This window comes from Mercenaria mercenaria, chromosome 9 (genome assembly GCF_021730395.1).
Source record: "Mercenaria mercenaria strain notata chromosome 9, MADL_Memer_1, whole genome shotgun sequence".
NCBI classification, from domain to species: domain Eukaryota; kingdom Metazoa; phylum Mollusca; class Bivalvia; order Venerida; family Veneridae; genus Mercenaria; species Mercenaria mercenaria.
In genome coordinates, this window is record NC_069369.1 from 69,242,503 (window position 1) to 69,386,681 (window position 144,179).

The window sequence follows — 144,179 nt, forward strand, 5'->3', positions numbered from 1 at the left end:
AACTGATGTAATAACAATTCAATGCTCGCACATTACTTGACAAGCATATATTAGTATTTCTTTCATTTTATATATCCACTGTGTATATGGCAACATAGCTCAGTTGGGTAAAGTGCAGACAAACAACTGCATATAATGGAATCGTTTTATGGGTTCGAATTCTCATGAGTTTTTTTTTTTCAGATTTTTGTTTTGTTTTTCCTGTTCGTTTTCATTTTTGCTTCCGTATTTTTGCTTGTTTCTTTGGTGGGTTGTATGTGTATATTATGTCTTTATATAACACAAAAGTATGTTCATTATTTGCATGGCGTAAGTGCATGCATTTAATCAATATCATCTTTGATATATTATAAACTGCCATACCGCAGTAGATACCTCTCTGACGTGTTGTCACAGAGCTCATGAAGGAATCTAATTTTTTATGCAAAAGTGAAATAAAAATTAAATGTCGATGCTGAGTTTCGAACCCACACGGCAAAAGATCTGTTGAACATGAACAGTATGCTTTACCACTGAGCTAATTCGTAATTGGTACAAAATCTAGAAATATTTAGATTGTAACATGTTAGAAAAATGTTGAATTCCCTATGTTCCATTTTAATCTATTTATAGTCATGTTTGTAAATATCAAGTTATCGTTGGGGCATAGTACTCACTGCTGCAAGTAGACACCGTCGTTTATATGACTGAAAAATTTGTGGAAAAAAACGTTAAACTCGAACACACATATTGATTATTGTATTCATAAAATTATATCGTATTGTACTAGTAAACGCTAGTAAAACCTACTTTGTATTTCGAAGCTGGCAGCAGAGTATAGAGTATATACAGGAGTGATTCAATGCCATTAAAAATTGTTCCGAAAAGTGTCTCATTACTTATCACTAATCACTGCATCCTTAATTTTTAGAAATTCTGAAAGCGCCCGCATTTAGCGTTTATCAAATATCCTACAAATGCATTAATAAAATATACATTTTTTATGCTCGCTATTTTATCACCCATTTTAACATCTCTTTCAAAAATACAATTCTTATTTTAAAAATTCTTTATTGAGTACATTAAGTATTGGTGACAAAGAGGGCGCTAAAGTTAATCAAGATTATAATAACTTTTTTTTCAGGTCAAAACATTTTTGATGTCGTCAATTCATATAGCACTGACCTATTTTCCTTACCACATGAATCTGAAATAGCATAATAAAAACCGTTGGGTAGTAGCTCATGGCAATCCATAGGGAAAAAGGTTAGCCATTATCCAACATATTTGTTTCAGTTATTAAACGTGAATCTTGATGTATATCTGGAAATGTCATTTTAATAACAATAAAATTCCATTTTATAATTAATTGCTTTTGTGGTTTTGGATTTGTCATATACCAGTCATATATTGAATCTGTGAGTTTTCAGTCTCGCAAGTAAAAGTAATTTCAACGTTTCTGTTGTCGCTGACAATATGTTCAAGAGAAAATACATACTGATTCGGCCACCTTTTATTCTTTATTTTTGTTGTAATATTAAAATACCATTTATATTATTGTTCATTCTAAAGAAATCCGAAGGTTGTATTAGGATTTAAAAAAAAATATGTTGAATTCTGAAATAAAAATTTAAAAGAAAACCGAGTTTAATGGTGGGGATATGTTCCATTGCAAATTTCAGCCATTTTGGTCACAAGTGTTTTCTTTTTCAAATATCAAATTCAACTTTACTTGTGAATTGATTAATGTAATAACTTTCGTGACATCATAGTTAGCATCAAAGCAACGTTTCAAGCTAAGGGCGTGAGGGGTTTTGCAGATTTCATACCTCTCGTGAACAGAATGTGCTATTATGTTTCTTGGTTGCATTCTATTCTTCCAAAGGATTTTTTCATAAAATGTATTAACTCTCATAAGAGCTGTCTTTCAGTGCCGTATGGCAGCTGTAAAAAGTCTCCCCGTACTTGGACTCAGTGTTGTTATACTTACTGGTTCTTTACGATCATGGAGAACATTTATTTTACTGTAATAGAATTCCGTTTAAGCCGGTGCTAAGGGGATGTGAGGAGTGCTGCACATTTCATTACCTCTCACGAACAAACTCAGTCAAACAGATTGTGCTATAATTGAGTCGCGTCATGAGAAAACCAACATAGTGGGTTTCGCTTTCAAAGCCTATTGCAATTAGAGAAACTATTAGAGAACAGCATGGATCCTGACCAGACTGCGCGGATGCGCAGGCTAGTCTGGATCCATGCTGGTCGCAAATGCACTATGTTGATTTTCTCATGGCACGGCTCAATAATGTTTCTTGGTTTTGATCTTTGCTTCCAAAGGAATTTTGTACAGATTCTATTTGTCATGAGCCAGAAATGTACGTAGGGAAAATATTTTGTCATTACATTCAAAAACATCGAACTACCATCTCTGGAAACCTTTTAAACTACATGTATACAGAATTAATGTCCGAGTCTTTCAAAATGAAAACGCAAGTTGCGAAAATCCCTCATACGTTTTGGTGGATCACACCGTAATCTTTTCATGCAAGTCGACCGCTTTTCAAATATAGCTAAAAAGTATTATATCGTTCACAGACGATCAAAATTGTGGGCTCGCTATGACAAGTATGTGTGTACGCAAAATTATGGTATGCAGTCAATTAGTATTCTATGAATAAAATTCTGAATGGACATGATGATTCTGAAAAATGTGCATAAAATGTGTTTTTACCTTTATTAAGAGGAAAATGAACATATGTATCATAACAGTGTCCGATCATACAGTAACGACGAAAATACGCAATTCTTGCTTGGGTCAATTTGCTTGAGAAGAATTCTATCCTGATTCATACCATTGTAATATCACATATTGAACAACATGATCTACCGCTTGATTAGCATAACCTTCCATTAGCGCTTGTTTGAACTACAAAGTCTCCAGGGGTATGTTGTCATTGACTTTGGAATTCCCTACCATTATCATCAATATGTTCAGAATTATGATTGCTATGAAATGCCCTGGTACCGTTTTCTTAGTATACTACTTGAATAGCAAAATCTGTAAGTATAGAAAAAACACATGACAGACGTCAGGATATCATTGCCTCAAAAATAAAACCGTTTAACATTTATTTGGAAAGCGAATAAGAAAATTTACTTGGTGACACTGTTTGTGAGCATAATATCTCGGCCAAGTTCGATAACCAGCAAAATCACCCCAGGCACTCTTGAGTTATGGCCCTTGAATTACTCAAAATCTGCAAATTTACCCTTGACCGCCCTCTAAGTCAAACATTTTTATCAAATCTTCACTAAACGTGGTAACAATGTTTGTGAGCATAATATCTCTGCCAAGTCCGATAACCAGCAAAATCGCCCCAGGCACTCCTGAGTTATGGCCCATTAATTACTAAAAATTTGCAACTTTAGCCTTGTCCGCCCTCTAAGTCAAACAGTTTTCATCCGATCTTCACCAAACTTGGTGGCAATATTTGTGGGCATAATATCTCGGTCAAGTTCGATAACCAGCAAAATCACCCAGGCACTCTTGAATTATGTCCCTTGAATTACTCGAAAAACCGCGAATTTAGCCTTGTCCGCTCTCGAAGTCGAACAGTTTTCATCCGATCTTCACCAAACCTGCTGACAATGTTTGTGGGCATAATATCTCGGCCAAGTTTTGTAACCAGCCAAATCGCCCCAGGCACTCTTGGATTATGGCCCTTGAATTAGGCCAAATTCGATGACGGGCGTATTTTGTGACAGTCTGCCACTTTTGTTAATTTATTTAAATCTTTTTTCATACTAAGGAGACAATCATTATCGAAATCATACAATATCTTAGTAAAGTAGGAAATACGGGTTGTACGAGTTCTGCATTCAGATCATGGGTTTATTGTGACATAAACTAGGCAAAGATTAAACAAAAGTTGTAAAATCAACATGGAATTATATACACATTTGTGGTGGTGGGGACTTTTCATTGGGGAAAAGTTTACACAGGTAATATCGGACATAATATTACATTGTATTTTCCTATGAATAAAGAGTGACGGAAATGGCGAATCGACACGAAAATGTCATATTTTTAAGAAATTAAATTGGAAACATCGCTTAAAATCATTTAGGTAAAAAACATGTATATTGCTAAAATATCAGTGCTGAAATAAATAAATAAAAGTATTTCTTATGCAGATTTTATGACAGATGTTTGTCGTTTTAATAAGGATGAACGTATAAAGGTTATAAACCATAGCAATTTTGTATTAGCTTTATAATTTATCGTGTTTTATTTGTGCAATACTGTATCTATAATACTGAAACACACCAAGCGTACTGTAGTGATACAGTCTAAAAGACTTGCATCTTATATTGTCATTTTGCAAAACAAAGTAATATTGGAATAAAAGTTCCATGAAATTGTTGATGTTCGTTTATTCTAAGAATTATATGCAATTAACCCAAATGTTTGTAAAGTATAATTCTTGATCAAAATGATAAATATATGTATCTTGCTCATGGCTGTACTTTTTGACTTTTTGTTTTCTCGTGCAATTTGAATTCGTTGTTTGAACTGCAAATTCTCACATGATACACATACATTGACACTGTTTCACAAATACAAATTAAGCAAAGTCAATTCTCTCTCGATTGTTTCTTTGCAATCTCACGATCATACGTTCCTGATGCAAAACGTCGTCCTTATTAATATGCTATGTATTATGTAAAGAAATCATATTATTGCGGTCAATAGCTATTGTTGCAATGTTGTAATGTCAACATTTGTATCTTGTATCAGAATTTTGTATAATATAAATAGCCTGTTAAATTACTATTCAAAAGTATCTTAAAAGCAATATACTACTTAACATTTAGCCTGCTAAATGTATAAGATAATCTGGTCCATCATTCAGTTAGAGCAGTACCATTCATGAATCAAAGGTGTGTTCACTGAAAATTTACTGACTGAATAACAAACAGTGCAGATCATGATCAGACTGATCTTGGTCTGCACCGGTCGCAAAGACAGAATCACTTACCTCCAGCAGGCTAAAGTTTAAAGCAAATCACTGTTCAAAGTTACCTCGGAAGAAGCAGAACATGTACGTGCTTTACAAACCAATAACTCAATAGCTTAGAGCCGTAGGAACAATATATTTGTAACACAACAAACAGTATTGGAATTTTATATCATTTTTTTTCAATCAGTCTAAGGTTGCTACGCTCGAGAAAAAAATATGAGTTTTAAAGCATATTGGTTAGGTATTGTAGCGAAGTGAATTGAATGAATAAGATGATCCCTGTCAACAAAAACTTACTACTGAAGAAACTGGTATCGGAAAATTTACTTTTAAAAGTGCGAATTTTATTTTCGGAAGTGATTAAGGGAAATTACATAGCGTAGTATCTTGACCATAAAGTAAAATGGATGTATAAGATGAAGAAATAGAAACGAAAGGAAAATTTTTTATTTGCCTCAGTTGAAATGCACGTGAGCTAAAAAAGTGAAAAATTTACACAATGGAGTAATTCAAGTGTTTCGTAAATATCGGTGACATGGGTTGTGCGAATTCTGTAACAGTTTTGAAAACATCGTGCAGTAACATTAAGATATCACAGCCTAAGCTTACAGTGACACTAGCTCCACAAACAGGCCTGACGGAAAATGAGAAACGGATTATTAAATCAACATGGGGATATATGGCAAAAGACATCCCTGGAAATGGTCTACAAGTGTTTCTAAGGATATTTGAAACATGTCCTGAAACTAAGGAACTGTTTAATGTGGAAAACATTCGACATTCGGAATTAACACGGAACCAGGTGATCAGGGGACATGGAACGCGATTCATGAGCGCAATAGGGGCTGCTGTAAATTGTTTAGATGAGAGTGATGACAAGCAGGAAAAACTTAGGGAAGTATTGTTCGTTCTTGGACAACAACATAAACACTACTCTGGATTCAAACCGGAATATTTTGAAATATTTTACGATGCGCTAATGTGGCGGTGGGAACTATGCATGAGAGAAAATTTCACACCGGAAGTATCGGACACTTGGAGTCACGTATTTGTCTACATGATGGAAAAGCTTAAAGAAGGTTACTCCTCGAAGGAAAGCCAATAGATTTGTCAAATCCATCATCATTTTCAAAATCAACACGAGTATCTACTTGTATATTATTCATCGGCGGTTGCAAAAGTGGCGACATTATAAATTTTATTTGCTTATACAGGTCGTCTTTCTAGATAACATCACTATTTTCAGTGCCTGTACGGTACAATATTCCGGATGGCCAAGACTGTGTTGGAAGGTCTGAACCACATATTTTACCTAGTATGCGTTGTTTTAATGTTTTAGAATAATAATTATATCCATTTATTTTGGTATGCAAGAATTAAACAAACTGAAAAGAAATTCTGCTTCTTAATAGATATGCATACAAACTGAAGTAGAGATTTTCTGTCTAAAATATTTATTGATATTTTGTAATTATATATCGCAAGTACTATAAATCTAGATTTATGTATAAATCTAGTAGTACAAACCAATTAGTTACTAGCAAAGGCAAACTTTGTTTACAGCCACTTTTATGTGTTGTCTCTTTCTTGTGTTTTACCTAATAAGAAATGAAAATGCATTGATGAAAATAAATAACGTTTGCATAGGCAAGTTCTTGTACTTTAGTTTGCTTAAAGACATATTGATAGAAGTGTTGATAACAGTTTGTTTTATCAGTCACCAAAGTATTTAAACAATTAAGTACCCGATAAAATTAGAGCTATGTATAAAATAAGGACAATGACACACTGTCCCGAGAAAATAAAGATACAAACATAATATCATTTGAGCTAACAATAGTTTTATTTCAGTCACGTCAAACAAAATTATGGTATATGACCAAGTACAATTTTCTCTAATGGACACATGCCATCCAGCAATCATTTCCTTGAAAAACTATGTCTTCACTGTCGTCAATTTTAGTTCCAATATTCAATCTCGTGTGGTGGCTATGTTTCCTGCACGATTAAGTCTTTAAATAAAAATACTATTTGCTGTTTACTGTTTCCGAAAGGTAGAAAGGTAAATCATTATTGATAGACAAGTAAAGACGCATCATAATAAGAAAAGTGGTCAAAACTTCTTTTAAAGGAAAATTCTTTGTTTCTGTTGAACTTCTTGAAATGTCGTTTACTGACTCACATGACAACTTATCGCAAATTAAACTAGTGACCGAGTATTGCAGTGCCAATACAGAAGTCCCCTACCGGTGGAAAACTTTGTTAGTGTTCGCTGTTGGCAACAGTGTTGGGACTAAAAATGTTTCGAGGCATTTAGGAGCTAATTTTACTTAAATTTCAATAGTGACCTTGACATACCAAAGACGTGAAAAATGGTACTAGTAGCTTCCTCGCTTGGCGCTCAGCATTAAGAGGATAGTTCTAGGACTGGTCAGCCCGGTGTAAGTATAATGTCACAAGTCTACGGCGTGACAGCACTGTAAACTAGGGTATTGCTCTCACTGCTACAAGTAGCCACTAAGCCGTCTTTCCTGGGAAGAACCAGTACAGGCCTCTTAGTTAGATGGAAGACGCTCAAGAGCAACTCAGAAATTTCCAGTGCCTGGACCGGGATTCGAACCCCGGACCTTTGGATTGACAGTCAAGAGTGTTACCACTAGACCACCGGACCACCTACAGTCAATTTTACAGTAACTATGAAAACATAACACTTAATTGTTTTGGGGTTCAACGCTGTTCTTCAACAGTATTTCATTATGTAACGACCTGCAGTTAACCGTACCAGTGTTCCTCGTTTCTGTACCAATACAAATCTGTTCTCCGCAAGTAACTGCCAACTTTCCTACATGAATCAGAGGTCGAAAACGAATGATGTAATTTTCAAATCGTCATGGAGAACATACGTCTCGCCCGGGGATCGTGAAAAGTAATCGATTACATTTCATTGTGTTCGACTACGATAACTGCTATTTGTAATCGAAAATTAATTAAAGTAAGCAATTATCCTCGATTTTGCATTACCAAAATGTAATTGATTACATCTGATTATGATTACTGCTTACGTTAATCTTATGTCGGCACATCGGCAGTTACACTATTGTTAATCACGTTGTATTTATGAGAAATTACATAAATTCGAAGAATTTGTAATACAAACAGGGGCGTTTGGAATTATGATAGACTTACCTATCTTCATCTCAAGCTTTGTACAACGTATTTTGCTGAAGGACATTTCTAACCCTGATGCTCATTTTCGTTACAAAACAATCAGTTATTGTTGAAAATTGTCACAATCAAAGGACATTTTGGCAGAAGTTCATATCTTTTTGTTTCAAGAAACTATTAAACGTGTAATAGCGTTTCCAAAAGGGTAGTTTAGTTCTTTCTACAATAGCAAAAATATTTCACCTTCGTTTCATTTCGTAGGAATGTAATGTTTGCTTTCAAAATTTGTCTTTGACAAGAAATCGCAATTTATAGGATTGTTGAAGGTTCCATGTGCACCGCCATTTGAAAACATCTGCGGATGTCTCTAAATTGTTTTTTGTACTTTTAGCATGTGTAAATGTTGAGTTCTGCTCAACACGGGGCTAGAGGGCGTGGACGGTGGCATGCATTTCCACTACCGTCCATGAACAGGCTCAATCAAACCGAGCCTGCAACATTTTCGTTTTGTCGTGTTGAGCGACCTGTGAATTTCCACTTTTTCTATTTTAATGTACACTGTAATTGTGAATTTTCAAATAATCGTTATATACGTGCATCTAAGGTAATGTTGGAAAAACAAACTTGGAGTGTGCTTAACAATATTTTAACTCTGAAAGACATTTTTGAGAATGATTTTAATGGATTTCCTTAAACTTTCACCCGCTCATATGGAGCAGTAGATTGAATAATTTATTTTAAGGTACTGAAAACACTGTTTTGTTCAGGATCTCCTGTGACACAAACATTTTGCACTTGTTTTATGAAGATCTGAACCTCGACAGCCAGTACTATTACGTTTTTATTTTAGTTTCCGAGGTGTTGTTTCAGCGCAAATATTTAATCAAATAAAAGTTTCTTGCAGCACTGGTAGTCCAATTTGTATAGAATTACATAAACATGACTACTGTATTTCTTCTTTCATATTTTGTTTTACTTTGTCCGTATTTAGCCAGTGCATTAGCAACTGCTTATAGCTCTACATCAACTACCAAGTTTCAACCTCGCGTCATTCGAGTTTTCCTTCTGTTTCTATGTGACTGCATCACACAAATATTCAAAACGTGTAAAATAATAGTCCCATATTTATTTTTTATAATCTTGGTATTGTGTGAGCAACTGAGGACTACTATTTTAAACCACAAAAACAAACAGCAACGGATTCTAGAATAATCATGAACTTTATATTCACATTCGGAATCACTCCGCTCTAGGGTTAGAGTTAGGGTTGAAATTGGCTCCACCCTGGTGCAAACTTAAGAGTTGTATAGGGAAAACCTTTAAACATCTTCTTGTCTTGAACCACAATGCACAGAGCTTAGATATTTGGTATGTAGCATTGTCTAGTGGACTTCTACCAACATTAACATTGTTCAAATCATGACCGATCTATACACAAAGAAATGGTGTATCGGTTGAAATATCACTTAATTAGCGCTGGCTATCAGTCCTTTCAGGGCTTCGATTTATACTTTCTTGCCCTTTAACTCAGTTCCGCTTAAGTCGATCCTGGGGAATGTGGGGAGTGCCTTTTGTTTCCATTGCGTGTGTTGCAGATTCACCTGACAGGGATTACTTTTATTTACACTGTCCCGTGACTTTGGAACATGGTGGAGGTAAGAGTGAGGTTGGGTGTGCACCATAAACCAGTTTAAGCTGCGTTTGGGAGGCTGCGTTTTTGGAACGTGGCATTCCCTGTTTGATATTTATCTCTCTTTTTTTGGGATTATTTATTTATTAATTTACCTCTTTAGAACAGATTCATTTAACCCGATTTGACTATTGATTTTCTTTATAGCATTGACTCTTTTTATAGATTTTATTTATATTTGTTTGTATAAGCAGGTGCTGGATTTTGTCGTCCAAACGTCTCTCTGAGAATATAAAATGCAACATAGATATAGTAAACACTTTTATTTCTTGTCATTTTTTCTTAAACTACTATCGTTTTCCTATCGGAAGCTGTCAAGAATGTAAAAGGCAATTACGCTGGAAATGGAACTGAAACATAATTAGAGGTGATATTCAGCTCCGTGTTTCAAAGAAAGTCATTTATTGTCATTTGATTTAATTATAAATGCTGACAGACATTATTATTTAGAAAGATGACTTGAGAAGAAATTAAAAGAACAAATACACTAAAATCACAATGACAAAAGTCCAACAGAGCTGCCGCCCACACAGTACTCGACAAGAAAATGTAGGTATGTGAAAATGTAAACACGTCCACAACTACCCAGAACATATATACCACACATATTAACACACTGCAATAATGACATCATAGGAGTACTGTAATAAACAGACACAAACGAACATGTACAAAGAATACAGCAGGGAACCGCCTTTGAACGATCAGAGGCTAAAAAACTACTGTGGTGTATAAACTAGTTTACTGGCGCCAACGACACACTTTAACGTGAAAGACTTACTAATGAATGTGCAGGAAGTGATTGTTAACTAGGAGTATTTTGTCGTCAGTAACAGACGCGTTGCATATGCTTCTTAAATATATGATTTGAAAGACATATGAAAGTATTGGTGCTCTTAAATGCGTGAAACATGGCGAAAACTTTAATTATAAGACAACAAACATGTAAAAATAGCTTTTAACGATTGTTTCTCTACATCTTTTACAGTAATTATCTACATAGACACAAGTCTTGTGCGCTCAGATGTTCGTTCAATTTCAGTAGCCATTTCTGAAAGTGTGTTTTAATCATTATGCTATAAATGTTAAATATCTAATATGAACTTTTCATTTTAACTCTAGTTCGAAATGTATGTCCTACAGAGGTACCTTTTATGTAAGGTATATGAATATACTGTTCAAAACAATTTACACAATAGTATCGTTGTTATATTTGCGCTAATTTTATTTCAGGTATATAAGCAGATTCACCGGCCTTACGCAAACTAACTGGGTGGCTCCGTCAAAAATCAATCGGAATAGGACTCCAACTGACAGGTCATAGATGCAAAAATGCAAATATTAAAATCACTGGTTACCCATTTTCTACACAATATCTGTATCAACCTTCCATTAAATGACTGGGGTTTTACTTGTGTATCGTTACGAATGTGGGGTGATTTTGCAGTTTTCAGTTTTCGCGTAAATAAAATCTTTGTTTACATTTTTATAGACAAAAATATTCAACTTTACATAAAGACTGAAAATAAACATTCTGAATATTATGAAAATCTGCTGATACTCCACAGAAATATAGGAGATCACCACGTGACCACCTTTTATGCAGTGAAAAGGTAGGAATCTTATGAGAGGTAAAACATATATACATATATGCCACGATTTCTTTGTAATTGTATCCTCTATGTCTTATACTTTTGATACATTTACACGTTCAAGAGTTTCATATATAAAATATTCCCAACTTTCAAATCTTAGGTATGAATAAAACTAGAGGCATAATATACACATGTTTGTATGTATGAACAATAGCATGAATTAGAGTTAAAATGCTACATTCTGTACACAAGACATTTCTGTTAACTGATCATTTCTCTCAAATAAGTCGACTTTTGTTTTTGATTTGCAAACACTTCAAAAATGTGCCATTGTATGCCGCCTTCGTTTAATAGATACAAATATTAACTTCTTTTGAGAAACATCCTTCTTTGAGTGTTTCCATCATGTAAACAAACACGTGACTCCAAGTGTCCGAAACTTCCTGAGTAAACTTTTCTCCCAAACATATTTCCCAACGCCACATAAGCGCTGTGTAAAATATTTCAAAATATTCCGGTTTAAATCCAGAATGGCGTTTATGTTGTTGTCCAAGAGCAAACAAGACTTCCCTGAACTTATCTCTCTCCACACAACTTTCATGTAGACTGTTTACAGCAGCGCCTATAGCATTCAAAAATCTCGCCCCGTGCGCCTTGATCGCCTCATTCCTTGCAACTTCCGAAAGCCGAACATTGTCCACATGAAATAGCTTCTTTACCTCAGGACATAGTTCAAATATCTTAAGAAACACTTGAAGACCGTTCCCAGAAAGGTCCGTTGTCATATAATTCCATGTTGATTTTACAATCAGTATCTCATTTTCCGTCAAATCACCGCGAGGAACCTGCGCCAATTTAAGCTGCGTTTGGTATGTATCAACCTTTTCGCACGATGTTTCTTTGTATTTAGAAGAGTGAACACAGCCCATTTTAAGACACTTAAGTTTAACCAAGCAAAATATCTATCCAGTTTTTGTACATTTTATGTAAGAGAACCTTGCATTGTTAACAGATGTTTTTAAAAATCCACTATACACATACGCAAAATAGAAAGAATTGTAATATAATCCTTTAAAACCAGTCTTCCTCTGGAAAACTTAGAATATATAAACAAGCTAGTACTTTTCATTGTCGATATGGCTATAAATATTGTTTCATTTTTAATTAATGGTATACGTCACATCGTTTTAGAATTATTTCCGCCTTTCATAATGTTGTACTGATTAAAACGATGAAATAAAATTCCAATAAACTCGGTTTCTCTCATGTCAGTTGCCAACGGTTACCAGAGTCAGCTATATTGCAATTGATTAATAACGTGCAATTTGTTGTATTGCCTTGACTATGATGCAGATCGAAAGCTTCGAATTATACAAATTTATTCAAATATGGCTTAAGTGTGTGAATTGACATATCAAATGAATTATTCACGGACTTGACTTTAGTTTTCGTGCGTAAATGTGGCAGAAACAAAATCTCTCTACGGTATATATGCTAATGATATACCCAGTTTAGTTTTATCTCTGTATTATATATCATATTGGGCTTCAGGATATTGCAAGATTATTCTTAAATATTTTCGCTTCATTTAGATGATACTACAATGTACCTCGATAACACAGTCCAGCGAGGTAAACCTCAGAAATATAACAAAACCCGAGGCGTTTGAACCGGATAGTTTTGTTGTATAATATCGAAAATTTACCAAACGAAACAGTTGAGAATTTTCAGTAGCTGCTAAAGATGTCGTTTGTTTTCTTCTAAACAAAGTAGGAATTTTTAGGGAGAGAGTTTCTTAAAACAAAAAAGAAAGCTTATTGCTTCCTTCTCAATCCTGTATGTTTGTACATTTGTAAAACTGTAAAAGTTGTAATTATATCAATAAAATACTGTTTAAACCATAGAAGGAATTTTTTATTGGACAGTCGCTTGACCATCTCAGCTTGCAATTCGGAACGATTAATTGTTTCCCACCAAGACTAGTATTTTGAATCAAAATTTAACAGGCGGTTAGCTTAACAACCCGTTAAAGTTTCGAACAACTAGGCCCAGGTAAACAAAGAAAGAGGTAGGTCAAACCATGTACATTCTGTGCTAAATAACGGTCGACGCGCGGACTGGTATGTGAGCATTTTGACGTCAAATTGCCGCATAATGTTCGGTTCATTACTACTCGGACAAATGAATTCCAGCATAACTGTTATTAAAACGATTTCAGTGTGCATAAATGAATGAAAATAATTTATTCCTTCTTGTGGTTTCTCGTCTAATTTACCACGGTGCGTCGTTCAGATTTTTAGATATGTAACCCCTCATGCGTACGCCATCATGGTTCAATTTTTGTGCATCTAAACTCTGAACCGTGATAAATCAGGCGACAAACCACTTGAAGGCCTTGATCATTTGATGATAAACATGCATATATACGGTGTTCTGTTTGGACAATCACGACTTTTTGTTTAATCCTAAACCGCGAAGCACGATGGTACGATGACGAAAACACGATGACGCGATGACACGATGATGAAACAACGATGGTGAAAACGCGATGGCACGATGATGAAATCGCAATGGTACGATGGTGAAATGTCGATATAATATCGCTTTTTTATCATCGTACCATAGCGTTTTCATCATCGTACCATCGTGCCATCGCGTTTTCAACATCGTACCATCGCGTTTTCACCATCGTGCTATCGCGTTATCACCATCGTACCATCGCGTTTTCACCATCGTGCCGAAGCATTATCACCATCGTACCATCGCGTTTTCACGTACCATCGCGTTTTCACCATCGCAATATCTCCATCGTACCATCGCGGTTTCACCATCGTATCATCGCGTTTTCATCATCGTACCATCGCGTTTTCACCATCGTACCATCGAGTTTTCACCATCGTTCCATCACCTTCCGGTTAGGTATGCGTAGTTCCGTGCACTTGCATTTTCGTTAACAATAGATGAATGTATCTTAATGTATTTTGTGAGAATAAATTTACCATTTAGATTCAGTGCTCAGTTCATTAAAACCGTGTCAAACCTTCAAGGCGTACTTTGTATTTTATGTATATATGAAAGTAAATAAAAAGCTAGGTGTAATGGTCACATTATGTTAATCAAACTCGGCTTATTCTTGTCAGGATGTAGAAGGAACATAGTGCAATGTGAAAATGAGATTGTATCAAGCCTGTATTGTATTGAAACATCTTCCTGTTAGAAAACTGTGCCACTGCGCATGACCACCGGAAGACGATGGTATGATGGTGAAAACGCGATGGTACGATGGTGATAACGCTATGGCACGATGGTAAACACGCGATGGTACGATGGTGAAAATGCGAAGGCACGATTGTACGATAATAAAAACGCGATGGTACGATGGTAAGATGGTGAAAACGCGATGATACGATGATGAAAAAGCGATATTACATCGATCTTTCACCATTGTGCCATCGCGCCATCGCGTTTCCGTCAATGTACCATCGTGCATTGCGGTTTAGTATTAAATAAAAAGTCACGATTGTCCAAACGGAACACCGTACATATATCGAACCAAAATAATTCGTAGGAGACCTGTGTTTTCTACATGCTTGTACATATCATTTTGGAAAACGTGTCAGCAGAGCAGCTAGATTTACACATATTTCTTATATTTATTATAAATATGGGTGCAACAGTTACTTATCAAGAATTATAAACATCTTTTTACTGATAGATTATTGTAATAACGAAAGATGTATCCATCCATATTAATTATAAATAATAATAATTATAAAAATATTAATGATATTTGATATATTTAATATTACATAATACTTGCCAAACTGCCACTTTTTCTATAATTAAATGTGACTATCAAGAAATATCAACATCTTAATTGTTATAAAGATAAATGTGTCCACTCGAATCAATTACAAAAATATATTAGTTGTTTATATCTTCTTGCCCGATTGCACGTAATCCTAAATGATAAGTAAATGTGACGTTATTTGTGACGTATTCGCAAGATTTATTAAAGTCGCTCGTTTGGCATTGTAGGACTTGCTCTCTATATAAAATATGCGTGTTCGCCATAAAAGTAACTGAAAGCTATATATGTTTCGTGGATAATAGAACTGCGTGACAGGACATAATTTATGTACTGTTTATACAGTTTAAAGACATTTCAGTTTATTACATTTTAAAATCGTTAAAGTTAAAAACCCATGGTAGCCCAGTACGACAAAAATGGAAATGTTATAGACTCGTTTCGCATCAAAATCAGTGGTTTTTGCATTTTTACCCGTGAACATGGTGTCATTTTGTTTGACCTACCTTTAACACGAACGAAAATTTATACGTGCTTTATGTTATTTTTGTTTTGTTTGTTAATATTTGTTAATTTAATTTTTGCTGTTATTTAAGTCTATTTTGAAATTGAGTTGATTATTTCAATTACAGAATTGTTTGAATTGATTACATTGCCTAAGATGATAACGTCAATTTTGCATTGAAATTAACATAAATATAAATTAATGCTAATTTCTAAACGAGACAGGAAAGATGGATTTTTAAGATTATAGTAAGAGCAGTCTCTTATAATCTAAAAATGTGTTCATTTCTTATTTTGTTTAACCATTGCCTTTTACGAATTATGTTTGCGTTTGCTTGCCTTTGAACCAAATGACTACTTATATAATGTTTCAAATTACTCTTCGGAGAGACAACAAAATGTTTGGTACTGCTTTTAATTATCACAATACTGACTGAAATATGTAGTGAATGTACTCATTATGAGGGATAGAAACGGACACAACGAAGTCGCCGTTACGTACAGAAATCATTGGTTTATGGCGTGCGTTCATTAGCGAAAACTAGTACTTGGTCATTTATCTTAATTTGTCTGACGTGGCTGAACTTGATTTAAATATCGGTTGACATGATAACGTTATATTTGTGAATATCAATTATATGTTTGTATATTTTGACAACGGAACAACGCGCCATTTTGAGAGGTTTGACTTATTTTCAACCAAAACGACGTAACTGCGGACGCGCTTTGTGTTAATAATTTGTTGTTGTTATTCAGATAGAGCTAATCAATGTAACAGTTGTTTTATATTTTTAAGTTTTAACCATTCTATTTAAATGTCAAACGAATGCAATTCAGATCTCATAAGATGACTTGCAACTTGGGGTAAAAATGTCTTTTTTTCATATAACACAATATTTCTTGTTTGCAACATAAGGCAAAGCGTTAAACTTGAACTGCGATAGTATCTACATTATTATATATAGCATTATCATGATTTTTAAGACTAATTTACGACAGTGTCAGACTTACTTGCTATGAAGCATATGAACACTGGGGAGTGACTATAAGATATTAAACATTATCAAATCATGTCATTAGACCACCAGAAAAGACAATGTAGTGTATATATTTAGATTATGTCTTGACCACGATTTAAGCTTACGTTTATGTCTTAACCTTAATATAGAACCTTGAAGAATTTATGTTTCTAACGAAGACAACAAGCCATTTAGTAATGGTATATATACGTAGCGCGATCTTTTTACTTCAGTGTGTTTCTTGTCAATATCAGAAAACATGCTGTTTTTTTCTATTATCACCGTGAAACTAAATCTCGTGTAATTGTCGTCTTTATTCTCGGCAGCTACCGGAGGGAAACATTTTTTATAAAATATATAACAGCTTGATCAAAATTGTCAACGACAGTTAAGTCGACAATTGTCAAAAGGTCAAATATGAAAAAAAAGACGTCAAAGGATTCATAAAGCTATGGTCCTTATATGCAACAATTTATGTGTAGATTAAACAGCTCATTTTCGGTGAATATCTAAAATTTCTTAAACAACTAAGAGAACCATATTTTTGAGGCAACAGGCGGATGCAAAGATTCAAAACATGACATAGATCTGAAACCCTCATAAGACTCGCTGAGTTTCAAGTAAATATACACTCAATTTTATACAAGGTATAAGGCTTCGTGTACCAGATATTTACATAGGAATTTTAATATCTGTTTATTCGATACTTGTGTATGAACTTGGTATTTATATAAGTGTCATGGGTGTACTCCAATTATTAGTATTTCCTTTGGGATTTTGTAAACGTATAATTAATTCATCTTAATTGGTATTTCAAGCCGGATAAGTAATGAGAACAAATCGAAATCACCTACCGCGCTGACTATGATCCAATAAAATTAACTTTACTAACATTATGTACAGACCATAAATTTCTGACCAATTTTAAATTAGTAAATTCTGGTTTGAACATTTTCCCTATTGTAAATGATTATGATGATTTTTTGTGTTAAGTTTTTTTCTCTAAATCCTTCAAAACCAAGATACAAATCATAGTGATTGCATGACAGCATTGTCGTCTGCAAACGCAACAAAATATCGGATAATACTTCATTAGATACACACACAAATGTTTTTGTTTAGCACCACACAGTTTTTTTACTTCATTAACATGGGATTTTTGTTTTGTTTTTGTTGCGTTTAACGTCACACCGACACAATTATATGTCATATGGCGACTTTTCAACTTTTCATGATGGAGGAAAATCCATGTGCCCCTCTGGGTATTATTGCATCACGGGAGTGTACCTGAGTAGAGTAAACAACCGACCTTCCGTAAGCAAGCCGGATATCTTCCTCACATGAACAATTCAACGCCTGAAGTGAAGCTCGAACCCACATCGATGAGTCGCAAGTGATTCGAAGTCAGTGACCTTAACCACTCGGCCACGGATACACTTATTTTACAGAACCAAATTTAGCGCTTAAGATAATCTATTGCGTTGATTTTTATTATAATTTTTAAGAGATAAAGCAAGACTGATCATTTTGCTAAGGACTTCACGTGGTAAAGGTCATTAAAAGGAACAAGATATCTCACCCATCATTGATCATCATGTTCTATCGAAATATAATATTATGAAAAAATAAACCAACGAATACGTCTTATATCTGTTTTATAAACAGACTCAATAAACATTTTGCTCGTTGACGTTGTATGCCTCCAAATGAAACTGACTGTACAAATACCTTCACGTGTACGTTGGTTTAAAGCTACAGTTGTCCAAGATGATCTGACGGAAATTGGAAAACGGGCTGCGAAAACTTTTATTTTGTTTTATACGAATGAAATATCAGTATAGGAACAACACTTAAGATTGTATTTAGAAAATCCTGAAGAAAATAATAATAACTGGAGTATACATATGACACTTCTATAGATCTAAATACCAAGTTCATATATCGAACAAACAATGGCTCTATAGATATTAAAATATCTGGTACACGAAGGTTTATATCCTGTATAAACTTGTGTGTAATTAGTTGCACAATTCTTTTCACCCTTTGACGTCTGTTGTGTCTTTTTTCATATCTGACATTTGACAAATGTCGATATAATGTCGATATAAGTGCCGTTGACAATTTGATCCAGCTGTTATATGTTTCTGGTAACAAATGTTTCCCTTCGGGAGCTGTCCACAAGAAAGAAGGCAGTTACACGAGGTTTTAGTTTCTGGGCGAAACATGAAAGAAACAGCATGATATCTTACATGGGCACAAAACCTAAGGAAGTAAAACGATCACGCGACGTAGGTAAGCCATTAAATGACTTGTCTTCGGAAAAAGCATTGTGAATGATATATTGCTTTTATGTTCTACAGTAAGGTTTAAATACGGTACACTTGATCATGATATACATGTACCCTACATAAAAATTGTATTTTCTGATTGATCTAGATACATGAAATGACAATGTAAAAGGAAGAAGTTCATCCCAGCTCATTTTGGTCCATATATAACATTTCTAAGACAATAAAGAGAACCATGTATGTAGGGTATCAAGTCAACTCGTCCCCTAGTTAACTCGTCCCCCAGTCAGCTCGTCCCCAATTTGGTCATTTCGTCCCCCAAAATTGGTCATTTCGTCCCCCTCATGATAAAATTTGGTCAACTCGTCCCCATTTTGGTCAACTCGTCCCCCTTTTGGTCAATTCGTCCACCTTTTGGTAATTTTGTCTCCCTTAATATTTTAGGCATTTTTTGCTTTTTTATGATATCTTTGACTTTGAAAACTTGTATTTAAAATCATCGCGAGTTTTGAAGGAGTTATATTGGAAATGGTTAACTTTAAATAATTAGGTTTGATAAAATGATAAAAGAAATATACTGAAAATATAAGACAATTAACTGAAATAAAATAAAAAAATAAATACAATGCCCTTAGTAATAAAAATATGATATAATAGAAAATCTAATTAACTTTTTTAAAAATCATAGTAAGAAGAGAGAGAGAGAGAGCAATAAATCCTTATCCCTGGTCATAATAAAAGAAAGTTAGAATAAGAAATACCATAAAGAATAAATAAACAACTAATATCTGTCACATATGTTTTACTAAAAATAACCAACATGCTTTATATTCATTTTTGTCATTGAAATAAAAAAATACTTCAAAAGTAGGGAGACAGTGGTGTCTAAAAAAAGTAGAATGAGCCTGTACCTGCATATGAAAGGTGTTAAAGATTATTAATCACATTAAAAGGCGTTGATTGGGCTGATTGGAAGGTGTTAATGGAATTTAATTGCATGAGAAGTTGTTGATTGACTGAATGAAATGTGTCAAAATTTTCCCCTAGTAGAATTAAATGTGTTAATAGTTGATTGGAGTGAGGAAATTATTTGTTATAAAAAAGTTTAATAAAAAGTTTAATCTTATTCAAGAGTTTGAAAATAAGCAGCATCAAATACGGACATTTAAACAGCAATAATGTTGTCCAAGATAGCAGACTTACAAAAACAAAGAGAAAAAAAAAAAAACAAACAGAAAATCCTCCTTGTTAAATCGATCATTTTCAAGTTCTTAAATCAAACGAAAACTTATGTATATTTTTAGCATAAAATATACTTATTTGAAAGAAAAAACGACTTAATTTATCATACTTTGATTTTTTTTTCAAAAATAGATTTTAAAAAGGGGGCCGAAAAAGGGTGGACAAAATGGCCAATTTGAAATCGCCGAGGGGGGCGAAATGACCAAATCGGGGACGAGTTGACTGGGGGACGAGTTGACTAGGGGACGAGTTGACTGTAAATCGTCTGCAGCACATTGCGGATGCAAAGACATTTTTAACATAACATAGGTCTGAAAACCTAACAATAAAATATAGCGAAATGTCGCTTAGTCTCAAGATAACCGATGGTGATATATCTTTCTTGCATACCAGACGGGGATTTCCGGTATTTTTTTCCGGTTCTGGAAAAATCAAGATGACTCCCGTGCTGGTCAGAGACCACCAATTCAAAAAAGTACAGGGAACTTACTGGGAATGAGGTAAAGGTATACCTGGGAATAAGGTAACGTCTGTGCGTTCTGATTGGTCAGTCATGTAAACAAACCCAGGAAGTGATTATTTTTTCAAAATTGATATTTTTTTCACTGCATTTACAGTATTTTATTATACATTTTGACAAAATTTGCTACATTTTATGTGTGTTGAAAAAAAGTTTTATCAAACGAATTTCTCCCCCCATGTCAATGATGTAAACAGGGGGTCATCTCATTCACACGAAAATTACTTAAATAAAGTATCACTATTCATATATTTTTCGTCCGATATTTTGGTAGAACTAGGATAGTTCTTGAAAAACTTGTAATTAGATATACATGTTTCGATGTATGGAAGGCCGTACACGCCATAATGTTACAATGTAAGTCTATGGGAAAACAATTGGTGGTCTCTAACCTATAATAGAGCTAAAACATGACTTTCGTCGGAAGCCATCACAGGTAATGTAAATGGCCACAAATCTGTTGTAAATGATGTAGAAAGACGTTTTCGTGCAAAAATAAGCGTGAAATTTGATTTTTGTTAAAATTTGGCCTCTTTTTTTAACAGGTGTGCCCATTTTTATCTCAGCTTTTGGGCGAAAAAGGATCATTTTTATCTCTGTAATGTTAGAGAATGATCAAAATTTTTAGACCTTATTTCTATTTTTTACGGAATGAATCGTATTTCAGCTTCCAAGTGAAATCAAATGCAGATAAGTGAAATTTTCACGAAAAATTGCAATCTGACGACGACAGGGACCGAGTCTGGGCATATAAATCGACAGGGGGTGACCTCAGTAAACTGTCCATATCTTTCTTAAAACTGAACATTTCTTGATGAAACTTTGTAAGACATCTGGTATTGGATCATGTTTCACAATATCACTGTTAAATTGGAAAATGTGATACGAAACATTCATCTATAGGTCAGAGACCACCAATTCAAAAAAGTACAGGGAACTTACTGGGAATGAGGTAAAGGTATACCTGGGAATAAGGTAACGTCTGTGCGTTCTGATTGGTCAGTCATGTAAACAAACCCAGGAAGTGATTATTTTTTCAAAATTGATATTTTTTCACTGCATTTACAGTATTTTATTATACATTTTGACAAAATTTGCTACATTTTATGTGTGTTGAAAAAAAGTTTTATCAAACGAATTTCTCCCCCCATGTCAATGATGTAAACAGGGGGTCATCTCATTCACACGAAAATTACTGAAATAAAGTATCACTATTCATATGTTTTTCGTCCGATATTTTGGTAGAACTAGGATAGTTCTTGAAAAACTTGTAATTAGATATACATGTTTCGATGTATGGAAGGCCGTACACGCCATAATGTTACAATGTAAGTCTATGGGAAAACAATTGGTGGTCTCTAACCTGCTGTAAATGACGCATTACAAACTACATATATGTAGAAGATTTATGTAGTAATTTATATTTTATTAAAAAAAAACGGAATAAAAATCCAGTACCTTGACAGTTCCTCTTTGTTCCTGATAGTATATTTCTCGATTCAAAACACGTTATTTTATCAAAAATTCATAACGTTACGCTGCAGCTGATTAAACAAAACCGGAACTAAACATTGTTATTTGTCTTTGAAACGTCATGACGTCTTTCCTGTTTACGGACGTTGGTTTTCCGCGCTTTGTTTAAATACGCTGCTATAAGAAATAGTTCTAAAAAGAAAGCCGTTTGATTGATATTATTTTTATTATCATTTTTTGAAATCGGTATGCAAGAAAAAGATTCTGTCACTGGTTAAAAGTGCAGATGGGAATATACGGCTCTCGGAAAACTGTTTAGGCGGTAACTTGGCAGGAGCCTCGTTACCGCCTAAATAGTTACCCTCGAGGCCGGAAATTCCCATCTGCACCTAAACCAGTGAAAGAATATTATAATACTCAACTTTATACAGGATATAGAGTTTCGTGCACCAGATATTAATATAGGAATTTTCATATCTAGAAAGCCATTATTGTTCGATATATGAACTTTGTATATGTCATGAGTATACTCTAATTATTATTATTTCCTTTGGGGTTTACTCAACGTATAATCAATTCGTTTTAATTGGTATTACAAGCAGGCTCAGTAATGCAAGCCTTTTGAAATCAGCTATAGCGTTTACAATCGACCAATGAAGTAAATTATAATAACATTTTGTGTAGACATTAATTTTCTGACAGATTTAGAAAATTCTGGTATGGACAATTACCGTATTGATGATTTTAAGCCTTTAATATTACTTCTTTCTTCAAAATCAAAATATAATACATGCGAGTTACATGACAACATTGTCATCTGCAAACACAACAAAAACTCAAACCATATGAGCCGTGCCATGAGAAAACCAACATAGTGGGTATGCGACCAGCATGGATCCAGACCAGCCTGCGCATCCGCGCAGTCTGGTCAGGCTCCATGCTGTTCGCTTTTAAAGCCTATTGGAATTGGAGAAACTGTTAGCGAACAGCATGGATCCTGACCAGACTGCGCGGATGCGCAGGCTGGTCTGGATCCATGCTGGTCGCATACCCACTATGTTGGTTTTCTCATGGCATGGCTCATATATCATTAGATATACACACACAATCATATTTTCATTAATGTGGCATCTAGCATTTGCATACGGTTCTGTAGTCCGGCTACCGACTAGATAATCTTTTTTTATTTTAGAAAAAAAAAATCTGTAAAAAATTCTGACTTCATCAGTCTTGGCTCTGATTATCGTATGTTTTTAGAAGACAAGGGACATAATTTTACAAAATTTGAATAGCCTCAGGAGTCTCCTTTGAACAAAACATACGGTCTAAACACAGACTAACGGTTCAGTAGCCTCACGCAAACTTATAGCTTTTCTCTAATTAATACTCTTTGTACATGTAAATTAATTCTTTCTTGAACAAGTGTCCTGCAAACCATAGTCATGAATCAAAATCACTGATAAAAATCATTTGGTCGGTTTTTAAAGAATTTGTAAGAGTTAAAACAGGAAGGAAGGAAAACCGAATATGCATTGTTACAGGCATTGGCGAGCACCTAGTTAGAACCTCCTAATTTTCACACGGCATCTGGATGACAGTTTTGTTTGGTTGTTGTGTTTACATTCGCGTTTTAATTGCCATAATAGTTTCTTCTTTCTGAGAAAGACCAGACAGTGGTACTGTCTGCACGTCAGAGCGCGATTTTATGTTGGTTTACTTCTTGTGTTACTGAGTAGCTAAATTCTTTTGTAATTTGGCTTCTATCTTCTGGACAGGAATGATATTATCTATAGAAATATATACCAGCAGGATAAAAACTGTGGCCGACACAAGAGTTAATATTTGTCAGATGAATGTATACACAGGGGTGGTATAGTACTTCATCAACAGGTGCGCACACCACTTCCAGATGCAGCTTTTTTTTGTGTCAAAACACATCGATTTGGTGAGTAAACTTGCGATTATTTCATTGATAACGCATATTTTTGGAAATGACGTATTTTCTAAAGTACCCGCATGTGTCTCTAGTTTTTCACTGACGTTTGCTTTTTTCAAGAAAGCCTCCAGTTTAAGAGAACATTCGTGCACAATGCACTTCGTGGAAACACTTCCCCATCCACCGCGCCATATTATATCGCATAAAAATAGTTTAACTGCATTTCTAACGAATTAAAACCTTGACGGCTGTTTTGTTATAGCAAACAAAGGTCACTGATACCTTGATTAGTTATTGGAATGTAAAATTTCCAAGAAATCAGTAAGTTAACACTTCGCCTTCCCGGTTCACCAGCTGAATTGATGCACTTCCCGGGTCACCTGACATCGGCCTCTTTGTTGGTGTTCAATTTTGCATGAATGTTCTCTTTCATTTTCCCCGAACAGCTGTGTCGAATAAGTGGTCACTGAAACGTTAAAATATTTAATTGCTTTGAGAAAAAAAGTAGCATATCATTAAACATCATACTGCATCGGTTAATACCTTTCGGTTGCGCCTTTTAATATCTTTTTTCGAAATGCATCACCTGTTAATAACTTACTATATAAATTAAGCTTAACTAAGCATGGTACTATCAATGTACGTTCTTATTTGTCTCATCAGTCCTGCCTTGGACTCGGCTTCAGAATCAACACCATCATACTCCATTATATTCGATGACACGCCATATAAACATATCATTACAAACAAATTAAAGTAATTTGCTGTGACAGAATGTCATAAATACACAAGTTTAGCAAAGGTTTCAAGAAATACTATAGATATTAAGAGTGGAAACTAAGTTCAATGTAATGATGTGTTAATGTTAACTACTTCCGACTGTAAAATGATTGAAAATAAATCAGTTATGTATATACATACCTATTTAGTCCAAACAGCATCAGACATAGTTGTTTTTGGTACGGAGACCTGTTGAGCGTAACAATCCGTGTCTTTGTTAATTCAATAAGAGGATGTTCTCTACTTCTCAAAGTGTTTTATCCTACAGCTTTTCGAACATGATACCTCAAATGTATCATTCATGTCAATCACTCGGCAAGCCTTTTTAACCAATGGGTTAATGATGTTTAGAAGTTTTGACAAACATAAGGAAATGTAGAGAGCATTTATCATAGATATGTATATACAAATGTAATAGTATACAACCAATGTTCAAGATGTGCCTTGTATCTTGAAAATGCTTAAATAAAGTTTACGGGCCAGTCCTAGCAATGTTGCAATTGGTTACTCCATATAATAGAACTTCAGGCAAGCGAGATCACATTTATTAGCCATCCCGATTTTAGCCATCCTGGAAACTGGTGAGCCAGGAAGTGCATCAATTCAGCTGGTGAACCGGGAAGGCGAAATGTTAGCTTACTGATTTCTTGGAAATTTTACATTCCAATAACTAATCAAGGTATCAGTGACATTTGTTTGCTATAACAAAACACCCGTCAAGGCTTTGATTTGTTAGAAATGCAGTAAAACTCTTTTTATGCGATATAATATGGTGCGGTGGATGGTGAAGTGTTTCCACGAAGTGCATTGTGCACGAATGTTCTCTTAAACGGACGGCTTTCTTTAAAAATGCAAACGTCAGTGAAAAACTAGAGACAATGTACTTTAGACATTATGTAATTTCCAGAACTATGCGTAATCAATAAAATAATCGCAAGTTTACGCACCAAATCGATGTGTTTTGACACAAAAAAGCCGCATCGGGAAATGTTGTACCCACCTGTTGATGAGTACTATACCATCCCTGATACAGTCAAATTTGTATGAATAGAACACAATGAAGATCAAGATAGGGGTGCTAGGGGGGAGTGAGGGAAGTTGCACGTTTCGTTACCTCTGCTGCACAGTGAAACATAGTATGCTAGTATGTTGCTTGGTTGCGTTCTATGCTTCCAAAGATAGATTGCTTTAATTCATGTTTGTTCTACTAAGTGATCGGAATATCTCTAGGGGGTTTTGGGAGCATGAAATCAGTTTAATGTTGTTTAAAAACTATTTCAACCTAACTCGGTTTAAGGGTATGTGAGGCTGACAAAACATCGCTTCGCAAAATGATTTGGAGCGTCGATTTCCTCCATTTTGTCACCATTTTGCTTCAGTTATATAAATCATAATGATAAAGTAAGTGATTCCCGAATGTAAAAGAAGAAGCGGCATGACAAAAAACCACAATCACGAAACAATCTCCTTTAGCTGGTCAGGGTCATATCAGCTTGAAGGACTACTGGTTAGCAAATTCTTTCATTAAGCAATTATTTCTCTCATACGTAGCCTTTTGGTTACATATTGAATGAAGCCGGTGCCAACGTCGCTACACGGCTACTAAGACCTGACTGCCAAAGTCGCCGATCGGCGACGAACGGGTAGTGACGGGTTTTACTGCAAATATTTACGACATCTAAAACGTTTACGACCACTTTATGGTAAATAAAGCTTACATACAGTTCATTTTTTTTGGTGCAGATTGTCATATGAAATGAAATAGAAACTTTGAATACATTTCTTCCGACATAGTGTGTTTTAGTTACAAATGAGTAGTTTGCTATTGAATGTTTCTGTCATAAAACCATGTAAAATACTGCTTTTTTTCTATGAAATCAAATCCTTTTGAATTATTTGAAGCATTTTTATCTTTAACTTTATAAATAGAAGGTAAAATCAAGAATATTTGTTTTATTTCCCTACTGTTTAGCCAGAAAACAAAAAAATACCAATATCGCCAAAAGGTCAAGGTCATTTGAGGTCACCGGTCAAGGTCAGACAAAGGAAGTATGACAAAAAAACTGTATATTTATGCACAATACTTTAATTGCAACATTCATGCAAGGTTTCATTACAATAGAATGTAAAATAAGAAAATAATGCCTATTTAGCGTGAGTAGCACTTTTTCTAAGAATAACTAATATATATTTGGCGCTGAAAGTACCATTTTCTCAGAAATTTGGCGCCGAAAGAGTTAACAAAAGGTATAGTAAACGTAATACATGCTGTGTCCAATGCTTCCAGGGAGGCTACTATTGCCTTGGGGTTTTTTTGTATTTACTTTAAGAATTACTTGCAAAGGTTTTCTTTTTAAAATTACGTTATGAAAAAAGGACAGAAGTATTAGTTGAATTTAATTTGCCTATAGTGTTTTCAAGTTTATGAAAATTTCATGGGCTTAAATGGAGGATGTCAACCATAAAAACCACGCGGGAAGTTTTGTTTCTTTCACCCTAGCGGTAGCGGATAAAACGTCAGGACCCATCGGAATAGGTATATGTGATACGTTACGTGCGCGACGCGGTTGATTATTCCCAGGTTGTTTACTGATAAATGGGAACAGATATCTGAATAAATGTTTAGAAAAGGTGCGTTGTATTATCATCGGAAACACTCAGACGAGAGTACTTAACGGTTAATAATGCTGTATCTGACGACAACTGCTTGACAAATCTAATAGAAGATTACTGGATATATTGGAAATTAATACTATTGTTTCAATCAGTCAGTCTACAGTTATGAATGAGAAAGGAAGAATTTAATGAACGTAATTATATAATAACGTTGATGTATTCATACCCGGACTGAAAGGCTTCTCGAAAAAGAATCAGTTTGACACTAAAATGGATATCTAAATAATATAAATGATTCAATCTTTAAAATTTCAAGCGGAATTCTAAAAAGACGTTCAGTGATAAGGAACGATCTTAATTCATATATATTAATTGTTTCAGTAAAACTCTACTAATTGGCTTTGTATCTGAGATGGGTTGTACGCAATCTGTAACATACACGAAATCAACGTGTCCAAACGCTCAAAGAACCAAACCTCAGTCTGAAATGACACTTGCTCAACAGACAGACCTTAAGGAAGAAGAAAAGCGGATTATAAAATCAACATGGAAATTTCTGACGAAAGATCTATCCGCAAATGGCCTTCAAGTGTTTCTTAAGATATTTGAGCTTTGTCCTGAGGTTAAGAAACTACTTAAAGTGGAGAATGTACGACCTTCGGAGCTAGCACGGAACCAGGTGATCAGGGCTCATGGTACGCGATTTATGAATGCAATAGGAGCTGCTGTAGACTGTCTTAATGGACAAGAGAACGAACACGAGAATCTAGATAATGTTTTGTTTGTTCTCGGGCAAAAGCACAAAGGTTCTCATGAGTTTAAGTCAGAATATTTTGAAGTATTTTACAAGGCACTTATGTGGCGCTGGGGATTATGTATGGGAGATAATTTTACACCGGAAGTAGCTGACACTTGGAGTCATGTGTTTTTGTATATGTTGGAAAAACTCAAAGAAGGCTTTTTATCACAGGAAAATTAGTACAAGATTACAACCAATTGCAAAAGAATGGCGTGGACAACCCCCCGAAAGCAAAATCAGTTATTGGACATAAAGGCAAATGCAAACACAAATAAAAGTCAAAATGTTGAATGCAATAATGCTTTCTTTTTCTGAATTATAATGTTGATATGAATGATTCAATTAAGATGTTTTGAAATGAAATTGCATTCAATAAAGTGAATGCTGTCCATATTATTAGCATAGCACTCTGAATATACCAAAAGAACATATAACGGAATCTCGCTTAGTCGTTAACTACATTGTACGATTAATTATGTTGACAGATGTAAATCTAATTTCATACGAGGTATGGTAATACATTTATTGTTCCTTCTCTTGAGAAGGAACACGTAGAATTGGTAGGTCACACTTAACAGAGCAACTGACCTCGAAAGCTGTTGACATTACAAGCTGGCCGATCAAACTTCGTGACCTTAGAAATAACCTCTGACGTTAAACTATTCTTTCCTAATTGCGGCGACTCTGGCTGAACGCGCTCCGCAGTTTAATATTACTAAACCCGAGGATGGAAAAGTGGCTTTATTGAAACATGCCAAAAATCTTATTTGTCAAAAAGGTTAAAATATGTCGTTACCTTCGAATGCATGGTCAATATGTGAAAACAAACCCCATTGCGACCCTCTAATATTATGTGCAACAAGTTCACGCATAGAATGGTACACTACATGTTGACATTGACTGACCGGATCAATGTGTTTATCCATTGTTTCTTAATTGCCGTATTCACTCAACTGAAAGAGGTAACGGAGTTACTTTGTTGTTGGATTTAACAATCTATGTTAGCGTAAATACTTTGGAAATAGCGGACTTGACATTTTTAGACAGTATAACACAACGTAGTTCTTTTTCAAAATTTTAGTTTTTTTGTATTTTGGTACAGAAATAAACGCACCCTTGCTGCAAAAGTAACGCGCCAGGGGCGCTTAAACGGGGGGATACGGAATGTCAATAAGGTAGAATGGTCTTGTCCTTGTGTCCGATCCTGGGATTCCACACACTGATGACCAGTATTTAAAACAGACATTTCAACCAAAATTTTACAAGATGATCATTATAAATTTATATAGATGTGCCCTAGAAGGAACTTTTGCTATGCTTTAACTTGTCAGAAGTTTTGACATTTGAAGCAAACTCCAGAATTTCGATACTGTTGTAGTATTTCATCTCTGTAGTATCATCACATCTAAAATGCCAATATTTGTTCGAAATATAAACTTGGTATAAATACCATGGATATAGTCATATACTTGGTATAAATACCATGGATATAGTCAATTTACTATCATTTACATTGGAGTTTTGTGAAATTTCAATGTAAAATAAATAGATCGGAGACAGGTTCATGATTTGTTTTCAGAGGTATGGATATTCAAACACATTTAGTTTGTCGTAAACGTCGTCGTAAATCGTCACGTTAGCTTCCGATTGGACATGCGCACATACAAATATTAAGGTAACCTACCTCCTTAACCGGACGGAGGTAAACAGGACAAATACAATATATTATTCAACCTTCAAATAGTTTCTATTTCTAAGAATTTGTTATGGCTTTTAGATTTTAGAATACAAATTAGACATCTTCAAAATATAAAGGTTGACAGATTATAATTCAATAAATTCTATAGAAATTTTGTATATGGCACTCATTGTACAATCGTTTGTTCCTTTTTGCATTTAGCTTTTTTTTTTTGGTTGTTTTAGCCTGTTTTAACGAACTATAAACACAACTAACACTTGTTAACATTTTTTATTACTTCATTACATTTCATTACTCTTCAGAATCCTCAGGCAAGAGATACTTTAATTACTATAAGGCACTATTAACTCCATTATACCGAAAGTAAACAAGATGAGACTGAAATTCACAACAGTTGTGTATGATTGTTGTTCATTGGAGAAACGCTAGAACTTGAGCATCAAGAGTAATTTATTATGACGTCACTGAATTTGATACAAATGCTAGATGACATATTAATGAAGCGAGAATACGATATACTGCAAAATTAAAATGGCTTTGTTTATTAATATATACGATCTTGCTGAGCATTTTGAATAAGAGATACTTTATGTTGTGTTTGATTGTATGTGCATGACAAAGTTGTCATACTGAAAGAAGTTTGCATTATGTCTTGATTCTGAAGAATGAGAAGAAGAAAAGATTCATTCAAAGGCCTTCAAATCACAATGAAAATGAAAATTTAACATAAATGCTGTAATTGGTCATATGTATTCTCTTTAAGTAGTCTCAATAAAATTTAGTCTATTCTGTGATCATTGCTAACGTGATGGCAGATAAATACCCACCGGCTTAATATAACAATTACAATATATGGTGCTTTATGGTTTAATAATGCAGAAATAATGAATAAATTGCCGCAGAAACGTTTCAAAACAATGTTGCCTTAAAAGGACGTCATTGGCGTCATGACATTACGTGTCAGTTACCGCGCAAAATTAATAGCTTTTATTTTGAAAGTACGTAATTCTATGCATTTTCTTTATTTGAACTATTTTCAAACAGCCATTATTTGCTGAAATATTTTTTATGAGTCTTTTGCTCTGAATAATAATTAATGTTTTGCTTCTTTTGTGTAGTTATATGCGGAATGTAAGAAAATGGATGATGGTAACCAATGTTATTTGGAATATAGTTGGGTGAAAGGTTACTTGTTACGGCCATTTTCAAATAAAAAAAACTAGCAGTTTGATTTGTAATACCTATTTTTCAGTTTCCGTTGATAATTTGTTACTTATTTACTAAAACTAAGATCTAAAATTGTTCAAATTTCAGTAGAAAATTGTGTTTCTTGAATTGAATTGATGTTACCATGGAAACGAAGCCCGTGACTTATATATCTAAATGTAAAATTCAAAAGCGTTGACACTGGTCTATTTAAGGAACACAGCTTCGGCTTTTTATGTTCATTTCAACAATATCCATGAGAATAATAGCAGCATGCTGAACGATTTTCCATGAAAAATGCCAGACGAAGGGTACTGTTGTAAGTATTTTAAGCTGTGGAATTTGTTTGAATACATGCAAATAACACGAAAATATAACTTACGTTAGAAATAATATGTTTTAAAGCTACATTAACAAGAAAGATAATTTTATTCAATATTTTATACAAGAATTACGACAAAAAGCAAGATATAAGCTATTTTAAACATGTCTTGTTGCCATGGTTACTTTAAACTTTAAGAAAAATAGGGTACCATGTAAAGTGTTTGGTATTTTGCTAATAATATTACCCAAATATTCCATGTTGGTCATTAACAGAATGGCACAGAAGCCGTCGAAAACCCCGTTTTCATACATAATTGTTTAAAAATGAGAGAAAATGCGTTACCATGGAAACACGAGCCTAGCGACATATATATTTTAAGCTTATATTAGAAAGCTAACGCGCATACTAGTAAAATTATCAATTATGCAGACTTCTACTAATAACCTAATAACAATGAAACCAAAATACACTTAAAAGTGTTAAATATCCGTATTTTCCTTCTTCTTTCAATAAAAAATACCTTTGGAAGGTCATGTACTTCAAACCTGGATAAAAATTGAACTTGAAGGGACAGAGATAAACGAAATTAAGATTGTAGCAGTTAAAACATCATATTACACGAAATACAAAACATTGCTGAGGTTCAACTAATTTGAATTTACCCTGGTAACAAGGTAACCTACCTCCTTAACAATAGAAATTAGAGTAGAAATGAACTATAGCTTTATTTATACTTCTTAAGAGGAAATAACTAGATTAAAACATTACAACATATTTTTCTACCAAAACGTCACCCAGCCTGCTGGTGTAGGTTTGAAACCCACTATGATGCGAATATGCGTTCACCCGACATATATTGTTTGTTTTCAAAAGACATTTTTCTAAAGTCTTCTATACTGCTAGATGAAAAGGACCTTTCTTGGACCAAGCTTTAAATAATAGTTTTCTGAAAACACAAATATTTTATTCCATCTGAGAAGATGCATAATTTCCCGCTCAAAGCACCTGCAAATTTGAAAGTTTTCTTTAGAGCTGCAATGACTAAGCCTTTGTAATATATAAATAAAGGAGAAGTTCTTACTTAAAATCGGTCAGATGCCTCAATATTGTCACGTACATGAAATGTCCATTAAGAAAGTATTTAAAAGTACCACACCTCAGCTCAGAGTAAAACTATCTCAACAGACTGATCTGTTTGTTTATATGAAATAATGGTAAAGTCAACAAAACAATCATATGAGAGAGTGGGCTGTGTTTTCTTTATATTTGATTTCTCTCCGGAAAGTGAACAACCATTTTATGATATATGTTTGTCACTCGGAACAAGTTGCAACCTGGCTATTACAGGATACTGACGTGATAAATGACTGCTTTACGTGATGCTGTAAACTCCGAAATAAAAGTGATGTCGGATCATATATGTCCTTAGTCACCTTATAGACGATGTTTATTATGTACTCAGTTCTGACATAAAGGATGTCAACTACAAATTCTCACAGGATGTAACATTTCTTTCACCCTAGAAGCAGTGGACAATACGTTAGTACCCATTGGAATAGGCATATGTGATACGTCAAGTGCTTGACCCGAAAAAGAATGCCTGGTTGCATAGTGGTAAATATGAACATATATATATGAATGAATCCTACCTAAAAGTGTTTTGTTTTATCATCGGAATAAAAACAGACGAGAGTACTTAACAATCCAATAGTGCTGTATCTGGCAGCAACCGCGTGACAAATCCAGTAAAAGATTACTGAATATATTGGAATTTTATACTTTTGTTTCAATTAGTCTGCTTGCAATATTGAATGAGAAAGGGGAGGAATTAATGAACGTAATAATGCAATAACGTTGAATTATTGATACCTGCAAGAATAAAATCGGACTGTAAGAAAATTTGTACTTCTTGAAAGAGTACTAGTTTGTCAACACAAGTGGATACTGAAGAAATAAATGGTTAAATCTTTTAAACTTCAAGCGGAATTCTAAACGGATCTCAAGTGAAAAGGAAAGAGCTTAGTTTGTATGTGTCATATGAAAAATAAAATAATACAAAGTGTTTTAAATTCTGAACTATAGAATTGCGGTCTGTGAATTTGTATTACTAAATTTTCACTAAACTACTCTGTATCTGAGATGGGTTGTACGCAATCTGTTACATACACGAAATCAACGTATCCAAACGCTAAAAGAACCAAGCCTCAGTCTGAAGTGACACTTGCTCAACAGACAGGTCTTAAGGAAGAAGAAAAACGGATCGTAAAATCAACATGGAAATATATGACGAAAGATCTATCCACAAATGGCCTTCAAGTGTTTCTTAAGATATTTGAACTTTGTCCAGAAGCAAAGAAACTATTTCAAGTGGAAAATGTTCGACATTCGGAACTAGCCAGGAACCAGGTGATCAGGGCTCATGGTACGCAATTTATGAATGCAATAGGAGCAGCTGTAGACTGTCTTAATGAAGAAGAGGACGAATACGAGAATCTAGATAATGTTTTATTTGTTCTCGGCCAGCAGCATAAAGGATCTTCCGGGTTTAAACCGGAATATTTTGAAGTATTTTACGAAGCGCTCATGTGGCGTTGGGGGTTATGTATAGGAGATAAGTTTACATCGGAAGTGGCAGACACTTGGAGTCATGTGTTTTTGTACATGTTAGAAAAACTCAAAGAAGGCTTTTTATCAAAGGAAACATAGTATAAAATTACAGCCAGTTTGAAAAAGGATGGTGTGAAAAAACATCGAAAGCAAGATCAGTTCTGGACATAAAGGCAAATGCAGAGGATATTTCTTTTTGGGTTCTGAGCAGGGGTATTATCATAGGCAATGGAAGCCAAAGTGGTGAAAATATTTATGCTTTCCTTTTCGGATATAAAAATTCAGTTATTATCTTTGAAAGTTTATTAAATGATATTTGATTCCATACAGTTTATCCTTCCCGAACAACTTGCATATAACTCTACCAATGACTTACCTGTAATTCACGCATTTTTTTTTTAATTGTTCATATGTGATAATTTTGAAATCGTTATAAAGGACTTTGTCTTTGACTGTTAGCAAACCTCCATACAATAATTTACATGTATACATGACAACCCCATAAGAAAATACAACGGAATCTCGATTAGTCTCGTGATTACAACATTGCACGATTAATTATGTTGATAGATGTACGTTTAATTCCAAACGGGAGGTGGTTATACATTTGCCAGAAAGTTTGACATTTAAACCCAAATCAAGGATTTTAGTATTTCATCTCTGAAGTCTAAAATGCCACTGTTTGTTCGAAATGTACACTCGGAATTTTTATATATGACATGGGTATACTCTTACTACTGTCCATTTCTCTTGGAATTTTCTGAACGTGAAATTAATCTGTTTTAATCTTTATATTAATCAGGTTTAGTATTAATTCGCTATGATCATACAATAGATTTAAAAACAATACTTATGACAAATTAAAGCATTTTTATTTTATTCTGACTGATGAAATACCGAAAATTATCAGTAAGATATTTCCCCCACACTGTGCCGATCTACCTTTTTTATCAGACAAAATTATCTCCTTTGAAATATGTTCTTCAATTACCTCCCTTTGCTGCCTTTTGAAAGACTGGTATGGTATGGTTATCACATGCTAGCTGTACAAGAGTTTTAATGCTCTATAAATGTTACCTTGATTGCTTGATGTTGAACTTGCTCTGTCCGTTTCAGCCTTTTACTATCGTTTGGTAGATTATACTGGCAACAGCACATGTAGTTGGTTGTTGCCATAGCTAATTCTTAAATCTTAAGACATCAACTCAACCTTACATAATATGCCAGCATTTTCGTCGAAGTAGTGACCCAGTCAGGACCAGCGGACCGTTTCAAAAATTTCATAAGTTTCATCCAAAGTTCCCTCCTCAGTATGGACTTTTAAAACATGTTTATTTCATGGGATATAATCTGTATCGTTTTAAAAACATGTCGTCATTTCAATTTTATCGATGAGCTATCTTATTCTTATTTGGTCCATATTCTAAGAATAGCCAAATAGTAAAATGAATTTACTTAAAATGTTGTTCATGAAACACATTACTCCCAAATTCAAACTTTATCCTAAGTAGGCTTTTTGAAACGGACCCCAAGTTTGTTTCCATTGTCAACCTTGTTCTCATTTTTGCGACATAATTTGTTACGTTATGCAGCTCCTTGTTTAATATTTCCTAGCTAATTCTATAGAATCTAAGGTAATTGTAAATGCTGCAGCTTGATTTACCAATGTCTTTCGTTTATTCCTCATTTTTTTCTGTTTATCGTGATGTTTTTTTTATTTGACCTTCTCCAGGCTGTCAACAAAGCGGTGTAATTAATTCAACGAAGTGACGGCATTGACCCGAAAAGTTATAAAAATGATTGCTGTCTCACTTAATTATTGACCGTGGTCAATATCTACACTCGGACCGCGAATTGTGTACTTTTTAAATAAATATTTAAATGCAGTATTTGTTTTTGTTTTTGTTGATTTCACAGACCTAATTACCAATATTTGATATCACTGTGCTTAAGTGTCCATGGGTATTTCGCGAATGTTTACTGTTACACGGTACCTTAAATAAATCCGACTTTTGTAATGAAGTATCGGTCTCATTTGAATCTGTAAGCATTTAATAAACAGAAAATTCTTTGATTTTCACAAATTAGCATAAAATAAAACGAAAATGTGTTTGTTTCCAGTGTGATTTCTATATACTGAATTTTCCCCTTCATGAAATTATAAAAAAACGGTGATTTTTAGACCTGGGTATGAAACTTCTTTTCTCTTCATTCTTCAAAATCAATACAAAATGCATGCTGCTTTCAGTATGACAGTTTTGTCATCCGCGCAGAAACACAGCATTAAAAATGTCTCTTGTTCAAAATGCACAACATCGTTTATATTAATATTCAGGATCATTTTATTATGCACCATATCGTTTTCTCATTTCATCAACATGTCATCTAGCATTTGCATCAAAGTCAGTAACGTCATACAAATTACTATAAATGACCGAGTTTTAGTGTTTCTCTAATGAACAACCATCATTTACAGCAGAGATGCCCTCATTGTCCTGAATTTCAGTGCCAGTCTCTAACCTCATGCTGTTTATTTCCTGTATAATGAAGTTAATTATGCCTTGTAATTTAATTCTATTCTCTCTTGCACGAGGATTCTGATGATTAGTTAAATATACTGAAACAGAGAACATGCTAACAAAACATGTTAACAACTGTCAGTTGTGTTAAACGTTCATTAGAAACAGATAAAAAAAGCAGAAAACTAAATGCCAAAAGGAACAAACGATGGAAGAATTAACAAAATTCCTTTGGAATTTAGTGTTTTATTCGAATTTTGCACCCTTTATTTCTTGGTATTATATATTATTTGTTGAACAAATATTCCAGCCATAATAAATGCAGTGAAATTGATATTACATTTTGTATAGGAGTTTTCTGAAAACACAAAAGAATATATTTCCTGTGAGAAGACGAATAATTTCCTGTTCCAGGCATTTGCGTATTTAACAGTTCAATGACTACGCCATTAGACATATAGTTCTTACTTTAAAGGCACTGATCACCAGATCGTACGACAACAAGAAAAAATAGAAAAGTTGTAGATATCAGAAAGTTATAGCTATATTTCTCAAGAAGACTTTAAAACTTAGTTACTGACAGATTATATGCTGTGGAAAGATATAAGACATTAAATGTATTTACTATTTTTTCCATTCAAAAATGAAAAGCGTTTGTAACGGAATACCGGAGGTAAACTGTCTTAAATATAAAATTTTAACACTCATTGAATAAGTATTCCTCCTTGGTGTATTGGTCAAGAACGCCAAACATTTTATTGCCGTGTTAGCCCGTGTTCGGTTAACGACTCGGGCATGTTTTTTCTTGATTTGGAAATTTTAAGATAGTTTAGTAAGAAAAACTCATTTTCTAAAATTTATAAAATGACCAAACTCAATTTTTAAGAAAGATCATTTTAGCCAAAATCTTGAGGTCATTGTCTTTAAACGGATCAGATTAGTTGTGTCACGTACATGAAAGGTTCCTTAAGAAAACATTTAAAGCTCAGTGTAACACTGTCTCAACAGACTGATCTGTTGGTGTATGAAATTAATATTATAAACTCAGTGCAATCATCTGACGAAGACCCTAACGACTGAGTTTTCTTTATATTCGATTTTTGTCCTGAAGGTAAGATACTTTTTGTAGTAAATGTTCGTTATTTTGGAAGAAGTTTCAAATCTTGTGATTACAGGATATTGAACGCGATATATGACTGTTTTAAGTGTTGTTATAAACTATTACGTGAAAGTGATGTTTGATCAATATAATCTTAGTCAACCAAGAGATGAAAGTTAATATGAACTAAGAATTACTATTAAATGAGTATTACTTTGAAAGATTTTGCTGTCGTCAGATGTATACTTGTTTTCGGGGACCTCTGAATATTGCCATGTAATTGTAAACACAAAACTAGATTGATTGATTAAGTAATCAAGCCAACTGCTTTCTTGTGACAACTCTTTCACCTAAAAAGATACAATAACGTCTTGTAGCAAATGTAAAAGAATATCAAATACGTTTACAAAACACGTATATCGTTTAACTTGCTTTTGTCGCCTTCTTCGTAAGATCACTCACTTCACACAAACTACGACAAATGACAAATTATTACTGTTGTGCTAATAGGCAATCGCCACGTTTCCGCTTTCTTATAGTTCTGTATAAAATCACGGACACTCGCCATGCTAGGTTTATTCTCTACATAAATCACGTAACGACGGATAACGAATATCTTTTTAGCAATTGCATTCTTTCTTCTAGATACAGGATCTGTATTGTAAATAAAGGTACAGTAAATAAAATAGTTACCTTTTTTTCCCGAAGTATTAGAAACTTTTCGTCACACTACAAATGTGAAATATGTTTTTGTTTGCTCAGTTTTACATTTTAATTGGCTATTGAGAATATAGGTATCTGCTTAATTCATAGATTTAACTGCACAGTCAAGGTCATGCAAAAGTACGCTCACTTTGATAGGATAATACCGCTCTATAGAGTTTATCAAATTTATTTAGTACAATGATAGAAAAAACAAAACACTGAGTTGCGACAAAAATTAAAAGTATGTGTTTTAAATATGATTTTTTTTTCAAAAGGTCTTTTGGGCTTTATCTTGCTAATGTGATACCTGTGTGCATTTTGTATAGTTTGCTTCTCTAAAACATTAATAAATACAGCGTCTGTTATATTCGCTACAATTTTCTATGGCATTTAGAAATTAAAGCTATCATCAGTTATATATATATTCCTATCTGATTTTATATTGTAAAATTAATTAATTGAACTTCCTTCCTTTGGCAAATATGTAAATAGCTTGAATGTAAATAATCAAGTGACTGTACTCCATGGTTCGACGCGGATTGTATAAGGCTAAAAACTGAATATTCAAATGCGTTGCGGACATTCAATATATACAAGTGCGAATATATTAGTACTCAGTTGCGTGATGCAAAATGCGATTCAAACATATTGTACGAAAAAAAGGAAACGTGCACATATATTTAAACAATCGCGCGAACTAACTGAGTTAAAAAATAAGAAACCTCGAGACTTTTTGAGACATTTTAAGGCAAAAAACTGACATTGCGGGTTACACTATTTCGGTAGAACAGTTCAAATCGTATTTCTCAGAATTGTTCAGCGACATTAGAACAACTGTAGTCGATGACAATGAATCCTTTTGCGAGACCAGCGATTTCAACTTGGATAATGCAACTTTTCGAGAGATAAATGTCCCAATATCGCTTCGCCTAAAAATTATCGTGGAGTCACCCTGCTTAGTAATTTAGGCAAACTTTTCACAAGTATACGTACAGCTAGGCGAGGATAATAATTTCATTTCGAACTCCCAGTCTGGATTTCGAAAGGGTAGGAGTACGGTTGACGCAACTTTTGTACTGCACAGCTTAATAGAACATATTCTTTCACAGAATCTAAGGATGCCTTGTGCATTTATTGACCTACCTACAGAAAGCCTTTGACTTTGTGTACCGTAACACTCTCTGTTTCAAACTTTACAACATCGGTTTAGATGGAAAATACTTAAAATGTTCAAGGATTTATGCTGTAGATTAAATATTGTGTTAAAAATTGCAATACGTGTTCAGACCTTTTTGAAATCTTCATTGGCCTCAGACAAGGCCTCAACAATACCCCGGCATTATTTGCTCTTTTCTTAGAAGATTTGGAACTATTTCTGCAAGACACGAACTCGCCCGGTTTATCATTTATGATGTATGTGTAATAATCTTACTGTTTGCAGACGACATGGTTTTAGTTGGTAACTCAGTGCGGGACTTACAGAATAGTTTAAAAAAGTTATAAGAATATTGTCAATACTGGTGACTACTGTTGTATTCAGCAAAAGGGGTGCTCTTCGTAACCAGGACCTCGTTGGAAAGGCGCTGAAAGCGAGGAATGCATTACAAAGCAATTATAACAAATTTGGGGTCAGTCCGTTCTTATCTATGCAACTATTTGATGTATTTGTTGGGCTTATCTTAAACTATGCGTGTCCAGTTTGTGGGTTTTCAAAGGCAATGGATCTAGAAAGCGTACATCTAAGCTTCTGTAAAACAGTTTTGGGAGAGTTAGCCCGATATGCATTATTCATTACAAGATACTTCCATATTATCAAATATTGGTTACAGATAACATCATACTTAAGTACGTGTCAATAAACAAATGCATAAACGACATTACAGTGAATACTACAAAGTGGGCCAGCAAGGTTAGGTTTTACTAAGCCAGTACGGTTTCCTGGACGATTGGAACTACCAATCTAGCGTAGATCCTAAACTTTTCTTGCTTTAATTCAAACAAAGTCTCATAGATTGTTATGTACAGCAGTGGCGCGCCAGTTAGGAATCCAATAGCGTTTTGAACTGTCTGTATGGACTTTCATCCATGTAAATATCTTAATTTCATAAATTCCAAATCTTTACGCCAATCATTGACGAGAATGTGTGTTTCAGCGCACAGCTTACGTATTGAGACCGAGAGGCATGGTAGAAATCGAACTGAAAGAGCTGATAGACTGTTTCAGCTTTGTTGGTCACGTGATACCGAGGACGCGTACCATTTCGTTCTAAAGTGTAATGTATATGTACAGTTACACAACCAGTATATCAAGCCGTATCTTCACAGACGTCCTTATATGCATAAATTCATACAATTACTTAATACTAGAAATCTTGCAAGATTGTATATTTTGTATGAATGTTGTACAACGAGGTACCGTGTGTACAAGTTGAAAATAAAACTTCTGTTCTGTTAATAAAACTTACAATAAAATACAACTATTAAACCTAAAATGTACTTGTGGATTCAAGGTTCGCCTTGTTTCATCGGCATTCTTGTCACTTTTGTGACTGAAACTGCACCGGACCGTGTTGTCAATAAAAAGGTAAGGCAATAGTACATGAATTCGCCGTGTATATGAATCCTAATTCCTATACCTATGTGTGCATGCCAAGATATAGAAGTACTAACTGATGTAAACTCTGGTTTTTCTGAACTGCATTATTCCAGAAATTTATAAAATATTATAGTATTGTCATATAAATCGCCAGTATTTTGTCTTTTTATCCGTAAGGAGTAGAAACTCGCTATTTCCAATTTTATCAGTGTTATTGCACCTACTGATGTAAATTATTTTCCAGTTTGGTCAATATATAATTAGCAGTATCTTGATCTGCAAATGTTGTATTCTACTCGAACGAATTTTGCCAAAGACTGGATCCAACAATGCCTTTGCGCCGAATGTGATCCCGTCTTGCAAGAATTCGCGAGAGCAAAAGATGCGTTAATGGACTCGGTGACCCCAAAAGTCAAGAAAAATAAACAATAACAATTATCGATAGATAAGCAGCGTGATATTGTGCCGTGTCTTCAGATAAAGATTCTGATAAATTTGAAAATTATTCCTGAATATTTTGTATCTATTCTAACGTGTCAAAACATTACAAAGCGCAAACTCGGTATTTACTTAGATGTCATGGGAGTACTTCTGTTATTATTATTTCCCTTGGGATTTTGCAACCTCATACTTATAACCTATTAATACTGATTGTTATCTTTAGCATATTTGAATAGCTGAATATACCTAAATCAGTCGTATATATTTAACAGGCAAACAAATTTTGATAACATTGCAAAATGCATTAAACTTATGACACTTTTGTCAGTGTTTCGTCAATTTTGTACCGTGTACGTGGATTTTCAATCCTACATGTATAATATAAAAATAATTCACCTCATCAATGTGTAAAACAAACTGATTTTTAGCAGAACAGGTCTGTAACACAACATAAAATCTCTGTACAAAATGTTCCAACAGTTCGAATAAGTTCATATTTGAAGTACCTTGTAATTTTTCTATTATTAACATGTCATCTAACATTTGCATCAAATTCAGCCACTTCCTACAAATTAACAAATAACCATTGCAGCTTTTCTCTGAAAGACACTAATGGACCAATGGTTTTTGACCTGTGGTTTTTAGCCCCATATTTTGAGGGGAAAAAATCAAACAACACCAAATCATAGAAAGAAAGGGTTCTTTTTTATGAAAATTGAAAATTGAACATATTATAAACATTTATATTAATCTACTAAACAATTGTCAATTTACTGATATACACATTGAATTCCGGAAAAATACTGCATATTAATAGGACCGAACTTTCGGACAATTCAACGTCTTTAAAACTCACCTTTTTAAAGAGCTGTTACATATCTTCGTTTTAATGCATTTGCATTGATGTCCTAGTACTGAATTTCACATAACTAGGTGGAACATAGTTTTCAGCAATTATTTTCTTCTATTTCTTTACAAATGGCAGTCATTTTTAAAGGAGGACAACTTTTTGAGAAAATCTTTAAGTATCCTAACGTACGGGACAGTACGGTAGAACATGTAATGGACAGGTAGACTGTTGGTAAAGATGTTGTTTGTTTACCAAATATTTCTGTGTTCTGATGATATACTCCTAAACCTTAAATGAGAAGACTGTCGGGTCTCATTTGTTCTTGGCCAGACAATAAACGATATTTAATCCCTAGTACGTGGCTGCTTAAACACAACTTTCATCTTTAATTTCTACATACATGCAAAGAGGTTTTTGATACCTATACAAACTCGATGAAGGAATAGGGATAGAAAGAAACAGTTATACGCATTTGAAATAGTGACGTCATATACACTGGCTATTTTCTGTGTGTTAACATGGCGAATGCAGTGAAAAATGAAATGCATGCCTTTATATCAAAGGGCGTTCTGGTCTTAAAGTTCAAGCAAAACAAATGATATACATGGTCACTAAAATATGCCATTTAAGACAGTTTACAGGAAATTTAAGAAGAATTTAAATCTGGTTTTCATGACCTTGAATATACCTATCGTAAAGGTCGACCTAAAATATCGTTGACCTCTAAGAATATTGATGCTGTCAAATATCTTGTCGCGGAAGATGGGAGGTATTCTATGGAAGCAATAGCTTGTAGGTATCGGGATTTTAGGAGGATATGTTCACATTATTCATACAAAGTATTTAGGTCTTAGAAAGGTCCGTGCAAGGTAGGTCCCTCCTTTATTGACCCATAATCAGAAGAAGGCTAGATTGCTTAATCAATTAAAAAATTGCGACGGTAGTAAACTATCTAAACCAAGTAAATGGAGCTGAAACTTGGATGTATAAGTTTGAACCCCAAACACGATCTGACAAGCAATGGGAGAAAAAAACGCTTGGTAACAATAAAGTGTCAGAAAAGCGTCAAAAAAGTTTTGCATACAATTCTTTTAAATTTTTGTGGTCCAGTTGCGCACATCCCCTGTCAAACAGAAAAATCTATTACTAGCAGTATCTACAAAAACACAGTACTTAATTCCATGAAGTAATTCTATGAGAAAAGGCGCCAGAGTACTGCTTTTAAATGCATTTTCCTCCTTCATGACAATGCTCTAGCCCATAAAAGTAGTGTCGTCATCCATTTTATGCACAGCGGAAAAAAAAAATATTTCAACAACCACAATACTCTCCAGATTTTAGTCTATGCGAAATTTGTCGATTTCCAAGCCTCAAGAATAATAATATCTGTCATATGTATACGAATCGGATAGAAATATCCGTCCCGAGGGCACCTGCGCATTGGGCGGTAAAGAGGCTTGCCGAATTACCGCCCATGCGCAGGTGGCCGAGGGACGGATATTTCCATCCGATTCGTAAACACATGACTGATATTTTTTCTTGCATATCGTCTACATGTTAGCATTTTATTCTGGCAGATTATTTTTCTTGCATACCGTATTTTACAAATAACAGGTAGAAATATTTTCTTTGTAGCACTCTTTCTTATAGTAGAGCGCTGGAAATTAACGTCCGTAAGCAGAAGTGACGTCATGATGTTTTGCGTTACGCACAATAACAAAGTTCCAATTAAGTTTTATCGTTTGTAGCGTAACGTTATGTTCTTATGGTAAACTAACGTATTTTGAATCGAGAAATATACTATAAGGAACGAAGAGAAACTATCAAGGTACCTGCTTTTTCGTATTTGTACATAAACAATATATTGTCAGTGCATGAACCACTAGTTGTCATTAACAGCACGAGAGTCATCTGGCATGGGGTGGCAGATGGGTTTTGCCGGCATGGGTAAAATCACCGGAAACGCCAGTCCGGTGTGCAAGAAAATGTTGTCTGGCCGTCTACATGACAGGTAAAGTGCCATAGGAAGCGCAATCAATCAGTGCTTGAAACAGATGCCAATGGCAGACTACTCTGATGCTTTTAGACAATGGATATCGCGTCTACAAAATACATTTCTGTTAAGCGGAATACATTGTGGAGTAGGTAATTTGGTATATTTTCTCGTTTACATTTTTATGGGCCCAGTAACAGAACCTTTTGAAGCACCCTCATATTTTGGAAGAGTATGCAGTCTTCAAGAGTAGCTGACGCAGTAAAATGTAAACGTAATCGCTTAAAAGTTTAATAAGTCTTTTAACTTTATGTTAAAAGCAGATAAAGCATGCGTTCAAAACTGCGCACCAACTAATACAGATAGAGTCATAAGGGGGAAGAGGAGGATAATACAGTCACTGGGTTCAGTAATAGGGAATCGATCCTACGGATTTTCGACGCGAAGCGACGAAAATCGGGATCGACCCCTCTACGGTAACATGCGATATACCGAATGAGATATATACTATCGAATGTGTCCTTCCGGCATGTGCACAGAGCGTCTGACTTTGGATTTTTGGAAGAATACGCTTTATCCTTGTGCCTAATAAGCGTCCACATAATTTGTCCGAACCGCAACGTCTTGTACATCAGTACACATATGGGTACGTGTTGTTTTTATTCCAAAATCTACCTTTAAAATAATACGGACTCGATGCTGTCATTAGACAGTTCTTTTCAAATCTTATGGGGTAATTTGAAAACACATCGATTCCCGATTGAGGCAGTGCCTTATTTCAAATTACTTTCTACTATATTAATCAATAGTCAAACGTTTGACAAGTATATAAGAAAACTTTTGTCGAAAGAAATAAGTACAATTTATGTCCACAGCAATACATGTGTCAGTAACATTACAAGCAAAGGCAGACTTATCAGACTCATTGTTATTGCAATGCCATAATAAATATAAAAACTACATTTGTCTCAATTGTAAGAAAAACAAACCCATTTTATCGTGACAGCTCTTTCATCTCAAACGATACAAATCCCTATTGAAACATATGTAAAAGCATATCAAATGCATTTACAAATTCAAACACAAGACAAACAATAGTATCTTTGGACTTGTATACGTCATCTCCTTCATTATCTTGCCATCTAGCATTTACAACAAAATCAGTCACGTCATACATATTACGACAAATGTGAAGGTATCAGTTATTTGCCGATATGCACTTGTAATGGTTTCGCTGTCTTATATTCCAGTGTTTATCATGAACGTAGTGCTAGGTTTATTCGCTACATAAACACGAAATGAACGTTTTTTCTGTCTTCTATATAACAGCAGTATGGTAATCAACGCCGGTAATCAAAGGCAGTGAGCGATCTGAAGTCAAATGATTCAGAAATGTCAATGAACTTTCTTCCCAAATGTGTCTTTAACGAGCATTAATAAACATGAAAAAAATAGAAGAATCGCGAGCAATTATTCATATATGCATATCTTACTTACTAGTATTTCTTAGGCAAATTGTCTTATATTAATGATAGATGGAATATGGAAACATAGTTGTATCTAATTTATTTGAAGAAGTGTCAGGTGTGTTTTGTATTGTAGCTAATCAAGAATCTCGCGATAAAAGAAAATAACCACGCCCTTGGTAATTGAAATGCAAATAAACCAGACACCGCAAGCCTTAAACAGCCAATTATTTGATAAATTAATGACGACAGGCTTCTTCCAGCACGTCGCAAATGTCTAATAATTTTGAGCCTTTTTTTGGAACCTCCAAAGATACTAACCAACCAACCAGCCAATCAAGTAACAAGTTGTATCAACTATACGTACTGCAGGTGGATAGATTACTAGTATCACCAACCCCTTTATCTAACAATAAACTTTTACCTTGCTAAAATTCTAAACATTCAATTTTGGCAGTACCATTTATTATTCAAAGTGGAGTTCACTGAAAATTTACTAACTGAATACTGATCTTGGTCTGCACTGGTCGCAAAGGCAGAATCACTTGCCGCCAGCAGGCTAAAGGTTAAAGTATACAAAATAGCTTTCAGACCTAGAAATCTTAGAAATCAGCCTAAGTTTATTTATGTATATGAATTTGTAACTGGCTGTTTATCATTGGTCATCTTAATGGGACAGATTTGTCTGCGACGTTTTGATATTGTGTTTTTGGTTTCTGTCCAACTGTTGACAATGCATTTAGTCACACAGAAACTTCTTAAAAGTCGCTACGGCAAACGAAAATAAGGAAACAGAATTAGGCTACAGGAAATTGCGTCTGGACATACCAGAAAAAAACATTTACAAAAATGTCAGTTCTTATTACACAATAACATGTTAGGTTTATGGTCTTTTTGAACACTTTTGTAAAATCTGCATATAAAGGCGGTTGTTTTTCCTTCCCGTTTAAGTAGTGTGTTAATTTACCTGTATTAAGAGGCCATATATCAATAAAGACCACTTTTTCATTTCCCAAAGATGATCTTTGCAGGCATGTTTGGCTTACACTCTTGGAATTTTTAAAGTATTAGTCGTGATTCCTTACTTTTAAAACAGAAAAGTAAATTTGAATTTGTTTGGCATTTGACATTTTAAGCACAACCAGTGTCAAGTACCGTTACTCGTGCCAAGTATAATCAGAGTTGTTTTTCACTCCAATTCTTTAAATTGTTTTTTTTTTTTGTTTTAGTTGTTGTTGTATGCAAACTTTAAATGTAAATATAATAAAAGAATGAAAATAAAGTGTTTGGAAAATACTTTATGCAGTTCAATAAGCCCCAGAAGCCCGAAATCTTTAAATACATTAAGAGCTCTTCGATGCACCTGGATGATGGTATAGCTTTTAACAAACAGTTCAAATTTTCAAGAACATATTTCTGCTATTAGATTGTCACTGCATTTCATAGAAGTAAATTTTCACCCGAAATAGGCTAAAGGTATTTATAACACAGTAACTGTATTTCCAAGACAACTATGGTCATAATTTAGGACAACAAAGAGGAAAATGAGTAACTTTTATTCAAAATAAAACAATTATGTCAACATTTCTAAGACACTTGATTATATTAAAACAGATATATAGTATATTAATAAAATTAAGTCTTATGTTATCTTAATTATGCAATATAACATATTAATACATTGATGTTTAAAAAGGACATGGTGCGACAACAATTTATATTGATTTTCAATGACTTTCCAGTTAATTATACTCGTCAGTCGTGAAATAAAATCAAATTTGAATGCAGTTATTGCTCTTGTATTTATTTACATCAACGTAAGTCCCGATGGTACCATCCTTAAAACGAAAGTTTCGTTGGGCAGTTTGCTGACCAATCTTATTTATCAGATCGAGTACAGGCACTGGTGAACATTTATTAATTGTTTGCCGCTTGTTTAACTGGGCTTTATTCTGTTTTAACAACAGTATTTTAATTACAGTCATTTGATATAACCTGTATTTCTTGTGGAGTTCTCCGGTCTAAATTCAATCTATATTAATTTGGCACTTGAACATATTTATCCAGGTACAAGCAATAAAGCAAGAGTCACGCTACCCGTGGTTTTATTAGGTCCGTATCATATCTACTCATACAATTCTATAGCTACTTTTTTACGACAGAAACGGAAACTTAAATGTTCACCTGAGCAAACGTATAGCACCACATTTAGGTTTTTACATCTAGAACAAGTTCTCTGACTCCACTTTACAGCCAGACACTTACTCACATCTGCAAAGTTAATTTCATCATATCTTCTCACATCTACAAGTTAAGAAATAAAAATCTGGCGACTTCCCTGAATGTTAAAACAAGAATGATTGTTTCACACCCCACAGAATAATACTATAAAGTACAAAAAGTGGTAGGACTAAAGCAGAACAACTACATATGTCTACTAAATGATGATTACTATTTAATTTGAAATGGATGGTAAACTGCAGGAGGAATTGACTACACACAATTACAATGCTTGTAATACTCATTTTGATAAAAAAAGGTCATTACTCCAGAATAAAATATCAGGCATTATAGTGCCCGACAATATGCGCAAGACGTTTACGTCAATGTTGTATACCATGTTTCATTCCAACTGGAAACTGTAGGAGTTGATTTAACAATGTTATGATGTAGTTTTAATTCTTCAATATCATAAAGGGCTATAACTTCAGAAACAAAACAAAATGACATAAAAGTCTCCAAAATCATGTGCGCATATCCACTTCATGATGATGGTGTATGCCAAGTTTCATTTTAGTTCGACAGACACTGCAGAAGGAGTCGAGTACAACATGTTTTGATGTAGCTGAAATATTTCAGTGTTTAAGAACAGAAAAAGACAAAACTAAAAGAAACGTACATGAATGTCCAAACAATATGAAGATTTCCATTTCATGGTTCAAATACTATATGCTTGTCGGGTCTTCGGCAACGGGAACATAAAAATGCAAGTAATATAATTATTATAAAATGCATAAAATGAGGAAATTCAAGCATGTTAAAACACAATTTGTATATCAATTATTATCAAACAACAAGGTTAGCTGGAATGAAACTATAAATTTAATATATTTCATAAAATTGAATTTATCAGTTTCTCTTTTTAGTAAAAGTTCTTTTGTCTGGAACAAAAGTAACACATAATCGCTAGTACAAAGCTTAAAAGTATGTCAAATACATTCACACACTAGATCATCTGTGGGAATAGACGTTGCTTCCTTCATTATCACGTCATCTGACATTTACATAATGATCAGTCACGACACACAAATTACCAAAAATGACAAAATATTCCTTTTTTTTAATGAACACTGGTCATTAGCGATGATTGCTCTAGGTAGCCCTGTCAATGGTGTCCTATTTTTTTTCTATTGTGTCAGTCACGAACATCAACCTTGGCTATTTCAGATTAGGTAACTTTTGTTTTGAGTAATTGTCCTCCGTTTTAAACAGGTTCTGAAAGACAAAATAAATGTTGTTAGATAAATGGAATAACGAGACCAAGAAGTGTCCATGACCGAAATGTCAAAACTTTCCGTCGATAAAAAACCGGAAGTAACATAAAGACACGTACATACATAAAACGTGTTTTATGTAATATGACCAAGTTACATGATACAGTCAAGAATTAAGCACATAAACGACAGTATTAAAAAGGAGAAAGGTTTTCCTGAAGAAATGGGATAGAACTTTCAGAAATACCAAGTTTCGATCGAACTATAAACTAGTCTGACAAACTAAATGTAAAAAGGTGTAGATGATTTATTAAATGGGAAATCATAGTAAGGTCATATGAAATCTTTCAAGCTATAGCATGGTGGTAGAAGACCCTATTTGCAACCTATTTGCAAATGTACAACCGGGCAAGCCGATATTCCGAAAGCGTACAGTTTGCGGGGCTCGAATCCACAACGTTCAGGGTTAAGTGCTTCGGCCACGGAAGTCTCTTATTTTCTATATAAATGCAGTATACTACGTGTATTGCTATATCAAGTTTTTGACTAAAACACTAAATTTGCTTTCTCCCTCTCTTTTTGAAGATAAATCTCTACAAATCAGCTAATTTACCTTTGGGAGTAAAACATATATTTCATTTTATTGTGATAAGGCCGTGAGTACATTTTAACTGAATTATCGCTACTGGCAGAATAAATGAAATGTATACCAATAAAAGCCTCATTTACTATACACAAGAACCGTATCAATATGAATCAAATATAGAAGGCATAGAACACATTCAAACAAAATAAAAGAAGTTTGGATTTGAAACAGTCAGCGTATGAGCAGTAATTAAATAAGCAACACCCCTCATGCCTCTGCACAACATCTGAATGAAAGCCCATCATAAATGAGCCGCACCATGAGAACACCAACATAGTGCATTTGTGACCAGCATGGATCCAGACCAGCCTGCGCATCCGCCCAGTCGGGTCAGGATCCATGCTGTTCGCTTTAAAAGCCTATTGCAATTAGAGAGACAGTTAGCGAACAGTATGTATCCTCCGCAGGCTGGTCTGGATCCATGCTGGTCGCAAATGCACTATGTTGGTTTTCTCATGGTGCAGCTCAAATAATATTGGATTTACAGTTTGACTTTGTCACAACAATAGTTGTCGTAGGAGACAGCAGCTCCACTATTTCGATGCTGGATGGTTACATACTGTATATCATAGAAAACTAGAACAATCACTGGGGAAATTAATTCCCCCATGGAGGAAACAAAACACTTTGTAACTCTTCTAAGATTTGTCAGGAAAAAGTCTACACTCCGCGGACCTACACGATACGGTGATTGTAAGCAATTTCGAAATCTAATTTAATAGGGTTTGGTCCAACAAACATAATAATTATGCATAAATGTAAATATTTTAAAAATATAACTTGCAGTTCCAAAGTGTGATTTTAGAAATACACCTTAAAAGGCTAACTTGCGTCGTCACTTATTTACCAATACATTTGTTTTGTTTTGGATTTAAATCCGTTTTTTCAACAGCAATTCGGTTATGTAACGGTGGGCAGTTAACATAACCAGTGTTCCTGGATTCTGTACAAGTACATACTTTTTCTCCACAAGTAACTGCCAACTTCCCTCACACGAATCAGAGAAGGAGGACGAATGATTTCGAACACAATGTTTTTAATCAAATCGAGAACATACGCCTCGCCCGTGGATCGAAATCACGATCCCGCGATCCGTAGATCTGTGTTTTTCCTACTGAGCTAAGCGGACGGGCTACTTACCAATACACGTATCGTTGGTAGCTAGAGCAGCCACGTCCACATAGTAGCCTGCTAAAATCAGGTCTGATTCCCTAATCATTGCATCTTTGATATGACTAGTTCCTCCAGATACTGCGGACCACACTGGTATATATACTCACTGAGGGTTCTGAAATATAAATATTGATATGAATATATATACATAGATATTGAGTAAGGGCATATAACTCTAGACTACCTGATTTTATCGGGCTTATAATGAAACGTGGTTAAAATATTGTCTTTCGGGTAATTTGATGAAAAGTCATCAGGATTGGTGGAGAAATGCTAGCGTATATCCAAATTGATTGAAAAAATGGTATCTGTTTTACAAATCAAGGACCGTGACTCTTGAACTAACGGTAAGATTTACAAATCTTATCTGACTAAAATCCTACAGGCTTAGAGATCGTGTTGAAGTTTGCACACAACTGCTTAAAAATGTTGACGCTATCTAAAGTGTAAAAATATTAACTTTGTGCGACAGACGACCAGCACCCATTCATCCCCTTATCAAGCATATTTTTTACATTAATACGCAATTATGCCAACTTCAGTGTTGTAAATATTTATTATTGTGTGTGTAAGGAAAGCATGCACTACAAACTGATGTGTTTCTAAATAAACAACAACATCCGCATAAACTGTCAGAATAATATCCTGTAATGTAAATGAATTGTCAATATTTCGCAGAACAGGTCGCATTTCTAGACGTTCCTAAAGTCAACTGAGTGTTTCTGCAATAATTTGACCGATTTAACAAAATTTAGCATTTGTGATGTCATTTTCAGACCTCTGTTTTGTTTCAGTGTCTAGAAAATATCGTAATAAATTTAGACACGTGCTATACATTCGTTCTTGCGAATTAGCTTACACTGAGATGCCTGACAATAACAGAATTGTTTTTACGTGTTGATATAAACAACATGATCTCTTGTACTTTAAACAGATTTATTAATCCTTTAAATTAACATAAACACAGTATTTTCTTTAGAATTTGAAATTGTGTAATTTTCTTTAGATTTCTCCGTGGTTTTTTATAAACATGGTATATATGTCAGTTTGTAGGAGTATTTGACATTCAATTTATGGAAGATTTTCAACTGCAGCAGAAACGATTACTCAAAGTAGTTTCACACAACCATTTGGCATTACAAAAAGAACTATTTTGTCTGAACCGGAAATATACGATAACAACGTGGTGTAAATTCGTTCATTCGAATTAACCTAGACGTGCCTTCATTAGGAAAGAGTTGTAAAAACAATACGATTTCCTGTACTTTAAATACGCTACATGTGTTTTCAACTACAATTAAGTGCTAGTCACTAAGTGTTTTGTACGAAGGGAAATACGTAAATATTTTCGTATGTTCAACGTTAGTGCAACGATATCAAGTGATCTGACGTCGTTTACAAATCTACACAAACAACAAGGTCGTTAGGGGAAAACACTCTAATACTTCGGTAATTCACTGAAAAACATGTGATAAATAAACTTTATGGATGCTTGACTGTAGCAAGGAACGTCTGTGGATGATTTTAAGCAACTTCATTTGTCTGAACTTCCGGGTAAATTGACAGTGAATATAAGTATTTCCAGATGTCTACCTACGAGATATTAGCGCTTTTAAATTTACTACGTGTTTCAGGTTTTCTTGCATTGTGGTCAAACACATATTTTTAGGGTAATTTCGACTGCACCCTACAATCAGCGAAAGACTGGAAATGCTGATACAAAGATGTTATTGCTTATTTTGTATAGAAAGTAATAGTAGAAAAACATTTAGACCCTTTTTAAACATCGCAACATGATAACAGCTATAACAGCATACTTCGATTGCAACAAGAACTAATAAGGACACTGACCTTCTGAACGAACGACAACGAAAATGAGCCGCGCCATGAGAAAATCAACATAGTGGCTTTGCGACTAGCATGGATCCAGACCAGCCTGCGCATCCGCGCAGTCTGGTCAGGATCCATGCTGTTCGTTAACGGTTTCTCTAATTACAATAGGCTTTGATAATTGACAAGTATATAAGAAAACTTTGTCGAAAGAAATAAGTACAATTTATGTTCAAAACAATACATGTGTCAGTAACATTACAAACAAAGGCAGACTTATCAGACTTATTGTTATTGCCATGCCATTATAAATATAAAAACTACATTTGTCTCAATTATCAAGAAAAACAAACTCATTTTATGGTGACAGTTCTTTCATCTCAAACGATACAAATCCCTATTGAAACAAATGTAAAAGCATATCAAATGCATTCACAAATTCAAACACAAGACAAACAAGAGTATCTTTGGACTTGTATACGTCATCTCCTTCATTTTCTTGCCATCTAGCATTTACAACAAAATCAGTCACGTCATACAAATTACGACAAATGACAAGGTATCAGTTATTTGTCGATATGCACTTGCAATGGTTTCGCTGTCTTATATTCCAGTGTTTATCATGAACGTAATGCTAGGTTTATTCGCTACATAATCACGAAATGAACGTTTTTGTCTTCTATATAACTGTAGTATGGTAATCAACGATAGTAATCAAACACAGTGAGAGATCTGAAATCAAATGATTCAGAAAAGTCAATGAACTGTCTTCCCAAATGTGTCTTTTACGAGCATTAAGAAACATGAAAAAATAGAAGAATCGCGAACAATTATTCATACATGCATATCTTACTTACTAGTATTTCTTAGGGATATTGTCTAATATTAATGATTGATGGCATATGGAAACATAGTTGTATGTCATTTATATGAAGAGGTGTCAGATGTGTTTTGTATTGTAGCTAATCAAGAATCTCGCGATAAAAGAAAATAACCACGTCCATGGTAATTGAAATGCAAATAAACCAGACGCAGCAAACCTTTTTACATCGTGTCAGTTAAACTCCTTAACAGCCAATTATTTGATAAATTAATGACAATATACTACAATTGAAAATGGAAGAACAACTTCAAAGTGGTTTTTAATTTATTTCCAACTAGTTTCGGCTTTCAATGCCTTCATCAGGGGTACAATGTTTACAAGCAATAACGTTGATGACGTCATGTGGAACATGACGTCATAACAACGACATCAAAACGTATGCAACAGCATGGCGTAATTTAACATTCAAAAACATTATACATATTATACAGAAATGCACAATGTAAAGGATCTATGAAGATACATTATTTCCAGAGAAAATGCAGATAGCAAAAAGGATATTAAAAGTCTGGAAAAACTTGAACATTTATAATGCTTATTACTGTATTTTATATATCAAAAGTAGTCTATAGAATTGACTGATTATACAGAGAAAAATGTAAGAAATGTAAAACATAAAGATTAAAAATCTTAAATTAATTATTAGTATAAATATTTTGAGTTCATTCCATTTGGATAAACTGTGTCTAACTCATGCATCCAGTAAGTCTCCCTCAGAAGACGTTTCCAATCACCATTTATGTGTTCTATGGGCATGAATGAAAAGTCATCAATTGTGTGAAGGTTGGAATTAAAATGTTCAGAAACAATAGTCAAAGATTCGGGATAATGGTTTATATCAAAACGATGACTATTCATGCGTTTAGAGCACATCTGGTTGGTCTGTCCAACATACTGAAAATTACACCTTTTACATGTGATAACATAAATTACATTTTTGGAACTACATGAAAGACTCTTTCTAATAGTGTAGTTTTTCAAAGTTGCAGAAGATGTAAAAAAATTAGATTCATTTATAGTTGAACAATGTGAGCAGCGAGCTCTATTACATTTAGAAATTTGACCATACCTACTAGCTCTTGTAAAAGAAGAATGAACCAGAATATCATTTAAACTAGTAGGTATCTTGTAAGCAACAATAGGCTTGAATTTAGAAAGGTACTGAACACTCTGCCTATTAGAAAGTTGTAATAAATTCCAGTACTTATTCAAAACCTCCCCAATGTTAGGTAGAGATGGATTGTATGTACATACAAAAGGATTTATGTTATTAGAAGTGCCATCTGTTTTACTACTAATTAGTGCATCATCCATAGACATTGACTTTATTTTATCAAAACACTTATCAATTATTGACATGGGATAATTTCTTTTGATAAAAAAAGTTTTTAATTTCTCCAGTTCCTGTACAAAAGAATTATCATCTGAGGTAAGACGTCTGTAACGCTTTGCCTGACTTAGAGGAATACTAATGACGACAGGCTTCTTCCAGCACGTCACAAATGTCTAATAATTTTTAGCCTTTTTTGAACCTCTAGTGATACTAACCAACCAACCAGCCAATCAAGTAACAAGTTGTATCAACTATACGTACTGCAGGTTGATAGATTACTAGTATCACCAACCCCTTCGTCTAACATTAACATTTACCCTGCTAAAATTCTAAACATTCAATATTTGCAGTATCACTTACTATTCAAAGGGGAGTTCACTGAAAATTTACTAACTGAATACTGATCTTGGTCTGCGCTGGTCGCAAAGGCAGAATCACTTGCCGCCAGCAGGCTAAAGGTTAAAGTATACAAAATAGCTTTCAGACCTAGAAATCTTAGAAATCAGTCGAAGTATATTTATGTATATGAATTTCTAACTTGCTATTTATCATTGGTCATCTTAATGGGACAGATTTGTCTGCGACGTTTTGATATTGTGCTTTTGGTTTCTGTCCAACTGTTATACCGCTATTCCTATATTGACAATGCATTTAGTCACATAGAAACTTGTTAGAAGTCGCTATGGCAAACGAAAATAAGGAAACAGAATTAGGCTACAGGAAATTGCGTCTGGACATACCAGAAAAAAACATTTACAAAAATGTCAGTTCTTATTACACAATAACATGTTAGGTTTATGGTCTTTTAAAACACTTTTGTAAAGCCTGCATATAAAGGCCGCTATTTTTCCTTCCCGTTTAAGTATTGTGTTAATTTACCTGTATTGAGAGGCCATATATCAACAAAGACCAATTTTTCATTTCCCAAAGATGATCTTTGCAGGCATGTTTGGCTTACACTCTTTTTAAAGTATTCGTCGTGATTCCTTACTTTAACAAGAGCACCGCCTAGCGGGTGCTGACGCTCATCTGATTTTTTTTGTGTAATAGAAATATTGTCCTACCCATGATTTTCTAAGTCTAAAAAGGGCCATCATTCTTGCAAAAAGCAGAATAGAGTTATGTTTCTTGATGTACAGTGTCCATTTATGATGGTGAAAAACTGTTGCAAGTTTTAAAGCAATAGCTTTGATAGTTTATGAGAAAAGTTGACTTAAACAAAATACTCAACCAAGAACATGATTTACTAAGTCCAAAAGGGGCAATAATTATTGCAAAAAGCAGGATGGAGTTATGTTGCTTGCTGTACAGAGTCAGCTTATGATGGTGAACAAGTGTTGCAAGTTTCAAAGCAATAGCTTAGATAGTTTAAGAGAAAAAGTTGACCTAAACATAAAACTTAACCAAGAAATCTGATATTTTCTAAGTCCAAAAGGGGCCATAAATCTTGCAAAAAGCAGGATGGAGTTATGTTTCTTGCTGTACAGGGTCAACTTATGATGGTGAACAAGTGTTGCAAGTTTTAAAGCAATAGCTTTGATAGTTTAGGATAAAAGCTGACCTAAACATAAAACTTAACCAAGAAAACTGATTTTCTAAGTCCAAAAGGGGCAATAAATCTTGCAAAAAGCAAGATGGAGTTAAGTTTCTTGATGTACAGGGTCTGTTTATGATGGTGAACAAGTATTCCAAGTTCCAAAGCAATAGCTTTGATAGTTTAGGAGAAAAGTTGACCTAAACATAAAACTTAACCAAGAAATCTGATATTTTCTAAGTACAAAAGGGGCCATAAATCTTGCAAAAAGCAAGATGGAGTTATGTTTCTTGCTATACAGGGTCAGCTTATGATGGTGAACAAGTATTCCAAGTTTCAAAGCAATAGCTTTGATAGTTTAGGAGAAAAGCTGACCTAAACATAAAACTTAACCAGGCAACGCCGACGAAGACGCCGACGCCGACGCCGACAACCGCTCAAGTGATGACAATAACTCATCATTTTTTTTCAAAAAATCAGATGAGCTAAAAACAGAAAAGTAAATGTAGAGTTTCGGAGTTGGACATATCGGGTGCAGCCAGTGCCAAGTACCGCTACTCGTGCCAAGTATAATCAGAGGTGTATTTCGTTCCAGTTATCTTAACTTTATCTTTGCGTTCTTGTTGTATTCAAAATTTAAATGTAAATATATTAAAATAAAAACAAAATGTTTGGAAAATACTTTTGCAGTTCACTAAGCCCTGGAGGCCCGAAAAATGTGAGCTGAGTATTTTAAAACACACCAGACTATTAATAATATAATTCTGCATGACAGGTGATAAAGTAAAATTTCCCACGAAATAGGATAAAGGTATTTATAACACAGTTACTGTATTTCTAAGATTACTATGGCCATAGATTAAGGCAACAAGAGGAAAAATAAAAGTAAATTTTATTCAAAATAAAACATATGTCAACATTTCTTGGACACTTGATTATATTAAAAAAATATATACAATATATTAATAAACAAGACCTGTCTCAATAGGATGACACATGCCCCCGATGGCACTTTGAATGAATAGTTATGGCCGATGTTAGAGTTTATGACCTTTGACCTACGGACCTTTGTCTTGCGCGCGACACGTCGTCTTACTGTGCCAAACATTCATGCGTAGTTATTTTAAAATCCATGCATGAATGACAAAGATATGGACCGGACATGCCCATCATTGCACTATCATGAAATATGACATTTAACGTCTAAGTGTGACCTTGACTTTTGAGCTACGGACCTGGGTCTTGCGCGCGACACGTCGTCTTACTGTGGTACACATTCATGCCAAGTTATTTGAAAATCCATCCATGGATGACAAAGATATGGACCGGACATGAATGCATTATCATGAAAAATGACCTTTAACGTCTAAGTGTGACCTTTACCTTTGAGCTACGGACCTGGGTCTTGCGCGCGACACGTCGTCTTACTGTTGTACACATTCATGCCAAGTTATTTGAAAATCCATCCATGGATGACAAAGATATGGACCGGACACGAATGCACTATCATGAAAAATGTCCTTTAACGTCTACGTGTGACCTTGACCTTTGAGCTACGGACCTGGGTCTTGCGCGCGACACGTCGTCTTACTGTGGTACACATTCATGCCAAGTTATTTGAAAATCCATCCATGGATGACAAAGATATGGACCGGACACGAATACACTATCATGAAAAATGACCTTTAACATCTAAGTGTGACCTTGACTTTTGAGCTACGGACCTGGGTCTTGCGCGCGACACGTCGTCTTACTGTGGTACACATTCATGCCAAGTTATTTGAAAATCCATCCATGGATGACAAAGATATGGACCGGACACGAAAATTGCGGGCAGACTGACAGACCGACAGACCGACAGACAGATGGTTCAAAAACTATATGCCTCCCTTCGGGGGCATAAAAACTGTTTTATGTAATCCTAATTATGCAGTATAACATATTAATACATTGATATTTAAAAAGGACATGGTGCGACAACAATTTTATTGATTGTTAATGATATTCCAGTTAATTATTCTCATCAGTCGTGAAATACAACCAAAATTTAAATGCAGTTATTGCTCTTGTATTTATTTACATGAACGTAAGTCCCAAGGGTACCATCCTTAAAACGAAATTTTCGTTGGGCAGTTTGCTGACCAATCTTATTTATCAGATCGAGTACAGAGACTGGTGAACCATGTTAGGCTAATATTGTTTGCCGCTTGTTTAACTGGGCTTTAAGACTTAGTCTGTTTTTCAACAGTATTTTAATTACGCAACGGCAGTCAGTTAACATAATCTGTATTTCTTGTGGAGTTCTCCGGTCTGAATTCAGTCTATATTAATTTGGCACTTGAACATATTTATCCAGGTACACACAATAAAGCAAGAGTCACGCTACCCGTGGTTTTATTCGGTCCGTGTCATATCTGCTCATACAACTCTATAGCTACTATTTTTTCCGAAAGGAAAGGAAACTGAAGTGTTCACCTAGGCAAGATTATAGCACCATATTTAACTTTTTACATCCAGAACAAAATCTTTGACTCCACTGGCAGACACTTATTCAAATCTGCACAGTTCATTTCATCGTATCTTCTAAAATCAAAAAGTTAAGGAATAAAATTATGGCGACTTCCCTGAATGTTAAAACAAGAATGATTGTTTCACACATACTCACATCCCCACAGAATAATACTATAAAGTACAAAAAGTGGTAGATCTAAAGCAGAACAAGAGCTGTCCGTAAGACAGTGCGCTCCACTATTCGGCGATTTGACAGTAAAATGAATTTATGTCTCAATAAGAGACCTCTACTTTAAAAGGAAGATACACCAAGATATAAAATGACCCTACTATTCAGAGGTGTTAAAAGTCAAGTAAGGAAGGGGTACTGATGATGATGGTAAAGATATACTTTGAGTTTCAAGTCATTATCTTATATAGTACCAAAGTTATGTCCAGAAAACAAAGTTTTGTCAAAAAAAGTAAGTATGAAAGGGGCATTATCTGGTCAAAAATACAAATCAGAGTTATGGGAATTGTTACCACACATGCAGAGGATGATGATAAAGATACATTTTAAGTTTCAAGTCATTACCTTATACCGTACTAAAGTTATATCCAGAAAGCAAAGATTGCCAAAAACTTTAAGTATGAAAGGGGCATAATTCTTTTTAAAATACAATTAGAGTTATGGGGATTGTAACTACACATGCACATGATGATTATAAAGAAATATGTTTAATTTCAAGTCAATATCTTTTAAAGTACCAAAGATATGTCTATAAACGAAGTTTTCGAAAAATTAACATGAATATAATTCCAGGTATAACACCTTGGTGACCTTGACCTTCGGTATAATAGGCCAAGACCCAACACATACTTTGTTTGTATGCTGGACAATGTGTATGTGAAGTTACATTAAGATATAAGCAATAGTAACAAAGATATAACAGAAAAACAAAGGTTGCCGAAAAACTTTAACCTAAAAATTAACCTAAGTATAACACCTTGGTGACCTTGACCTTAGGTATAATAGGCCCAGCCTCTGCATATACTTTGTTTGTGTGATGGACAATGTTTATGTGAACTTACAGTAAGATATAAACGATAGTAACAAAGATATGACAGAAAAACAAAAGTTGCCGAAAACTTTAACCTTAAAAATAATCTAAGTATAACAGCTTGGTGACCTTCACCTTATGTATAATGGGCCCAGCCCCTGCACATACTTTGTTTGTATGCTGGACAATGTTTATGTGAAGTTACAGTAAGATATAAGCAACAGTAACAAAGATATGACAGAAAAACAAAGGTTGCCGAAAAACTTTAACCAAGAAAGCTCACGAGGACGCCGACGCCGGGACAAGTAGAATAGCCCCCCTGTTCTCCGAATAGTGGAGCTAAAAACTGAGTTTGTCTACTTAATGTTGATGATTTTTACTAATTCATTTGAATTGGATGGAAAACTGAAGGAGGAGTTGATTACACATAATTATAATGCCTTTACGTCAATGATGTACACCATCTTTCATCCAACTGGAAACTGTAGGAGGAGCTGAGTTAACAATGTTATGATGTAGTTATAATACTGCAATGTCATAAAGGGCTACAATGCAGAAGCAAAAGAAATGACATAAAAGTCTAAAACATTTGCGCATATCCACTTCATGATGATGGTGTATGCCAATTTTCATTTTAGTTCGATAGAAACTGCTGGAAGAGTTCTGATGTAGCTGAAATATTTTTCAGTGTTGAAGAACAGTAAAAAGATATAAGTAAAAAGACGTATATGAATGTCCAAACAATATGAAGATTTCCATATCATGCTGACTAATGGACAGTTCAAATACTATATGTTCAACAACCGGAACAAAAAATGCAAGTAATACAATAATAAAATGCATAAAATGAGGAAATTTAAGCATGTTAAAACACAACCGTATATCAATTATTATCAAGCATCAACAAGGTTAGCTGGAATGAAACAATAAATTCAAAATATTTTATAAAATTGAATTTATCAGTTTCTCTTTTAAGTGAAAGCTCTTTTGTCTGGAACAAAAGCAACACAAAATCTCTAGTTAAATGCTTATAAGTATGTCAAATACATTCAAAACCTAGATCATCTGTGAGAATAAGACGTTGCTTCCTTCATTATCACGTCATCTGACATTTACATAATGATCAGTCACGACACACAAATTACCAAAACATGACAAAATATTCCTTTTTTTTTAATGAACACTGGTCATTAGCGATGATTGCTCTAGGTAGCCCTGTCAATGATGTCCATTTTTTTCTATTGTGTCAGTCACGAACATCAAGCTTGGCTATTTCAGATTAGGTAACTAATGTTTTGAGTATTCGTCCGTTTTAAACAGGTTCTGAAAGACAAAATAAATGTTGTTAGACAAATGGAATAACGTGACCAAGAAGTGTCAATGACCGAAATGTCAAAACTTTCCGTCGATAAAGAACCGGGAGTAACATAAAGACACGTACATACTTAAAACGTGTTTTATGTAATATGACCAAGTTACATGATACAGTCAAAAATTAATCACAGTGGGCCTGAAACGTTTCTTCTTGAATAAACGACAGTATTAAAAAGGAGAAAGGTTTTCCTGAAGAAATGGGATAGAACTTTCAGAAATACAAAGTTTCGGTCGAACTATAAACTAGTCTGACAAACTAAATGTAAAAAAGGTGTAGATGATTTATTAAAAGGGAAATCATAGTAAGGTCATATGAAATCTTTTAAGCTATAGCGTGGTGGAAGAATGCCCTATTTGCAACCTATTTGCAAATGTACAACCGGGCAAGCCGATCTTCCGAAAGCGTACAGTTTGCGGGGCTCGTATCCACAACGTTCAGGGTTAAGTAATTCGGCCACGAAAGTCTCTTATTTTCTATATAAATGCAGTATCTACCTTACAGTAAAACTACGTTTATTGCTGTATTAAGCTTTAGACTAAAACACTAAATTTGCTTTCTCTCTCTCTCTTTGAAGATAAATCTCTACAGATCAGCTAATTTACCTTTGGGAGTAAAACATATACATGTATTTCATTTCATTGTGATAAGGCCGTGAGTACATTTTCACTCTGAATTAACGCTACTGGCAGAATAAATGAAATGTATACCAATAAAAGCTTCATTTACTATACACAAGAACCGTATCAATATGAATCAAATATAGAAGGCACAGAACACATTAAAGCAAAATAAAAGAAGTTTGGATTTGAAACAGTCAGCGTATGAGCAGTAATTAAATAAGAAACATCCCCCATGCCTCTGCACAACATCTGAACGAAAGACCATCATGAAATGAGCTGCACCATGAGAAGACCAACATAGTGCATTTGCGAACAGCATGGATCCAGACCAGCCTGCGCATCCGCCCAGTCGGGTCAGGATCCATGCTGATCGCATTTAAAGCAAATTACAATTAGAGAAACCGAAAAGGAACAGCATGGATCTGGTCTGAATCCATGCTGGTCGTAAATGACCTATGTTGGTTTTCTCATGGTGTGGCTCAAATAATATTGGATTAACAGTTTGCCTATGTCACAACAATAGTCGTCATAGGAGACAGCAGCTCGACTATTTTGATGCTAGATGGTGACATACTGTATATCGTGGAAAACTAGAACTATCACTGGGTGTAATTAATCCCCACACGGAGGAAACAAAACACAGTAAATTTTCTAAGATTTGCCAAGATAAAGTCTACACTCCGCGGATCTTGCAATACACGATAAGGTGATGGTTAGCAATTTCGAAATCTAATTTAATAGGGTTTGGTCCAACAAACATAATATGCATAAATGCAAATATTTTGAAAATATAACTGGCAGTTCTAAAGTGTGATATAGAAATAAACTTTAAAAGGCTAAATTGAGTCATCCTTTACCAATACATTTGTTTTGTTTTGGATTTAAATCCGTTTTTGGTGGCTGCTGCCACCAGTGTCAAAAAAGAATACTCCGTTTGAGAAATCTTGTCAGTTCTAAAGACCATCCTAACAACAAAACCAAAAATAGTTCCAGGCTTTTCAGGGAAACAATTATCTACACAACGTGCATAATACGCCATACTACAATATATGCCTTAATATCATTTTTAATGTAAATTTGGCGACTAAAATCAATACAAACTGGTCAACGTTTTAATTAAAACAACCACGTGTATGAATACAAATATGCAAATTTATGGTCACATGAATAAACGATGACCTCATGTCATGTGAACTGGAGCGATGATATTGATTAGCTATTACATAGTACTGCCCTAGAGTTCACGTAGCTTATCGTAGAAAAGGTAGACACCTAGCCTGGGAATCTAGACTGAAAATTCAAACATGTTTCCTAACTGCAGTGTCACATGTATAACTCCCGAAATATAAGGCTGTATTTGATAAAGAACGATGACTTCTACTAGCAATAATCCACGGCTAAAAATAGAAACGGAATTTCAACGGAAAAAATTCAAAACATTTCCGGTCCATAGACAATACCAGTTTGTACCTCCTATAGGTTTTCCAGCAAGTTGTAACAAATTTCAAATATGTCAGAATAAACTTAAATGTTCGTCATAGCTATCAACTTGTAAGATATATTAATGCAACCCTAGTGATCTAAGAATGTCAACATTGTCTCGTTTTCGTTTCAAACACGCGAAAATATGGCCAAATGTTAATTAGGCTATCTATAGAAAATCGATAATCAGCAGTGATATGGATTTCCCAAGGCGTCGATACTGCCAATTAACGATGATATTAATACTCGCCTTTTTGAAACGGCAGTCTATAGCAAGTCGTCGGATAACAGATTTGACCACTTTAAAAATTAAATTGTTTTAAGACAGATTCTGTTCACTTCAGCTAAATTCATTTGAGTCGCACCATGAGAAAACCAACATAGTGCATTTGTGACCAGCATGGACCCAGATCAAGCTGAGGATCCGCACAGTTTGGTCAGGATCAATGCTGTTCGCTAACGGTTTCTCAAGTTGCAATAGGCTTTGAAAGTTAACAGCATGGATCCTGACCAGACTACGTGCATACACAAGCTGGTCTTGATCCATGCTGATCGCAAACGCACTATGTTGGTTTTCTTATGGTGCGGTTCAATATATCTGATTTGATACAAATATATGTATAAAAAAACGGTTTCGTTTCACCAGTTACATATTTTTCGATTTTTTCTCGGTCTGACTAAAGTTGTAAGTTTGTCTGACTTAATGTCCAGCATTTTTGCGAAGTCTGCTGTTATGTAGAGCGGATTTTTTAGTATAACGGATGGAGTGATAATTGATGCACCTCTAAAATACACTGGTTGCAGAACTGACATTCTGACTGGTGCATTTGTGGTTTATGTTTGTGTTGTTTTCATTCACAAAAATCTCACAGATATCTGATAAGAACCAAATTAGTGTGTATATAATTCATGACAGACACTGTCCAAAAGTTTTAGAAAGAAATCTTTAAAGCTGAATGATTTGGAGAAAAAGCTTATATTATTTATTTATAGTAAAACATCGTCGATGTAATTTACGTTGTAGTTTTCGTCACAAATAATCAAAAAGGATCAAAACTATTCGTTAAAGACTGAATCAGTGTGTATATAAACAACGACTGGCAGTGAAAAAGGAATAATTATATAACCAAGGCCATTTTGAAAAAAAGAGTTCTTCCGGTTTACATTAACAATTCCTCAGATGTCGCTTTCTTAAGAATATTTTACACATTGATTAGCAGCCACCATCAGCGCTTTGAGCGCTTTGATTTCAACAGCGATTCGGTTATGTAACGGCGGGCAGTTAACCTAACCAGTGTTCCTGGATTCTGTACCAGTACATACTTTTTCTCCATAAGTAACTGCCAACTTCCCTCACAGGAATCAGAGGAGGACGAATGATTTCGGACACAATGGATTTAATCAAATCGAGAACATACGCCTCGCCCGTGGATCGAACTCGTGACCCCACGATCCGTAAATCTGCGCTTTCCCTACTGAGCTAAGCGGACGGGCTACTTACCAATACACGTATCGTTGGAAGCTAGAGCAGACACGTCCACATAGTAGCTCGCTAAAATCAGTTCTGATTCTCTAATCATTGCATCTTTGATATGACTAGCTGTGCATTTTACACCAAGTGCCTCCAGATACTGTGGACCACACTGGTATATATACTCACTGAGGGTTCTGAAATATGAATATTGATATCTATAAATAAATATACATAGATAATGAATAAGGGCATATAACTCTAGACTACCTGGTTTTATCGGGCTTATAATAAAACGTGGTTAAAATGATGTCTTTCAGGTATTTGGACGAAAAATCATCAGGACTCGTGGAGAAATGAAGGTGCTAGGGTATAACCAAATTGAAAAAAAAATGGCTTTTTTTACAAATCAAGGACCGTGACTCTTGAACTAACGGTAAGATTTACAAATATTATCTCACTAAAATCTTACACGCTTAGAGATCGTGTTGAAGTTTGCACACAACTGCTTAAAAAATGTTGACTATATCTAATGCGTAAAAACATTAACTTTGTGCGACAGACGACCGGCACCCATTAATCCCCTTATCAAGCATATTTTTTATATCAATACGCAATTATGCCAACTTCGGTGTTGTAAGTATTTACTACGTGTGTGTAAGGAAAGCATGCAATAACAACAGGGTCATGATGACCCTGGATCGCTCACCTGAGAAATATGAGCTACATGTTTCAAATGTCAAACTGATGATTTTTAGAAATTTTTTGTAAGATTTTCCGATATACAATCAAGTAACCCCTGGGGCGGGGCCAATTTTACCCCGAGGTCATGATTTGAACAAAATTTGTAGAAATCTACTAGGCAATGTTACATATCAAATATCTAAGATCTAGGCCTCCTGGTTTATTTTTAGCAAATTTATGAAGTTTTCCCTATGTACAATCAAGTAACCCCTGGGGCGGGGTCAATTTGACCCTGGGGGGGGGTCAAAATTTGAACAAATTTTGTAGAGGTCCACTAGGCAATGCTACATGTCAAATATCTAAGCTCTAGGCCTTCTGGTTTATTTTTAGAAAATTTTGAAGATTTTTCTATGTACAATCAAGTAACCCCATGGGGCGGGGTCAATCTGACCACGGGGGTCATGATTTGAACAAATTTTGTAGAAGTCCACTAGGCAATGCTACATGTCAAATATCTAAGCTCTAGGCCTACTGGTTTTTTGTTTAGAAAATTTAAGATTTTTCTATGTTCAATCAAGTAACCCCATGGGGCGGGGTCAATTTGACCCCTGGGGTCAGGGTTGAACAAATTTTGTAGAGGTCCACTAGGCAATGCTACATATCAAATATCTAAGATCTAGGCCTTCTGGTTTATTTTTAGAAATGTTTTGAAGGTTTTCCTATGTAAAATCAAGTGACCCCTGGGGCGGGCCAATTTTACCCCGGGGTCATGATTTGAACAAAGTTTGTAGAAGTATACTAGGCAATGTTACATATCAAATATTTAAGATCTAGGCCTTCTGGTTTATTTTAAGCAAATTTATGAAGATTTCCCTATGTACAATCAAGTAACCCCTGGGGCGGGGTCAATTTGACCCTGGGGGTTCAAGATTTGGACAAATTTTGTAGAGGTTCACTAGGCAATGCTACATGTCAAATATCTAAGCTCTAGGCCTTCTGGTTTATTTTTAGAAAATTTTGAAGATTTTTCTATGTACAATCAAGTAACCCCATGGGGCGGGGTCAATTTGAACCCGGGGGTCATGATTTGAAAAAAAAAATTGTAGAGCTCCATTAGGTAATGCTACATGTGAAATATCTAAGCTCTAGGCCTTCTGGTTTATTTTTAGAAAAAAAATTAAGATTTTCCTATAGAAATCTATGTAAAATCAAGTGACCCCTGGGGCGGGGTGAATTTTGACCATGGGGTCATGATTTGAACAATTTTAGTAGAGGTCCATTAGGTTATGCTACAGGTCAAATATCTAAGCTCTAGGGCTTCTGGTTTTTGAGAAGAATATTTTTTAAGATTTTCCTATGTAAAATCAATTGACCCCTGGGGCAATGCTTCACACCAAATATCTAAGCTCTAGGGCTTCTTGTTTTTGAGAAGAAGATTTTTAAAGTTTTCCCTTTCGGTTGCCATGGCAACCAGAGTTCTGGATGGAATTCAATTCTTTGAACAATTTTTGTAGAGCTTCACCCAAGGAACATTCCTGTGAAGTTTAGATTAAATTGGCCTAGCGTTTTATGAGGAGATGTCATTTAAAAGTTTACGGACGGACGCCGGACGGTCAGTGATCCTAATAGCTCACACTGAGCCTTTGGCTCTGGTGAGCTAAAAACTGATGTTGTTTCTAAATAAAGAACAACAACATCCGCATAAACTGTCTGAATAAATATCCTGTAATGTAAATGAATTGTCAATATTTCGCAGAACAGGTTGCGTTTCTAGACGTTCCTAAGTCAACCGATTTTTTTTCTGCATTAATTGACTGATTTAGCAAAATTAACCGTTTGTGATGTCATTTACCGACCTCTAATGTTTTGTTTTAGTGTCTAGAAAATATTGTAATAAATTAAGATACGTGCTATACACTCGTTCTTGCGAATTAGCTTACACTGAGATGTCTGACAATAACAGAATTGATTTTACTAGCTGATATAACAACATGTACTCCTGTACTTTAAACAGGTTTATTAATCTATTAAATTAACATAAACACAGTATTTTCTTTAGAATTTGAAATTGTGTGAGATTTCTCCGTACTGCTTTTTTATAAATCCAATTAAAACTTTTATGGAAGATTTTCAACTGCAGCAGAAACGATTAATTTAAATTATACTAATTTATTTTAGCTCAATAGTGAAGAAAGCTTCAAGCTTATTTGAACCATTCTCGAGTCCGCTTCCTCTAAAAACCAGTACTGGTGTTATATGAGATGGCGTGGCCGTGACCCCAGTGGGACTCGAAATCACGACCCCTAGATTGAGCGGTCGACACCTTAACCACTAGATAACCGCTCCCCTTCCGCAGAAACGATTATGCAAAGTAGTTTCACACAACCATTTGGCATTACAAAAAGAACTAATTTGTCTGAACCGGGAATATAGGATAAGAACGTGATGTAAATTCGTTCATTCGAATTAACCTAGACGTGCCTTCATTAGGACATAGTTGTAACAACAAGACGATTTCCTGTACTTCAAATATGCTACATGTGTTTTCAACTACATTTAAGTGCTAGTCACTAAGTGTTTTGTATGAAGGGGAAAACGTAAATATTTTCGTACGTTCAACGTTAGTGCAATGATATCAAGTGATCTGACGTCGTTTACAAATCAAGTTTCAAGTTTCAAGTTTCAAGTTTATTCATTTAGTCATGGCATATTACATGCATTAGACTATAACAGTATAACATAACAAATAAAACATCAGTGTGGAATGCATATAGTTGGTTGTTATAAAGTTCATAATCGGAATAAGTAAGTTTTACAATAGTTGCAAATACTTATATTTACTTTAATGACTAGAAAGGTAACATTTGACAGTAAGCAGAATATACATATGGATACTACTTACAATACTCTGAATGACTAGAGAAAAAGACTATATATAGTTGTACAAACAACTGACAGGGATTTAGTCATAATAAGCGTTAACAAGTCTAAAATTATGAGGATATGCCAAAATATGTTTTACACGGAGAATGAGTTGTATGAAATAAGGCTTAACAAAGTGTAACATCTAGCTAGCTAAAACACGACATAATGGATTTACAAAACAAAGCAAGTTTAATAAGTAAAGGTTTGTCATTGCTATTCATAAGCTTCTCGAATTTGTAGGTATTTGGATTATTTAAATAATGTTGTTCCAAATATTTAGTTCTGACATTTACAAATAACTGACATTCCATAACGTAATGATATTCGTCACCGAGACAGTTATTCGAACAAAAACCACACAGTCGCTGTTCTCTTTCAATACCTAAAAACCTGCCTTTTTTAATAGGTAATGTATGATTTGTAGTACGAAACTTACAAAGTGATAAGGCTAAATTTGTAGGTAATATATCAAGATATTCTTCAAAGCAATGTTTTTGCTTAAAAATACGGTACACCAAGCATTTTGAAGAGTCATTAACAGTGCCATTCCAGGACTGCAAGAACTGATCATATAACCTTGTTTTACTAGAGCCTTGAAATGAAATACATTGTCAACTTTTTGATTTATGAAATATTCAGACAATCCTAGTTCGTTCAAATAATTTCTAACATATACAATCCATGGAGAGCTAAAGGTACCTGCATTATGTAAAGTTAACATTGTTCTATACAGGATTCCACAAATCTTGTCATTCTTTGCATTCAATATCTTACTCCAGTAACATAATAATCTTGCTTTAATAAGCAAAGTTATGGGTTTAATACCCAGTTCACCATATAACATAACATTTGGCGTAGAAGATTTAAGTCTAAACAAAAATTTACAATACTTAAGTTGAAACTGTTCAATTATCTTAATATTTTCAAAACCCCATACTTCCGATGCATATAGTAATATTGGCGTTACTGTTGCATCAAACAAATGCAGTTGTAGAGAGAACGGCAAGTTCAGTTTACGGACTTTGGCAATCAGAGCAAATATTGCTTTTCTGGCCTGATCAACTAAAAGTTTTTTAGTTTTCAAAAAGTTACCATTATAACTGAATTTCACACCAAGGTAAGAAAATTCATCTACAATATCAAGTTCCCTTTTATCGTAATAGAACTTATACTGATTCCTCTTGCGTTTTGACCTGCTGAACACAACAATTTTTGTCTTACCAGCATTAACTGGTAGACCCCACAATTTACAATATTGGTGCATAGCATACAAAGCATTCTGTAGTTCTAAGTGATCTTCAGTAAGTATAACAGTGTCGTCTGCATATACCAGTAAAAACAATCTGAGGTAAACTTCCACTTCATCAGCACTTAAACAATCAAAAGTAGTTCTACACATGGAGGACAGACCTTCAAAATTTACAGACATATATTGAGTAAGATCATTTAAAAATAGAGAAAAAAGGACAGGAGACAAATTTTCACCCTGTCGTACACCAGTTTGACTAGAGAAAAAAATTGACAGAGTGCTGTTAACTTTAACACAGGATTTAGCAAGCGAATACATATTATGTATGATTTTCAAACATTTACCGTCTATATTACAGGACAACAACTTATGCCAGAGTGCTGTACGATTCACAGAATCGAACGCTTTCTTGTAATCAACAAGTGAATGAAGTATTGCCATGCAATACAAAGTCCCCTACTGGAAGGCACCTAATTTTCTCTACTGCAGTATAACATAATGAACTGATATCTGTCAATGATGTATAAACAATATTGTACTACATATACAATATGTTATAACAACACACTTGGATTAAAATGTGCATATATAAAAACCCACAGTTGTTTTCATATTGAATTTTTTTGGCTGATTATAAAAATGTTATCATGTAAGTTATTTATAGTAACAACAAAGGGAAATTAATCTTTAAAAAAAAATCTATATAATATAAGTCCACAAGAAACTCTTTACCAGGTAGAGATAGATCAAAATACACCTAAAAATTGGATGTAACATGCATGCTGTACCACAGAAAAGTGGTCTCGATTTTTCTCTACCGCCAGTAATAAAAAAGTTACAATAAAATCTATTTATAGTAATAACAAAGGGACGTAATTCTAAAAACAAGGGTGCCTCATGGTGGTGAACATTTGTTCCAAGTTACATCAAAATCCCTCCATGCATGAAGAAGAAATGTTCCGTACAAAGTCATTCTTGAATTTGACCTTTGACCTCTAAATATGACCTTGACCTTAGACCTAGGGACCTGGTTCTTGCGCATGACATGTTGTCTCATCCAGGGGAATATTTGTGCCAACTGATATCTAAATCCTGCTTTGCATGACAAAGTTATAGACGGACAGGAAAAAAATCCTCTTGACCTTTGATCTCAAAGTGTGACCTTGACCTTTAAGCTAGGGTACTGGGTGTTGCGCATGACACGTCGTCTCATCATGGGAAACATTTGTGCCAAGTGATATTAAAATCCCCTTTATGGATGGCACAGTTATGGACGGGACAGGAAAAAAAACTCTGTTGACCTTTGACCCCAATTGTGACCTTGACCTTTGAGCTAGGGGTCCGGGATTTGCGCATGACACGTCGTCTCATCATGGGGAACACTTGTGCTAAGTGATATTAAAATCCCTTAATGAATGTCAGAGTTATGGACCGGACACGAAACAGACCCTGTTTATGCTATGTTAACATTTGACTGCTTAGTGTGACCTTGACCTTTGAGCTAGGGGTCTGAAAGTTGTGCATGACACATCGTCTTATTATGAGGTACATTTCTGCCAAGTAATATTAAAATCCCTTCATAGATGGGAGAGTTATGGACCGGACAGGAAAAAAGCCTTGTTGACCTTTGACCTCCAATTGTGATCTGACCTTTAAGCTAGGGGTCCGGGTTTTGCGCATGACACATTGTCTCCTCATGGGCAACATTTGTGCCAAGTAATATTAAAATCTCTTCATGGATGGGAGAGTTATGGACCGGACAGGAAAAAAGCCCTGTTGACCTTTGACCTCCAATTGTGACCTTGACCTTTGAGCTAGGGGTCCGGGATTTGCGCATGACACATCATCTCATCATGGGGAACATTTGTGCCAAGTAATACTAAAATCCCTTCAAGGATGGGAGAGTTATGGACCGGACAGGAAAAAAGCCCTGTTGACCTTTGACCTCCAATTGTGACCTTGACCTTTGAGCTAGGGGTCCGGGTTTTGCGCATGACACGTCGTCTCATCATGGGGAACATTTGTGCCAAGTATTATTAAAATCCCTTCATGCATGACAGAGTTATGGACCGGACACGAAATTGCGGACGGACGGACGGACGGACAGACGGACGGACGCACAGACGGAATGACGGAAAAGTGCATTCCTATAGTCCCCGAAACTGGTTTTCAACCAGTAGGGGACTAATAAAAGCACAAAACAATGTTTTTTTCTTGGCAAGATAGAAATCTACAATAAGTTTCAGAGAAAATATATGATCTATTGTACTATAACCTTTTCTGAAACCAGCTTGTTCTTCACACAAAAGATTATTGTTCTCTAAGTAACAATTTAATCTGTTATTTAAGACTGCAGTAAAAAGCTTACCAAAACAACTTAGTATAGTGATTCCCCTATAATTGTCAGGGTCATCCTTATTACCCTTATTTTTATAAATTGGAAGAATAATTCCTTTACTCCATACTTCTGGGAAAATACCAGCATCGAGTATAACATTAAACAATTTACAAATAACCTCAATATATTGTTCATTACAGCAATATTTCAGATATTCATTAAGAATATTATCAAAAGAAGACGGGCTCTTTCCATTTTTCAATGCACTTATAGTTTTTTTTTTATCTCATGAATAGTAAAAGGAGAATTCAACATATCGTTGTTGCTAGGTATAGAATCTAAATCAATATCATCAAAAGAGTTTTCTACATTGATATCTGATTGATTTAACACAATTCCACACAAACAACCAGGTCGTTAGGGGGGCGGGGACGCTCTAATACTTCGGTAATTCACTGAAAAACATCTGACAAATAAACTTTATGGATGCCTGACTAGCGAAAAACGTCTGTGAATGCTTTTATTTAAGCAACTTCATTTGTCTGAACTTCCGGGTAAATTGACAGTTAATGTAAGTATTTCCGGATGTCTACCTACGAAATACTAGCGCTTTTACTACGTGTTTCAGTCACGAAGCAAAGTTTTTCTCGTATTTTGGTCAAACCTATATTTTTGGGGTAATTTCGACTGCAGCCTAACAATCAGTGTAAGACTGGAAATGCTGATACAAAGATGTTATTGCTTTTTTATATAGAAGGTAATAATAGAAAAAACATTTAGCCCCTTTTTAAACATCGCAACATAATAACAGCTATAACAGCATACTTCGATTGCAACAAGAACTAATAAGGACACTGACTTTCTGATCGAACGACAAAGAAAAATTATTTTTTTACATATCAGAACATTATTGCTTTATTTCTTATGAAGGCTCTGTTACTAACAGATTATGTGTTATGGAAACACATAAGAATTAGTCGTTTTTATTCGTTTTTATTCATTTTTCCATTCAAAACTGAAAATCGTTTGTAACAGGGTTCCGAAGGTAAACTGCCTTAATTATAAAGCTTTATATCTAATGAACGTTAAGTACGTATTCCTCCGTGATGTACTGGTCGAGACCGCAGGAAAATTTTTACTGCCGCGGCGGCCCGGGTTCGATTCCCAACACTTGCATTTATTTCTTGATTTGTCATTTTTAAGACAGTTTAGAAACAACAATGTCCGTAAGCCGTCGACGCTGCTCAACGTCTCGGTCAGACCAGTGTTTGTTTGTTTCAGGTCTTTATTTTAACAGGAACCAGTAATTTGTAGCGATGGATTTCATTTGCTGACTCGTTACAGATGGGAGGACTGGTAAATCATCAACAGCAACCACTGTAGCAGCGACGGTCAGATAATCGAAGTACGCCAATGTTACTGTTAATTCTAACATGACTCCATTTGATTGAAAGTTAATCAAAGAAGGTCAAGCTCAGTGTATTCTGCAATAAACAATGGTTAACGCGCGAACCGGTGAGAGAGCATTATGACGTCAATTATGCCGTTAAATTGCCGAATGACGTCTGGTACATTACTTCTCGGAAAATGAAGCCCAGCATAGCATAATCTTTATCAAAATATTTCAATGAACATGGAAGAATGAAAACTATCACGGTCTTCTTGTGGTTATCGTCTTATTTACAATGGTTCTTCTTCCAAACGATTAGATATTTAACCACTCAGGCTAACAACGTTGTGGTTCAATTCCTGCGCATCCAAACTCTGAACCGTGATAAATACTCGACACACCACCCGAAGGCCTTGATACTTTCTTAATTACACATAATGATGTTAAACAAACAAATGTATGAAGGAATCTTACTGGCAAATAGGATTATCTCCGGCGTAGTAGAATTTTGTGTAGCATTTCGTATCAACTACTGTCACAAGTTTCTCGGGAGATTCACATATATAGGTAGGCGCAACTGGTGTGTCTGAAATCAAGAGACAAATATATTTATTTGGTTTAGTTTGTTTTGTTGGATTTAACGTAACAGCAGTACAAATGTGGGTCATATGGCGATTTCCCCGATTTTGATGGTGTCAGCAGGTGCCCCACAGGGCATTATTTAAGGCACGGACGGCCAACTGGGTAGAATAGAGACAATCTGTCTCTTACAAAATTAAAATGTTATGTTATTTTGATACTAGGGCGAATTTGCTTTTTAAATACCCTCAAGCTAGTGATGTAGGTAAAAATGGTCTAAAATCTGATAAACGATAAGCATGGTACTAGAGATCAATTTTCTCTTCAATATTGAAGATCTTTTTTGTGTTTTATATATGATGTATAATATGTTAAAATGAAAAATTATAGAAAACTTTAGCTTGAATATTAGAAGTGGATCTCAAATCACAAAGATATAGTGAAACTGCATCAAAATTAACAAACAATTCTAAATAGAAAAGGGCAAAGGGACAGGATTCATGAAATATTGGTGCCAGTGTTATGGACCTTGTGTCATATGACTTGGGTGATGATAAGGAACAACTATTTTAAGTTAGACTCAGATCCATTCAGTAAAATCTAAGATCAATGGAAAGTGCACCAAAACCTTACCTGAACTTCTAAGTAAAAAGTTGACATAAGTCAATACAATATGTTCGGGAATATAACGAGATTTAATTTCTCGCGAAAATTGATGATTTTTAGCCCTTATGAAGCAAAAGTATACTTACCTACACAAGATGATGCATCTAACAAACCCTTGGGGCTAACATTGACCATGGACAACGTACTAACAATGTTTAAGGCCGCTGAACGAAGGTCATTCTTCACAGAACTGCATTGCCTATATCGCATCAGAGACGGTATATAGGTATAGCTGCACTCAAAATACACGTCAAATAATCTGGAAGATGGAAACAAAAAAAATCAAATAAGAAACAGTTAAATCGCGAAATGATACCTCAATGGACTTCAAAACACCACTAATGAATTTTGAGCTAGATAAAAGTTTATTTTTAAGCTATTTTAATTAAAACTATGAAAGAAATTTTCAGTTACAAAAATACATACGGGCATTTCATTTGTTCTAAGTCTAGCACACTCCCTAGTTGTAACACTTGAGAACACTTTCTATATATAGGTCTCATATATTTGTACAACGTCAAACCACATGGAGACGCTTGGGATATACTTGTATACAAATCTAAAAATAGAAAATATAGAAACAATGCATCCTGACAAGATTCCAGACCTTATACAACATAAAGCCGCCTGGGATATACAAATCTAAAAATAGAAAATATAGAAACAATGCATCTTGACAACATTTCAGACTCTATACAACATAATGACGCCTGGGATATACAAATCTAAAAATAGAAACTATAGAAACAATGCATCTTGACAACATTTCAGACTCAATGAGACATACAAATCTAAACTTTGAATATAAAATATAGAAACAATGCATCTTGACAACAGTACAATAGACTATAGAACAAAAAGACGCCTGTGATGTACACGTATTATACATTTCTCAAAATAGAAAATACAGAACAGCTGTATTTATGCAACTTCACTCTATGCCTGGCATATCATCGTACAAATCTAAAAACAGAATATGTAGAATCCTGTCCCTGTACTAGGAGACGCCTTGATATGATGTACAGAACTGAAAATAAATACTGACACACAATCGTAAAACAAATCTTAATGTGAGATCCGTATGTACACAGCATCGTAGTGGAATTCTATTTCTCTAAAGGTACAAAGACAATCAAATGTCGAACCCCAATTGGTGCATTATGAAGCCATGGTTGCAAAGGAAAGAGAATGGCGACCTTTTTTTACGAGAGTTACAACAACAGCTGTCACAGGAGACAGCGCGCTCGACTATTTCGGTGCTGGATAGTGAAATTGGGTACACCTGAGGAAGCTGGAGCTGTCACTGGAGTGTTTAATGACTCAAATGTGGATGAAGAAAATGGACAATAGATTAAGTCTCAAAACATTAAATCAGTATAAAAGGAATATAATTCATGGAAAACTTCTGCAAAAGTAATGCACAATGTGTCATATCATGCGGATAATAATTCGGAACAACTATTTTAAGTTTGAATCAAATCTATTTAGTAATACTGGAGATACGGCAAAAGTGCATCAAACTTGAACCGGAAATTCTATCAGTAAAAAGAGGGCAAATCTCAGAACGTAATGGTGCCAGCATTATTGAACTTGTGTTGTATGATGTGAGTGATAATGTGGAACAACCATTTTAAGTTTTATTAAATCCATTTAGTAACAACAGAGATATAAAAAGCATCAAAATTAGACTGAAATTCTATGTAAAAAGGGGATATAACTCATAAAATATTTGTGCCAGAGTGACTGACCTTTTGCCATATGATGATGATGATGATCTGGAAAAACTAATTTAAGTTTTAATCAATTTCATTAAGTAATGACAAAGATGCACCACAATTTACCTGAAATTCTAAGTAAAAAGGGGGCATAATTCATGAAATATTTATGCAAGACTTACAGCCCTTGTATCATATGATGTGGGTGATGATGTATTACAACTATTCTAAGGTTGAATCAAATTCATTTAGTAATAACAGAGATAAAGTGAAAGTGCATCAAAACTTTAACCTGAAATTTTAAGCAAAATGGGGGATAATTAAAAAAAATATTGATGCAAGAGTTATTGTCCTTGTGTCATATGATGTGGATGATGATGTGGTGCAACTGTTTAAAGTTTGAATCAAATCTGTTTGGTGTAATAACATAAATCGATAGAGTGAGTGCATAAAAACTTTAACCTGAAATTTTAAGTAACAAGGGGGATAACTCATAAAAAACAGGTGTCACAGTTATGGCCCTAATGTCAAATGATGAAGGCGATGATGATGAACAATTATTTTAAGTTTGAATCAAATCCCTTCTTAAATAACAGAGATATAATGAAAATGCATCAACATTATCATAAAATTCTAAGTAAAAAGGGGGCATAATTAAAAAAATTGGTGCCAGAGTTATGGACCTTGTGTCATATGATGTGGGTGATGATGTGGAACAACTATTTTGAGTTTGAATCAAATCCATGTAGTAATAACTGAGATAAAGTGAAAGTGCGCCAAAACTTTAATCCTGAAATTCTATGTAAAAAGGGGGGATAATTCATGAAATATTGGTACCAGATTGATGACCCTTGCGCCATATGATGTGGGTGATGATGAGGAACAACTATTTTAAGTTTGAAGCAAATCCATAACAAAGATAAAGAGAAAGTGCATCAAAACTTTAACCAAAGTGTGTACGCGGAAGGACGCCGACGCCGATGCCGGGTCGAGTAGGATAGCTCTCCATACTTCGTATATTCGAGCTAAAAATCGAGATATCGATATAAATTTACCATCGCATAAAGACCGTTTGGCGGTTTGCAGACTGCTAGAAACGTCAGTCTCGTACATATTTACAACCGACTCAATCTCTTCGTACTGGCATGACATGGCATTTGACACACATCCAATGACACCCCATCGGACTCTGAAATGTATAGAATACTATACAAACGTACGTACACTTATTCAAGGTATTGAAATTACTCAGGTCAAACGTCAAACATTTTGTTTGTGGTTCGACTGAGGGCAAATGGTTTTCACTACTGACTGGCAAAGTATTTTATTTCAGGACATCAAAAATGAAATTTCTAATTCCTTATTCAAGTCGGTTAGGGTAGGACGGTTGACAAAAAAAAATGAATATCATATGCCTCAATACTTATTAAGCTGGAAATAAAATGACACAATTACCCGTATGAATACGTTAAATTCAAAAAAATGTATGCCATTTTTGCCCAGCAATCTCCGCATTAATATATGTTACTGATGTCTTCATTATTTTAACTGAATTTTAGTACTGTATCTCTTCTTCCAGTACATTTTAAACTTCTTATTCTTCTTATAAAACTACCAGGAACTTCGGTAGGTCTTTATTCCAAACAATGTTGCCTGCGTGTCGTAAGCGCAATAAGTCGAACAAAATGTTTAGTCTCTACCAACAAGGCAATATGATGGCTGTTGTCCAGCAACTAAGCAGATCGATGACATAGCAAACATTATTAAATGACTGTAATATAAATTGCCCATTTAGTCGAAAATGAAAATTAATTTATGTTGCCATGTATTAAAACACTTATGGAATGACTTGCCGTTTAGTAATAAAAACTATTGACCCTCAGTCCTTTGGACCTATGGCAATGGTTCTGACTATTGACTTGCAAGATATTCAACTGAAAGAGTCATGTAATAAAAACACTATTCTGAGGCACGACTTTACTTTTGGTATACATCAAAAGGAAGTCCATTGGAAAGTACGTGAAACAAATAAACTTGTCTTGAATACCTCTTGTGAATATAGGGATGGTTCGATTTTTTTCACATATTTTCATTTTTATCAGCTAATGCTTTAAAGAATAAGCATCTTAAGGTTTTTCAGGAAAGCATGCGTTCTGTATTAGAAACCGACTCTTTTCAGCATCTGGAGAGAGAGAGAGAGAGAGAGAGAGAGAGTGAAAGAGAGAGAGAGATAAAAGTATTCTTTCTCACCGGGAAAAAGAGTCATTAAACAGGGTGGTAAAGTTCATGCCCAAGAGTTACAGCGAGTAAATGTTGTTCAAGAAAAACTGCACGAGTGTCTTTCATTTCTGGTTTTATTAACAACACTTTTTTCAGAACTGTCATGTATCAGTAGCAATGTAAAGCCAGTGAATATTTCCAAAATATTTTACCTGCACTGATCCTCGGCAGATTTCTGAGCAAGGATGTCAGGATACTGCACCATGTCACAAGCGAGTGTGCCGTAGTACATGATGGCATCTGGGCTCGAACACAGTTCAGCTGGGGTCAGAGGCAACATGGTTATATTTTCTATATCGAGTACACCAGACACTGTAAAAAATCAGTCACGTGAAATTATTTACATTTTGTTGTTGTTGTTGTTTTACAATGATTTAACTTTGGTGACTATATATATTTTCATTTCCAATCTACTGTAATTATCAGCACATCAAGTTTTTGTCCTTTTTTTAGCTTCAATTTAATTAAAGGTCCATTACTAAGAGAAAGTGAGTTGGCAATTTTTTTCATAGCCAGTGCATAGACTTATGCAAGACACTAAATAATGAAGATTGGCAGGTCAAAATTTACAGAAGGTCTTTGGAACTCAAAGAAATGTATGTGTATTATGTTGAAATTTCAATGAATCGACAGAATGACCCCCCAGGTCTTTTTAACTTTCTTCATACTTCATAGAAAAATAATTGTACATATACCGCGATTTATTTCGAATTTCTACATACCAACTTTCATTTTCCAATAAAATGAAATAGTTTCTGTGCTTTCTAAAAGAAATTAAAATTTTCACTTTCCTTAGTATTGGACCTTTAATCAAGAGCAACACAAACGTTACGCTCATATGATGCGAACCTTCATGGTACGGCGGAGTGAAAGTGCGAAAACATCACAACATGAGCTCGTAGAACACGAAATGCTCCCCCACCCCACCCCCGTTGCATTCAGTAATCTGTTTTATTTTTCAAGTTATCGTCCGGAAACGGTTTAACTGTTTTCGGGTCACTGTGACCTTGACCATTGACCTGCTTATCTCAAAATCTATAGGGGCCATCTGCTGGTCATGATCAGCCTCCCTATTAAGTTTCGTGATTCTAGGTCCAAGCGTTCTCAAGTTATCGTCCGGAAACGGTTTAGCTGTTCCGGGTCACTGTGACCTTGACCTTTGACCTACTAATCTCAAAATCTATAGGGGCCATCTGCTGGTCATGACCAATCTCCCTTTTAAGTTTTGTGATCCTAGGCCTAAGCTTTCTAAAATCGTTTAACTGTTCCGGGTCACTGTGACATTGACCTTTGTCCTACTAATCTCAAAATCAATAGGGGTCATCTACTGATCATGACCAACCTCCCTATCAACTTTCATGATCCTAGGCCCAAGCGTTCTTAAGTTACCATCCGGAAACTGATTGCTCTACGGGCCGACTGACCGACCGACATCTGCAAAACAATATACCCCTTCTTCTTCAAAGGGGGGCATAAAAATCACCCCGGAGGACCGCTTCACTGATTGTTCGGCACAATGTCTGTGATAAGGAATGACATTACCATTGTTACTTACATTTCAGAATTGTACTTCAAAAATATAGTTACCTCTACAAGAAAATGGGTCTATAACAATCCATGCCGGAAATACTGTTTCTTTTTTATTCTCTATCACTGTTCCTAAAGTATCAACTGGAATGTGAAGTTGGTCCTTTGTGCTTATTATGTACACACATCGCAGCATCTCGTAATACTTACTGAAAAAAAATCAAATCACTTTTAAGCATACCCTGTATAATTCAATTTTCGACAAAGGATGCGTCAGCGTACATTTTAACTCCTATTCAACTTTCTTTAGAGATGCGACGTTTTTTGATACCGGACGGGAGTTTCCGGTGTTTTCCGTCAGTCCTCGGGCAATAGTTTTTACTATTGACCGGCAAGTTATTCAATAAGTGTATGTACCCAAGTAAACCTACCTGCATTTCTCTTTCTGCGTCAGTCTGTCTGTGGTATATATTATCTTCTCTGTGCAATTCTTTGCCGTAGCTACGACGGCATCAATATCTTCTTGACTTCCAGAAAATTGCCGGACCGGTGGCTCCGTTGGCGCCGGCGTCGTCGTTGTTGTGGTGGTAGTAGTTGTGGTGGTTGTTGTTGTTGTTGAAGTAGAAGTTGTTGTTGTAGATGTCGACGTAGATGTTGTTAAAGGGCGCGTCATGGGCTTTGTTGTAGGAGGTAACGTTGTACGAGATGGTGGTGTTGTGTTAACTTTTGATGTGGCCGGCGGTGGTGCTTTTGTTGTTGATAAAGTTACAACATCGACAGAACTGTCACTATGTGACGCAGCACTTGATGCCTTGCTTTTAACAATGACTGAAAGTAATTAAAATAGAATGATGTAGATTTATTACAGCTACAGTCAAAACTGTATATAATGACCATATTAAGGGGAGGCAAATGGTGTTTATCAATTTTCAGACGTTTAAATCACACAGAAATTGATCCATAAAAAAGTAGTGTGTGGTATATCGAGTCGGGTGTTCTCTGTCATAGGCTAATTTATTCTAGAAATGCTTCAGTAAACATAGTTAATAGCCGGTTGAGACTTGTGATCTCTGTTCACATGTGACCTTTACCACAGATGTGACTTACACAGGATTTGTTTGTAGTGTTCCGATTCAGCAATGAATTTATAACCAGAAGACAGTGTCCTGGAAAAACACTCCAGTCTGGCTTATTTTTTTTATTTACTTAAGTGAACATCATATGCATCTCGGGTAGGCGACGGAACATAGAAGGAATAGCGGCAGTTAGGCAATACGAAGACTCGGTCTTTTTGTAAAAAAAAATGTTTAAACGTATTCCTTCAAAACTTAACCGCTAAAGGTGTATGTGCTTTTTAAATAATAAGAAAAAAAAAGGTCCAGTATCGGCCAGACGTCGACGATATCGGACCGATTTCTAACCGATGCACAAAACGATAATTATCCGATATAAATAATATCGATATCGGTCCGATGTAGCTAAAACTTGAGGTACAACTCTTGAACTCATTAATTTATCGGTCCTAGCATAATTAAGGATAGCTTTCACACACAATAGCATCGGTAGGCATAAATTAAATAATTAGTTCGAGTAACTTACCACCAAAGTAAACACCTAGAAAAATGCAGATGGCAACGATAATAATGACACATGCAGTTAGGACGGAAATGACGACACACCGCTTCCGGTCTTGGAAGCAAGACTGGTTCTTACGATTAACCTCTGACTCTGGAAACAGAAATATTAAATTGATTAATGTACTGTTGTTTTAATCTGAACCAATGCTATTCTATTTAACTTTATTTCTGCGTTTTTTTCTGCCCGAACATACAAAACAATGTACGATTATGCCAAATTTATGGCAATGTTGGCAATATAATGTACATATGTTTCTTTTTGTAACGCTCTGATTACTGTCGTTTAGTCGATTTTCCCAAGATTACTGAATAATGTTCCTTAAAAAATATACATTGCACAATAAAAGAATTAAATGAATTATATCAGTTTTGCAATCCTTAATGGATAGGCAGTTACTCTTCGGTCTTACCAGAGATTAATCTGAGCGCCCGTGCTTTCTTTTTCGATTTTCTTTTCTTGTTTCTGATATTGTGAAACTCTGTGGCCGGTTTAAAGTCTGTGAAGATGCTTTCATTTTCCCCGTTAGGCGAATAGCTCACTTGGACATCCCCGTTGTCAAAGGTAGGCCACTCCGGGTCAGCGTCTTTCTTCCCGAATGACATAGTTACCGTACTTTAATGCCTTAACAGTGTTTTCACTAGTTTCAGAGGGGTTATCATGGCGAGGTTCCCATTCAGAAGATTTACAGCTGAAAACTTTCGACAACGTAACCTGTTATAAAGATATGATTTCAAGGTTTAATTTCAAGCTCATATAAGCTATGGACTGGTAAAATAAGTAAGTAACAGTACGGAAAATTTGAAAAGTTATTGAAATAAAAAAAAATGAAATTTTATAAATCAGACTTGCGCTCAGTTTTGATTTAAATGCTATTAGATAGCTGCTTTATTATGCTATGTTCTAAAAGGTCGGTCAGGTCCAATGAGTATAACATCTTTATTGAAGTCTTGCTGGTAACTTAAATATCCGTTTATCCAAAGAAAGCGTTCCCTGTCGTACAAGCCTATTTGTAAGTCTCATGTTGCCGTCGAAACGTAAATGAATAGTTAAACCATGATATTGTAAAAAAGTAATACAAAATAACAGCTGGTGTCCTAGTTACATTCTACATCATCCGTGACATTACTAGTATATAGGATCCTTTTATATTTTATGTCCGGATAACAATGTGATTATGAATGAATATGAAACTTGTCTCAATATCTGGGAACGGCGTTTGTATTTTACAACTGTTTAAAATGTACTTATATGTTGTTTTTATTGTGATCTGTTGTCGTAGCGCAGGGCTTTTCCCCCTATAAAGCTATCTCCGACAAAAATAGGCAATCCCAAGGCAAATACGTAAAAGTATATTTTTCTTGATTCTGTATAAATTTCCAAACGATTTTAAACTTTTAGGGTTTTTGCTATTTTACAATAGTTATGCTACGCTGCAAGTTTATTTTGGTTAAGTAAACAAATGTTATAATATACTGCTGAACAATTATTAAGTCCATGATCCCATACTTACCGATATAACACATAACTATGTCTTTATATACATTATAGAAACTTTCAATTTTTCCTAATTAAGACAATTTTCGAGAACATTTTCCCCAATTCCTCCTGCCTTGGTGGCATTCCCAAAATGGTGAAAAAGGTAGGGCTGTCATCGATAGAAACGATATCGATGTATCAACGATATTTTTTGGTCGATCGATTATCGATTCCCATTTTCAAAAATCGATATTTTACAGAGAGAAAAAACAACTGTCTAGATAAACACTCAGACCCTCTAAAACAACTTTTTCTGCCTGCAAAAATGTGCCGAAAGTAACGAAAGTTGTCAAAAAAGGTCATGTCTAAACTTGTACCGTAGCAGTCTTTTCCCACTAGCCGGCACTACCTATATGGGTACAAGTAAAAAGGGCTCAACTTCAGAATCTACTTGCAAAAAGTTACGTTGTCCTGTCTTGAAAGGTCGCTTCGTTGTTTGTGCATGTAAAAACATAGAGTATATATACTGTTTCTACGTCAATCTCGGCTTTTTACTTGTTCGCGTATAGCTGATCACTCAGTAAAAGGTACAGAATTTAGCTAGTGCCCGTAACAATAACAATCAAAGATGGCCGAAGAGGAAGCCGTCGCCGGCTTAAATAGTGGAAAAACAGTCAAAAGACGGAAGGAAAAGCTTTGTTTGGGTTCGTAGAAACACAGGGTGTTGCTTAAACATGCCTTTCAGTACAACAAACAAACAGTCAAACACTACAAATTTGAGGCCCATTGAAAACGTGGGCAGAAGTTAAAAAAGAAAAAAGAAAAAAAAACAACAAAAAAAAAAAACAACAAAACACGCGGTGCCAGTACCTAATCCGAATGTAAACTTGTGCAAGGTAAAAATTAAGACAGGGTATGAAACAGGCTAAAAATAAATAAAAACATTGTAAATAAATAAATTAATTAATTTGATAAATAAATAGATATCTGTGGAAGAGAAATGCAGAATTTTAGCTGTTTGAAACCCAACTCCAGTGCCTGGTATTATAGTTTACTAGGTTGTAAAGTAGGATAAATGCAAAAGAGGAGTGAAGGCACAGTGAAGATCTATAAAAGATTTCATTAATTTTCATTTATTTTATTTATTTCATAGATACAAATGCAACACAATCGAACAGTAATATAAAAAGTAGGCAAAAAAAAGAAGACATAACATTAACAAGAAGGTATATAGCATGCCCATAAACAAAGAGATTGTTAATCTAACTTAATAATCGATATATCGATGTACCGTCGATATTTGTCTTCCGATATATCGGTATCGTCGATATGCAAAAGACCCAATCAATGACAGCCCTAGAAAAAGGACTGTAACTATACATGTGGATTGGAAATCGAGCAAAACGATGGTCTGTCAAAAATGGGCATGTGCCGGCTTGAATACAGACATGGCACTAAACAGATAATAAAGAATTTGTCACAAAATTTCAGATTTTTGTAATGTTTCTTTTATTTTATGTAACCGTGACAAATACCAGTCTATTTTATAGACAGATTGTAATAGTATATTGCACTTAGGATATAGACTGCCTATGTTCACAGCTTCGAAAATAAAACTTAAGAAATGTATATATCATAGTATAGGAGCTAATCTAGCTTGAATATTGCTGGTGCTTGCTAGGAAAACAAAGTATTGAACGTTATTTACGTCGTAGTAATATCTTGCCGTATACCATTTTTATTTACAAATGTACTTCACTTTTATTTTCTTATAATCCATATATGATTAAATTCAGTTTAAAAATCACAAGTTTTTTCTTTTGACGCTATGATGCCATCTCTTTTTTGCATTATCTCTAAGTCTAATGAATTCTAATGTCATCTTGTTGAACCTCAACTAATTATATTAGAAGTAGTATATTATTAGTATGTTTTACTGCTATTGAAACTGAATTATGTGGGAAGGAACTGGTCCATTGTTAGAATAATGTGCGCACTGCAACAAGACACATTTCCAATTCCAAAAGATATGCAAACCTCTTAATTGTGATACGAGCTTCTATATAATCCGCTGCAATAAGATATGTATTAGAATTAAAGTTTCAAATGTCTACAGGTGTCAATTCTTAAATGATAAGACACCAGTTACCGTCTGGCTTACGCTGATATTTCTTCTAAATTTACCGATCTCGAGTGTGTGTGAGCTTACAATTACTAATAATAGTCTCTTGATTTCAAAATATTTAGTATCTTTTTGTGCATTTTTATATCGGTGATAAAGTCAGTGATTTGATACTCAAAATAAAAAAGATGATTATGTCCTCTGACAGCATATCATTGTAAAAAAACAACAACAAAAAACAAGAAACAAACAGAAAACAGATAAGGGCTGTAACGTAACTGATAAAACCTGGTTTCGATGCAAAGTCAATAACCCATTTTATATTCATAAATAATACGAATTTCTGCTTGACTCTGATTTCATTAAAGATTTGAATTATAAACCAAGTCCAGACGTAAAGCCTTGTCTGCATGTGTGTGTGCGCGCGTCTTATGCATGTTCCACACAGGGGTCCGGAACATATCTACGATGGTAAATAACGGTTAAATTGTAAATGGACATCATTTAAGACATTATCATACAATATTTATCTTACTATAGGGCTGTCATCGATAGAAACGATATCGATGTATCAACGATATTTTTTTGGTCGATCGATTATCGATTCCCATTTTCAAAAATCGATATTTTACAGAGAGAAAAAACAACTGTCTAGATAAACACTCAGACCCTCTAAAACAACTTTTTCTGCCTGCAAAAATGTGCCGAAAGTAACGGAAGTTGTCAAAAAAGGTCATGTCTAAACTTGTACCGTAGCAGTCTTTTCCCACTAGCCGGCACTACCTATATGGGTACAAGTAAAAAGGGCTCAACTTCAGAATCTACTTGCAAAAAGTTACGTTGTCCTGTCTTGAAAGGTCGCTTCGTTGTTTGTGCATGAAAAAACCTAGAGTATATATACTGTTTCTACGTCAATCTCGGCTTTTTACTTGTTCGCGTATAGCTGATCACTCAGTAAAAGGTACAGAATTTAGCTAGTGCCCGTAACAATAACAATCAAAGATGGCCGAAGAGGAAGCCGTCGCCGGCTTAAATAGTGGAAAAACAGTCAAAAGACGGAAGGAAAAGCTTTGTTTGGGTTCGTAGAAACACAGGGTGTTGCTTAAACATGCCTTTCAGTACAACAAACAAACAGTCAAACACTACAAATTTGAGGCCCATTGAAAACGTGGGCAGAAGTTAAAAAAGAAAAAAGAAAAAAAACAACAAAAAAAAAACAACAAAACACGCGGTGCCAGTACCTAATCCGAATGTAAACTTGTGCAAGGTAAAAATTAAGACAGGGTATGAAACAGGCTAAAAATAAATAAAAACATTGTAAATAAATAAATTAATTAATTTGATAAATAAATAGATATCTGTGGAAGAGAAATGCAGAATTTTAGCTGTTTGAAACCCAACTCCAGTGCCTGGTATTATAGTTTACTAGGTTGTAAAGTAGGATAAATGCAAAAGAGGAGTGAAGGCACAATGAAGATCTATAAAAGATTTCATTAATTTTCATTTATTTTATTTATTTCATAGATACAAATGCAACACAATCGAACAGTAATATAAAAAGTAGGCAAAAAAAGAAGACATAACATTAACAAGAAGGTATATAGCATGCCCATAAACAAAGAGATTGTTAATCTAACTTAATAATCGATATATCGATGTATCGTCGATATTTGTCTTCCGATATATCGGTATCGTCGATATGCAAAAGACCCAATCAATGACAGCCCTATCTTACTACTGTTTATTAATATAAGTATCTACAAATATTGCATGACAGTTTTATGGCTAAGATCACCCGGGTGCTTCATAGACATCATAGCTTTTGTAATGACCCACTGTGGTTTGATGGGGTTACATGCCTTTTAGAGTTAAGATAGGTATTTCAATGACCTTGACCCCTACTGTCAACAATGGTTTTTAAAGTGGAAAGTGTCTTTAGCTCAGTCAAGAATCAATAAATTCATCCAAAACACTTTGCTTATTAATCTTAATAATATTCTAAATTTGGTGATGCAACTTTGCAGAAATTCTTTTTATCCAAAATAAGTTAAAAATTAGAAAAATGTGGCCACTTCCAATAATTCCTTCTTAGTCTATGTGAAAATTTTTGAGAAACTGCTTACTCTTGGAATGATAAACCATGACATGCTCAATACCTAAACACATAATTAGAGGAAAAATACAAGAATCAAAATATCTGTTGCTAAAATTAATTAGTTACACCATTTTTTATGAAAAAATAGTGTCCTATACAATACAGGAGGCGAGAGTTGAAAGTGCTGTAGTTTTTTGTAAAACACTTTATATGGTAAAATACTGTATTATTATGAAAGATATAATGTTACTGAATACATCTGCATCATTTTTGAAATGAAAATTCTTTATCTTAAAAAGTCACTGAAATACCTACCTAAATAAATTGCATATAACAACCCCTTCGCCCGCCCCTAATAGCTTTCGCGACATATTTTTCTGTCCATCGTCTGGTTTAGTACCTGTAGTGTTAGATTTCGTTATGCCAGATCATGCAGATGCATTCAATAGCTTGATTATATCATCCTTGTTGTCCAGTTAACCTAGCAGACAGAAAACGGACCTAAAAATTTGACTTTCGAACCCGGAAGTCAAGGGACAATGGCCTCAAAGATATCAAAACACTAAACAGAAAGAGATCATAGTATTGACAATATATAACACTTTAAAAGTCAAAAGTCAATAGATTAGACGAAATAGAAAACACATTAATTAATATATTATTCTATCTTATGACTACGTAAACACAAATTACCACGATATCATGTATGATATTAATACGAAAAACCTACCTTATAAACGCATTAAATTGTCCGTATTTATGTCCATTAAGCGTAGAGAAATATTTCACAATTTACAACGTTATCATGTGTATACACATATTATTTATTTGACATAAATGATAACCCAGGTGTGTGTTTAGCAGGTAAAAATATTTAAATTTGTCACACATCTATAAATAGATACTTCGTTTTGTTGACATTAAGTTCTCAATGTCAGTTAGACTTGAGATTAGACGCACAGAAGACCAATCCCTGTTTTATTGTATTTGTTTAATGCATTACGCCTGCGGTATAAAAAACTTCTGTTCAAACTACAGGTCAGATTTTAATTCTTTTGAAATATTTACAAGTCACTGAAATATCAGCCTACAAATTTACATTTTTAATACACTGAAACACTAACATACGCGAGTTTTGAGGCCCTAACTACCACACAGATCTACATCAAGTCACATAATAACAAAATATTTGTTGAATTGTGTACTAAACAAACAAGCAAAGCATAATTATAGTCAAAATAACTTTTCTTGTAATTGATGCTCATCTACAACAAGTGCAGGATGCATGCGTTTCTTAACATTGAAATTCTTAATTATAATATCAATGATAATAAAAACATTAAAAATGATATTAAATAATGCATTTATTTATTTATGACTTGCTCCAGTTGGCACATACTTTATGACTTTAGCAGTGCCGTAGCCAGACACAAATTTTAACCGAGGCAAACTAGGGGCGTCCGGGTGCATGCCAGCCATTCCAAGCCCCGCCTAAATTTTTTCCCCATGGCATCTCTGGTGCGTTTGGAGCACTCTCAACTGTGTAATACACAGTAAAATCGTCCTTTTAGCCTATTTCTCAGTCACTTTCAAACTTTCATATTTTAAGAAAAAAATATATATTGATAACAAGAAACCATCAGTAAAGACATACAGCACTGCTATTTTTCAGTTACTAGTAGATTCAATAGTTTACAACCCGAGAGGGCGTAGGTACGTGAGGGGCTCTGTCCGTGATGGGGGGGGGGGGGGGGGGGGGGGGGGGAGGGGTTGAGGTCAGGGGTCTCCCCCTAAAATGTTTTGAAATACAGGCATGACATGACTTTTTTTTTTTGGTTTTTGTTTTTAATTTGAGGTACTGAAGGGGCTCTATTTTTTTTTTTGAACTACAGATACGAAATGATGGCCTATGGGGCATTTTCGGTCTTAATGTTCAGGTATTTTAGGAAGAACCACCTCAATTTAGGGGGGCCAGGGGATTAATACAGGTATGAAATGGTGACCTCTGGTGCTTTGTTTGGTCTAAAGTTTAAGGTGTGGGAGAGGGGACCCCTGCATTTTTCTCCCTCTGAAAATTTTTTAAATACAAGTATGAAATGGTGGCCTATGATGCATATTTTGGTCTAAATTTTGAGGTACTGCAGGGGAAAACCCTCATTTTAGGAGTCATGGGCTCTCCCCCTGGAAGTTTTTGAAATATAGGTATGAAATGGTGGCCTCTGGTGCATGTTTTGGTCTAAATTTTAAGTTGTTGGAGGGGTTTCCCCCATATTTTAGTGGGTCAGTGGGCTTTCTTCCTGGAAAATTTTGAAATACAGATATGAAATGGTGGCCTTAGTATGGTGCATTTTTTGGTCTAAATTTTGAGGTACTGTAGGGGGAACCCCTCATTCTAGTGGGTCTGGGGGCACTAACCCCTGGAAAAGTTTGAATTACAGGTATGAAATGGTGGTCTCTGGTGCATTTCTCAGCCAATTTTGGGGGAGGGGGAGGGCAAGGGCCTACTCGGTCCGGCCCTGGATCTGGCCTGGCCAGGCTATCAATAGGACTGCTAGGATTTCTGTCTCACCTTGCCTCAATGATGTCATGAGGCAAATGATATTCTGATATATTCTAATGGTGTTAATATACTTTTTTGAACTTTTATAACTGAATTTTCATGAGTGTGATAGGCCTGCTTTTTACTCCTTTTTTATTTTTGGCTCCTCAAATTTTAACCGAGGCAACTGCCTCGGTTTGCCTCAGTGTGGCTACGGCACTGTTTAGCTGACTAACTGAAGATGCATTTTACTGCTATTTGTTCTAACATTCCATGCAAACACTGAAACCACAATAAACAAAGGTCTTTGTGAATTATTCAGTATAAGGTTTCGGAGGGTAAATGCGTAAATTAAAAGAGAATCTTGAAGTTCTGAACGCTGGTGAGAAACACTACACGTGCGTCTATAATAAACGTTTGTGTAAACTTCATTCTGAGGCACGTGATTGCGAGTGAAACTGGTGGTTTGTAAAACAAAAAGCATTGTTCGTGAACACCATATTTTACATGTTAACGAGTCAAGTCACTTTAATTGTTTTAAAGTTATTTGTACATAGCGCCGCCCGTGACTTCTGCACTCCGGTATGGTACATAGCGAACGGTACCTGTAATGGTGCCCTAAAACACATAGTTAAAACATGTTTGCGGGACGGATACGTTGTTGCCCGGGCCCGTTATGTTAGCTCCATGGATACGGATTGTTGTTAGGGCTTTGGTGGCATCCATCGTCTCAAAAATTGCAGAGACAACACAACATTGCGACACATCAGTGCGGCACTTGGCGTGTGAGGACGATATCACATACAGCATCACGACATAAAATGAGCTGCGCCATGAGAAAACCAACATTGTGCATTTGCGACCAGCATTGATCCAGACCAGCCTGCGCATCCACGCAGTCTGGTCAGGATCCACGCTGTTCGCTTATGATTTCTCTAATTGCAATAGGCTTTGATAGCGAACAGCATGGATCCTGACCAGACTGCGCGGATGCGGATGCGCAGGCTGGTCTGGATCCATGCTGGTCGCAAATGCACGATGTTGGTTTTCTCATGGTGCGGCTCAAATAACGGTTAAATCAGGTCAAAATTATGTATTAGAATTGTAGCAGATGCATATGATCTACTATTGTTATTCATTTTAAACATGTTTGTTGCTGACAAAATAACATGCTAATTGTACTATTGGTAAGGAGACACCGACTCTTCATATTAGTTTATTCAATCAAACTGTTACATTATCATGTGACCTGACTTAAATAAAAGTAATGTTGTTGTTGTTGTTGTTTGGTGGTGAACTCTGAAGTGCAAGTATTGCTCGATTAAAATGTTACTTAATATGTCACCTTGCAAACCGTTTTCAGAACTCCGCAATTTAATACATGTAGTTTACTTTTTTACTACGTCAGTTGTAAAATACAACACTACAACGTCATTATGGCTTTTGTTGTTTGTCTACTCATACAGTTTTCTTTTTTTAAACGAAGAAATGCATTTATCCAAAGAGGGCCAGACAACGTTCAAATTTTACTTGATGTTTAAATTCTTTGGGAAAAAAACACAAATCTTAAGGATCAGTATGAGCCATTCCCTACTTTGTACTTGATTATGCGATACAAGTAACAAGGTAACTTGTTGTGATGAAATATTTTACAATAAATGATTTTTATCTTTCAGTGTAAAATTAATTAAAGTAATAGCCAACGGTCATTTTACTGCACAATATTATATTTTCACAAGCACATTTCCACACACTTGTCATTTTGCCGATACACTACATAGAAAATTGATATATGGAATGTTTTTTTTTTTGTTGTTGTTGATCTTTTTCAAATACAAGGATTATCTATATTTATTCTCTGCTTGTGGCGTCTTGAGTTAATAAGAATAGATTAGCAGGTATGTTAGACCATTATTTTTTCTTGAATGCTAATTATCAATTACATATATAGAGGATATTACATGAGCGTCTTTTCATATTGAATTTATTAAACGAGTTGAATAAAATGATAAAATGCGAGGCTCTGCCGAGCATTTTATCAATTTTATTCAACGAGTTTAATAAATTCAATGTGGAAAGTCACAAATGTAATATTCTTTTTATCACATGTTAGACTTTCCTGTCGAAAAATAAAAAATTCTACTTTATTTTACTATATAAACAAGACAATTTGACCAACGTCGCCTGTACTATAAACGACGTCGACGTCAAAGCTTTATTAGTAATGGCGTTATTACACCCCCGCGATGTCAAACATGTGATAAAAACATTTAAGAGTGTTGCATGATTCTGTATATACAATGAGCGGTCAATATTTTGTAATATGTTTCCGAGCTATATTCAGCAATAAATTTTGCTGAACTGAGGAGAAAAGGGACATTTACTGTTGATGTCATGTAATAAAACACTTATTTAATGGCTCGCCAGTCAATAGTCAAAACTATTTGCCAACGGACCATCAAACGACGAACAATAGTTTTGGCTATTGCTCGGCAAAACATACAGTAAATGAATACTTTTAAGTTTTGTGGATTTTTTAAAGTTTGATTTACAAACTATTGTAGTTCTTTCTGTTTAATACGCTAATGTCTATATATTATTTAAAGTGGAATTATACGCATTTCTCGGGTAAAATACCGCCGAAATAGATGTGTGTGTAAAAAGAGTGGAGGGAAATTATAGCTTTTAACCTAATATACCAAACACTTCCTGTTACCAGTACGAAATAATAACTTTCCAAATATGACTTTGTTTATTTTGACTGGGGCAATCTTTTTAAGAAAAGTCACACCGCACGAAGGATTTGCTTCCCTTCAACTTCAGAAATCTCTACCTTGGTAAGGGAGATTACTGCATAGAAGACTGAAGAAAAGAACTATTCTTCTATTTTACTAGCCCGATGTATTTATTTCTAAAGCATTAACTTAAATTACTTATGCGGCATTATCGTTAATTTAACCCATTTAGATGCACAGCAACCGAGAACATTCACCAAAAACACTCGATGTATAAAGATGCGCATAGTGCCACTTTAAGGAAGCTGATGTTTTAAATTCAAACTTGAATTATTTGCAATTTGTTTAATATCTTATTTGACTACATGCACTGGTAGCAAGTTCTATTATTACAGAAATATCATTTTATTTATTATTACGTTTACTTTTATTGAATGGCTTGCCGATCCATAATCACAGCTATTTCCCCTTAGCTTTTCGGCAAATAGTGTTTACCATTTACCGACACGCAATTCAATAAGTGTTTTATTATATGACCTCAGGAATATGTTTGCACATATTTGTTTTTTATCTGTTGCATGGCTTAAGCCCAGAAAACATGGGTAATATATAGACCAATCACTTCCCAGCTGGCAATATATATGAGACCCATATGGGGTCCACATGAGATTTGCAAACGGGATTGGCATGGGTCCCAGATGGACTTCAGTATGGGACCTATATGGGTCTGATATGGGACCCACATGAGACCTACATGGACAATCTATATGGGCACCACATGGGCTATCTATAAGGGTCCCTGGTGGTGTTTGGAACTAGGTTACTTATTGGTCCCTAATGGGCAATCGACAATGGTAGGCTCCGTAACATTGTAGCTGTCCATGTGGTTGCTTCCGTATCACTATGGCCGGTTTAATTCTCTTGATCGGTTGCACCTCCAAGACACTTTATCACAGATTCTTTGTAATGTGGAAAAAGTAATGTCAGTCTGAGCACATGGTCATTACAGTTATGACTATTTGCCAGATATCATGTTATATTTGTAAGGATTTTACTTGTTTCTAAAAAAAAAGACAAATCTTCAAGATTAGAAAGATAACCAAATACGCATCTGAAAGATAGATTTGTACAGAACAAGAAAAAAGGGTATTAACATGTGATGAAAGTATAATGAAATGCTTTTTAGACTTTGGACATACGTGGCTCATTTGTCCATGCCAAGCCCAGATATAGCCCATAAGGGTCCCATATATGCTATCCCAAAAGAGTTGTGCAAACACTTGAAAAACAATTTTTCAGTGTATCTGTCAAAGTTATTCCTACAATTTAAACAAGAACACTTCATTTAGCTATTTATATTGGTATGTTTCAGATTTTGAAACTAAAAGGCATTCAAGCATGACGTTACTGAGACGAAATGTTGTTATTGTCTTAGCTTGCGTAATTTTTCTTACCTTGGTCTACAAACACCAAAATCTTTACGCTGTTCAGAAAAGCGCAAGAAGAAGGAGGGGTAACTCCACATATAATAATGAACGCTCAGATTATCGAGTTGCTTCCCCTGGTAAACTCCGGAACACGAAAACAATTCAGTGGTTTGACACTTACCACGATGGGCATGGCCTGCGTATGAAGGCGCATAATGTTCGACTGGACCAGTGTGAGTATAATAATTGTGAACTATTGGAACATAACATCGTCCCGGAAAGAGACAATAAAATTTATGGACCGCTCTCCGCCGACGCCGTCATCTTCCAGGGATGTCATTTGGGTCAATTTTTGCCGCCGGATCGCCGGGATGACAATCAGGTGTTTGTATTTGCAGAGAGAGAAACTTGGTGGTATATGGGAGCGTTCGAAAGGATGATGGACCCGGCTTTGAATAAAACGGAAAAACTCAAAAAAGAAAAGACTTTCTCAATGCAAATACCGGATGTATTGAAACATCCTAGTAAATATTTCAACATATTCCGATTTCGAAGTGTATTTAATTGGACAATGACGTATCGTCGAGATTCGGACATTTATATGCCGTATGGAGAAATTTTATCTAAACGAGATGCCATTACCAGAAAGTATATTTCTCGTTTTGAAGTCAAAACGGATGAAAAGGACTATGACCGTATATTTTACAGAAAAACAAAGGAAGTGGTTTGGCTAGTGAGTGACTGCGAAACGAAATCAAAGCGCGAATACTATGTACAGCGGATGAGTAAGTATATCAATGTCGACATTTACGGAGCATGTGGAACACTTTCTTGTCCGAAAGGAAAATATGAAGATTCCGACAAGGATAATTGTTTAAATAAAATCATAAGAGACTATAAGTTTATTCTGTCGTTTGAAAACACATTTCACACGGATTACGTCACAGAGAAGTTGTTTGATTGGTTTCCACGAGATATCGTGCAAATCGCTTATGGAATGGCAGACTACGAATCGATTACTCCACCTGGAACAGTCATCAACGCCGCAAATTTTATATCACCACAAGATTTGGCTAATTTTCTTAATCGACTCGCTGTGGATAAGAATAAATATGTTAAATACTTAAGGAACAAGGATAGACATTATTCCGCAGGTCTTGATGAGATGCAACAGAAAGCTTATTGCAATCTTTGTGAGAAATTGAACCACTTGGATAAAAACAGACGGGCATATCCTAACATTGGACTTTGGTGGCAGCTTAATGATACTTCGGCCTTTCAAGATTTGTACCTTCAAGCTTTTGGAGTTGAAGATAAAAAACAAAATAAGGTTATAAAGTACGTTTTTTATTTCATAATGTTTCTATGCACGTGTGCATTTTTCACGGTGACTTACTCCTATCTCAAGGGAGGAAAACATAATAGCTGATTTATTTCATCAAATCAACATAATATTTATGTCTGTTTCTATTATTTATTTTTTTTTTGCTATGTCGTTTTCTTATTCATTTTTATATGTCAAAGAAAGGTCGACAACCCTATCTGTCTTATTAACTTTATACTGTTGGTTGTTTCCCTTCCATCGTTGACGTACAAAGTTACGATGCTGGTCATACAATAATGAAATATAAGAACAATTATCAAGGGGCAGTTTTGGCCGCAATTATATTTACATGCAATTAAAATGTTGTGTGATCAATTAAATTGGCTGTGAGTAATGGGTTGGGTGATGGACATTCCGTTTTTCAGATTTTATTAGAAGTGAGTTTAACATTCATAAATGCATTGAATATTGCAAACTTAAAAAGTAAAGGAAGAAACTTTGTATGCTTTAGGATGGCAAAATCGTTTGAAAAAAACTACAGATTGTGCTTGTGTCTGTAAGCTGGTGTCCTCCGAGACCGAAGCTTGAAGGAAGGTCTGTGTAAGCACATACATATGTATATTCGAATTATTATTCAAAGTTTCCTATGAGTAGGAATAGGATTTCATTTCTTTTTACAAGTATGTGAAAAAAATGTGAACTGAGAACGCAATGTAGTCCTATAATGCTGTGTTACGCATGCAAATGGTAGCAACGCAATTTGGTAATAAGTACCACAATTCCACCGAATCACTGTAAGAAAGATGTGTTGTAATTGTGCATATGATTTGATAAAAGTCATTAAATGAGCCATGCCATGAGAAAACCAACATAGTGGGTTTGCGACCAGCATGGATCCAGACCAGCCTGCGCATCCGCGCAGTCTGGTCAGGATCCATGCTGTTCGCTAACAGTTTCTCCAATTCCAATCGGCTTTACAAGCGAACAGCATGGATCCTGACCAGACTGCGCGGATGCGCAGGCTGGTCTGGATCCATGCTGGTCGCAAACCCACTATGTTGGTTTTCTCATGGCATGGCTCAAATGTTATTTTTAATGTTTGTAGACATATTATCGTCACAATTTAATGGTCTTTGTTATATTTGAATACATTTTAAACCTATTTGTTTAGTTTTAGTGTTAAAAGCATAGTGCAGTCTTAAGATGATCCTGAGATTAGTGTAAAAATGAAGTCTACTGATAATACTGATACATGTAAGTGGATCAGATAATATGATGTAGCATCTACTCTCAAGCAATACATTGCAATGTTGTTATAATGTTGTTGCTTTTTTTATAATAAATATTGTCATTAACGAAGGTAACGTAAATAACATAACTGTTTGTCCTTCTGGATGAAAGTATCTGGAATATAGTATTTCATATCATTTAAATGAAGGGGTCACACTTACAGACAATTTATTGTCTTAAAATATACACTGACCGTTTCAGACAAAAACACTGTTACATATCATGAACTTGATGCATTTGCAGTAACGCTCAGTGCTAAAATGTCACAAAACTAGGTTGAATGTACTTTTCAGCAATTGTCAATTTTTATTTCTATTTTTTACAAATTACGTTCGCTTTGACGGGGGACAACTTATTGAGAATATTTTAAGTACCGGTATCCGGTCGTTTTGTTTGTTTGTTTGTTTTTAATTAAGCTGTTTTTCAGCAGTAAATCAGTTATGTAACGGCGGGCCGTTAACTTTACCATGCAGTGTTCCTGGATTCTGCACCAGTACAAACCTGTTCTCCACAAGTAACTGCCAACTTCCCCACTTGATTTAGAGGTGGAGCACGAATGATTTCAGACACAATGTCTTTTATCAAATAGTCACAGAGAACATAGATGTTGTTCGTTTATAAAATATTTCTGCGGCTTCCAAAGGATCTTTTTACAGATTTTATTCATGATATACTGATTAATTAAGACTGATTAATTAAGACTTTTGCAACTGAGTTGGTGGTATACCGGTTTGTGATCTTCTTGCTGAACACTAACCTTGAATTCAGTTAAAGATATTTCGGCAAAGATTAAAGACCTGCTCCAGTCATACATTTTAACCTTAAATTGTCACTAAAAAAGCATGAAATTCCTGACTATGAACAGCGACGCCTGTCAAAATAGTCTATTTTGTATAAAATTCTGTATAAAATACCTGTAGTTTTGCATGCTTTTCAGTGAAAATTTAAAGTTAAAAGGTCGGACTGGAACAGGTCTTTAATCTTTTCCTTTTACAAAATACAATAGTTATAGACCTATTACAGGTTTTATGCTTTTGTGTGTGTCAATAGGTCAAGGTCACAGTGACAAGGGGCTGAACATGTTTTCCAGACTTTTAGTCATAAACTAAAATAAGCCTAACACACATACTAAGTATCACTAGAAACAGATTTTTATTAATTTTGATACAAAGGCTCAAAGGTAGTATGTTTTTCGTTTCTGTATTCATAGCCACAGAGGTCAATAGCTATGACTTTCAAATTTTACAGGACAACTAATCACTACTTGAAGGGATCTTTATTGATTTTGGATCAGTAGGTCAAAGGTCATGGTATAGGGACCTAGTGACTGAAAATTGTTTCCGAACTGTTAGTCATAAAGTTTAATAGCTATGGCTTTTAAACTCATCAAATGGCTATATAAATGCTAATTTCCTATTAGTTTATACTAATTTGTTTTAGCTCGATTGTGATGAAAGCTTCAAGCTTATTGGAACCACTCTCGAGTCTGCTTCCCGGAAAAAAACGGTACTGGTGTCATATGAGAAGTCATGATCGTGACCCATTGGGGCTCGAACCCACGACCTCTGGATTGAGCGGCCGACACCTTATCCACTAGACCACCGCTTTCTTTTACTTTAATTCCTTAATTTCCTATTGATTGTGGCTTAAAGGTCAAGATCACAGGGATTTGACTTACTTCTGGTATTGTTTCGTTTCCAGGCACTTTGTCAGATACTGTAGTATAACAATCCTTCAAACTTTACACAGTGACTACGTACCACTTGAGGGAGATACCTTGTGATTTTATTATGGCAGTAACTCACATGTCATTGTCACGGGTATAAACCCAAAAACCCACAATTTTGCTTCCAGTTTTGTCTCTTAATATTTTATCTTAGTATCTTAGTATTCCTAATCCACATCACACAAATCCCACCCGTCACATATCCTATACAACTCTCTCTGTCACTGCACTTTTTACTTTCAGATCAGTTTCTTGGTATGGTATCTTAGTTTCCCTCATCCGCAGTGCATCCCAAGATACCTCCGATACCACATCTCCACATTTGTATCTTTCAGTTCAATTTCATGATAATATAGCTTGGTATCTCTTAACGGTATCTCTAACCCCAACGCATTACCCTCCTCCACCTTTCCGCCCCTGTGGTATTTTTTGTTTTAATTCTATTTCTTGATACTTTTTCTTGATATCTCTCAACCACATCCCGCACCCCTGTACATAACCGCTTTCCCCAACCTTTCCGCGCTGTATTTTTAGTTGTTACTTGTTTCTTAGTATCAATAACCTTTCCCCGATATTTGTAATTTTTATAATTTTACCTGTAGTCTCTTGTATTTCTTAATATATTTTACATCCCCCCCCCCCCCCCCCCCCCCCCCACCACACACACACTTCTGTACTCTGTCCCACACCCCCTTCCCCACTCAACACATTCAAACCTTCAAAGTAATTGCTGTTTTAATAATGCCTATTTTTACTATCCTGTCCCATTCTGCATGTGAACAAATATATTATTCCGCGTCAGACTGATATAACCTTGAGAGGAGATCAGATTCCAGGGTTACCATTCCAAAAATGCGACTTTATCATTGATCAGTTAAGGATACGCTCAAGCTCAACCAACCATTTCAGTACTGCAGATTTAAATTTTTATTTCTTAAATGAAGATTTTAGATCAGATTCCGTGATTCTGTGCTCAGTTTTGAAATTGAGTAATAACATGGTCACAATCTCTATTTTATACTAATTCGGCCACGATACTACATGATCAGCCCTCTCAGCCCCCTTCACCACCACCACCACCATCGCCACCAGTCTTGAAAGCAACGCACTATTTTTGTTATATGGACAAAAATTAGATTCAGTTATAGGAAAAGGAAATGTTATTCTAATGTAAAACTTTTAAAACAATTTGATTTTAATGGAAGAAAAACCAAACACTTATCGAAGAGCATTTTGTCACAAAACTTGCTGCTAATGACTGTCGGTAATTTTATATGAAAGCCGTTGCCAAATCATTTACAACACTGAAATGTTCAAAAGTAACAATGGTAAGTCATTGTGGCAGCAGTGCATGTATAAATGAAGTCATTAATACACTATCGAACTAAGAAACCAGTTCCTGGTTCTCCAAATAAAAAAGAATATTAACATTGCGGTAAGAGCGCTTTATGCCTGACACGCTAAATAACCAGGGAAAGTTTCTGGAATTGGAGCGTCTTCCGTATCTTAAACTATCTTCCCACTAAGATTACTTACGGTCTTCTGGAGGAGCCGCCCATATAGTTTACCGGTGGCGACTATAAATAAGCTTAACCTTAAGCCTGCTTGCGGTAAGTGATGTTGCCTAGTGATGGTGTCTAGTGATGGTGTCTAGTGATGGTGTCTAGTGATGTTGCCTAGTGATACTGTCTAGTGATGGTGTCTAGTGCAGACTAAGATCAGCCAGCACGTCCGTACAGGTTAATCATAGTCTGCACTGTTCGCTATTTAGTCGGTAAATTTTCAGTGAACACCCTTTGAATGATAAGTGGTACTGCCCAAACTGAATGATTGACCAGTTCATTTTAGATATTTAGCAGGGTAAAGGTTAGATACAAACAAACTGTCGAATTACTATTAATTAAGTAAAATGAACTTCTATGGCTTTTTGATTTGTACATTTTTTGTTGTTGTTTTTTTTTTGTTTGTTTAAAAGAAATTTATTCTAGTAACGTAAATCGGTCTTCTGCGTCGGCCCTGCCGTACCATTCCGAATAGATTTATGGTAAGAAATCTCTATCAGGGGGTGCATAAACTCTACATTTATTTGCTATTTTCGCATTTCCATGGGAATTTCTTTATACAATGGTTTTGAAAACTTTTAAAGTGCCTGATAACGCATTACAACTCAGTGAAAATTGCCATTTAATGTAGAATGGAAAAGAAAATGCATTAACTTCTTCGACACCATCTATACCGCTGTAAATTCAGAACATAATATATTGAAAGGCTTTTTGTGAGTAACTCCTCTCACGAAATTAATAACTGAGCCGTGCCATGAGAAAACCAGCATAGTAGCTTTGCGACCAGCTTGGATCCAGACCAGCCTGCGCATCCGCGCAGCCTGATCAGAATCAATGCTGTTCGCTAACAGTATCACTAATTCCAGCAGGCTTTGAAAGCGAACAGCATGGATCCTGACCAGACTGCGCGGATGCACAGGCTGGTCTGGATCCATTCTGGTTGCAAAGCCACTATGTTTGTTTTCTCATGGCACGGCTCAATTCGATTTTATCTTAAAAGAAATGTCACAGAAATTTTCTCCTCTAAAACTTATACAGAAAAAATAATTTGATTTTCATAATACTAGACAAGATAATTGGCACCATTTTAATGTATAAAGTTCTTCATAAATCAAGTTAATAACAGCACCGTCTACTAATCCTTGTGGCTCTTTAAACTTGAGTTGTTAGTATGGATTCCATTTTATGTCAAGATGATAAAACTTCAATTCCAATCCTCTCCTATTATGCCATTTCTCAACAGACATATTGCCCTTTTTAAACAGAGATTGAATCCCAATAAATCCCGATTTGCCCTGATCCCCAAATTAAATGAAGTAATTATTTTGCGTTCGTGGACAAATAAACACGAAGGCAAATCCGTTCTTCAATTAACTTAGAACGAAATACAAGATGATAAAACGCGAATAAAATTGCGTGTCAATGGTATGAGTAAAATCGCATTAGATTGAAGTCAAATCACGTCGTCACAATAAAACTCCTTTTAAAGCCATGGTATTAAATACAAAGCGAACCATCAACTCCCCATAGGTTCGAACGCTATTAGAATCTCGCAGAATCTCGTAGTATGTCGCGAGAGGCTGACAAGCGTTCCCTAATTGGTCTTGAAAAGAGGATGATGGCGGTGTTCGCGGTAATAGGCAAGTAATAGCTTAATGTCTGAATCCATCTAGCGGCAATTTCCGCGAACGAGACATTTTACAAATGAACAATTTCTCTTTAATTACTATTCCGAGACTAGTAATGATAAATGAATAGATATACGAGAAGTTAGTTGGCTTCATCACAAGGTTTATTCAGCGTCTCCGACTTAATGCTATATTTATTTTATCTATTCTCAGCAAAAATAATTCTCCAATTTGTATTGTAAATTAATATATCGCATTAAAGGCCGCAATTTAATGGGGGTAAATAGATATGAAAAGACTTTTGCGTCAATTTGAAAAGAAAGAAATTCGCCGTTCCTGAAAACAGCAAATTGAAACCGGAAATAGGTGATATTTGTCTAGCGGCGAGATTTGGAAAATCCCATTAAAGAAATTCTATTTTATGCTTAAAGAAGAGAATATGCGAGGATAAGTGATTTTTCTAAACTATACCTATGATTATTACCATTGCAATATACTTGTCTGAGAAAACATTTGTCTTAAATGATATAGAAAACTAGATCAAGTCTGTGACCTGTAAAATCTATGGCTTACTGAATTTTCATAAGAAACATATTTTTGTTATAAATAACGCGTTTTCCTTTGTATATAAACCGAATAAAAATTATCAGACTTCATTAGAAATATGATGGAAGTATCTTTTGGTCTGGAAAATGCATGTTTACCGTCTTCAAATAGTTTTCACATAGTTCTTGATTGAATGCGTGCACAAAAAATAATTGACATATTTTTGTTTGGAACTTTGAATTAAAATAATATTATGAAATTTATTTTAAAGATTGAACTTATTTTATTTGTTTATGAAATACACAGACGTGTTAAAATGCTTGAATATAGTTATTTTTGTGGTAATATGTAAGAAATATGATTTGTATAGGGCAAGTATAGTTGAAGACAAATTATAATAAAAAGATTAATTACACGTGTAATCATTTGTATGATTTATAGTAAAAATCATAGAAAATTAAAGACTAAAAAGAAAAACATACACTTTTTGGCAAAAACACACAACGCATTTAATTCTTATGCCTTCTGTTGTTTATCTTTTTGAACCGCTGAATATTTCGCACGCGACTCCTCAAATTGGCACATGCCTATTTTTGTTTCTTGTGTTCATTTTCTTTAAAAACGTGTATCTTTTTACAAAAGAAATGAATAAGTATAAAAGACCGACGTTTTACACTGACAGTGGATGGCTATATATCCTGTGATAACGACTCTGATTTGTAACCTCCCTCAACTTCACATTGTAATTATTTGATTCCATGTTACAAGCGATTTTTCGCAAACCATTAGTATAGCTACTTTTTTAGAACTAGTTATTAATGCACAATTAATCATACAATCAATTTTGGACGCTATCAGAAAAAAAGATAGTGTTCTTTAACTTAATTAGAATAAAATAGGATATTTATTGTCTCTGCCTGCGTTAATTTTCAATAAAATCGTCAAGCCGGAAGAGCCGATGACACAAACACTAGTTCACACTCTCGCGAGAAGTGGGCGCGTGAATTTAGGACACGTGCTTACAACGCTAGCCTTAAATCCAAAATAATTGTCGAAGTATGTTTGGCCCTTTCATCACTCAGATGTATCAATATGCCGACTGTCTTGACTTTTACAACCTTTGTGAGGAAAAAAAGCTGACAGTTTTCACAAAAGAATACTCAGTTCTGAAACAAGATAACTCAGAAACAACTGTCCGCTGAAATCCTCTAACTTCGTCACAGACGCATCGTCCTCCACTTATTTTTGACTATGTAATTTCTAAAACAATGAAACCTTTAAAATGGAAAAATATATAAAATTAGTTGAAAAATGTTAGACAACTGTCTACAATTTTGAATGTAATACAGTGCATATATAAACCAATTTACACCAGAACTCTCCCGCATCATCATGGCGGGCACTATAAACATCCATTCTTCCCACAACAGAGCAAGTACGTAATACTAGCATAAAACACTAAACATCTAGTAATCTTTATTCTGTCTAAAACCGACAATCTTCTAATGGATGCAGCACAAACCGGGGCCCTTTTTAAATGGCTGCAATTTGAATTTTCTTGAAGACCTTTGTCAGTGCTGAATAAAAAGGTACAAGAAAAGTGATGGTCACGTTTGACGCAGTTGTAACGTCAGCTGAAAAATGAGACTCAGTATGGTTGTGGTTGTGAATGACGTTAGTTTCGATGACAAGTCATACAGTGCAGATATCCTGGTGCAAATGGTACCTGAATGTCAAGCATAGACCCTTGGTGTGATTTCAGCAAAACACTTCAATGAAATTAAGGGAAAATGCTCTATGAACTATTTGAATCGGCCATATTTTTTTCGAGGAATTTCCCTATTTAGTGTACGTAAATTATCCTATCCTAAGCGTTTTGGTGAATTTTGTTGATTGTATATGTATTTTGTAAACTATCTCGCTAATAAAATATGTTTAAACCAAATTATAATGTTAGTCTAATTCATGCCGTACCATGCCGTTAAGATGTCGTGTCAGCAATCACTCTTGTCATTCCTTACAGTCAGTAGTCTCACTTTGGTGATTCACGACCAACTTAGCACTGTCCGACTACGAAGTCAGGACTCATGAGTTCAATCCCAAGCTCTTCTAGCTAAATAACTAACATTCTGATATTAGTCTCATGTATGAGTCTTTACGTATGGTACGCTAAAGAAACAGGGAAGCTTCTAAAACTGGAGTGTTTTCTGTATCTTAGTACTCTCCTCTTCTTAAAAAGCACTACAAGTCTTCTGGAGGAGTCGCCTATATGGTTTACCGATAGCAGATAAGGATACGCCTCGATACAAAAAAAAAAATAAGCCATGGAGTCCAAGACTGCGAATGACGGCGCAACTAAGTCGAACGTACGACTGTTTTTAAATTCACGTGCACAAAGCAGGCGTACGTCGATTTCTTGTGTAACATGCACAAATTAGTTCATTGTGAAATATGTAAATACAATCTTTCAGTTGCTGTTGTTATAACACGGAAGTACAATACATCCACGTGTAACATACACGTAGGTTCAAACTTGAAAAATAAAATTTTACAAATGGCGATCATAAACCAAGAAGAAAACAAAATGTTGCATTTTTGGTTTGCCTATGGAATATTTGAGCCTACATGTATATATAATTTCACCCATACCTGACCAAGAAAAGTCACAAACTAGTACTCTATGCCATAGTTAAGTGCAGCAGACGTGTACTTTTAATAGGTTGTGACACGCCACGTTTATGCACGCCGCGATTTTAACAGCGTACGTACGAATACATAGTGCTTACAAGCTGACGTCTACAATATGCACTAGGTAGGAGGCAGTCATCGATCGTATGAAAACTTCCACAGAGTCTGTGTGGTGTCAGTAAGAAATCTTTATTTCTTCATGCAGACACTAAAATTTTCATTGAAACCCCCTTTCTCTATACATAGTCACATAATGTTAGAACCACGCGTAAGTGAATGTAAAGGTTCTCAGAAAGTGCTATAAAAGAGAAATTTATGACATAAAAGATCTCTAACGACTAATGTTAGTTTATATCTTCCCGTTCGATCGATTTAAATAAATACATTAAATGAAATACGATTAAATTAATGAAGTGCTATTTTAAAAAGATATATATATATATAAAAGTAATGACAGAACTTCTAGGTAAATGCCATAGTGAAAAGTAAAGTTTCGCAACATTTAAGTGTTGGTCGCATTTACAACATTTTAAGGAAATGTTTCCTGTACCCAGAGAGTACGCTTTTTTGCCTGTTAAAGCGTTAACAAAACCTGCTCAACATTGGTTTCTGGTAAATTGTTTCCTATACCCCAAAAACAAAAACAAAACTTTCTGTCTGTCGTCTCTTACAGGGTCAACAAGCTCTGTTCAACAATGGTTTATTCCATAGAAAATACTATTTTTCGTCTCTTTTAGTGTTAACAAGCTTTGCTCAAAATGGGTGTCTATTAACTTGTTTCTTATACCCACACAAATACTATTTGTCTGCTCAACGTAGGTTGTAGTAAATTGTTTCTTATACCCACACAAATACCAACTGTCGTCTCTTGCAGTGGAAACAATCTATGCTCGAAACGGGTTGCTAGTAAATTGTTCCTTATACCCACACAAATACTCTTTGTAGTCTAATACAGTGTTAACAAGCTCTGCTCAACAAGGGTTTCTTATCAATTGTTTCTTATACTCACATGAATACTCTTTGTTGTCTCATACGGTGTCAACAAGATCTGCTTAACATGGGTTTCTATCCAATTGTCTCTTATACTCACACAAATACTCAGCACTGCTCAATATGACTTTCTAGCAAATTGTTTCTTATACCCACAAAAATGCTGTTTGCTGTATCTTAAATCATCTACAAGCACTGCTTAATATGACTTTCTTGCAAATTGTTTCTTATACCCAAAAAATACTCTTTGTTGTATCTTAAAGCATCTACAAGCACTGCTCAATGTGGCTTTTTAGCATATTGTTTCTTATACCCATAAAATACTCTTTGTTGTATCTTAAAGTATCTACAAGCACTGCTCGATATGGCTTTCTAGCAAATTGTTTCTTATACCCACAACATACACTTTGTTGTATCTTAAAGAATCTACAAGCACTGCTCGATATGGCTTTCTAGCAAATTCTTTCTTATACCCACAAAATGCTCTTTGTTGTATCTTAAAGCATCTACAAGCACTGCTAAATATGGCATTCTAACAAATTGTTTCTTATACCCACAAAATGTTCTTTGTTGTATCTCAAAGCATCTACAAGCACTGCTCGATATGGCTTTCTAGCAAATTGTTTCTTATACCCACAACATACATATGGCTTTCTTGCAAATTGTTTCTTATACCCACAACATACATATGGCTTTCTTGCAACTTGTTTCTTATACCCACCAAAATGCTCTTTGTTGTATCTTAAAGCATCTACAAGCAATGCTAAATATGGCTTTCTAGCAAATTGTTTAGTATACCCACAAAATTCTCTTTGTTGTATCTTAAAGCATCTACAAGCACTGCTAAATATGGCTTTCTAGCATTCATATACCCACATCTACAAGTACTGCTCGTGGTAGAGCGTCGCTTCGAGTGCGGGAGGTTGTGGGTTCAATCCCCGGCCGCATCATACCAAAGACGTAAAAAATAGTACTAGTAGCTTCCTCGCTTGGCGCTCAGTATTAAGAGGATAGTGCTAGGACTGGTCAGCCCGGTGTCAGTATAATGTGACTGGGTGGGATATAATGCCACGTGTCTACGGCGTGATATTCCAGTGAGGCAGCACTATAAAGTTGGGCATTGTGCTCACTGCGACAAGTAGACACCGTCGTTAATATGACTGAAAAATTGTTGAAAAAGACCTTAAACCCGAACACGCACGCACGCACGCACATACGCACACACCCACACACACCCACACACAGAGTACTGCTCAATGTAGCTTCTTAGCATAATGTTTCTTATACCCACAAAATACCCTTAGTTATATCTTAAAGCATCTAAAAGCACTGCTCATTATAACTTTCTGGCAAATTGTTTCTTATACACACAAAATGCTCTTTATTGTATCTTAAAGCATCTACAAGCACTGCTAAATATTGCTTTCTAGCATTCTTATACCCACAAAATCTTAAAGCATCTACAAGCACTGCTCCATATGGCTTTCTAGCAAATTGTTTCTTATACCCACAAAATACTCTTTGTGTATCTTAAAGCATCTACAAGCACTGCTCGATATAGCTTTCTAGCAAATTGTTTCTTAAACCCACACAATACTCTTAGTTGTATCTTAAAGCATCTACAAGCATTGCTCAATATGACTTTCTGGCAAATTGTTTCTTATACCCACAGAATGCTCTTTGTTGTATCTTAAAGCATCTACAATCACATCTCAATATGGCTTTCTAACAAATTGTTTCTTATACCCACAAAATGCTCTTTGTCGTCTCCTACAGCGTTAAAAAGCCCAGCTCAACATGAGTTTCCAACAAATTGTTCTCATTAGAGAATTTCCTTTCTTCAAAGTAAACGCATAACCGATGATTTATCCTTAATTGAAAGAAACAAAGACGAGTAGAGTCAATTTAAAACAACTTAATGGTTGATAGCGCAGTTATTTATCTCAGTTGGTGGACAATTAGTGATTCGACATTTTCTTCTTGAAATAAAGGGACATGACAATTTTGTCCAATTAGACATGAAATAAATGATACAAAATCGTGTTTCCAAAGTTTAACAAAACGAAAATTGATAAAAATCAACATTGTTAGATCATTTAAGAACATTTTAATTAATTTTCAACGGAGTTTTATGCCGATTATAAGATGTCTTTAAACGGCAGTAAATTTATTTAATATCATATTACGGACATTTTTTACAATTAGACGAAACTATTCACAATGCAGTTTTCTCGATTAAATTAAATTGAGAAATAATGACGGAAAATAGAAATGCAAAATTTGATTGAAAATGTTTATAATTCAAAATTGAGGAGCGTTTGTTTATACACTATATAATTTAAAAGATTCTTAGTTGTAAAGAAAACGGGAGAGAAAAAAACGCAAACATTTTTTTTTATATTGTTGTTGTTCTTTGATTTACTGGTATTAATAAAGTTCAGGTGTGGTATTTAGAAGAATTACTACAGCTGACTTTAAATATAAAATGCAGATAATATTCAAAGTGTTTTTAATTTAATCTTAAAGCTTAAAGGTCATAATTGATCGAGTTCGTCAGGGGCTTGAATCAGAAAGGGATTTACGACGCGATGCATTTGAACCCATGTAAATTAGAGATAATACCCCGTATATTATGAACATACACAAAAGCAAAGTCCCGCCTTAATTGAAGGTTTCAATTTTATTATTTTGCTGTTGTTATATTTTGCCGTTTTTACATTACCCCTTCTCTAACGTTTTTCTTTTACTTTTTTTTAAGATCTAATAAAAAAAAGATATTATTCAATACAAAGGGAAAGGGGTGGTTGAGAACAGGATGAACTAATGGCTTTGTTGTTGCCAGCAATCTTTTTCCAACCGCAAAGTACATACATTTATAGACCTTTGTGTCCGCAGATAAATGTATGCACATTTCTTTTAACATTAAAACAAAGAAAATGGAACTTTTTGTTCAGTTACATACATTTGGACATGTCTGTGAGGTTTCTCAAATTTAACTAGTCAAAAATTAATAATTTTACCAAAGATTCATATTTAATTGCTCTTGTAACAATGCAATCGTTTTTATTATGACAACGACGTAACGAAAACACTAACTTTTATGAGTAGAAATTTTCTTGTTAGAATGCCACAAAAACAAGTAACACTCACGAAAATCAATAACAAATGATGTTATTGTACTAATTTACGTCAATTTAGCGCAATATTTTGCAACAATAATTTTGCTAGTCAAATATTAAAACAAATTTGCGTGTTACTTTATCTCCGAGTTTAAGTACCTCAGAACCGCCAATAAACCAAATCTCTTCATCCTCTTAGAAAAGGAAATTTTTCTAATTGATTTCCAAAATCTTCTTTTCCTACTAATTGGAAAGAATTTAGTTCAAATTGCATCTTTTATAAGGCTTGCATGCGCCCGTCTAAGTCGCAAAATTTCCCGAGGATCGCAAAACCATTAAATCGATTTAATGATAACTGAAAAACTCTCATATAGGATTACTTAGCACACAATGATATAATCATTTTAATGTCTTCAATTTATGTTTTGCAGCTAATTACGCCACGGCAGGAGGTCTATCACAATATTTTCATATGATTTCATGTGAGCGAATAGGCTTTAAATCCATTTCTTGTTCCAAGAAATATAAGTTTGATTAATACGGTGTCCAGTCATTGTTGTTAAGGCTCTTCGCCGAGAATTCATTTCGTGATTCTGTTTTCGAAATAACAATTCGATATTAAGAATCGATTTCGAAAAATGTAATGCAATTTGGCGTTTACAAAAAAAAACGAAATAAGACTTTCAAAACTGAAGATAGTATCTAAATGACATGCAGCTAGCCTAATGTCTTTAAGAATCATACGAAATTGCTAAAATAGTGTCTTGGTTTACACCATGTTCAGATGAGCCTGGATATAGTATTCTAAAACTGTACTGGCCCCGCCTTTCACATGATCTCATCCAGAAAGACTACGATAAAGAAATATATTTTTTATGGAATTCATAACAAACACAACTGGCTAACTCTTCGTTTGGTGCATAAATCAAACAATGGCAATATATTTCTTTTTGCCGTTTTTTTACGCATTTTATGTGCTAGTTTAACATAAAAATATCAAACTAATTGAGTTTACATATTGCACAACTTTTATTCATTAAATGTCAACAATCACATACAACAATTTTATACATTTTCACTATAAAACATTTACAAAATATTAATGAACTGCTCAATTCAATCTGAACCCTTAAGGTAATGGACCCCTAACCACTTTCGATTACGTATTCACGTGTGTTATTTCGGTATCCTTCGGCCATTTCAGAAAATTGCCTTTTTCTTTACATTCGGAGAATGCCAAAGAATACGTGATCGGATTGTCGTTATCGGTCCAGTACGGTAATAATAATTTTAAAGTTTCAAACTTTAAGTTATTTGTGTTCTATCTTAAACATGATCACGTAAAATAAACAATTTTTTTTGTATTCAGGTTAATATTTACAATTTAATATGCACTTTTACTCTGGTGATTTTACATGAAAATCGAATACCTATTTACACCGTTAGTTAGTGTACATGTATTCGATTTGACACACTGTATGCCTGTTGCAAAATTCTACTATTACATGCATGTAAAAGCTGATTGCATTTTGCGTAACACTGAGATAAATACATTTGGGAGGACAACACCCTCCTATAGTGTAACATTATCGCATGTTCATATTGTTACACCTTTAATTAAATAACTCTTGATCTTAACTGCGATATAACATGGCTATTTTAAGAGAAGTTTGGTCTTAGAGCGGCCCAGTAGACAGACATTCTAAAATTGCCTAAAATTGCCTTTTTTCGTGAATTTTGACTATATTTCTAGAGATCCCGATAAAAATTGTATATCATTCTAAAAATCTCCGAGGGTGTAAGGGTGTTAGTAGGATGTGCTATCACCTCCATTCCACCCCTTCCCCGTTCCGTTGAAGTACTTTGGAATAATGTATAATATCAAAGGTATTGCCTTATGTTTGCACAGAAATCAAGGAAAACCCTTTGATCATACAGTAGGTATATCATTTTAAGATTATGTTTGCATTCGTTTAATGGGATTCTAAAATATTTTGATACGATTTGGTATCAAAACATATTTAAGTATAAATGTCTGGTTCAAAATTGGACACATTAACGGTATAAAGTACTCAAAATGTTTGGCTTGTTACTTACTTTTTCACATCGCATTTTCAAGCTTATACAAATGATTATATTTTAAAATGGTAAGAACGAAGACTATAATCCTAAATTGGACTGTGCCTGCGTTAACAATATGCACATACAAATTATTTTGATAAAATAATCAGAACACCAAACGAAGATGTGCAAATACATATACAGAGTCAAAGGGAACCATATTTATTCCCAGGCTTTCCTGATCAGTATCCATTAGACTATCGCAGTCCTATATGCTTTCACATAATATCTGATAAATGACAATTCCAGATTCCATTTGGTCATCATTTGTTCAGCTTTTTCTGTTCTTTTTTTTTCATTTGGATATACGATATCACATTTAAATGTAATATCCATACATAGGTCATTTTTCAAATATTTCAGAAAAATCTTGAACTGGTCTGACCTTTTTCTGCACTTGACATGGGCTATTTACTTGGTATGATTTCTTTTCACTCTCGGTGTTGTTAAAACGGAGAACAAAGACAACATACACAAGTTGCTGACAGACCATATTTACGTACTGGATGCTTTTCCGACATGATTTCTGATAACCGAAGAACACAACGATAAATTCATCATGAAATATATTTGTACAGCACTTTCCTTATTATGATTGTCGATGAGAAATGTACACTTATGTTCACCTACATATTTGTGAATAATTGTTTGAAAGAAACAAAGGGTCGCGAAATAAAGACGCTCCCAATCTCACAGATCTGCTGTCACTTCCGCTCCCATGACCGGAAGCGGTGTCATGGTACAATATTGGCACGCGCACCATCCTATGCGCAGCTGTGTGTGCCATATTGGCTGCCTCAAGTTCTGCAGCCAGCTGACGTTTCCATTTATTCCGACGATTTTGAAACCAGATTTTCACTTGCGTTTCTGTAAGTTGTAAAGATGCAGCAAGGCCGGCCCTTTCTGAACTTGATAAATATCTTTTCATGTCAAACGTAGATTCCAGCTGAAAAACTTGACTGCGAGAGAAGACCGTCCTCGTTTTCTTTTTACGTCTGTTTTTCTTTTCATCATCCCCAGAGTCTGAACAGTGGTCATCATTAGTTAACGATTTTGAAAGTGCCTCTGTTTCTTCAGTTTCCATGACAATAGGTGATTGGTTAGATGTGTCCCGATCACTTCCTGTTTTTGTCTGCGCATTGTCAACCGTGACGTCATCGTCGTCTGAATCGGCCGGTGGTAAACTGTGAGTGGAGTCAGTATTCCATGCTGAAATGATAAAATAATAAAGTTTGATCTTTTAATTGGTAGTTTCGGGCAAAAAAAAGATTTGAATTTTTGCAAATAGCTTACATAAAGTATTTATTTTATGATAACATGTTCTGGTTTATGGTATTTGTTTTTGTGTACTGTAATATATATATATATATATACATGTATAATAATATTTCCATGTCTATAAAGGTAGACACTGGATTGTCAACGCATAGTTTATGATTTTAGAAATTACAAGTTGTACACCATTAAGCAGTTGTAAATGTAAAATGAGTGTTTGGCTTTTAAGTTTTCAGTAAAATGACTTCAGAAGAGATCTATAGAATTTAGACCTATTTGCACTGTATCATCTTAAAGCATATGCTAAGACTATTATATGATTTTTTGTTGGGTTTTACGTGACACCGACATAATTGTAGGTCATATGGCGACTTTTCAGGTTTTGATGGCGGAGGAAGACCCCAGGTGCCCCTTCGTGCATTGTTTCATTACGAGCGGGTACCTGGTAGAACCAACGACTTTCCTTAAGCTAGCTGGAGTGCTTCCTCACATAAAAAATTCAACGCCCCGAGCGAGGCTCGAACCCACATTGGTGAGGGGGATAAATTCAGATAAATGTCAAAAGTAAAACGCGACATATTTTTCTGACAAGATACCTTCGCAGCTCATGCATTGAATCTATTAGATGAGATGATGAATCGTTGTACGTCAGTGAATACGGACATATTGTGTTGATATGATAGATGTTCATCATCTCCATACAGTAGATTGTTAAGAGTTAGAGGGCATTCGATATTGGAAAATATGTCGGTTCGAAGATTTTGGTATTTTCGACAATGTAGCAGATAATGTTCGACAGTTTCTATCTCACCACAATCACATCTAACATTGTTTGTGAGTCCTCGGCGGTTGAGGTCATGGTTAAGGGAGCTACATCCCAGACGTAGCCGAGCATGAAGAATTTGGCCTTTTCTGGATCCGACTTTAAATAATGGATTTGATTTTGGTATGTTTTTATTTAGATTTGATTTGAAGGCATTGATTGAAGGAGATAATTTGATATGTTGAGGAAGTAAGTTCCAGTCGTGTATTGTGTTTGGAAGAAAGGAAGAGCTGTATGAATGTGATTGGCAAAAGATATTTCTGGTGTTTCTTTGGTTATATCTAGTATTGATATTGTGTTGGTTTTCAGGAATTAGTGAAGACAGGTAGGCGGGTGAAAAGAACAAAACAAGGACGAATAAATGAAAAGTACATTCGTTCGAGACTATGTCGATTCAGTAGAAATTTAAGAGATCTCATAATTCCAATTCGTTGCCAAGCTTTTTTCAAAGTGATTTTAGATCCGAGGAGAAGGTGAGACCAATATGTTTGTGTTCAGTCACTTCAGTGATTGGTATATTGTTCATACAGATTTGGGGATGGTACGGTTTTGGGAGTTTTTTTGAAAAGATCATGGATTCTGTTTTTGATTGGTTGAATGTAACAAGCCATGTTTTGGACCAAGAGTGGATGGTTTCAAGATCAGAGTTCAGAGTGGTACTAGCTAAAGCTGGATCATCTACGATGATAATAAGATTGATATCATCTGCAAAAAGACGAATTTTAGAACCGATGTTTGAAACAATTTCGTTAATGTAAGTTAGGAATAACAAAGGTCCTAAAATAGATCCTTGCGGGACACCAGTGTTAATGGTCGACCAAGCGGAAGATACACTTGCGTACACAACTCGCTGCTTACGCGAGGAAATGTATGAGGATAGACAGTTCAAAAGTAAGTCGTTAATACCTAGAGAGGATAGCTTATGAAGAAATCCGTGATGCCACACCCTGTCGAAGACCTTCGAAATGTCACAAAATACGGCTCGAACTTTTTTGCCGTTATCGAGAGCATTACAGATGTCGTTATGAAGATAGATCAGTTGGTTCACTATAGAGTCACCTTTGATAAAGCCTGATTGAAGAGAAGCAAGGAGATTGTTTTGAGTGACATAGTTGTAAAGATATTTGTGAATACAACGTTCCATAAGTTTGCCTATGCAGCTAAGAAGGGAGATTGACCGATAGTTCGAAGGTTTAGAGGGATCTGATTTTTTAAAAATTGGAGTAACATTTGCTAGTTTCCAAGACGAAGGGAAGAAGGCTTGTGTCAATAACGTGTTGAAGAACTGTGAAAGAGGTTCAGAAAGTTCTGCTTTACCTTCTCGAAGAAGTTTTGGGCTGATGAGATCAGGACCACAGGCTTTAGATGGATCAATGAGGGATAGAGCAGGTAGGGTAGCTGTAGTAGAGGATGGGCATGGTGGCAAAGTTTCGTTAGTGTCATCTATGATGGATTGTGAGCAAAAGAAACGGTTAAGAAGTTCTGGCTTTTCTTGGTCTGTAGATGCTTGTGTATTTTGGTCTTGTAGTGTTGGAATTGTCTGAGCTGTTGTTTTATTTGTTAGTTTTTTAGCAGTTTTGAACACTTCTATTCTAATCACTTGTCCCTCACAGACGCGGCTTCGAAACTGTATTTTGTGGTGCCTTCTTCCTGTGAGGAAGCCATCCAGCTGGCTTATGGATAGTGGGTGGTTCTATCCAGGTGCTCACCCATGTCTGAAACAATTCCTGGAGGGGCACCTGGGGCCTTCTTCCAACGTCAAAAGCTGGAAAATCCATATGACCAAAACTGTGTCGATGTTACACTAATCCCAAGAACAAAAGCAAAAACTTGCATACTTTCGTTCTAATTTATAACAAAAAAAATGTACATTATGTATGACAAATTTCATTATTTTTTTGAAATAGCAAGACGTCCGGGAAGGAATACGAAGTATTGCTAAGAAAACCAATATCGAGGACTTTATGCATGGAATGTTCTTATAGACTGTCTCCACAGAATACCTATTTGTATTACGAAGTTCACCATAATTGCACTTTCTGAACTATATTTACTGGGCATTATTTGACACACTTTGCGTCGAAAGTCAACAAATTTCAGTAATTTCTAAAGAAGCCTATTGTCTGCATTTTCATAAATATCCATTTAAAAGGAAAACTTTTCCACTTTGGATACATTTTTCATACGAGTGGCACATTTTTCTAATTTGAAAATTTATAGATGTGAAAGTATCAGCAGAAATTACTAGTGTATATTGGGATGAGTCATTCTGTTTTTTTCTTTATGTGTTATTTACGAAATAAGTAATGCTATCTTGTGATTTATTCCCTTATTTACCACAGTGCAGATAAGTTGGAATTAAACCACGGGGGCCTTAACCCGAGTGCTTAAATATCCATGCCTCTGAACACTGGTAAATTAGACGATAAACCAAAAACAAGGTTTTCTTATTTTTATTTTCATTTCAATATGCTGCTTAATGAAATATTGTGACAAAAATTATGATGGATTTCATTCATCCGAATGGGATGGAACATCATGAGACAATTTGATGTCACAATTTATTTAATAATGTTCTCTAACCTGTCTTATGTCTTAAAAAACTGAAAAGGTAATGTACAAAGATGCTTTTTTATTGAAATGGCAAAAAAATAGTGTAATGTTCTGCTTTTTGTTTACTTCCAAAACATTTTGATCGCCACTTGTTTTTCCTATTGCTAAAAATGTTTCTGTCTTCGAAGTACAAAAGACTATTGCAGCGTATAAATTTTATATGTCTTTCTTCAGCTGAATATGTAATAGTATGTAGTTGTGCACATCGTTTATTTTTTTCCAATTTTGTTTTTGTATCCCATGTTCATATGTATTATATATTAAGGTATCCGATCCACAAATAGATAACATTTCGATGCCTGGTGACCCCACGTTTTTGTGGTATCATTTGAAAGAGTTGTGTCTGCTGAACAAGAATTAGTAAATAAGATGGCAATAAGAATATGTACGGATTACTACAGTCACGTTTCTTGACTGCAAAATGATAAATCTTACCTGTAATAACTCGGTTTCTGTTGAAGTATCATTGAAAACTACCAAGAAAAACAATAAAAATTCTACAACATATTTTTTCATGTAATTTATATTTTCATTTTCAGTGGACAATACTCTTTCAAATGATACCAAAATTATATGAGCTTACCAAGCATAAATATTTGATCTATTGTAATATCACCGTTATATAGAACTTGCTTATTTGTAGATCGGATACCTTAAGTGTGTTACAAGTAACTTAAAGTCACGTTTCATTTACATTGATTAGCAGATGGTGGATGGTTCCGACCAGCTTGCCTCTGGTTGTCTTAAAATGATTAGCCTTTTGCGTTATTAGAGGTGTATAGGTTTTGAAGATTTGTATGTTCAATTTAGTAAGATTTGTTCCAAAATTCTTTTAAATTGCCTCCAAAACGTACTGTGTGTTTAGTACGAACGTTTATCAAAAAAAGCAAACAAAGACATTTTGCGTGACAATGAAGCTTAAAGACATTGGGAATTATCACAGTGAGCATAATAAAACTGCTTAAGTGAGATTTAAACGGGGTTACGATATTTAATTGTAATCCGGCCCCGTGCCATTGGATTTGGCGATTGATAAACAAGCAGGGGTCCAGAGAACGCCATTTTTGGAAGACGTAGAAGATGCGTCAAAGCCAACCCACCAATTATTCTCTGTATTATAAACAAGATAACGCGACTAATTTTCCACACTTATCAGGAAAGCGTAAAATGAGTTGATTTGTCCCGTCACGTATTCATCTTGTAATCAAGTACGCCGCACGTGGTCCGCACGCGCGATGCCCATGCGCAGTGACCCGGAAGAAAGAGGTCACGTGATCACAAGCAATAAGGCGCTGCGGGGATGATGACTATTAACACTTGAAAGTATTGGCAATTTTTCTTTATGGAAATAAAAACACTTCTTCCTGATACTAAAATGTTTAGATGAAATCTGGGAATTAATAAACAGTCACTTAAGTCGATCATTATCAAACAAGCAAATTATTTGAAGAGCTTTAAGGGCTCTTTTTCACGGTGCATCAATTTTTGAAAGGTTTCTTCGCTGCAAATCGCTCTTCTTTCAATTGGATTGATTTAGTAAGACTTCGCTAAATGGATCGTGGGTTTCAAATTGTCTCCTTCAAGTACCAAAACGAAACCTTGGTTGCATTGTTACGCAATATTGTTACTTTCAATAAAAAGGATAACATTAATGCTGACAAGATATTTGACAACATCTTGCAATACTTTAAGGCCAGGCATTGTGGCAGTTGGGGAATAGGCAAGAAAAGTGGTTGTACTATAAGAAAAGTTTGTGTACTATTATGATAGTACGCAAAACAATATTGCGGATTCCATAGGTAAATCTAAGACACTAAAGTTCAGGAAAGAGGAAGTGGTGTTACAAACAACCATATGTATTTGATTATAATGTAACAAAGTAACGATGAAATGATATATGATCAAACAGAAGGCGATACATAATTATATTGTAAGTTCATAGATGAAATCTATAAAGTTTAGAGTATCAACACAAAGCAAACAGAAGCTGCTATCACTCAAACACATTTTTAATTTTCAGCTCAAACATTTATATGAAATTAAATTTTATGATTAAACGTACTTTATGGCTATTTTAATTCCATGTGGACACAGGCAAATAAGTACACACATTTTTGATTATCTTTTTTTTTTGTTGGTAGAATGGGTGAAAGCTCTGATGTGAAGTATAAGCAGTTGTCATTGCAATAAATTTACAAAGTTAAATTTAATTGATTATTTTTCCTTTTAGGAACATGTGGTAAAAAGGAATCTGAACAGATGGCAAAAAGGGATGCTATTTAAATGAGAGATTATTATTCAACTCTTTAAATAGATCAAGTAGTTCAACTCATTTTATACATCCATGATATTAATATTTTCTATATCCAACCTGTGAGCCTTTTTTTTTTTAGATATTTGCCTCCTAATTTAAAAAATGTGCAAATTTCAAAAGATTTGAAAACAGTAATTCCGTTTATTTGATGACATTTATACACAGGATAATTTTTCATTCCGTATGCTTGGTCTAGGCTTTATTCTATGTTATCAGGATAATAACGTTACGCCATGACTTCCGGTTTATGAAAGTGTGAGATGTTCAACATTTTGTGACATTTCTCAAAGGAAATAATGTTGTTGTTTTTTGTCGTTGTTTTATTCTCGTTGGAACTTAAGATTTAAATTAGTAATCTAAATAATCAATAGTATATTCGTATAGCAATGAAATGAATGCGAGATGAAAGGCGGAAAGGTATTAATTCTGCTTGATGCTCACTAAGTACATCTAACAGTATTTCCCATGGTGCAATTTGTCAATCAGGCCTAAAAAGCATTTGTCATTTTATCATATAAAGCGTGATATGTACTTTAGGACCTTCAAAAATAAATACTGCATTCTTTCGTCAATAAGATTTTCAGAAAATGTAATAATTCATTTCATTGTACATTCAATAACAAAAGCTTTTTTCGTAATTTATCAACCATGCCTAAAAAGAAAATTGCTAGTTTAAAGCATAGAATGAACGCCAATGCTGCAGGTTTAAAAATAGATTGGGGTTTCATTAAGTAGAAGATTTTAAGTTTTATAATTCTACTGCAACAGAGAAAGTCAGTGTGTTTTCAAAATAATTTGCCTGATTTTTTTGAACAAGAGTTATCTCTAAACCATAATTATGCAGCTATAGTCGGTATAGCCGATAGAATATGTGAGTCTCTCCTTTTGACTCTTAACAATACAAGTGAAGCCCACCTCTGGTGCTGGATCAGACCCAAATACATTTAGTATGAACGACAGACACTCAAGTATCTGGAACTAACTCTTTTACTTAATCTGTACTGTAGTTTAGCGCATGGGCAGCCTTCTTCGTCTGACCTGTCGCTCCTGCCAACAATGTCAGGTCTGATCCTCGTATACTTAAGGTAGTAGAGGTGTAATAGCAATGTTTACAAAATGGCATTTGCATGGTATATTCTTAAAGATGACCGTGTTTTGCACTGTATTGCAAATTTTAAACAACTTTTACCATGCCGTTTTTTCTAAATTTTGTATAACTTGTGGTATATCCTCTAGCTCAAGTAGAGAAAAATTTCAAAGTGATGGCCGCTATATAAAATGTTTGCAGAGAACTCATTTTACCATTAATTTTAATAAAAGAATCATCAAACTATTGTTAAACAATTATTAAACACAAAATAAAAATGTGGATATCATTTTATATAGCGTTCCTCAAGTAAACGGATTTAATGATACAGAATTCTTATTTCAACGTTGAAAAAATAAGGTCGAATCCTTGTTTCTGTTTTGAATTTTGCTTACTTCATTCAAAAATTACCTTGGGACAGATGTAAAACCTACCTAAATTTCTTCCACAATATGTAATCTAAAGAATGGAAGCAAAATAGAGAACTTTTACCACATGTAACTCAATATTTTTACAGATGTGTAACTCTACCCTTCTGTTTAAGTAGTAAATTCACTTTGAACAGCAAGAAATCGCTTAGCAAATGGTTTTTTTTTTCATTTTTGTACAATAAATCTATCATAAGTCTTGAAAGAAGTAAAAACTTACTAGAAAAAATCGAAAATAAGGGAAAAAAAATTTGGTCCCAGTAGGGCTTGAACCTACGCCCCCCTGAGAATTGCAGTAAATGTGGGTTTATGGTAGGAATTGAATACTCTTCAAAAAGGAGGTACTCTATTACACATCTACTACCTTAAGTGACTCCAGATTGCGAGCGTTAATATTTACAGTTCAGTAGCTTATACATTTTGTATTTATTTTTGGTAGGTAGTAAAGTATCTTACAGTCCAAGCATAATAAAAACTTGGAAACAAGTAGGTACAGAGAGTTTTTATTAATGATCTCCTGATTATTAGACTTGCTATTGGGTCAGAAAACATTATCCGTCTTTAAAGAAATGATATTCGTTCGTTTGTAAGTTTGCTTTTTATTTATTTGTTAATTTACTTATCTATTTATTTTTTAATTTATATGAATTTATTTTTCTATTTTAATTAGTCTTTTTATTTATTTTGTTTATTTATTTATTTACGACATGCATCTTACCTGCATGTGTTATGCAATTGTAAAGCGCAATAGAATATTTTATAATTTTTGCGCTATAGAAATGCCATGTATTTGTATTTGTATTTATTTTCTTTTCAAGTGTAACAATTATCAGTATGCACTTAGGTATGCTTATATAAACAGTATTTTGAAAAGGACGCACTGGACTTTCTGTCCAAGAAAATTCTTTGAGAAAAAAGGAGTTATTTATTATTGTCAGTCTAACTGTGAGTTTAGTTATTTTCTTTAACAGAAGAAATCTAAATACCTTTATCCAGCTTGTATTATAAAATGCAAGCCAACATGTATATTACTTTATTAATATAATATCTTATATTTTTTGTATAGTCATGTACAACAACAAAATATTGTTCTTCTGTTTTCAACAGTATATGATAAGTCATGCATGCGGATGTATAACGTAAAATAAAATTTCACTACCATTTAAATTAGTAAATTACAATTTTTAACGATATTTCAATTCAACTTGCAGTCCGCTTTTGTCTGTGGAATAGGGACCTAATAGACAATAGTTAAATACGCAATTCAAAACAGAAGTCGGTGGAATATTTCTGAACATTAAAGTTGAAAACATAAAATTGAATTAATTTTTGGTAGAATGTCATTATCAAGTTTAATCTTTGTGAAATTTGAAATTTCCAAAATACATTTGTTCCTTTTTGACAATCTTAATGCAGTTTGACAAAACGCGAAAGCATCTTTGATGAAGACCCTATGGTACTTTACAGTTACTTTCGAGGTAATAAAAATAACTCGTTCTACTTTGGAAAAAAAAATACCACGAAAATATATCTATAAATCAGCATGTATTGGACCCTCAAATGCAACAGACTTCATTAATTTAACATTTTACAATTTTACTCTACAAATAATTATGACTTCAATATGCTATATGTTTTTTTTTTGTCTCTACTTAAGATTTGATATTTATCTTTGTTTTTATGAGTTTGTCATGCGACCAAGAAATTATTATATTTTAAATTGTATGTATGTAACGAGATATTGTATATGTATAAGTTACTGAAATAAAATTATGTTCTGTTCTGTTCTGTTCGTGTTTATTGTAACAAACTTTCTAGAAGTTGGTATATTGTGTTATTAAATACAAAATAGATAACTTTATTACATTTAGATAGATAGAATATTGAGCGCCAATTTTATTTCTAAAATTGCATTTCCTTTGCAAAACTCTAGGTCATGAAAATTTTCAAAACAATATTTTTTTCGAAATAAATGAGTACATAGGAGAGTACCACGTAACATATAATATCTTGTGAAGTGTTGCTTTTTGTAATTTGCCAGACCAATTATAATTTCTTATATTTTCCCAGCGAAATAAAATATATACTTAAAATGTTTGAATTGGCTTTTACCATAAAAGATAAAAAAAAATCTATGTGTTTATTGACTTAAATATAATTTCTCAATGAAGTTTTGATAGTCGTTTCTGTCTTCATTTAAAATTATATTTCTTGATTAATGCCTTGGTATAGATTAGCGTTTTAAACGACTTTTCCAATAAAGTTATGTGTAGTATTCTAACTTAACTTTTTTGGCAGTGTTAAAAAAGGATGTAACTGTTTTTATTGTATTGGTACTTTTTTTTCTGTGACTGACATATAAATATTAATCACATTTTAGTTCTAGGTCCGTGTCCACTGAAACTAAAATTATAAAAATTCATAAGTTGTTTAAATTGATATTGTATGACTATAACATATAGTACAACCAAGTTCCTTCTACTTTACATATTTTTTCACAACGTGAATTGCGATTTTAAAGCTTTTCTTCATATTTAAAGACTAACAATGATTCAATTATAAATTAATACCGCCTAGATCTCCTGAACCTCTTTACTGGTACTGTGGCTGCTTTCAAAAAGAAGTACTTTTTGATGTCGAAAAGTTGCAAAAAGAATATGTAAATACGGAAGCGCGCCCCTTTAATCAAGGCAGGTAAAGATTTTCGCTGAGGAATTTTCATCTCAAAGCACTTGTCAATGGTCAGACCCGTTCATTATGTTACGAAGTTGAAAATTATTACAAACAAAACGCATGTTTATATAAAAATTATCTAATTGAGAAACATAACCGACAAATTGACTATATTCTTCTGGAGATACAAGAAACTATACCATATAAAATTAATTTACGACCCAGGGATTGCCTTAACGACTAAAGTTTTATCAAGGTTTACGTTGCGTCGTAGATTGTTTTCCTTATGCGTATTTACAATTATTTTGCCACCTATGTAGAACTTATACCTAAGAAAAATATTTTTGTACTTTCAATATGTTTACTTTTCCTATTGATACCGATTAAGAACATATACAAAACGTACATTATATTTCGGCAATGAATACAATGTACAGAAATCAAAATATATCATTTTATCACTGTTTAATAATTACTTTTCTGTAACAGAAGTTCAAGGAAGATACAGTCAAACTCTAGTGCGCCTTTAAGACAAAACTGCAGTTAAAGGACATGCATTTATATAACGTGTTTTTTATTGCAGTCTAAAAAGTGTTGTTTTATCATTATTGTAAATTAAAAGTAACAATACAATGATTTGACAAGTTATACACAGTATCTTGTAAAGTAGGCAGAAAAGTTAAAAAAAAAAAAAAGTGTAAGACACGCAATAAGAATATTACCAATTCTCTACTCATATTATATAGCAGACTTACTGTTTGGTTCACATTATCCTTAACAAAGTTTTTCGTGCAATGCTGCTTTATTTTCCAAGATCAAGAAATAGACTAAAGAGAATACAATCATTCTAAAGGTTTCTAGGAGTAGAAGAAGGATGTTTCTGAATTTTTAAAATGTCTTATATAAAATGTCAAATTGTCGATTTTATGACTGAAAATATATAAGACCACAATTTACTTTTTTTTAAAAAATCATTAAATATTTTCATGAAATACTGCATTTAAGCTTACTAAGAAATTATGAAATTTTGATAACAATCAGTTCACAAGTAAAATTTTTAAAAATATTTTGGTGTCAAAAATGACTGAATTTACGACGAAAAATACTCCCGTCAGAATCGTATGTTTTGCTAAATGATGTATAATATCTTGATGTAATTGTTAATTTAATTAGCAAAGTTTATATACAAGGCGACACAAAAAGAAAGAAATGAAATCAGTTAACTTATTTGCTTAAAATTTTGATAATGTATGTGGAATTGATACCATAGAATAAAATTAACGTGAAAATTGCATATACCATACCTTACTGTTATTGTAGTATTGTATCATCACAAAGATATTTGGTGATGTTTTTTGCCAATACATCTTTGACTGACTTGATATTGTCTTGTGTTTATAAGAAATGGGGGAAATCTGTTATTGCTTTATGGTGTGTGATAGATTATAAACTTAGACATCCTTTTTTTCGAACATCGTAGTCTGAAACTGAGGATATGCCCTATTCACATTTTCTTAATTTACGGATATGATAATGAAAATTCCGCTTTTTAACAAGGATATCACATTAGGCTATAGACCAACAATACAATGATTTTAAAGATCAATCTCTATAATGTAACACAGTAAAATCAAAATGTTAATTAACATAATAATGAACAAAGTAAACCTTAGTGACACGAAAATACCGTTCAAATGGTGTGTAGTATTATAAATAGAACTTAATACCCTGCCAATATCAGAAGTTTATACATGTAGTTGAAATAAAAGTTATTTGTAATCAGCTTTTCAGATCCTTAATTTAAGACAGGAACTTACATTTATGTTTATTTTTAACTTTGTCAATTTTTAGTTTTTTTCTCATCTTTGACATTATTATTTACCGTCACTAAGGTTTACTGCAGCTATTTCGCCTCAGATGCAGAGTTTATACTTACATTTCCGGTGATTATTCTGCCACTGTTGTAGATTCTGTTGACTGGCATACCAATGGTACCACGCCGGCAGATGTCCAAGTGGCAGAAGCCCGCCGTCGCCGGGGCGCTGTAGTCCTGAAAACCCTTTCGGTAAAGCCGTCGGGAAAATGGGAAAGTCTATTTTAGAAACTACAGCTGGAATGTCCTCATCTGTCTTAATTTCGGCTTCTACGTCATTATTATCATCTCTGTTATCAGCACATTGTTCCTTTTCCTTCTCCTTTTCCACACGTGCTAGAATACTATTTATAGAGAACGATTTTGTGGCAGGCTTATCTTCCCGTTTTGGGGAATCCGTTTCCTTGGTATTTATTTCACCAGACATTTTTTAAAATTCAATTTCACAGAAAAATTCTTTCAATTACTGTTATTATTTCCCCACAAAATAACAGATACAATATAAACTGCTTATATTGTTATTATTAGTCTACTTAATACATTGATTGAAATAAATCGTCCATTGTCATAATAACCGCACTAGTTTCATTTTTATCACTTTTGTCCAATTAATCGTTTCTAGGTTAACGTACCTTCGCAAATTCTTTTCTCTTGTTGAATGCTTCAATATAAAATCACTCTATTCAATCTAAACACTTTGTCAAAACTATCGAAAACAGACATCTAAATTGTTCCACACTTAGTCTTGTTAGCAGTAGAATATTTGACAAGTTTAGCGGCTTTTTCATAATCATATAAAGTCTCTTTTGCCCGTTTTCTCAATTACAAATATGTTTGTATAATGAGAAAAAGCAAATATTTGCATGGCAATAATTCTGCGACTTGACTTTTCCAACGGAACCCCGCCTTTCCCTAATTTAGTATTGATTGAATCAATGCAGACTCTTCTATCATTGGCGCTTCAGCGAAACAGGAATCCAATAATTTTCAATCGTGGCCATTCATCGCGAAATGGCTATTCCTGGCGCTGTGTTTTGTGGTGAAACTCCTAATAGAAATAATCAGTCTATCAAGGCACTCTTTTGTCTATTCAAATGTTTAAACGAGCTGCTATTATTTTCTCAAATTAACATCCGATCTAAAGCAGTATTTTTGGTGATCCGTTATAGGCAGTAAAGAAAATTGTAAATCGGGCATAAAGTAAGTTATAATTTAGGGGCAGCTAATCTTTTCAATCAACAGTCACGGGTGTCCTATTGTAGTTCGGCCCCGCCCAACGGATTGATGCACATTCATTAGCTCTAATTACAGCAATAAACAGACGTCTTGACGAGAGAAACAAAAAGATCGCAGTGCGCATGTCCTAATTCGGATACCTTCACCTGCCTTCCAACTTTGCTACAGCTCGCTTTTGGCACGTGAGCTTCATAGAGTGCCCGAACAAATTACCGTCTCCGTGTTAAACACCCGCGAAGACAGACTAGAGTTAATTTTCATCTTTGTAAATATGGCACCACGTCCTATTTAGCAAAAATTTAGGGAGAATGGATATTACATACAATAATAAAATTAGCAATCACGCCTCGTTGCCAATGATTTGTCACCTTAAACGGAGGTGAATCTGATAAAGCGTGCTAAACACCCGAATAAAGTCAGTCAAATGTCGCCGAACTCCCGCATAGAAAACAACATATCAAGCTGGTATTTCAAAATGACGGAGGTGCAGGACTTTATTCGATTAATTGCGTTTCATATCTAATTTTACATCACATCTGTTAAAAAAGAAAATAGGTGACAATTTAGAAACATTAAGAGCAAACGGTTTTTACAGAACAACAGCTGACTTCGTTTTGATTTCTTTAAGCAATGACACGGGTAATTTTCGTGTCAATTGGAAAGCAAGAGAGCAAAACAATATGGGGCTTCACTGAAAACTTTATTGTGCAAAGTTTTTCCGTAAGATATAGAAATTAAGATAACTCAACTGCTTATTATGTTGAAATACGACAGCAGCATTAAATATCCTGCTCCTCTATACAACTGGAAAAAAAGTTTATTTAAAATCATATAACGCGTTTTTTTTTGTTTTTTTTTTTTGTAATTTTATGAGCGTATTTTCATATTTTGTACAGAAAATTTGCAAATTTTTGTGTTTATACTATTTTTTGTAATACATTTCACCATAAAGGAAAGAAATAATTGAGAATTCTAATTGAAATGGCATAGAACCTATTTTTTCTATTTTCTTAAAATGTATCCATAACTGTTTTGAATCATGATTTTGATAATCTTATTTTTTTATTTGCAGATTATTTATTTATTTATTATTATTATTTATTATTATTATTATTATTGTTGTTGTTGTTGTTGTTGTTTTTGATGATGATGATGATGATGATGATGATGATGTTATTATTGTTATCGTTTTTATAGTAAGACAAGTTAACAAGAAATTAACGTTTTTTAAAACTTATTTTAATGTAAAACTAGAAATAATAACTTAAACATAAATACGTCACCCATTTCCACATTCATTCATTCATTCATTCATTCAATCTCCCTATTTATTTATTTATTTATTTATTCGTTCATTGCATTCATTTCCTTGTGAACCACTCCTTTAAAGTGAATAGTTTCCTCCTAAAATCTATTTCAAAGAAGTTTTTCAAGGTCTTTTAAAAAATTTTGTTTACAGACTCTTTTAAGGATTGTTTAGTAAGTCCTACTTAGCAACGTTTTGCTTTTTCTTAAGTAACCTTTTTGCCATATATAAAGGCGCTATATAATTTTCTGCAATTTGAAACAGAGCTCCTCTGTGTGTCTTGACTAAAGTCTGTCATTATTTTGTTATCGGGCTCGTGGATCTGTAATTGTTTCTTGTTTTCTCTAGTCTAAAATAATTCGATACAATCTGCTTGTCCCTAATTGGTGACAAATTACATGGTTTTCTATTTTTATTTAAAACTTGCCTTTCTCTCATTGTAGCAAATTGCGTGAGATATAATCTCGTGTCAGACGAGATTTCAAAGAGGCACGCGCCAATCCGCGCTAAAAGGTAATGAATTATCTCTGGTATTCAATACTTCTTGTCAGGTATTCAAATTCGTTTCCTCGCTTTGCTGAATTAATTCAATAACTATTTAATTAAAACTTTCCTTCTTTTACCAATGAATGTATCAGTAGTTACCGCAAATGTATGTCCTTCGTCTCTCCATTTCCGTGTTGTTGACTTTGATTCTGATACCTAAATCAGGCACAAGTCATTTGCGCACACCATTTATTCTGGAATTTTGTTTACACGGTAAATTGTAAGCTGATCACGTTGTACGTATTTTGTTTTGTTTTTTCTTACAATTTATTAACAGAATGGGTAGAGTAAGTATAAGTGTTTCTAAAAGGCCACATCAAGGTTAGGTTTACTTTTTAAGAGTATTTTGGATCTTTCCGACGAATAAAGAAAACTAAAATGTTATAATAATCAATGTTAACAAATTCGAGGGTGTCTGACCCTGTCTTACGTATACCATTATTATTATGTATTTTCAAATTAACCAATAGCTATAAATGGATATATGTCCCTCCCTGGGTGGTTCATGCTGCGAAAAACTTCAAATCAATTATTATGCGGTACGTAAGTTGGCAAACTGTGGTGTTAACCAGCTGTCGCCATGTACCCGCAATGTAAGATTTACATCGTGAGCCTGTGTGAGCATGTTTAAGTCTGTATATATATATACGCGCGGGCATAGATATAACAAGTACTTAAGTTACGTTTGCTAATTTCGGAACGGAAGTTCTTACTCCAATAACGGTCTGAAGTGCTTGTTTGTTAAAGCTTTATGCTTAGCCATAACACCAACTTTTTGGGTCACATCTACACGAACTTACGTACATTGCGACATTCTATCCTTCGATTACAGAAGACAGAAGTTGTCCTTCCGGGCTTTATTTCGGGCATTGGCGGGTACCTGTGTAGAAAAAAAAAAATCCCACTGGCATTCTGTAAGCCAGCGGGATTACTTCCTCACATGGGGGAATTCTACATCAGAAAGTTAGTATTCGAACCCACAACAATGAAGGGGAAAACAACTCTGCCATTTCATTGAATGTTAAACAATATTGATAACAAACGATAAGACTAAACATTGACCGGCTGTTTCTCAATAGTCCAAAGGGTATTGAATATCACATTTCTATTTCATGTCCACAATTTACTAGTACATGTATACAGTCAACTCCAAATAATTCATAACTTTCAAAATATTTCAAACTTGAGCGATTTATAATGAACTGACTGCAAGCATGCATTAATTTAACAATTAATTGTTGTCACTGTAATTTAATATGTACCTGTTTTCGGGAAAGAGTTTTTTTTTTAAACTTATTAGCTCACTACTCGATCCCTTGCTTTTGTAATCTATATTGTAATCACATGCTATTTGTGGGGAAAAAATGTTTAAACCAAACGGTAAGACTGCTTTTATAATTCAAGCAGAGAACTGTCAAAAGTTGACTTAGCCGAAAGGCAAATGTATAATTCGTGTAACTATTTTTTTCTTTAAATTCACAATATATAAATTAGAGCTTAATTAACAATGATAGTTCAGTCGTCAATAAACACGATCTGCTTGTGAAATTTGACAGCCTTAGAAAAAAATCCTGTGTTCAAAATTTTAAACTTCTATTTTTAAATTCTTTTTTCAAAACTTTTAACGTTTTTTTCGGTGAATGGCTGGACTATGATATTTTCAAAGAGAAAAATATCAATATTTTATCATTGGTAAGGAATTACAAAATGGGTTAAAATTAGTTACGCATGAAATAGTAAAACTATTTATTTAACATACAAGATCAAAATATCTTTCATTCGTGGACACCGTATCTTACATTTCACTCGTGGCTACAACACAAAATTTTGTATCTTGAGTAGACATTTCGGTCTAACACTGAAACAAATATTCTATCTAGTGAAACCTTAAATTTGTTTCTCATTTGGGGACCAATTCATTAAAAGCTGGGAAGGTAGGTAGGGAAAACATTTTTTTTAATATTTCTATTTTGTTTAATACATTTCAACATTTAGAATATATGTTATATGATAAAGTCAGTCTGTGCCTCCTGTATATTAAAAATAACACGCTTTAAGCCTCAAACGTCCCTGTTCTAGTCACAGTCTCGTTTTGAAGTGAACAAGATTTGTAAGAATAAGAACCGCACATCCTATAGAAATATTGTTTTATCTGTGGCAGAATGTTTTAGGAAGAGGCAATTTTTGTGGGTCAGTACCGGGAGAAGAAACAAACAATATTTTATTTTAGGCCCTCTATGATGTCTTTTAGCGTATTTCTATATGCTGAATAATGCGTCTTTCAAATGGCGGAAAAAGCTCCTAAATTCATGACTTTTTGTTAATTATTCAATATTGTAAGATACATTTCAGCTTAATGCGTCTTTCAAAGCGGCGGAAAATGCGCCATCTAGAACAATATGTCTTCAATGAAACTAAGTAGGCGGTTGCACGCGCGCGTTCGTATCTCGCAGACGATTTGTAATTATTCTGAAAGATCTATCATGAAAGAATTGACATGCATTTGTAAAGATTTCGGCTTATATTGCACGCAGGAAGACTGCCTAATTCAAAGCTATTTAATATCAATCATGCTAGAATTTCAGCAGTTTTCAATGGCGACTTTTATTTAAAGCTGTTATCATTTTAGGCTAAATTTGCTGACCGGCACAACTGATATCGTACTACTGGTGACAGGGATTCAAAATATAATATGGCGAGAAAAAATAGCCACAAGTCATGGATACCCTTTTCAACATTTCTGAGGCCCATGACTGTGGAAGTAATGTTCCCTTCAAAAACAATTCGTTTCTTTCAATACCATATACACTTAAGAAATGCATCGCGGTTTTGGTACTTTGAATTGGCGCAAAAACATCAACGCGCACTTTAAACTACACTAAACAATGTATTTCATAACCAAATGGCAACACAAAACCAAAAGTTTTAACCTAGATTTGTTTTGATATCGATTCCCTTTCTTTCACTTTATGTTAATAGATTCAAAATTGCATTATTTTAAGACACAGATCTCTGAAACGAAAAACGGCGAATGTAGTAGTAAACGGTCTAATGTCGCTTCATAATAGACGTTTTCAATACGAAATAAAAAAAAAAATTAGTTATTGCATAATTGAAAAATAGTGAATACTTGAGTTATAAGCCTTATAAACTATATTCTTTAAAGAATTGTTTTTGAACGGATCTCCAAAATTTAATATCAATGAAAAGACAACTAACAGATGGCAAATGAACATTGAAGGGGAAAGCCGGACAAAAAGTGGTATCCTTCTATATTTGACGTCAGAGTGACATTTAACAAGAACAAAAAACTTCTTTATATATATTAGGTAAGATCTCCTTTTTTCTGTATAGAATTTTAACCTGAAATTAACATTTAAAATTAAAGAGATAGCCAGGTTTATTTTGAGTGATTAGCATGTTCAAGAGTCATCAACATCAACCAGCTGCAGCCTGGTTTGAGCCATCTGAGAACAGCTTCATAAAGAATAGAGCGGTTCACAGTATCAACTGCTGTATTGAGGTCTACCAACGAAAAACAATCAAGGGGAACAACTCTAACGGTCTTCAAGTCATCGGGAAGAACACTGGATTATTGACAAGTTAATAATTATTATAATATCAGGAAGATGAAATGCTATAAGAGAAAACATTTCCCGGGGGATTACCATCTAACCCAGTAGCTTAATTAATATATAGTTTGCAAATTATTTCAAATTTTGTTTTCAGATACACAAAAAAAACAAACTAACTTCTTAGCAGCCTACACTCTGTACTGGAGCAAAATTTCTCTGTCATATTTATAGCAAGGCAAAGGAAGTGTGTACTAAACATATTTAAACACACGTGTATGTATAATTTCTGCTCCAGGTTAGGACTTTTTGAGAGATAATATGAGCCGTGCCATGAGAAAATCAACATAGTGGCTTTGCGACCAGCATGGATCAAGACCAGCCTGCGCATCCGCGCAGTCTGGTCAGGATCCTTGCTGTTCGCTAACAGTATCTCCAATTGCAATAGACTTTGAAAGTGAACAGCATGGATCCTGACCAGACTGCGCGGATGCGCAGGCTGGCCTGGATCCTTGCTGGTCGCAAAGCCACTATGTTGGTGTTCTCATGGCACGGCTCATATATCCAAAGCAGTGATTTGTCGTTGAATGAAATCATTGATTGGTGTTCAGATGCAGATGAATTTTATCAAGAGGGGCAGACCGAGTGATTTAGTAATACGCATCTGGACGACAAATGATGATTTTATTCAAGATCAAATCCCTATTTAAGATATATTATTTCGATTCTAACACATTTTCTACGTCCTTGAAAATATCGACCAAATATTTGCCTGTTTTGTGTGTTGTTTTTCTTTCAACGCACCGCCTTGACGTTTGACACTGTCACGTCATAACGGTCACGTATAGACAGTGAATGTACATATATGTATGTATATATTTTTGTTATGTGTATTGATGTACATGATGATGAGAATGAAATAAATTATCTTATCTTACCTCATCACAGTTTCAGTCTTCTTTGTTTAATAGGGAATTAAAACGGGTCGTGACAGATAAATGTATATGTACAAACATGTAATGTCAATAAAAATCTTTTAAACAAGTATTCAATTCTGTTATCAATTTATACTTCTGGACAAGTTAAATGCATTTTTCTAGATTACGGTTAGTATATTATTATAAGATATATTAGTGAAAGATAAGCATTCTTTCACGCGAGGAAGCAGTTGAGCCTGCAAAATGAAAGGGCACCTTGAGCAGTAATCCTCCGAATAAAAAGCATGACCTATAATTGTGTCGGCGTGACGTTAAAAACAGAAATATCTTTTTACGATGAAATTCACATACAGACTACATATAGACCATCCCTTATCTTCTAAACAATGCATGTTCTCTTTCTTTTACAGCTTTTTGCATATATATTTATATAGGGTTCAGACTAGAAACCTGCAAATAATATAGGATAACAAAAAGCATTGACGTACTCGTCTTTATTTTCCTATTTTATCTCATAATTAACTGTAAAATAAGACAATTATCTAGTTATTTCAAGCCCACAAGCCACACGATTGCTTCATAAAGTTCTCAGATAAGTTTCATTCATTTTTGAGCCGTGCCATGAGAAAACCAACATAGTGGCTTTGCGACCAGCATGGATCCAGACCATCCTGCGCATCCACGCAGTCTGGTCAGGATCCATGCTGTTCGCTTTCAAAGCCTATTGCAATTAGAGAACCCGTTAGCGAACAGCATGGGTCCTGACCAGACTGTGCGGATACGCAGGCTGGTCTGGATCCATCCTGGTCGCAAAGCCACTATGTTGGTTTTCTCATGGCGCGGCTCATATTAACTTTGCATAATTTGCATGCAAATCAAAGTTGTGGCTGAAATATTATATGGCACCAAATTGCTTTCATTTGAGGCAGGAGCGGCGTGGAACTTTGCCAGTTATCGTCATATCACATATTGAGATAACACTTTTGAGGAAAATTGAACGCGTAAAGCCCACATTTTTAATGTCTTTAACCAATTTTTATGCTGTAAAAATAAAGACTACAGCATAATATTAAGTCATTAAATATTTTGGCTTTTAAATGGTAACGCATGTTTGCATTGACCAACGCAGTTATTATTAATGGTACATTAGAATCATGCATATATTTGTATAACAGAGTTCCGCTTAAGCCGGTGCTGGGGGCGATGAAAGGGGCGGGGGTGGCTGAAGGGTGCTGTACTTCCAATTGCGTCTTATGAACATACTCGGAGTGTGCTTATAATTTGTTTAGTGGTAACCTCTGCTTCAGAGGATCTAAGATCTTATTGTTCTGGCCTTCGAAAGAGACTCCGCTGCTGCAAGGTACTGTTTCAATTAACTTAATAGACAGGAAATTTAAAGGGTTTCACGTCATATTGAATGCTATACTGAACAATCAGCCTTCAGCAGAAACTATTATTCTCTGTTGTTCTCTGTAATTACAAAGTTTGTGTGTTTTTACCACCGTTTCTCCTTTAGGAGAAAAACAAATAAGCGAAGTTTTAAGGTAGTCTAACAAAAAGCGTAATATAATAAAATCAGAATGTTTCAATAATCACGGAAATTCCATTAAACCTTCGCATTTCATAATGCGCTAAAACATAGTTAACCCGGATGTTGCGCGCCGGTCGAGTAGGCGCCTTAAACCTATTAGATTTAGTTTTTAATAAAAAAGATGTGGACAATGTTAAACTAAATATCACCTTATTGTGTCGTTTCGAGGAGAAACCGTTTGGGGTATAAAAATATTGCTAGTTATTCACGAAGGATTCCAGTATCAAAGAACTTATACATCGATAAGTCGGGCACTATTTTTGTGTGCAACCTTGCTATAATTTTCAAAAAAAAAATCTAAATAAAAACATTAGTTTGTACTTACACAAAAGACACGTATACGATTTGATTAATCTTATGTTTACTTTGGATAATTCCATTAAGGGTTCAGAGTTCGGGATAGGGTTCTTTGTGGAATCCACTCGCATGTTTGTGTCTCAGACGCCAAGCACGTTCACTATCTGTAAGTGGGGTTGCAGTCTTATCTATCTTTATGTGTTGTTTAAACGGAGAGATGCGTGTAGCCAAGGAAAAAGTGGGTAATATTTCATCCTTTTACTGGCTGTAAGTGTTCTGTTTACAATCCTTTTAAATAAGAAAGCGGGCTGGAAAAGCTGAGTTAGTTGTTATTGGAGACTGAAACACTTAAGAAAAAGTATTTGCAGCCTTTTGCCTTTTATCATAAAAGATTTTCTTCTCGCAGACAATTATAGCACTTTGAACAAATTCATTTAGCTAAAAGTCGTAACCGAAACCTTACGTTTACTGTCCAGTCCGGTAAAACACATTTACTGACTGATGGGATTTTATCACAGAAATTTCTCTCAATGCATTAATACAATTCTTCACAATAACTGTAGAGACCTTTTATACACAGGGAACAATAACATTGGGCGGCGTTAAGATAAAATATGCTACTTTTACGCATTATTAGATGAGATTGCTTTTGTGGTAACGATATAAAGAATGTATCAGAAACGATTGTGTAGAAACAACCTAGCAGGCTATACATTATATGAGCCGCGCCATGGGAAAACCAACATAGTGGCTTTGCGACCAGCATGGACCCAGACCAGCCTGCGCATCCGCGCAGTCTGGTCAGGATCCATGCTGTTTGCTTTTATAGCCTACTGCAATTAGAGAAACCTTTAGTGAACAGCATGGATCCTGACCAGACTGCGCGGATGCGCAAGCTGGTCTGGATCCATGCTGGTCACAAAGCCACTATACTGGTTTTCTCATGGCACGGCTCAATTATAAATATATTAACAAGTGGTTCGCATGTGGTAACACTACAGTATGAAGGAACAAAATAAAAAACGAGGAACCAACAATAATATTATACTAAACAATAGATAAAATTTGCTATTTTTTTCGAATTATTAGATGAGATTGCATTCGTGGTAACGTTAAGAAGAATATATCAGAAACAACTACGTAGTTACAACCTTTCAGGCTCCACAATATATATAAATTGTTAGCCTTACATTTTGAGAGAAAAATCAAACAACTCTAAATCATAGAAAGAAAGGGTTGTGTCACACATATGAAACATGTACATAACTCTACAAAACACTTGTCAGTATACTGAATAAACATTTAATTTAGGAAAAGGACTGCATAAATGGGCTATTATTTCGGACATTTCAACGCCTTTAAATACACACCATTTTCAAAGAACTGATACATGTTTTCGTTCTGATGCACTTGCGATAATGTTCCAGTGCTGAATTTTACATATCTAGTAGTTTTCAGCAACTGTCACATATTTGACGTCGTTGGAGTGAAATAAATCCATTTATTTTATGTTTTTCGGTGGTTTATCGAAATATAACGGTGAATTATATCCTGATAAACTCACTGGCAACTCAGTGAAAATTATCAAATCTGATACCCAGATTAACGTCAAAAAGTTTACCGAGCGTACTGAAAGCCGGAAACAATATGACGATGACGTCGTTAAAATGACGTCATCTTTGCGATGCTTCCTGATAAAACTTCCCGCAAATTTCGACATTTTATTGAAATAAACACAACAAAAGTAGAGTTTTAGACATAAAATAAACAGAAAAATTGTTGGTATCGATGTAATTTCACGGTAATTTCACTCGTGAACACCAAAAGTTGTTATTTTCACTCGTGGCTGCGCCACTCGTGAAAATATCACTTTTGGTGCCCACTCGGTGAAATTATAACGTGATATTACACCGAAACCAGCAATTATCCTCTATTTCATAATTTTGGTAATGCACTTGTGTAATAAAGCTTTGACGTTGTTGACGTCGTTTTAAGTATAGGAAACGTTGGTCGAATTGACTTGGTTTATAATATACGGAAGAGCATTAGTGCCAGGTGCGTTTTATTTATTAACTCGAAATTTCATGTGCTGAGCATAGAATATCAAATAATTTATCTATGGTGTTTTTGTTTGGTTGAGTTGAACATCACACCCACACATTTATAGGTCATTGGCGACTTTCCAGTTTTTCATAGTTGAGAAAGACCCCAGGTGCCCCTTCGTGCATAATTTCAGACATGGACAGACACATGGGTAGAACTCTGACCTTCCACAAGCCAACAGGATGCTTCCTCATATGAAAGAATTCTACACCCAAAATGACATTTGTATGTGATTTGAAGCCTGCAACCTGAACCAATCGGCCACTGAAGCCTCTAAGGACTTTATTTACAGTTTCACTTCTGCAAATCCAAGAAATATCAAACAACTGACGGAAGAACCATCTTAAACCCAAAGGCCATTGTACGAGGTAGAGTTAGTAACCCGAAATTTCGAGTTAGTAAATCGAAATTTCGAGTTACGTAACTTGAGTTACTAAGTCAAAATTTCGAGTCAGTATCTCGAAATTTCGAGTTAATAAATAAAATGCACCTGGCACTAATGCTCTTCCGAAATAATAGGTAAAGAAAGAAAAGAAGAAATTTTAATGTTTCAGCAGGAAAAAACGTACAAGTGATAAAAAGAATATTAGAGATCTACATTTGTGTATTTCTATATACATTGAATTTATTAAACTCGTAAAAGGTGGACAACTTTTTCAGAATATTTTAAGTATCAATGGTACGGGACAGTACGGCAGAACATGTAATGATCGGGTAGATTGTTGACAAAGATGCTGTTTGCTTATCAAATATTTCTGTGTTTTGATGATATACTCCTAAGCCTTAACAAAACGGTTTGCATGACGAAGGACAACATAAATACAAGCATTTTCATATAAGAAAGTCATTCTCTCTGCTTCGGGAAAAGCTTCCATTACCTTTAAATTTCTTTATGTGCGGTTAAAAGGAGATCTTTGTAATATATATAGTATTAGATTTCAACACTGTTAACCTTTTTTCCATTTTGAAAGATTTAGCACTGTTTAGAAATACCTAATTTCTAAATATACGATCTTAAGGTGAATAATTACCATCCAAACCTTCTTTTTCTCGCCCGTGAAAGGTTTTGCGAGTATTTATTCTGAATGCTGCTGTTAATTGTATGAAAATCTACTTACAATTTTTAACCTTATGCAACTATCGCAGCAGTAATACTAGTAAATGTTTCAATTTTCGAAGTTACGTTCTTTAACCTTGGCTTCAAAGGTACATAGGGAGAGAATTTTGTCGTTGTTGTTGTTGATTTTGTTTTGTTTAAATTCCTACCGGTTTTCTGAGGAAAGATACCAGATGACCCTAGGCAATGTCGTCGAACAACCCTCTGAAAGCCATTTAAATAGCTTCATGGCGTAAATCATTCGATCACTGATGTTGCAAAAGAGGCCGAAAATCAAGTTGCGGAGTACAACGTTGACATATCTTCATAGAGTCAGACATTTATGTATGTTTGATGTATTTTAGCAGTCAAATGTTTATATTTATTCGGAAAAAACTGTAAAGACCTATATACTGTGACAAAAAATCAATAAACTGTAATACATATGTTAATATTCTGTCCTACTTTGTTCAGTTTCTAAATCCCGATTATATATTTTCCTATAATAGTCCAGAAGGCGTAATATATATATTTTTTTAAATAATAGAAAATAATACAAATATTTCTTATGCCTGTCAAGCACTTATTAGTGTTTATCCCTCATGGGTCCAAAGCTTATTTCTATACTAAAATCTTCATCCCCAAAAATGGTTGAATGTCCATGTACAATTTAGCTTAACTAGATAGTCGGAAATTATTCATAATGTGTCTCCGTTTCTGCACTAGTTAAATGTCCCACAGGATTCTGTAGTTTATAACAATGTAAATTAGCAAAGAAATCTTTATTTTTTAAGAAGAAATTCCGGGAAATGTCTCGCCAAACTGACAAGTAACTGGTGTACATAATACATATTGGTTTATGGAAACAAAGTTGATATCCTTCTCGGAGATTTAAACCGTTTGGATAATTTATCAATCAGATTTCCATTAGGATAAATCAATCATGAGTGCATATATTTTGCATAAAGATACTCGACAAATAGTCTGAGAAATCAAGTAATTAGGACTGTGTGATACGAACATTATTATCCGGTAGCGTCCAAACTCCCTTTGAGAGGCATCCATGATCTGGAAATGAAGGTATTTGACTTCAAATAACTTGGTCCCCAGCGATATGGGTTCGAAACCTCGCTCGGAGAGCAGCATTCTTAATGTGAGGAAGTCATCCAGCTTGAAGACGGAAAGTCGGTGATATGCAAAGAACGGATTGAAACCTGGGGTCTTCCCACACCATAGAAAGGTGGCAACGTTGCAATATAACAAAATATGATTTGAGCCGTGCCATGAGAAAACCAGACTGCTGGTCGCAAAGCCACTATGTTGGTTTTCTCATGGCGCGGCTCAAATGATTCGTTGTGACTCTAACCCCAGCAAGTTACTGTTCAGCTGAATTTCAAATGGACGCCTGCTATTTTTCACTACGTATAGTTCTGTCACTACATATTTTGTTCCCTTAACCATTGTATAATCTACACAACTGTATCTAAGCAACTACTTCTTACATTCTTAACACTATTACAGTCACTTTCTCCTCTCAAAATCTCTGAATATTTGAAATACAGTGTCCTTTAAAAGACAAAGTTTTAACTTCAATTTTGAATGTCAGTGATCTTTTTTACAAAAGGTTTCATAAATAGCTGCGCATACATTCATTTAAAGTTTCAGGAAATATTGTGATAAAATGCTATTTATTCGTGGTTCTGCTTGTAAAATGTATTTCCCCTGTAGGACTGTGACGCGTAAGGTTTCGATTACGACTACACAAATTAATTCTAAATGTTTTCATTAAGGGCGAGAAGAACATCTTTTATTTTTATTATTTTGTTTTCAATCTCCTTATCGCAAATATGGCTTCTTTTGTTGCGTTTTCAAATGAAATTAAGTGATTATCCAGTAGTACATAAACGCGTCTCACCTCTTTATATCGCATGCACTTGGGGTCAGAAAACCCCCGCTCTTCTACGCCCCTGCCAACTATTAGCCAATATTTTTAGCATTACAACATGTACTAAAACAGGTTTAGTTACATTTTCAGCATGTTTTAAAAAATACACATTTTTTACCTTCAATGATCTTGAAGGTAAAAAAACGTGTATTTTTAAAACATGCTGAAAATGTGACTAAACCCGTTTTTATGACTCTCACCTATGCTAGTACGTGTTGTAATGCTAAATATATGGCTAAAAGTTGGCAGGGGCGGATGAGGGTGTCTGTGCTTAATATTTGCTCTCGTCAAATCATGTGTTTTTCTATCAGAAGGACATTTGAAAAAGCGTAGTGTATTTAATAGAAGCTAAACGAAATACATTCTCATAGTACACTCAAATGTGTGCTAATGACGACCTCTGGACAGAGACCGCCTGACTCTAAAAGACAACTGGTTTTGTTTCCTATGTGAGTTTTTAAGTGTCTTTCAACCTGTGAATACAGAGGACCACTTTCGGCTCTCTAGGGGTTTGCCTTTACGTCAGGTTTGACTATACAATACTGGGAAACAATTTGTTCGGATTCAGTATTATAGAGCATGCGATCATGGGGCGTGGGCTAATTTAAGACGTCTATATGTTCTAATTAGTGACATCGGTCTTTCTAAAATGTCAAACTGTAGCAGAAATCTTGAAGAAGTTTTCCGCCATAAATGTCATAGCAATTCATATCCGAACCATTGACATTTATTTCAGTTTTACGATTATCGCTATTGCCCGGCTGAAGTCATGGGTGTCGTATTTTAACGTGTTTTTATTTGTTTGTTTTGCCGATTCAAAACACGATTATCTACATGAACTTCAAATTTCGAAAACGAAGCGTTCCAACTGCCTGTTTCTTTTTTCGTACTAATGTTTTAAGCACTGCAGAATATTTGCAAAAACAGTAAGAAAAATGAAATACACTGTCCAAATTTGTATTTTTATCTGCATCCCATGACTTTCTATAAAAGAACGCTGAAAAGAATGAAGGTGTCAATTATGCGTCAAGGTAGGAAATGAAATGCATTGTTTCATTGTATAATGAACCAGTAAGTCCTACGTTCGCTACAAAGGGAGATGACCGCCTCTCCGATTTCGTAAAAGAAATTTTCGGTAGATTACTGTTCTTATATTCAATGAATGATAATTACATACTATGTATCACTTAAGAATCAACTCTTGACTTTTATGCATGGTGTAGTCCTCATCTGTATCTTAAGGCAGCTTGTTGTTTGCACATAATTGTCAGCAGTCAACCAAGCCCGCCGCCAAAGATGAAAAGTTGACCCGCGAGAGCAAATTCTGAAAAGGGTGTAATGTTTTTGCCTGTGGGTGGGGTAGAGTAAGAAAATAATATTGAGAAACACAATAAGTTAAAAATAAGAAATAAATCAAAGTGAGAAAAAGAAAAATGGTGCTATGTTTGAAACAGGATGAATGTTTACGATGAAACGAATATATACTATGAAACAAAAAGAATATATTGTATGACGCACGGAGGGACGGACAGTGCAATTTTAAATATTCCTACCTTCGGGGGCATGAAATGAATGTATACTTTGAAACAAAAAGAATATCAACTATGAAAAAAAGCAGGATATACTATGAAACAAAAGAATATTTACTATGGAACGAAAAGAATATATACTATGAAATAAAAATAATATATACCATTAAACAAAAGGAATATATACTATGAAACAAAAATAATGTATACCGTGAAACAAAAAGAATATCTACTATGAAACAAAAAGAATATAAACTATATGAAACAAAAGAATATATACTATGAATCAAAAAGAAATATACTATGAAACAAAAAGAAAATATACTACGAAACAAAAAAATATGTACTATGAAACAAAAGAATATATACTATGAAACAAAAAGAATATCTACTATGAAACAAAAGGAATATATACTATGAAACAAAAAGAATATATACTATGAAACAAAAGGAATATATACTAAACATAAGGAATATATACTATGAAACAAAAGGAATATATACTATGAAATAAAAGAATATATACTATGAAACAAAAAGAATATATACTATAAAACAAAAAGAATTTCTTTTATGATATATACTATAAAACAAAACATATATACTCTGAAATATAGAATATATATAATGAAACAAAAATAAATACTATGAAACAAAAAGAATATATACTATGGAAAAAATAATATACTATGAAACAGAAAGAATATATACTATGAAACAAAATAATATACTATAGAACGAAAGAATATATACTATGAAACCAAAAGAATTTATACTATGAAACAAAAAGAATGTATTATGAAACATAAAGAATATATACTATGAAACAAAAAATAAATTAATCTTGGTTTTATAGCACTGGAATTATAATGTCAAACAAGTATCAACGACTTATAATCGTTAGCTACTGAGAATCTAACTCACTGACAATGGCAGAAAATGAACTGACTATAAACAAACTGGGTCATTCATTTGGCAATATCACCGGCATGTGTGAAGTTGTGTTAAGTATTAACAGAGGTACAAGCTTGCTGTGTCACTAGGCGCCAGCATCGAGTGTATAGTTTAAGCATTTACCATTTGTCACGCCGAGCTACGATCATTGGTGTACTTTTTTCTTTTCATATTTTCTCATCATTAGCTGTACAAGAAGACAATTATGTAGTTATCACAAATCTCAAGCAGCACGATTCTCTAATAAAATGCTCAGATGATTTTCGATCATTTTGATTAACTTCAAATTACATATAAACCCCAATGGTGACTGGGCTATTACAGGGCACGAAATCGCTGTCATCTGAGACACGAGAACTGTAATAATTTGCCAGCGATCATCAATCGGAGATTAAGCTAAAATGTCTGAGAAAATTACACTTTAACAGATTTCGTTTTTTTGTTGTTATTAATACGTATGTATTGACAGAAGAAATAACCCTGTCATCTAGGTGCAGTTGCTTTTGAGACTTTAATTCGATGAAAATAACCTTTCAAGTGTAAACGAGCTATTAGTTTTAAGCAAAATGCAAAGCCCAAAGTCATTTTTTATAAACTTGAAAATTGTAGTCCATACTTTCAAGTTTTAGTGGCACCGGTGTTTATAAAGGTAAACAAACTCACAGAAACACAATTCTGTGTGATTAACATTGATAGTTTCATTTACTATATATATATAAATAAATATATATATATTTAAGCTGAATGAAATAACCGTCTTTTCTGTCAGTTTTTTTTCTCTCAGGATTTCTCAAAAAATGCAGCATTTTTTTAATATTCATGATTTCATTAAACCACAAAAGCCGAAAGTTTACTGATTTTATGTTGTTTTATTTCGTTTTATAATGAAACAAAATATTTTTGCCACATTAGTAATTGTAACACAAATAATAGCCACACAAGTGTTCGAAGTGGGATGTGTTTGCGTTGAACCTGTGTAAAAGTGTTAACAGTACTGATATCAGGAAGGAATTGTTATTAAAGAACCACTTTAATAACGGTAATCTGTCCTTTCTCCAATTGTTTTCCTTGAGAAGAATGACGTCTTTCAAGATGGCAACAAATGAAATTTGTTGGGAATTTCATCATGCTCAGGAAACTATTTTTAAAAAGTTTGACTACACTTTAATGGCAAATAAACGGGTGGAATATTGTCATTTTAAAACGACTGCATAAAATTACAATTATTACAATTCTATGCATCACGTAGCATAGATTAAACTTTTCTGGGAAACCGTTTGGTTTGAAGACATTCCGGTGATACAGAAGCTACTTTATTTAAACGCGCATTGTTAAGAAACATTGAATCACAACTCAACGCATGTGGTTTACCCTTAACTGACAAATCGCGGAAAGGTCGATGATGTGCATGGTTTAACATATTTTCAGGCCTGAACACATTAAAGACTGGCTTTCATATTATGAACTAGCTTTCAGAGCTATTTACATCATATATGGTTCCTTTTTTAAAAGTCTGAACCAACATGTATGTAGATAAATAGTAAGCAGTATACATACTGACTATAAATTATTGCTATATTTTTGACTTTTGGAATCATTGCGTCTATTCAATTTATTTTTAAGATAGAGTTAGGGCCGTCTTTCTTTACCTTTTATGGACAACTTCAAGTGTACCTTCCGAATCTGCTTTTACTTTGCTTTTTGCAACCTAGACTTCCAACGATCTAGGACTTTATTGCCCTGGTCTTTGAAGAAGATTCCTTGCCGCCAGGTACATTTATTACAAAAGTGCAGATTGAAAGGCAAGCATTCAATTCATTTTTATGGTTCACGCCATATAAGTTCCTATTTTGAATAAATAGCTGTCTATAGATAATAATATTCTCTGTTGTTCTCTGTAATTACAAAGTGCTTGTCTTTTTTTCATAGGGAGAAAAAGCCGATGAGAGCGGTTTCCAAATAGTGCTAATAAAGAGTGTATAATGAAATCAGAATGCTTCAAGAATTACGGAAACTCCATTAATTCTTCACATTTGAACATAACTAGCCCGGATGTTGAGCGGAGAGACAGAAGACGCCTTAATACTGTTTAAATTAGTTTTCAATAATGGAGATGTTGACAAGGCTAAACAAATTACTACGCCACTTTTGTTATGCCATTTCGAGAAAAAATGTCATACAGTTATGCCTTGTTAATATTTTAGGCAGTAAACCGGAATTAACATTTTATTAAAAAGTTTGAACTCTTTCGAACATCCAAACTGATTT

General features: G+C 34.6%; 7 protein-coding genes and 2 long non-coding RNA genes across 10 annotated transcripts; 5 read left to right on the top strand and 4 right to left on the bottom strand.

The window, feature by feature from the left end:
* The first annotated feature begins 5,253 nt into the window (after positions 1 to 5,253).
* LOC123548092 (neuroglobin-like) lies at positions 5,254 to 6,240 on the top strand. Its single transcript, XM_045335326.2, has one exon. The coding sequence runs from the start codon at positions 5,536 to 5,538 to the stop codon at positions 6,103 to 6,105; it is 570 nt and encodes a 189-aa protein (XP_045191261.2). The 5' UTR covers positions 5,254 to 5,535; the 3' UTR covers positions 6,106 to 6,240.
* Positions 6,241 to 11,797: 5,557 nt separating this feature from the next.
* Positions 11,798 to 12,379, bottom strand: LOC123548093 (uncharacterized). Its single transcript, XM_053550640.1, has one exon. It carries the CDS (start codon positions 12,377 to 12,379, stop codon positions 11,798 to 11,800), a length of 582 nt encoding a protein of 193 aa, XP_053406615.1.
* A 15,333-nt stretch (positions 12,380 to 27,712) lies between these two features.
* LOC123548094 (globin D, coelomic-like) lies at positions 27,713 to 29,071 on the top strand. The gene has a single exon (XM_045335328.2). It carries the CDS (start codon positions 28,049 to 28,051, stop codon positions 28,613 to 28,615), a length of 567 nt encoding a protein of 188 aa, XP_045191263.1. The 5' UTR covers positions 27,713 to 28,048; the 3' UTR covers positions 28,616 to 29,071.
* Positions 29,072 to 33,804: 4,733 nt separating this feature from the next.
* On the top strand, positions 33,805 to 34,371 carry LOC123546287 (neuroglobin-like). Its single transcript, XM_045332485.2, has one exon. The coding sequence runs from the start codon at positions 33,805 to 33,807 to the stop codon at positions 34,369 to 34,371; it is 567 nt and encodes a 188-aa protein (XP_045188420.2).
* Positions 34,372 to 48,374: 14,003 nt separating this feature from the next.
* Positions 48,375 to 54,383, bottom strand: LOC128559568 (uncharacterized). Its single transcript, XR_008372470.1, has 2 exons — positions 51,222 to 54,383; positions 48,375 to 49,436 (listed from the first exon to the last, which is right to left on the bottom strand). It is a non-coding gene; the product is annotated as an uncharacterized LOC128559568 (long non-coding RNA).
* A 3,331-nt stretch (positions 54,384 to 57,714) lies between these two features.
* Positions 57,715 to 88,935, bottom strand: LOC123547388 (uncharacterized). 2 transcript variants are annotated; one of them, XM_045334442.2, is made up of 13 exons: positions 88,748 to 88,935; positions 88,333 to 88,498; positions 82,734 to 83,035; positions 82,286 to 82,414; positions 81,118 to 81,514; positions 80,747 to 80,895; positions 79,312 to 79,471; positions 77,935 to 78,068; positions 75,591 to 75,723; positions 75,251 to 75,423; positions 74,394 to 74,505; positions 65,364 to 65,530; positions 57,715 to 61,708 (listed from the first exon to the last, which is right to left on the bottom strand). In XM_045334442.2, the coding sequence occupies exons 3-13, from the start codon at positions 82,924 to 82,926 to the stop codon at positions 61,698 to 61,700; spliced, it is 1,758 nt and encodes a 585-aa protein (XP_045190377.1). In that variant the 5' UTR covers positions 82,927 to 83,035; positions 88,333 to 88,498; positions 88,748 to 88,935; the 3' UTR covers positions 57,715 to 61,697. The 2 variants fall into 2 exon arrangements, with proteins under 2 accessions (XP_045190377.1, XP_045190376.1); XM_045334441.2 differs by lacking the exon at positions 88,333 to 88,498.
* LOC128559569 (uncharacterized) lies at positions 86,466 to 87,498 on the top strand. The gene is made up of 2 exons (XR_008372471.1): positions 86,466 to 86,654; positions 86,813 to 87,498. It is a non-coding gene; the product is annotated as an uncharacterized LOC128559569 (long non-coding RNA).
* Positions 88,936 to 94,689: 5,754 nt separating the features above from the next.
* On the top strand, positions 94,690 to 96,147 carry LOC123548095 (alpha-(1,3)-fucosyltransferase C-like). Its single transcript, XM_045335330.2, has one exon. The coding sequence runs from the start codon at positions 94,690 to 94,692 to the stop codon at positions 96,145 to 96,147; it is 1,458 nt and encodes a 485-aa protein (XP_045191265.1).
* A 14,470-nt stretch (positions 96,148 to 110,617) lies between these two features.
* On the bottom strand, positions 110,618 to 125,671 carry LOC123548096 (homeobox protein HMX3-B-like). The gene is made up of 2 exons (XM_045335331.2): positions 124,862 to 125,671; positions 110,618 to 112,921 (listed from the first exon to the last, which is right to left on the bottom strand). The coding sequence occupies exons 1-2, from the start codon at positions 125,223 to 125,225 to the stop codon at positions 112,335 to 112,337; spliced, it is 951 nt and encodes a 316-aa protein (XP_045191266.2). The 5' UTR covers positions 125,226 to 125,671; the 3' UTR covers positions 110,618 to 112,334.
* Positions 125,672 to 144,179: the final 18,508 nt, after the last annotated feature.

Excerpts from the sequence above, each read along its gene's own strand:
- LOC123548092 (XM_045335326.2), top strand. The coding sequence starts at position 5,536 with ATGGGTTGTGCGAATTCTGTAACAGTTTTGAAAACATCGTGCAGTAAC.
- LOC123548093 (XM_053550640.1), bottom strand. The coding sequence starts at position 12,379 with ATGGGCTGTGTTCACTCTTCTAAATACAAAGAAACATCGTGCGAAAAG.
- LOC123548094 (XM_045335328.2), top strand. The coding sequence starts at position 28,049 with ATGGGTTGTACGCAATCTGTAACATACACGAAATCAACGTGTCCAAAC.
- LOC123546287 (XM_045332485.2), top strand. The coding sequence starts at position 33,805 with ATGGGTTGTACGCAATCTGTTACATACACGAAATCAACGTATCCAAAC.
- LOC123547388 (XM_045334441.2), bottom strand. The coding sequence starts at position 82,926 with ATGTCATTCGGGAAGAAAGACGCTGACCCGGAGTGGCCTACCTTTGAC. Across the intron at positions 75,724-77,934 it reads CAAACGGTCTTTATGCGATG|ATTTGTATACAAGTATATCC; the intron begins GTAAATTTATAT and ends TTCTATTTTTAG. Across the intron at positions 74,506-75,250 it reads AGATGCATCATCTTGTGTAG|ACACACCAGTTGCGCCTACC; the intron begins GTAAGTATACTT and ends TCTTGATTTCAG.
- LOC123548095 (XM_045335330.2), top strand. The coding sequence starts at position 94,690 with ATGACGTTACTGAGACGAAATGTTGTTATTGTCTTAGCTTGCGTAATT.
- LOC123548096 (XM_045335331.2), bottom strand. The coding sequence starts at position 125,225 with ATGTCTGGTGAAATAAATACCAAGGAAACGGATTCCCCAAAACGGGAA. Across the intron at positions 112,922-124,861 it reads GCAGAATAATCACCGGAAAT|CATGGAATACTGACTCCACT; the intron begins GTAAGTATAAAC and ends TTATCATTTCAG.